Source organism: Strongylocentrotus purpuratus, unplaced genomic scaffold, assembly GCF_000002235.5.
Source record: "Strongylocentrotus purpuratus isolate Spur 01 unplaced genomic scaffold, Spur_5.0 spur5_scaffold_11, whole genome shotgun sequence".
Lineage (NCBI taxonomy): Eukaryota > Metazoa > Echinodermata > Echinoidea > Camarodonta > Strongylocentrotidae > Strongylocentrotus > Strongylocentrotus purpuratus.
Window position 1 is genome coordinate 24018260 of NW_022145596.1, and position 144179 is coordinate 24162438.

Here is a 144179-nt window from a genome sequence, read left to right on the forward strand (position 1 = left end):
AATGTTATTTTAACCCAGCATAACGTGCAGCTGGATTATAATGAAAGACTTTATAACTGTTTACTACTTACTATAGTGACAGAACATCTGTTGGGTAAACTTAGGGGTCGTTGGAAAGCAGGGCTGAATTGGTATTTCTCGAATGTCCTAAGGTTATCTCCATGATTGCTTTGTTATAAAAGATACTATACACATGAACATATCATAGCAAAAAAATAAAAAATAATCATCAATGACTATATGTCACTGCAAACTATATAAATACAGGATTTTTACCATACCACTTTACTCTTGTGTAGGAGTTCAACCTGTTGTCATATTTTCAATTTCAGCACCATAGAAATGATATCTGGGCAATTGTATATATTTTTATCTCAGCCATCCGGGCAATCGCTGAAATTGTCAAAATCAAACTTTTCAGCAGACTGAAAAAGAAAATAATGTCATATTTTCTGTAATTTGTCATCCTGGGCTACTTGGGGGAGGGGGGGGGGGGGGGGAGGGGGAGGGGGTTGGGTTGACTGGGTAGTGGCACCTGTACTAATGCTTATTTTTGGAACTGCTATATCTTTTTATGTTATAGCCTGCATCACATAAATAACTCTACTTCATATCCAATAATATTTTGAATATTCAAGTGAAAATGAAAGAGTTTAATTGTCATAAATCTATCCCAAAGTGCAAGGAAATAGGGACAGTTGGTTTCAAAGAAAAATACAAGAAGTATGATTGTCAATTAACAAACGTTAATACTTCTCTTGAAATTATTGAATTTTAGGAAACACCTTCTTCCAGTTGTAAAAAAAAGAAAAAAGAAAAAAGTAGAATAAAACTGAAACCACCTGTCAATTCAGGGTTTCTTGGCAGCTGCTGTCATTATATAATCCATGACCCCAGGTTTTTCAAACAGTTCATCTAGTTTCTCATCATCATAGTCCCCTTTGAGGAGAACATTCAAAGTACCGTCAGAGTTTTTCTCAATATCCAGGAATGAAATGGCTTCATCCAGGGTCGAATCCTGCAGGGACAATGAAGAGGGTTCAGCTCTGGAGGACATCTCTTGTGGTCTTGATTTTGTTTCATCGGTGGAGGTTCCAGCAATGGATGACGTTCTTGGGGGTTGGAGACCGGGGGCACAGGGGTCTTCATCCGCAGTGTCTTCGATATCATCGTCAGAGGCGATGTTCATGTCCAAGGAGATGGGGCTGGAAGGCGGGGACGGGTCTCCTGCATCGAAGAGTGCCTCGTCATGGTCTTCGTCGTTCCCCATCGCAGCATAGGATAGACAAGCTGCATCGTCATCGGTCACATCTTCCCCGACAGAAAAGCCATCTGGAATCTCTTTTTCTCCTTCAAAAGCCTTTGCAAAGAAGGGTGGACCAGTGGAGCCATCACCAATTGAACTTTGATCTTGCTTCGAAGTTCCCTGATCCTTCTCCTCAACAACAAATAAAGGATCCTTAGCAGCCTCATCAGCAGAGGTGTCTTTTCGATGCTCCATTTCCTCGTTGTTCCTCACAGCAGAGTTAAATGATTCAGGAATCTTTTGGTCCACTGAACTGCCTTCAGGCTTCTTACCACTTTGGTCTCTCTCTTCTGAGGCATGTAATTGATCATCTTTGTTGCTGTCAGTGATATCTTGCTGCTTGCTCTCAGAGTCATTGCTACCGCTGCCATACTCTGCAACATTATATTCTTCTTTCTCCACTTCCATCTCCTCTTCATCACTGCTCTCTTCGTTTTTACTGCCATCATCACTGTCTTCATCTTCCTCCTCCTCTTCACTTTCACTGTCATCAGATGAATCAATCGAATCGTCGTTTTCGACTCTGGTTTTTGCTCTTGATATCAGAGCAGCCAGGGCACCCGTCATCTGCAATCCACCGGTTTTCTTCTGCAAGGTCACTGCTGAATTCTTCTCTTCTGCACGTTGCAAGTCATTTGATACACTTGCTGTAAATTTAGAGTGTGAGGTGGAGGCTACACTTTCTTCTTCTCCCACGGGTGAACTGTTCTCCTTTTCATGATAGCTATCATTCAATGACATGGCTGTTGAGGCTCTTGTGCTTTGTTGACCATCCACTTCATCAACGGAACTATCCTCAGAATCATCTAACATGACACCTCTTGCTTGAGCATGTTCTTTCTGCTTCAGGTATAGACCTGTATCCGACCCTTCTTCATGTTGAATGCTGTTTGCAGCAGTGGCTGTCAGGGCAGATGTACTTTCTTGATTATCGACATCATCAGCAGAACTAGAATCAGAGTCATGCAAGGTGACACCACTGGGATGTTCGTCATCACTGTGCTTCAAGGACGTTTCTGAAACATAGTTTTCTTTACGGTGGATGCTGTTGGATGCAAGTCCAACTGCTGTGGAAATTAGGTTGCCAGAACTAGAAACATCTCCCTCGGGTTTCAAGGATACTGCTGAACTCTGCCTGTCTTTACTCTGGATGCTGTCTGTTACTAGTACAGCTGAAGTGGATGATTTGTTGAGTAACTTCTCTGGTCCTTTCTCTCTAACATCTGAATTAGAAGCTGAGACATCAAATCCAACTCTACTAGGCCCCAGGGCTTCATCAGTGTTCTCTCCTGCCGAACTGTTACCACTGCTTAGAGTACCCCCTGTCAACCTGTTCATAATTTCATCTATAACATTCACCAAAGGGGCTTTGTTTTGTTTTACACCCGATCCTTCCCTTTGAGGTTCGATAGGTTGAGTACTTTGAGAAGAGTCTTGGCTTGTTTTACTGACTAGCGTGCACTGAGACACTGAAGGAATGGAACTAACCTTCTTGGCCCCCCTGTCCGTTTTGGATTGTTTCTTGGCTACATTTTGGCTGCCACGTCCTTCCAACACAGTTCTACCGTCCAGACTCTTTAATGTCCCTCTTTCATTCTCCTTCTTTTTCAGCTTATCATTGGTGCTACCGGCCTCTTCTGCTATGACTAACACATCGTCATCGGAATCTGCACTCTCTGCATAACTTTTTTCTTTTCTGTGAGACATTTGTTTGACCTTTGGCATTACTCTCTTCATACCTGTGAACTCTGCGCTTGATTCTGAATCGCTCCTGCTCTCTACATTTTCTTGCTCAAAATCATCGAGATCAATGTTGATGGTAACAATGTCCTGTTCAGACTCCCCTTTTTCTTGTCGCCATCAGAACCAAAAGCTCCGCTCTTCTCCAACCTCTTGTCGTTGGCAGTGTCCTCATCCTCACTCTCAGGAATGAAGCCGTCATCGCTGTATGGCTCTTCATCGTAATCCATCCCATAGTCTTCCTCACCCTCATCGTCCTCCCATGGCTCATCACTGCTGGACACGTAGCAATCAATCGGTAAAGATTCCTCTTCATTGGAAGAGCTGTCGTGATCCCCCTTGCCGCTGTAAACACCATATCTGCCATGTGACAACGGTCCGGAACCAGAGGGCACCGATAAGTCTATGCTACTTTCCTGATCTTCTTTCTGTGATTTACTGAGGGATGCCTTGAGGTCTTTCTTTGTTAGAGGCATAAAATTCAGATACTTATTGAACCCTGGTGGATCTTTGGATGTGGGATAAGGACCAAAGGCTGTCTTTAGAGAGCTACTTGATGTCTTTTCCGAGTGACGGTTGTGACTTTTCTTCTTGCTCTTTTTCTTCTTGAAGTCAGCGTAAGCGTCGCTACTTCTCTCTATACTGGAATCCTTCTTTCTGATGCGACTGTCAAGAAACTGCTCAAAAGTCTTTGAAGCTTTTCTCTCCTTGCCCATGCATGTCAAGTCTGCTGAGGAATCTTGAATATCCTTGCTTCCAAAAGATGTAGCAGAAATGTGTTTGCTTTTTTTCTTCTTGAAGACAAGGGAAGGATTACCACTCCTCTCTGCACTGGAATCCTTCTTTGTGATGTGACTACCAAGTGTCTGCTCCCAGTTCTTCGGGGCTTTTCTCACCCTGCCCTTGCCTTGCAGATCTGTTGAAGAATCTTGGATATGCTTGCTTTCTGGAGGAACAGCCGGATTGCGTTTGCTCAGACCAGCCCTTATCCTGTCCATCGATTCAGCAAGTCTGGAGCCTTCAGGAAAGATGATCTGTCCATTACACCTTGCATGATCTGAGGGAAAAAAAAAAGTATAAATTTATTTGAACTGATTCATCCCATACAGTTGTGAACTGCCCTATCATTGAAAAAACGTAAGTTTGTAATCTACAATCAAGTCATTTGCCGAAAAAATAGGAATATGTCTGAAATTATTATGAAGTAATGGTTATAAACTATTATATCATTCACGATATGAATTTAAACTTTCTACTGGTTATATGGAGTAGTGATATTCGTCATAATTACACTAAGAATAGAAAATGACAAGACAAGTAACTTAGGCTTAACATATAGTATGCAGGCGAGCTTTCATCCACTCCTGTGGAATTTCTGAAGCCAACTAATTCTTCACCCAGTTTCCTGCTGTCTGCTGCCTTGATATCAATGGAGCCAAGATACATGAAGGTGACAAAAACTCTGGCTATTCACTATCGCGTATCCTCACTCAAATGATCTTGAGGCACCAAACAGCAAGAAACTGTGTGAGAATCATTTGCCCTGACAAAATCCTCAGGAGTTGATGAAAGCTTGCGAATAGCAAACATAAAAATTAATGAATGGGTATGAAGTATTCACAAATTTTCTCACGCCAACCAAAACACACACAGACTCGGTCACTTAAGTACACACACAAGTTTAGGCAGCCCATGGTACTTTTCGAAGGTAATGTGCGTGCGTCCTGCAATCTGTGCAATATAGGCGTGGGGAGAGAAGGAACGTGCAGGGCAGGAGGTGACAGCATTGCATTACGAACATAAGACCAATGCAGTTAAGTGGCTAGCGATCGAGAGGACGCATGCACGTAATTTTATGCTGGTATTTTCGCGCTCTAGAAAGATGAGATGCCAATATTTTCATGTATTGATAAATTTGCGATAATATGCAATTCGCGAAATATAAAACCCTCGCAAAAATAAAAGCTTATTCAGAAAATTATTCAGGTTGGTAGAAGCCTAAGTTATCACCCTAACCACTCAAAGTGTTCCGGATCAAAAAATTATATGGTTGCAGAGCCTGTCTATTATTAGTCAGCCTATTCAAATGTTCTTTAAACTCTACATGTCGTTCACAAACAATTAAAGAGCTTAGCCCTGGTGGTCAAGGTTTAGTTAATTAAAAAAAGGAAAAAAAGAAAGTCAGTCCATTTTGCCAACTTAACTCAAGAACAACTAGATGGATCATTGACTGCGTGCAGTCAAAAATGATGCCTCCGCCACAGAGCGATTTTACAAACCAAAACAGATGCAATTTTTTGAGAAGTTTGATTGTAATCCATTAGCAGGTTCTCAGAATATCGTGATTACAAGCTATTTTTCATATGGCTCCGCAAGATACATGTCCTGAGTTAGATAGTAATAAATCTGTCGCTTCTAATAATGCGTTCACAAGCTATTTTGCATACATGAGCCCTATAACCTTTGACCTTGTGACCCTAATCTCTCATCAGTTCATTGGCTCTGCAAGATACATACATGTCTTGAGTTTGAAGGTAATCCATCTGTCGGTTCTAATGACAATGCGATCACAAGCTATTTTTGCATACATAATGAGCCCCATGACTTTTGAACTTTGACCTCATGACTCCAAAATCTAATCAGTTCATTGGCTCTGCAAGAAACGTCCATGACATAAGTTTGACGGGAATCCATCAATTGGTTCTTGAGATGACACGATCACGAGAACGGGACGTACAGACAGACAACTCCAAAACGTAATTGTAGTGGAGGCATAAAATATATAGTAACCAGTAGTATGAGTTTAATCCAAGTGGATTTAAAATAAAAGAGATAAACTTGGAGCATCTACGAAATTTCAAGAAGATTGTTCCTTAAAGATTTCCTAAATTGACAGTTTAACTACATGTCTTCAGCAAACTATGAAACAACACAATATGACAATTGGTATATTGGTACATTTTGTAAGTAGTTTTGCAGAAGTCAAAGATCTTTTATAATTTTTTTTTTTCTTCCACGAATAAAAGTACTCACGAAGGAGGTTGCTATGGACATAGACAAGTCGTCTCTGCTGTTTCTGGAAAAGTTCTTTTTCCATCAGTAGTTCTTTCTCGATAATTGTCAGTTTCTTAATCTCTGCAACAGCCTGGAACAGAAAGAAAAAAGATCATCAGATTAGAATGATTAGTTTGATCAAGGAATGAGTGTTAGACTCTTCCAGCAAGTACTACAAATTGCAGTTTGTTTAACTTTTTGCATAAATAATTAGGTATTTTCACATTTTTAATGAGATGTGGCTGTGTTTTGATACCATGTATCTTCATATCAAATTTCATTAAATCCGTCAACGTTACTAAAGTTGTTGAATGGAAACTGGATTAGCTCGCGTATTTAATGAGCTATGACCTTCTTGGACCTACATACTCGAAAATGGAACTTAGGCTGTGTTTTGATACCACGTACCTTTATATCAAGTTTCATTAAAATCCATCAATCATTACTAAAGTTATTGAATGGAAACCAGATATGTTACGAACGTAAGGAAATGGCAGCTATAAACTATATATCCCCTCCGACTTTGTCAGCGAGGGGATAATTATTATTATTATTATTATTGCTGATGTTGTTAAGGTTGTAGCTGTCGCAGTTAATATTTTGGTAGTGTTGTAGTTGTTTAGTTGTTGCTGTTGTATAAAGTACCTGCTTCAAGATATGAATCTTAGGGGGAACTCTCTTGTGGGCTAATCCATGCTCAGCTGATACTTCATGCTCTTTTGATCCACGAACGGCGTCGCTGAGCCCAAGGAATGTCTTCCGAAGTTCCTCCCTTCGTAGGCGCTCCAAATGGTTGTGATTGCTCTGTTAAAATAGGAGTCATAGAAATCCAATTTAATCCACATTCGAGACATGGATGATATAAAATGGGTCTAAATGAGGTACTCACAAATATCTACATTTCAATCAAATATCAAATTGTCTTTAGTGCATGCAGTAATATTATACGCATAGGACATTTTTCATAATTCTGAAGAAAAAAAAAAAAATCATAAATGAAATGAGGAATCACTATGTTCACATTCTGTAAAATACCCAAAACAATAACAAATGAAATAAACACAAACGCTGCATACAAATGCCAGACAGTGAAATAAAAAAAAAATGTGCCAGTTTAATGCACGACAATTCAAAGAAAGAATTATTTCCTGTTATGTTTAGAATGTTATTTTAAGATCACATTGTAGAGTTTTCATGCCATCCACATTATTATAACATTGTGTACAGGTTAATTTTTTCCCTTAAAAATGCATCTCCAGTTTCTTATCTTTATTATTGTCAATGCAAAGTGTCATTTAACGTTTTGTAGAAATATCTCTGTGGCAATTTTTTCTTTGAAACCTTTATAGTTAATTTTGTCCCAAGGACCGGTAAGATGAACAATACAGAAATTTCTCTGGATAATGACTGCCAACTTTTTTCTTTCATTGTTTTGATTATTAATTTCTCTCAGCCGTTTATCTCTGAATAACTAAATGTTATTGGGTGTAGGCTGAACAGAGGGACATGTAAGCTTTTCATATGAATAAAATATGTCAATTACTACTCCCATGTCCACTGAACACATTATTTGTTGAAAAATCCATGCAGGCATTCAAGGGCAAGCAGTTTAACATAAATAACAATCTATTATTTGACCCTTCAACTTTGACCTACTCTGTGCATTACCGTATTTTGTAAGCATTCATCTCACAACTTATTCCCAACTCACCTACCCTAATCTATGCCCACAGAATGGGATTTTTGTTTTTGGTTTACTTTGGTGCATTTTCTTTCCGGTCAAAGATATTTGGTTGCAATTTTTTTCCGTTCCTACCGATTTTTGTCACATATTCTAAAGAGAGTGAGATGGAAAGCTTCAGTATATGTGCATATTAATTTCTTTCATGCTACTATCTGGCCATCAATTAAAAAATTAAATTCTGGGGTGGGCTAAAGTTAACTCTGCAGAAGTCAAATCTGTTGGGACTTAACAAAATAGTTTGAATTACAAATGCAATATTCAACTTAAAGGGATCGTGTAACAATGTCAAATCTGAGATACACGGCCCTACTTGTTATCAGTGTCTGTGATATGGTGTAATATTGAAGTCCTTAAAAGATTGCACTTCAAAATTATCAAGAAGTGCCTCAAAAAAGTAAAAATCTTTGAGTGACCGGTTTTCCCCAATAGACTGTAGTGTTATGAAAACCATTTGGCAAACGGTTTTCAAAACTTGTAATTCCAATCATAAATATCTTCATAATCAGACAGGCGATCGGCTTGTAAAAGTCATAGGGTTTCTGACTGACCAAAAGGTTTATAATTATCATTGCAGCATGAGCTAAATCCAGAATTTTGTTTCAGAATCTGAGACAAAGTGACCGGATCCCTTTAAAAAGTGTAAATAACACACGTTTTGCATAGTTTGTTCAAAAAATTGATTTGACTTTGGGGGAATTTGACATGTGCGACTTTTAGTTATGCAGAATTAACTGTATATCACAATCTTATAACTTACTTACCATTCGTTCATTAACCTCCTCCTCCTCCTCCTTCTCTTCCTGTATCTAAAAGACAAAGACATTATAAATATGTTTCTCAATCACAATATTAACACAAACATATTATTATCACATAAGTAAACTGTTTACGCAATTTGACTGCAAATACTAAACAGGGTGTCCTAGAAAAACGGTAGCTGGAGTACAGCGCAGAAATTTTGTATCATTATTAATTTCATTGATACTGACAGGATAATTCATGTGTATTAAAAGCTCAGTTTCTCTTCTTTCATTTGATGCACTACTTATCATTGATAATTCACACATGATTGAATCAAAATAATGGAAATTGGTGCTACAAAATCATTTAAAAAAAGTAATTATAGTATTTTAAAAAAAATAAATAAAAAAAAATCATATATAAAAATTCAATACTTTCTCGCACCTATGACACCTTATGCATTAAAAAATAATGATGTATGCCAGTGAACAAGTAAAATGAAAACATGCTTACTTTCTGCCCAAATAAGTGTATATTTAAGAAGCAATTCAGGTTTCCTGACCTAGCAGCTAATAATGGACTCAATGGTTGGGTGAGTTAACACAAAACATTTCGTTGTAACAGCGAAAGTAGAGAGCGGTGGGTGACAGAAGACGGATTGGAAACGGAAAATTATTATTGTTATTTTAGGGATTATAAGCCAGGTTTTAAAATGGATAATTTGAAATTGAAATGTTAACATTAACAGGTCTGTTTATCTCTTGCTACAGTCATGCTTCATCTAATCAATTTTAAGCAAAAGAGATTTTTGTGTTTTTCTGTTAGAATACCAAAGTCTGGTACAAAAGAATTTGAACATGATATTTTCAAAATAATGTTGCTCAATGAAGCATGTATGGATTAATTCGATCAATGTATCAATTGAAAGCTCATTACTTGTACTTATTATAAATTAAAAAGAATAATTTCATACAGCTGGTCAATCACAATGATTTTTTATTTTTTATTTTTTTTTTGGGGGGGGGGTTTTGTTTTTTCTAGGATGCAAATATGTACCTCTGAACTAATGAAGTATGAGTGCATGGGAAAATAATTATAGAAGAAAATAATATCTAAATTTTCAGGAAAAAAAGAAGATAATGCAATCCTTTCCAACACATTGATCCTTATCAATATTGTTTATTTAAAAAAAAAGATTGAATAAATAATTTGATTCATTGTAACTTGTTAAATAAAACATTTTCAGAGGAAAGGAAACAAAATTGAATGCATTCAGTAAACTCACCACTAAAGGTTGTTCGGTGTAAACCACCCGATAATGAGGAGAATCCCACTGCTTCGCTGGGCAAACTGGAGATTTTCTCTTGGACTTTTTCTTCTTGTGCTTGACCGGAGCAATTGCTGATACCTGCGAATTAATTTTCATGGGCGCACGGTAGACACTTGATGATTTATGTTTTTTAATGTGCGTTGGAGAGCCAAAGCTATGTCCAATTGAAAGTTTAAATGGCGGGTTACTGGATGAGTTGGGTTTGATCTTCTTTTGTTCCATGTCCATCGCCTGTTCCTTTCGCAGGTTACTGGATGAGTTGGGTTTGATCTTCTTTTGTTCCATGTCCATCGCCTGTTCCTTTCGCAGGTTACTGGATGACTTGGGTTTGATCTTCGTTTGTTCCATGTCCATCGCCTGTTCCTTTCGCAGGTTACTTGAGAGTCTTGAAGTTATGTTTCTGAGAGAGGAATACGGGTTTAAGTTTTGGAAAGCTGGAGTGACGCCAACAACAGATTCAACATCGACCTCCTCATCATCATCGTCTGTGTTGACAACATCTACCTCTGTATCTGATGGATCACTGTCTTGGATTAAGGTTGGTGATCTGTCTTGAGTGTTCTCTGAAAGAACTTCTGACGATGGAGACATGCATATGGGTGATGGGCATACTGGAGGCGTACATATCGTAGAAGTGAAGTTATCTGTTTCTGACGGACCGGCATCTGATAGATCATTGTCTTTGACTGGGGTTGGTGATCCATCTTGTGTGTTCTCTGAAAGAACTTCTGACGATGGAGACGTACATATGGGTGATGGGCATACTGGAGGCGTACATATTAGAGAAGTGAAGTTATCTGTATCTGACAGACCGGCATCTGATGGATCATTGTCTTTGACTGGGGTTGGTGATCCATCTTGTGTGTTCTCTGAAAGAACTTCTGATGATGGAGACGAACATATTGGAGAAGTGCAGTTCTCGTTACTGGTAGCTACAAATTTGATGTTCATAATTGGTGACTTCTTTGGATGAACAGTTGGGTTTCTCATGGGGGTGGTTTCTGTTTGGATAATATCCTCAGCCAATGATGGCTGATTCTCTGGCACATGCTCAGGTATGACAGGAGTTGACATGAGGGTGTCTAATGACTCTCCCACAACTGGAACTTCTGGTGTGTTTTCAGTATGAAGAAGGATCCCTGCATCATAGTTGGACTCGTCTTTTGAGCTTCGGGAGTCCTTTTGTGTCGGGTCAGTCAAGTCTGTGCATACCCTATCTTTGCTAGCTGCTGGCGATGGTAGATTTTCCTGAGTATCTCCTTTCGCTTCAGGGGTTTCTGAAGTTTCCTGAATATGGTCCTTGGGTAATGATGTGCTCATCCCCAAGTCGGCATTGGATATATCATTAGTAATGCCTTCATAAATTTTCAGGGATGCAACAGAGGAGTTGTCATCATCATTGCAGTCTGCAGGCAAGTCAAAGGAACATGGCACTTCCTCGTCAACATCCAAGGGTCTGTAAGCATCCTCTTCACTAAACCTTGCAAAGTGTTCAATACCGAGAGTTCCTTCTGCATCCGCAATGCCAATCTCTCCTTCTGCATCCATTTCATCATCAATATTAGCATCTGGTGAAGGAGATACAGCTTTAGGTGGATCAGATCCCCCAGAAGATATTAATTTACTTTGTTGTTCACTTAGTCCACCAATATCTGTCTTCTCATTTATTTCAGAATTGTTAGAGGTGTCAACAAGAGTTTTGGAAGCTCCTTTCTCAGGTTTATTATCGATCTGACTATTACAGGTAGAGACAATACTAATGGCATTGCTGTCTAACAGAAGATCAATAGTTTCAGAGAGATTATACTGGTTCTCTTTATTCAAATGTTCAGTTCTTGTTATTAGCTCTTGGAAGGGCTCCGCTTTATCCTCAACAGACTCTTCTGATGTTTGAAAGATCTCATTTACAGGTGTTTCTGCTTTCTTATTATGCTCCATTGCAACAAAATGAACATTTTCAGATGCCTCTCCTTCATCTTTGGCCAAACTTTTTCCTTCACAAGAGTCTGGATCATTGTCCATTGTGTTTTGGAAAGCTGTCTTTTCACCCTTTGCAGATTTCCTGGGAGACAGGACTGGTGATGGTGATGTTGAGGGTCTTTTTGAAGTTGTCTGTGGCGTTGGTTTAATCGGGGATTTGCCTCCTTTTCCAAACGGGGATCTTTTATCTTTGTTTCTCTGAAGAACTACCTTAACACCTTCATTTTCTGTAGTGAACCAAGGACCTTTCACTCCTGTGTAATTTTGCAGTTCCCATGGCTTCTGGATCTTTGGATTGTGCAACCAATCTGAAACATTCCGGGTTAGTTTCTTTACTGGACTTAATCCATCATCATCATCAACAGAAGTTCGTCTTACAATCTCTGACAACTTATCAAACCCTGGTAGAGAGGAAGACAATTTCTTAGAAGTTTCCATCCCACTGTCAGACACGGATTGTGATTTATCATGTGTATTGGAGGCAGCATATGCTTTCCCAGGGCTAGATCCAGGGACCAGAATTGCCTTGCTGGTTGCAGAATCGATTTCTTCTTTATCCTCATGGCTTGCAGATTCAGAGGGTGAACAAACTTGGATGACAGATTTTGTGGCACTATGCTCCTGTTCCTGCAAACTGGCAGCTGCATCATGTTTCTTGGAAGAAGTTGCCAATGGAACACAGGTATTTGATTTAACTCGCGGTTTTACTAGACAAGTCTTGGCTGGTACTGCTGTTGAAATTTCCTTTTCAATCAAGTTCTGAAGTGCTTGCCGAGCCACATTAAGCTGAACACTGGGTTCTGTCCCTTTTGAAGAGACTGGAGCTGCTGCAGTTGCTGGAGCTTCTACCCCTGGTTTAAGTACTATCCCAGATGATGTCAGTTCGAACCGTACAGGCAAGACTGCTCTCTGGTGTCCAGAAGTCACACTGGACACTGAACTGCCAATTTGTGCAGTTGGGAGTTTTAGCCCATCTTCATTCTGTACAGAGGATTGCATTGAGGTATTCTTGATCGGTTGGGCTACTTGTACAGGGATTGCTGATGTTTCATATTGTGCACATTTCACCTTCGGTGCAGGGCGTCTGGCCTCAGAAGCACAAAAAGGTTTGCTTTGTTCCATAGCTGTTGTGACAGAGAGTGGTTCGCAAGTGGCTGGTTGGCAACTGGCTGGTATCAATATCCTATTTCCATTTGGCAGCATGACCATGTTCATCAGATTGCCATTCAACAAGTATTGCTTTGATACTGGTAAGAATGTTGATCCTTCAGGTGCTTGTCCTTGGGATGACGTAGACGCAAGAGAGAGTGGTGCAGTCATCTCAGCATAAGGGATGTTCTTCACTTTGCTCTTGGAATAAACTGCTTCACTGGCTTGATCTGAAACTTGCCCCCTCTTCCTATCCTTGGCTGCAAATATCAAGGGTATGAACTCCTTTTTTCTGTGATGTGATTTTTGCTGCTTTACAATACGCTGAGTTCCATGTTGCAGATCACGGTTGCTATTGGTTAATTGAGGTTTTGAACTCTCGGAAGCCAAGGGATGAGCAACATTTGATACAGCAGCTCTTTTCTTTTCCACCTGCTGATCTGCTTCATCTCCTTGCCGTTTCCTCTTCAATTTGATCCATTTATCTGGCTTATCAGTGACGAAATGCCTTGTCCTAGCACAACTACTGACCAAATTCCTTTTCTCACTCTCTGGGAGATGATCAAGCAATTGCATTTTCTTCACTTCTCCTGTGGTACTTTCGGGATCCCCAACCCTCCAAAACTTGTACGATTCATCATAAAAGAGCATATCACGAGCATGTGTCGGAGGCCGTCGTATTCTTGTACCTGTCACGGACTGTGATGAAGACTTCTTGCATATGCAATCGAACATGCAATCCACTTTGCGGCAATGATTACTCAGTTCTTGCACCGGTCTTGCTTCATCTAGATTGCTACATATGCATCCAAGACGACAGTATTCCTGGTATTCCTTACATTTCCCCCCAACTTTAGTCTCAGACGGAGCCTGACCTTCTTCACTTTTGGATTCTTTGCTTGCAATGTTACTTTCTTCTTGTAAAAGATCCCCATCTTTTCCACTAGGTGAGAGATTCATGTTCAAGATGGATGGTAGGTTTTCATCAGCATATGGTCGATCTTCATTACTTTCTTCTGGCTCCTGCTTAATATTTTTAGTGCCTTGCACCTCGGCCTCATCAGATTGGCGTTTACCCGTAGCTTTATCAGACAAGGAAAGAACATTTCTGACGTCAAGAAATCCTTGAGACTTGTCACCAACCTTGCTGACATCTTGCCGCTCTCTCGCAAATAGAGGTCTCGCAAATGATTTTCCATAGCTAGTAAATGGAAGCTTGGGTAGTTTTCTAACCAAGTCATCAGGTCCAGTCCCAAAGACAAACCCGTCCTTGATTCTATACTTGTTTTTATCTTTGTGTTTCTCCTTTTTCTTCTTTTTCTTCTTCTTTTTCTCACCTCTGTGTTCATTATGAGAATCCTTGAGAAGTAAGCTGCTGTAGCTTGGAGAAGCAACATTCAATGGTTTTTGTCTCTTGAGTGCCATGTCCAGCGTCTTCACAGAATGACTCTGTCTACTTGGTACTTTGAAGACTACCTTGGCATTGCTCACAGATATTGTAGAAGGGGAGATGAGAGGCTTCATCTTATTGTTCATGCCAACTCCTTGCAGAAGATCTTCAAGCGCATCACTCACAAATGCAGATTTCTTTGAAGCGACAGGTTTTTCGAAAGGTTTGAAGGGGAGACTCTCCTCTACCGGAAGCCTTGCACTGGGCTGTGGTACGGTACTTTTTGTGACAGCGGAGGATGATGGTAATTGTAGCTGTTGAACATTGACTGGAATGTGGGAAGTAGGACTCTTTACAGGCACTGTGCTTTCCCTAGGTTTAGTGGACAAGGCTAGAGGACTCTGCTCAACTTTTGTGGGAGATGTGCTCTTTGCTTTGGTTACAAGCTTCAATTTCAGAGATGGTCTCTCCGATGGAGCATGCAATTCCTTTTGACAAACTGCCCACTCTTGATGTCTAGCCTCACTTCTTTTCGTCTCTGTCTCTTTCTTTGACTGCTCAGAGCTCTGCACTTTGCTAATGCTCTTCTGCAAATCTGGAAAATGTCCATGCTTCAGTCCAACAACCTTCCCTGTATCCGAGGGCTTCTCTGCATGCTCTTTTTTACAGTCTTTGTCTATGCTACTTTTCCTCACTTGCAAACTTGAGAAATGTCTATGTCTCGAAAGCCCAACAAAATTTGAATGCCTGCCATGCCCTCTGGCATGTGATGTGTGGCCAATTTCCGACTTTGACCTATGCTTTTTCTTATGCTTTGGTTTTTTGTATGACAGTCTTTCAAGTTCTTCGTTTCGCACATTCACAACTAGATCATTTTTCTTGACTGCATCCAGAGCAACTCCTTTTCTACTAAGAACAGGATGGACTATTTCTGTAAGACCCTTGCTTTCCATGGACCACAGTAAATCCTGTTCAAGAGCCTTTATCTTTGCCTCCATTGGGTTCTTCCTTCTCTTTTTCATCTTAACATTTTTCACAGCAGGGTACACACATTTCTTGGAAGGAACTTTGTTTGTTTGAGTAGGCTTTCTCTGCATTTTCAGCTTCATTGCCTTGGAATATGATACAAGATCATCCCTAGTTTCAAATGCTAAGAATGGTACGTTGTCCACATTTTCTTCGTCCGGTGCAGGGAAGATTGGAGAAGACAAGGATGCCTCTCTCTCACCAAGGGATGATGGATTCACCTCCAGACACAGTTCCGGAGGTTGACTGTTCTGGGGAGGTATGTCTTTCTGCCTGCTCCCTTGTCCATCTCCTGTACCCGTTTCTGGTGTCAGGCTGGGAATACTAGTACCTGGTGACTTTATATTTGTCAAAGAAGGGAGACCGTGATCTGATGAATTGTTACCAGATAAAAAAATGCCTGGTGTATCGTGCGACTCATTACGAAAAGACAAAGTTGGGAGCCCGGTGTCTGGTGCGTTGTTATTTGACAAAGTGTTGGCAGTATTAAGTTCAGTATGTTTTGTCCTTGTTGATTTGTTCCTTTCGCCCGAGCAACTTCCAGATAGTACTATCGAGTCTTTTGACGAAGCAGAAAGATATGAGCTGCTGTAGGGGTTACCTGTATCAATTTGAAGCTTTACAATGTTTTTAGGCGACAATGGCTTTTTCGCACTACCAAAGAGACTGAATATGTTCCTGGCGGACTCTGTTGCATTGCTATGGCCAGATTCTTCAGTTTGATTGAGGGAATCTGTTCCACTTGTTCCTTGAATTTCATCATACTGCATGTTTGAGGGCTCACTATCTTCAACCAGCGTCTTTGAATCCTGACTTGCTTCAAGATTCCTGTTTGAATGCTTGATCGCTTCATGTTGCATGTTTGAATGAGAGTCACTCTGAAAAGTACTGGACTCTAACAAGCTATCCAATTCCTGTAGAAGATGATGTGTGTTTGGTTGAGCTTGTAACTTTGGAGGGCCTTCTTCTAAACTCCTGCTCCTGTGGATACGTGTATCTGCATTCCTGAGAGTGGCATTGGCTGTCTCTAAGATTCTCTCACTACAGCTTTTTGACAAAGCACCTGATTTCTCAACTTCATGGAGTCTCTCAACAAATCTCGCATCACTCTCTGTTTTGGACACACCAAAGCTGTTCAGAGATTCATTACCTACGGATGGTAAACTATCATCCAGACCCAGTGAAGAGTTCGCATCCCCACCGAATGAACTGCTGAGGTCAACATCCTGGAAGTCACTGTTTCTTTCTCCCTCTGACTGCAGACTCCACACACGTAGGACATGACTTTCCTCTTCATCCTGTACCTTACTGGAGTCTTCATCATTATCTGATGGAGAATCAGCATGGGCTTGCTCATCAATGAATAGACACTCGCTATCATCAAGTTCACTTGACACATTACTTGGATATCGCTTATGCTCAATTTCTGCCGGTAATGTCAGAGTAGGCATAGCTATGTCCTTGCTGGGTCCTTCCTCAAGTTTTGTAGGGCTGGCTGTGCCACTCGTAGCATCCTCTGCTAATGAAGCGTCTTTATCTTGATTTTGGTTTGTCGAGACCAATTCCCCAGTGTCGGGAAGTGCATTTTTTCCTCTTTTGTTTCTTGTTTTACTACCACTTTCCTTCATCCTAGAATGTTCTACCGTCACAGAATTTTCCTTTTTATCTCTAGCACTTGAGCAAATCCTTGCTTGCTCTCTCAGATGAAGTATATTGCAATTTTGCTCATAATTCTCTTCCTTTGAGCTCTTTTTTCTGATGTCTTTTAAGTTTTTGTTTCTTGACACAACTGTTGCCCTATTACCTACTCTGCTGTCACGATGCTCTGTTGCAGCGTTACTTGCATCATTTTGAGAGTCCAATGTAACTCTATCATGTTCTGAAGTCGCACTAACTTCCGGGCTAGCAGAAACATCTGGCTTTTTCCCCAGATGTGCAAAGAAGTTCCTTGAAGCACTTTTCAGTGGTTTCATTTTTGACAAGAGATTGAAAGAAGTTGGACTGATCTTTTTGGTGAGCTCTGCCTTAGACTCCTCTCTCTTTCTAATCCTTGGATCTTGTGATGGAGCTCTTTTGACACGTTGAGGTGTAAGATGGTCATCATCGCTTTTACCAGAACCATTTGTGATGGAATCTACCTGGGATGCGTTTTCATCTACCTTCTCTTTTGGAGCTGAAAAGAGTGACCAGAGGCTTCTCTGATCTGGACTTTTCTTCTCACTGCTGGCGCCATTTTCGACATTCCCCGATCCGCTGCTCATGTCACTGTTCAATGCTGCAGCTTCTGGAATGCTCTCCTTGTCATTCGCGACGACCATTGGAGTTAGAAGCTCGTCCCTGGTGCCTTGACGCACTCTTGCGCTCAGGGACCATCCGGGGCTCTTCCATGTTGTTGGTGATGACTTCACTGGGACACGGTTGGCATTGGACTTCAGTTTTAAGGCTTGTCTCATTCTCAGCTGCTCCTGGTGGGCTGCATTCGGCCTCCCACTGTAGGTTGACTTCCTCGCATTGCTCTTGATCTTTATTGATTCCATGATGTTTTCCGATGTTTGATGTTCTCCAAGAGACCATGCTGCACAGAGGACTGCATAAAAATAAAATAAATAAAGCATTTACACAAAGGGATGATTATGTGTAATGTATAATATACAACATACATTTATGACTCTTATCCGCGTATTTCATCCATGAATAAAAAAATCTCTTGATGTGATTACAGGGGTGAAAGTGACCACTGAAGAAAAAAAAGTCCCCCCCCCCCTTGAGTAAAAATAAAAATAAAAAGGATTCAGGGGGAAAAGAATGGCATCTAACAACATTTCCCCCTTTTGAGTAAGAAAATTGGGGAAAAATACAGAAAAAGTCTGGAAAAATAAGGGAAATAAAGAAAAGAAAAAAAAAATCAAAAATATAATAATCAGGCAACCAATTTAAATCAGGTAATTATCAGGCCTGCTACATGTGTGATTAATGGTAGCGATACCAAAGAGCACCATTATTCCAAGGTCATTACATGGAATTCTTCTATTTTTTGGATGGAATATTTGGGGAAAAAGTACATGTCGTATGGGACAGATTGCACAATATACATGTAGCTCCCAAACTTGGAAGTATAATACTAAATAAGAAACAAAGCTAAAAAAACAGATATACTTCAAAACAGAGAAAGAAAGAGAGAGAGAACATTATCATACTATAATTTTAAATAAGCTCAAACAAACCTAATTAGGATCAGTTCTAAGCAAGATATTAACTTTAACCATGTTTATCAACATCTTTAGATTGGAAACACAATCTGCCATCATGATCATATCATATTCTGAATATTTTAAACTGATAGCACTTTAAAGTTACATCCAATGCACAAACAAAACATTTACATGCACAATGTATTTACTTTTTACCAAAATCTAAGCTTATATTTACTATATAACACAGCATGAGTGCTGATTTTACATGTACATGAACATTTCAAATGTAATGGTGACCTCATTTGGCATTTGCCCTCAGACAAAAAATAAGAAGATCAGTTTCTAAATGACACATTTTTAGTAACTACATGTACTATTCCTGTTATGAATACACAGAGACCATTTTAAATACACAAGGAGGTCCACACAGGGTTTAAACATGTAAAAGCAACAGGTTGGAATTTTTATTATACAGGATTGAGAATCAGCTCTATGTTTGAATTTTGATAGTAAAGGTCTCAAAATTAACTCAATGTTTCAATTTCAAATGTACAGGTTCATAACTTCATTCTCACCCTAAATTATTTATGAAGTATTAACACGTGTTTGAAAGTGCTTTCAAATATGGTTTAGATTGCATCAGAGTGCATCTTAGAACCTTAGAGCCTTTAATCTGGCCTCAAGGAACCTTTATAGTTTATATTCCTTTCACATTCCAATTTTAAATGTTTAAATTTTTGCTTGGGGACCATCCTAGAAACATGTATCTCGTTCACAAACTAAGGACTATACTATTAAAAGACAAATAAATAAAAAGGCAATCTATAGAGTTATGACAGAAGGAAAATTCTCACAGAATCAAGATTATATATAAATGATATCTGCTGCTAAACGTTGAAACATACAACAGGTTTAATGAGTAATGAAAGATAAGAAAACCAATACAAACAGAGTATCCTGACACATGTATGATTATGTACAAATTGAGAGTTGGGCTTTTTAACAAATTGTAATTTCCAGCAAAAATTCTTATTTTGCTGCTCTTCACCAACCCCTCTACTGCAAGATAAACAATACAGAATCAGCTTGAGTTTAAATTCATTCTGATACCCCCCCCCCCCCCCAAAAAAAAAATAAAAAATAAAAAAAATAAAATAAAATAAATAAAAATAAAAATAAATAATAAATGTCCTTTAAAGATTAAATGTCAAAGGTGAATATGATACTTACCACACAGAAATATGTCTATTTATCTATTCCATTCATTTATGTCACTTCACATCCACAGACGTAATGTTATCTGCAGAGAAAAAGAGAGAAAGAAAGCGAGAGAATGGATTAAAAAATCATCACCATTTTGCAAAACTTTGTTAACCAATATTACAAGATCACACACTTCTTTTCATTTTTTTTCAAAATGAAACTCGAATCCTTTTTTTAAAAATGAAACTCGAATCCTTTTTAAAAAAATGAAACTCGAATCCTTTTTTAAAAATAAAACTTGAATCCTTTTTGATCTACAATCACATGTACCTTACCTATTGGGGGATTCTGTGCAATGTACTGTATGACGTTTCTTTTTTTACGTGTCTTTTTTTACTGCAGGGCAAATGATTTAGAACTGATTTGTGCCATTTACTTTCAAGACTTAAAGAGAAGGTTGAGTTCTGGGAAGAGGTGAAAAATAATTTGTGAGCATTACTCATTCTATTATGCAAGTGTGGAAGAACATTAGTTAAGACATGTTCCCTGAAAAGCATGGCTCTTCAAATGCCTTCATATTCTAAATATGCATGTAACATCGTAAAAATCGGGGGGCCGGCTTTTTACGCCACGTGTTCATGTAGTCCCATATACATCTTTCTGTACAAGTGTTTGTAACTTTACCAAGACTTGGCCACATTTCTTATCATTTTGATGATTCCAGAACCTTGCAATACACACAAATTCTTATATGCTAGATGATCAACCTTTTCTGGTCGGTTCCACACCGTTTCTTTCACAATGCAATCGCACGACCATGCAGAACTCAACTTCATCTTTAATGTCATTAATTACTAAAACACAAATTACACTGTTGCATCAATGCATGCATTATCTTACCATTGTGATTATGAGAGGCAGTGAGAGTACAAGTCGGACTATATCAAAAATTAAATTTTTCCTCACTTTAAAATTGCAGCAAAAAAAATCCCCTAATATCTGCGTAACAAATTAGCAACAACTGTTTATATACACATGTATAGGTACACATTCATCTTATCAACAAATATGTGCAGATATGTTTCAAATCAAAAACAAACATTGACTGCTCTATTATAGGCTGAACTATGCCCCATATACACATGAATAAAACCATAAGCCTCGACTTCCTGAAGTATAATATATACACATACAAGAGAGATCGATCATCAGAGATAAGATTATTAAAATAGCTTTCCAATGAATGAACCAGATGGTAATCAATATTTCTAATTGTACTGCGCACGTACATGTATAGATCTATACAAGTCATCTGACCATAAAAAACTGAGGCATATACAGTACACCGTAGTTTTGACTAAACGTAAACAAGTCAGATCCAGGAAATCAGAAAGATATAGGAATGAAACTTGATTAACAAGTTCCTACTTCGTTTTGGACTTTAATCAAACTAAAACATTTGTACACTGAAACCAAATTTTCTGTGAAAGTTGAGCACATTATTTTTCACTCAAATCAACACAAGATACATGTACTATGATATGCCCTAGGGCATTGTGCAAGTACATGAATTCATATTGAGGGTCATTACTCATAAGGACCTCTATTCATAATACGAAATCGGGGTCGCTAATCATGAACATGAAGAAGGGGCGCTATTCATAATGTATATCAGGGTCACTATGAGGACCACTATTCATAACACGAAATGAGGATCGATATTCATAATATGAGAAGAGGGTGAATAGCGACCCTTTTCTCATATTTAAATGAATAGGGAACCCTATGAATAACAACCCCGATTTTGTATCTACACTGTATGAATAGCGGTCCTCATGAATAACGACACTTTTCTAAAATTATGACAAGGAAAACGACATGTGCAAATTGAGGTAATCTGACATATCCTAGCTTTGGCGAAAATTGCTCTGGGCTTTACTTCATCAAAACTGTGAGGCTACATGTACAAATGTACATGTAAGGAATGAGATCTAGTTTGCAGTTTGGGTTATTAGGGAATGGATGTTGCTGGATCAATTTGAGGCTACATTTATTGATTTTCTGCAGTTGATTACAATATGACCTACATGTAGAAGTGAGTGCAGCTGAAGCATTGTATAACAGTGCTGTGCCCTTCCAGTATGACCCAAAATACTAAACCGCAGATAACCAACTAAACAAAACAAAAACAAAGAAATAAAGCACTAAAGTACATATTCCTTAATAATTTAAGTGCCTTGTCAGTATAACTCATCAGTAATGACTGTCACAGAGTGACACATCACTTAGAAATTCAATCATGAGCAGTCACATTCTAACGGATATAATCAAATTAGAAGATTTGAATGTGCTCGTTATTTAATTTCCTTTCATAAACTGGTCTAATGTGTAATAGACCATTTTTGTAATGTAATCAGATTTAAAGCATTTAAAAACTTTGCTAAGTGCCATATTCCCAATTCTTTCATTCACCTGTTACAATAATTATATATCAATAGTCAGAATGCAAATTGCATACATTACATTAAATTATATCTACATGTATACATGTAGGTAGAACAAGACATAATGTTTGTCAAACTACCTAGCAACAATTAATGTATGCAATAAGCCAGTTCACGGTTGTAGTCTGAGCATGAGCAGATAAAGGTCATTGCAGAACAAATTTTGAAATACACGGAGACGAAATGCTGGAAACGTTCTCATGAAAGTTATGTAATCATTATGCATTCATGCACATTCAGTGCACTCCATGATACACAAGTGGAAGTATTCTTTGAAAAGGGGAAACAAAGGCAATTTATATAGCACTTTCATCGCTGTAGGAGTGATTATTTTAAAAATGTACAAAGTAGGACCTCTTCATGTTTGGAAGATCTCTGGATATTCGGGGTCATTGCAGTAATGTGTTAACCGTGAACTGGTCTATTCTGACTACTGAAATGCAATTGTTCATAACAGGTGAATGAAATAATTGTTTAAAACAAGGCACTTAATTAACAAGGATTTGTGCATTATTTGATAACATTACGAAAATGGTCTATACATGCCAATGCAATTCTTATTTTGCTAAATTGTCACTAAGTTTTTTTTCCAAAATGATATAGTAAGTCTACCCTGGTATGCCTTTTCAGATTAACTGTAGGCCTACATGTACAAGTGCAAATACAGGCAAACAAATTCAACAATACCGGTCATTAACAAAATTAATCAGTTAAAAGTTTAAAACCATATTTCTTTTTTGGTAAACCAAAATTAGAATATCAGCTGACCTGCAGTATGACCAAAATAGGAAGTGGATTGCTGCCAATTTGAATCTTGTTCGTATCACTATTAAATCCCATTTAGCTGTGCACACTACCAGCCCTTACACTGTATGTATACATGTACATCACACAATGCTAAATTTGCTTGTGTACATGTGTACAGGGTAAAATAAATTTTCCCTAAATTATATGTTAGTTGACTGTACATTTAAAACCTCCTCCTGTGCCAAGAAAATGCAAAAGTGATATTTAAAAAAATCCCTACAGATTAAGGCCTATACATGTACGTGTACAGAAAACTACATGACTTGTATAATATAGGCCCAGTATACATGTACATGTACATACAATGTACTATACATGTACACATACTTTTTTTTTTACAGTAGAGTCTACTGAACATATACACGTAGTACCATGTCCATCAAAACAGGATGCAATACAATGAGGCCTGCATGTCCTGTGTTGCTTGGATCATTGATTGGCTGCTCTTACCCTTTCATTCACATTTGTATCAAATATATTAGTTGCAGATAAATGTGATTATAGTACTATAGTCATGGCTTTACATTGAAAGAAATCATATGTGCGAGCAATAGGGAAAAGTTGAAAATCACATGCAGTACTCAGAAATGGGTAACGGTACATGCCTACATGGGACCTTGAACGCAGAGCTACCAAGTATCACGCATTATGCATGACATCACGCATTTCGTGGGTCTGAAAATGCTCTTACGCACGACACGCGCTAGATTTTGAAAAAACGCTATACCTTATACGTGTGTTATGCGCTCGTGTGCCGAATCATGAAAATGTCACGCAATGCCGATCTTTGAACTTGGCGTCTCTGTGAACGTGGCATGACAGTTGGGGTACTATGAATACTTTGAATACAGGGCTATAGATCTGAAGGCCAATCCATTTAGGTGGACATTTCTACTGCATAAATTCAAAATGGAAATACAAAGAATGAGAAAAATGCACTCACAAAATATTTTTCATAATACACTGTACCCCAGAACACAACCTTTGTTTATGCTAGTGTCAAGCCATGAGGCATGGCATGTGCCCTCTTTCATTGCCATATCCTATCTCCCAATACTGTATGTACATGTATCTGAAAAACCGGGGTAACCTCGCTATCATAAGGACCGCTATTCTTAAAACGATAGGGGGTTACTAATCACTATTCATAAAGGCAAGGACCGTTCTTCATAAGGACCGCAATGGCGCAATTCATAATGTGAGTTAAGGGTCGATTGATCGCTATTCATAATTCACATTGAGGATCATTACTCACAAGGACCGCTAGAGAGATGCACATCCGACAAATAAATGTAGACCTCTACATGCAGACAAACAGGCTGGCCAGGCTAGACTATTAATTTTACATCTAAATTAGGCCTACATGTTCCCATTGATTTGAGTCAGTTCCTTTTCATTTTGACGATTTGAAATTCACAGTATACTATGTATAAAACAAAACTGAAAACCCTTGGATGAAAGACATAGAACAAAGTCTAATCCTAGCCCAAACTAAGTCAGCTACATGTACATGTACAGTACATTTCATAAAAAGTGTAAAAAAAAGTAAAGAGATAAAACAAAAGTAAACAGATAAAACAAGTGTAAAAGCAGCATTCGGGGCACAGGCATGTTGTTTTTGTCTACCCCTTAAGGCCTTCCAGAGACAAAATTCAGAGACATTTCCATGTCACTAAGTAATATCCTTGACATTGATCTACATTTGCCACACTCAACCCAGGTGATGGAAATGGGTACCTGGCAGGAATTAATTCCTTGAAATGCTAGAGCGCCGTAATGGCCGCCTTGCTAAAGCCAGGGTAATAATCGGGCAACGCCAGGAGCGTCACGATGTGGCGGACATGTGCGCTATACAGCCGCGTACGCAGGAGAGGGGGGTTGAACCCCTCTCTCTTTGGTATTTTTTATGTGTGTATTTTGGAGGAAAACCCCCCCCCCCTTTGGTAATTTTTTTTTTTTTAATAAAAAAAAAAAAAAAAAAAAAATGATACCAATGGCTGACGAAGTAAATGTCAAATTTTCAAATTTCGAGACCCCAAAAAAAGTGTCCTCTTACCCCCCCCCCCTGCTTATTCAGCGGCTGGCTGAGTCGTTGCGATTTTTTTGGCCCGATTTGAAAATGTTAAACCCCCCCCCCTTGAAAAAATCCTGCGTACGCGCCTGGCGCTATATAAGAAGCCATTATTATCATTATTATTTCATGACTGAACTACAAGTCTCTTTATTAAATTAAAACATGCGAACTCACAATATATTAAAAAGTAACGATCACCTAAAATTAAAAACACAATTTGTGTACAGCAGTAAGTAATATTTGAAGCTCATATTTCAATGTAGTATTACAAAATGAAACTACTAACATAAACATGCAGAGCAAATATTGGTACACTTTACAAATAAAGTCGTCTACATGTATGTACATGTCCATATACATGATAACAATTATTTGATTTTTTTTTTTTAATGCCTACATTTTTAAGCCGAAAGGCACGGTGATATCACTCCATGTAGACATGATAGTTAATATTTTATGAAAAAATGGTAATTTTCAAGGATGTTCACGAAATTCATGCACATTTCAGTGTTCGCATGTCTCTATTATTCAAACTTCAAAGAGCAAGAAATTTAATGAAAAAGAGTCAAAATTTCAAAGGGAAACCTTCAACTAAAATAGGCAATTAAAGTCTGTGAAAATCGGTATTATTCATCAATTTTTATATGAGCCAATATTCAGAGCCCATTTCGTACCCGTTTTTAGACAAGAAGAGGTTACAATGTTGAAAATATTATTTAAAGTCAGCAGATAGGGGGTCACTTTGACTCCACTACCAATCATGTTTTATGCTGGTACAGCAGGCGCGTACACAGGGGGGGGGGGGGGGGGGGGGTGTTTGGGGGTTAAACCCCCCCCTTTGGTATTTTTATGTGTGTAAACCCCCCCCCCCCCCTTTGGATTTGATTTTTGTTTTTTAATTATTAAAAATTAAAATTTTCACCTCTTCCCAGAACTCAACCTTCTCTTTATTTGTACCGATATTCGCTCATCAGGAAGAATTTTTCACTAATCAATCATCACAATTAGGAGGAATCTAGCAGAAAGTTTACCATATAGTGAAAAACACAGTACATGCAGAAATTGCTAGATTGGACACATGTTCGTGATACTATAGTGAAAGTTTGTTCCTTGGAAATTTGCCTAGATACTTGAATAACTTTCAGTCAAATACTGAATATGTACATGTCCCGGCCCCCCCACTCAGTGTTATTTAGGGTACGCATATATGCTTTTTGAAAGCACCCCCTATCTGGCGACTGCCAACATTTCTGAACCTCCCTTTCGCTGGCTTTTCATGGGCTTTTCCTGCCTTGGAGACCCCCCTAAATCAGGAAAAATGCTCAATGTACCCCCCTAAATTCTGAATAATTTCTCAGGAGTCCAAAGAGAAAAACACCCCCTTTTTAAAGAAATCTCCGGGTGAAAAGTCAAATACACCCCTTTTTTGACAATTCTCGGGCCGGACTTTGTCACACGAAAAGTACCCCTTTACCGGACATTTTGGCAACACGCATACGGTCTTTCCGACCTCTGAGTGGGGGGGCCGGGGTACATGTAGATCTGCATGTATATAAGACTGTTCATATTAATTCTTTTTACTTTTAGGAGACATTTTTATAAAGGGTATTTTCCACACTCACCTTCATTAATAGAATTAGAAAGATAATACATGTACATGTAAAGGTTTATATTTCTCACATAAATTTGAACTCCACTTTCTCCTTAATCTGTGCATGCAGCTGTTTAGCTTAATATTACACTATCATAATAATATTTGTGTACACCTCAAAGAGCTCAAGCAGAGCTACGTGTCAAATTATGCGTGACAGTATCGCATCGAGGGTGTCACACATAGCAACCATTTTTGTCACGCATCAGGGCCAGACTGGGGAAAAAAAGAAAGAAAAAAGGTAGCAATTGCTAGACTAGTACGTACTAGCTGACTGCCTCGAGGCCTCTGCTAGCTCCTCGCAGGGTGCGTGTACGTATATCGCATGCATGCTGAATGCGCACGATTTTGAAACGTACACTATACTCTCTCGCGCGCAGAGTCATGAAAATGTCACGCACAGCTGATCTTTGAACTTGGCATCTCTGTACATGTAGTCACTATGAACATGACAAAGAAAGCGGATAAAATATACAGTTCCTCAGGTAGACAAAGGAACATCCCTTCACTGCTATTATTATGTAGAAAGGTGAATATGCATGTGACACCTGTTCTACACATTTTTACATAATAGCAGTGAAGGGACGTTTCTTTGTCTACCTGGGGAACTGTATATTTTGTCCGCTTTCATTGTCAGTCATATTCATAGTGACTACAGTCATACCAATTTTGGAAGACTGTAGAGTACCGGTAGGCCTATTTGGTTCGTAATCCTCCTAAATATTCCAAAATGAGGTTTTAACTTGAGGTGGTGGAGGAGTGCTGGACAAGTACTATTACTAGCACATGTAATAGTTAGAATTGGAAAGTTCTGTATGACAGCAGATTCGAAAGAGGACTGGTTTGGTGGATGTGAGACTGTTGAACCTTGAAGACTGTTCCATTTTTGGTGGTCCTTGAAAATAATGAGTGTGTGTATGGTAAATGTCTGAATTAGCATACATGTATATGAAGTTTAAGACTGGTACGACTTTAAGTGACCACGCCTTCATCAGGACAGGTTTTCGGTTATAATGAATTTGAAATCAATGCGAAGTTGCATGACCATTAATTATTTTTAGAGGTTAGATAGTGAGCTTCTCCACGGTCTTTCGAGCCCCATAAATGAAGTTGACCGAGAAGTTTGGTTAAACGTACTGCATGCTAAGGGCGTCAATGGGGGGGGGGGGGGGGGGGGGGGGGGGACATCATATCAAATGCCCCCCCCCCCCCATGTTTTGTCATGAATGAAGAGGGACCACCAGGGAGCAACAATTTTGTATACAAAATCTCACGAATTGGCCCCCAAAAATTAGTGCCTCTTATTCACTGGCGAGCTGATTTACCTCTAAATATTTCCTAACGAATATGGGGAAAAAAAAGAAGTTGTGTCCCTCCGATGCTCAAGCTCGGATTGAAGCTGTTGCTGCATGGTATCCCACCCATAGGTGTTGGTAACAAAACGTGCAGCCCCGAGTTGAACTTTTTCAATAAATGAAATGAAATATTCTTGTTTGTGTAGGCTATATAGGGTATAGATCTAGATCTAGGCCTAGTTGAAATTTAAATGAAAACAAGAAATTGTCTAAGGAGCCCGAAAAGACAGGTGAATACAGGTGAAAACATGGACAAGTTCATGGGTTTTCCTTATAATAGAAATAAAAATTGCAAGGGGCAGGAAGAGGGCATGATGACCAGCTGTGAGTGTGATTCTCACAAGTTAGATCTATCAATCATCTAGATCTAGAATTATATTCTAATGTCGTTGAATGAATGTCATGACTCCTGTACATGTATGTAGTTCATACACAATTTTCAACTCCGACGAGGTTTGCAAGCCAAGTCTATCGCCTTTAATAGATAGGGTCTCCACGGTACATTAATAGAGTTACAGGCATATATATACTTGAGTTCAAATGAGGTTTCGTCCACGTCTGGTGTTCCCAAAGCGAGGTCTAACGATGCCGTTCGAAATAACACTGTGCCTGGCATGGCCGTACCATATGGGCGCATTGAACGAACAAATTCACACACAGTCCTACGTACCCATCACGTAGCCATGCGCCACGTGCTCTAACGCACGTAGCTAGCTAGCACAGTAGGGCCTGCACATTGAAATTTGTCATTTCAAAAGATCGTTCGTTTGATGGGTTTATTTATGGGGATAGACTTAAAATCAACACACGTGAGAAAATAAATGAATGGGCATACCCTAAGATGTAAAAACTGCGACAAATCAAAGCTACGCTCGCCTCAGTTTTTCGTGTTCCTCGACGCGATCGACCAAATATAAACTTTTCTCGGCTCACATCCCGTCGCCATACTGCGACATATCGTGTGGCATTATGGGTAAAAGCCTACATTTGGCGCCAAAATGTAGACGATTTAATTGCCACGTGGTAGATTGACGGTTATTCCCGATATTTTTGAACCGTGGAGCCCATATGCATTGGAACAGACGCGGATGGTTGCATTTGTCAAAGTCAGCATGAAAATTATCAGTCCGTCGTACGGATATCAGCAGGCCCAATTATAATTGATTAAGTGCCTATTTCTATACTCTGCATTTATTTCATATACAGTTATCTAGGCCGAAATTTTTATTCAAATTTTCTTAGCCAATTCGACATAGGCCTACTATACTAGTCCCTACTAGTGCTTGATTCTGCATGTGCACCACACCCGTTCGGCGTATAGGTATAGACGCTGATCGACCTACCTGTCGACCTACTGTCTTGATAGGCACAGTTCTCCCGGACAGTTCTAATTCTGCGGACAGTTTTGCGGATCCAAGAATGGGTGAAAATCAAGACTATTACTTTTGGGCTCTATAGCCCTAAAGTCGATTTGACAACTAATAGTCGTTATTTCCCCACTTGAAGACATTTTCAAGCCCCACCTTCTGTTTTAGGGAAGTTCTAAATTAGTATTATCTTTCAAACTGCTGTTGGAATTTAACTTTTTCATTTTTTTGGTCTGCAAATGGGACATCACCCCGGCCCCCCCCCCCCACTCAGTGTTATTTAGGGTACGCATATGCTCGTTCCCTCTTTTTGAAAGCACCCCCTATCTGAGGACTGCCAACATTTCCGAACCCCCCTTTCGCGGGCTTTTCGCGGGCTTTTCCTGCCTTGGAGACCCCCCTAAATCAGGAAAAATGCTCAATGTACCCCCCTAAATTCGGAATAATTTCTCAGGAGTCCAAAGAGATGAGAGAAAAAAAGAAAAAAAACACCCCCTTTTTAAAGAAATCTCCGGGTGAAAAGTCAAATACACCCCTTTTTTTACAATTCTCGGGCCGGACTTTGTCGCACGAAAAGTACCCCTTTACCGGACATTTTGGCAACACGCATGCGGTCATTTCGAAACCTGAGTGGGGGGGGGGGGGGGGGGGGCCGGGGACATCACATATAGTACCTTTAAAGGCCAAGTCCTCTCTAAAAATAACTTACTTACAATAGGCACTGAGAAAAATCAGACAAACCAATCAAAGAAAATTTAGCCTATTATAACTAATGAGAAACACGGAAATCGGACAAGACAAATTGGCTACTCACTCATGAGTCTGCGACGTCATTGCTTCACTATCCACTTTATATTGATAATATACATTTCGAATTCCTCTCAAAGCATTTCAGTCACACCAGCATCCAAATTATAGTATAGGCCTAATGTGTTTTTGTGTGTATGCACTAAATAGAGTAGCCTAATTTGTTCACTTAAATCATGAAATTTTGATAAACTATTTATACGAAATCCATGATTATACAATATTAAGAAAATAGTATAAATTCTTCAAAGTTCATAAAAGATTTTGTGAAATGTCATATACGCAATGTGATACAACTATCATAAACCTGAGCAAAGGCATGGGGAAATCAAGTTTTGGAGGATACTATAAGGGAAATTAATGGGTATTAAAACTTGGTTTGAGTTCGTTGGTATTAATATATAAAGCAATTGATAAATAGTGAGGCTATGACGTCACAAACTGATAACCAAATTGACAATTTGTGTAGTGATTTCCATTAATCCATACTTGTTCATACTTTTTCAAAAGTTCATAACTTCCTAAAAAAAAAAATTCTCGTTTATTTCCATTTCCAAAAAAAAAAAAAAAAATACTTGCAAAGTGTACATAGTAAAACAATGAAACTTAACAACATATTCGTAATTTCCAGTGTAGAACAGGCATATAAAACAGGTTGGTCATGGAGGGGACTGCTGAAAAGCTGGCTTACGGTAGTGCAGCCCCCTAATTAGTTATCCGAGTTTATCATAGTCAAACTTGTTTTGACTCTTTTGATTTTTCTGGGTTAATTGTAATCCTATATTTCCCGTCCCGGTTTTCCGTACGCGCATATTATATAAACAAGTATGACATGTATTTTATTTTCAAATCAAGGAGAGTGTTAATTACTCTCTCCCTGGTCATATCTTACCTAGTTTGATATATCTTTACGTATTGTATTGTTACTCTGTTGTGCTATACCCCTGAAGGGGTCGATATAGAGTCAAATAAAATCTATTAAATCTACTGAAATCTAAATATTTTCAGTTTACCTTCCTTCTTTTTTCTGCTGAAAACTTAAACACTGAAATATATAATGGAAGCCTTACTATATACACTGTCTAGTCAATTTTAAATAACATAACATGAATTACCAAAGTTTTATTTGGCAGAATAAACAAATTATTATATAGAGCCAGGCACGTAGCCACGGGAGGGGGGGGCACGTGCCCCCCTAAAATTTCCAAGATCGGTTGAACTTTTTTAGACCCCCCTTTTTTTTTTTACATCGATCGATTACATGTAGGTGCCCCCCCCCCCCCCCCCCCCCCCCAAACATCGAACTCTGGCTACGTGCCTGTACAGAGCTATAGACTATCCACTTTATAATGGTGTGGGTACGGGGCCGGGGGCGACTTGTACCTGCTTGTACCGTACCGGTACGTACCAGTGCAGTATGAAGGGGTGACCAAAGTTCGCGCAGATTTTAGAACAAATTAGAAAATGTGATATTCGATCCATGTTTTCTCATATTCTACACAAATTTATTTATTTTAATTACTACCAAATGGACGGCAAAGTATTTTACTACCAATTGGTTCAACTACAACATTTATCGTCGAAGGATTTCGGAGATATCGCGATCTAAAAATTCGATGTCCGATCGTGCATGCGCGCTGCATCTAAAAAAGTCATAAAAACAACGAGACCTAAGTTCACGCACGGGGGTTTACAGCTGATTTATACAAAAATACGATCCATCAAAAATAAGGTAATTTCATAATTTGCAAGGCAAAATATCATACAACCAGACGGTACCACTTATTACTTACAATTTTGAGGATATCTGCTCTCAAAATGAAGATTTCCAGACCCTTATCGGTAAGTTGGTAATTTTTCGGAACGGACGCAAATAACTGCAAAATGTGCCGATCTTTTGTCAATATTTTCACAATTTCGCACCCAATTCCAAAGAAAATTTCGTTTCTGGGTAATTTTATGATCCTCTTTCCATTGGTGATATCAGATTTTCGAAATCTTACCGATTTATTGAGAAAGCGAACTTTGGTCACGCGCGAACTTTGGTCACACAGCCATATAGACATGCAGTTAGTTAGTGCAGTGGTTGTTCGTGTAAGTTTGCGGAATAAAACTTTGGTAATTCATGTTCGACGTGACGTTATTTAGAATTTGACCACAAACATGCAGCAGCATACGAAATTGACAGTAGTCATATTTATGACTTTGGTTGTGCCTTGTATTTTAGGCTATAACCAAGAGAAGGAAAACTTCATCGCTCTTATGAAACTTCTAAACACACCACAAAAACCGGAGCGATATTTTTCACCTGTGGACGTAAAGGTATGTACAAGCTTAGCGAGATGAGACCGACGGTGCCGCCGCCGCATCAGGCGCTTGCGCTAGTGAGTAACTGGCCCGGTTGCGGGCGGGAGCTAGCTAGCTGTTCGAGCTTGACTAGACTCGAGAGTGGAGTTACAGCAGCAAGGCGTTCTTTAGTTTTAGTACTACTAGGTCTACTAGCATGTTTTCATTTACCTTCCTTCAATGTTCTCATGTTATTAAGCCTCGTTTCCAAATTATGGCAATGTGTACCCAGATGTTGTGTGTTCCGACTTCCGATAGGTTTTGTAGATCTATTCGGACATTTAATTTAATTAATTTAATGGCAATGACATGTGATTGTGAAGAAGTTTCCAAACAATTATATTTGACAATATTTCATAAAATCTTTGAATCAAAGACTTGTGTTTAGCTGGCCAATGTTATAAACGTCAAATATCGTGATGCTTTTATATAGGGTCTATTTGATGAATGGGTTTGGGGTAAAATCTAAGGGAAAAAAGAGAAGACTTAGTTATATCATGTTTGTCAAATGTTCAGAGTTCAGTAAGCACTAAGCTTTAAGATAAACTTGAGTTCTGGTAATGCGATCATGCGATTGCATTGTGAAAGAAAAGGTGTGGAATGGATCAGAAAAGTTGATCATATAGCATGTAACTAGTAATGGTGTGTAATGCAAGGTTCTGGAGTCATCAAAATCATCATAAATTTGGCAGAGTCTTGGTAAAGTAACAATCACTTGCACAGAAAGATGTGGGACAACACATATGGTGTCGGGGCTAGTAGTAGTACTACCCTGATTTCCTTATCTTTCTATGCTCATTACTCAGCCAGTATACATTTTCTTCCAAAATTGTTTAGCACATGACATTTATTTGTAATCTTGGACATTCAGTGTAAGTTTCGTTAGATTCTGTGAGAATTCATTTTCTTTTTTTTACCAGAACTCAAGTTCATCTTTAATTATTAGTTTATTACCCCAATCGGCATTCCAGACTGTACCATCTGAAATTAATTTTTAAAGGTGTGTATTAGTCTAAAGATAAAGACCAGTTATGGTCATGCGATTGCATTGTGAAAGAAACATTGTGGAATCGATTAGAAAAGGTTGATCATCTAGCATATTGGTGTGTACTGCAAGGTTCTGGAATCCTCAAAATGATAAGAAATTTGGCCCAGTCTTGGTAACGCTACAAGCACTGTACACAGAAAGATGTAAATGGGACTACGCGACACGTGCGTTATATCTATCAGGTCCAAATAGATATAATATTTTACCAAATATATCAATTAGTAGGCTGTTTCTTGGCAAAATTTGTATCATTACGTATTACTCAAAACATATATCCTCTCACATGATTGGTAATAAAAGCTTCCATTTCATTATTTGAGAGGGTGGTGTTTCCGAAACTGGTCTTTACCTTTAACTCAAGTATTACTATTAGGCTTTATAGGCCTACTTTGTAATTATATGGTACCAATTTGCTTTGCCCATTGTCATATTTTTACAAACTTTTTACTTGTGTTGTTATCAATGAAAGGATTAATTTACAGGATCACATTGTATTTGATTAATATTATAACTGTGTCACTGATTACATGTAGCTGGAGCTGGGGACTGACTTTTTCAAAACATCATAAATTGCTTAGGCCTAAAATTGTTAAATATCGACATCACCATCACCAGACATCTGAACACCATGAAAATTGTAACTAAGATTACAAGATGTAATGAAGTTTCAGAGACAGAATAGAAAAAATTGAGAAATTCTAAAAATGGATTTTTATGACGTCACAGCTTCGGTACTCTATAGATTTGTAATACAGGGGGCCGTTTTATGAAACGTCTTTCAACGACATCCCAATGTTGTCAGCCTTTCATCCGACTCTGCTAAGGCTGCGTTTAAGCTCAATTTTGAAGGCAGAATTAGCGATATGAAACGCTCATCGTAAACGCTCATCGTAATCGCAGTTCCACGGTGTACTCTTTATGCTCACTTCTCTGGCTCCTCCAGGCAATTCTTGCTGGGTGGCCCTAATTGGTCTTGCAGCTGGATTCGCAAACCTGCACTGTGCATGCTACGTAGACCCACTAGAGGTCAGTGCGTTGACCCCATTTAAACGCGTTTACAAATTGTAAACGCACCTTTTTGTGAGTTTACGATCGGTGATCGTGATCGCCGTTTTTCGGTTGATTCTACAAAAGTGAGGAAGGACGCAACCCTGTTTTAAACTAAACGCGTAACCGATGCCTGATTCTGGCCAGAAATAGTTGAGCATAAACACGCCCTAAGTGTTTCACAACACCGTCTTTGCCAGGATGTGCAACAATTTCCCCCAAGAAGAGATTTCTCATGACTACAAACCTGTCATGACTATCTTTTTTAAAACACTATGTCAAGTCAACTTTAAGTTTTACCTATTGCTTATGGGCAGTGCAAAATGAAAACTGAAGACTTGTTTCAATTTTTTTTAAACCTTCAAAATTGAAGTTCTCATTTGTGATATAGGTCTACAGTTAAGAGCATTAAACATACAAACTGTTCTTATAACGGTTTGATACTTTAAGTTTGATGCCTTTACAAGTACATAAGATTTTTTTTGTCCGTACTTTACATCGCTCTACCATAGAAAAGTTGCCACAGATGGAACAATTAATTAGTTTCAGACCCATTTTCCATTTTGTAGCAGAACTTGGATACAAATCATATCACATAATTATTTGATGAATACGTATTAAAACTGAGAGTCATTAAATGTCTTGTTTTTATTATTTTCTTAAATATTGACCAATCTGAATCTCATTTCAGTTAGAATTGAGTTGATGTTAACCTCTTACTTGCAAATTTTGATTCGCTAAACGCAAAAACAGCCTTTAGTTTCCTCAATTGATGTTTTTATTATTTGTGCTACCACAAATTAAGCCCCATAATCTCTTTTGGTAAATTATGATAAAATCTGATGGATTGTGAAAAATACTATATTTTTGGGGCCATATAGTGTTGAAATCATTAATTTGTCGCTCTGCGGAACATCATTTGTAAATTATGATATATATTGTACAACACGAATGAGGCCACCATTGTGCATAGCCCAGTATATCTTGGGCCAAATAACAAAAATGAAGTTTTTCTCGTCCCAGCCCGCCTCCTTTTTCTTACTACAGTGTATTTACTATTCAGAAGAAAAAAAGCCTGTGATATACATTTTGTTTAAATAGCAGACTAAAGTGATACAAATCATTTGTTTTGTCATACATTGCATCAGTATATACTCACATAGCACAATATCTGTGAAAAAATAGGCATGTCCAGCTATAATTAGCATGGCAGCCATCTTGGAAAAAATATGCAAAAAAGTAAATAGTAATGCCCTGCCTCCTCCTTCTTTTTTAAAAGTCCTGAGGAGAAACACATTATTTTTGTTATTTGGCCTTACAAGCAAACTTTTAGACCTAAAAACGTATTTACATTTTGCTGATTCCAACGTACAAATGTACATGTAGCTCAAAAATTGCTTTACATTGTGTTTTGTTATCACATATCACTATCAGTTATATAATGTTTACGTTTTGCCTACAATCCAAAGTTTCCAATGACCCCAAGGTGTTTTGCAGTGTGTGTGTGTGTGTGTGTGTGTGTTCACCAAGTTCTCTGTGATTTTGTTTACATTTTGCGAATTGCAACCACCCAAACGGTGCTTTGGATTGACTATTGGATTGTAATCGTTTCCTCTTATCAGCAAGTTTTCCTAATGGTGTTTACATTCAACTAGTTTAATCACCCCCCCCCAAAAAAAAATCTCATTTTCTATTTATGATCATCTCTGTTGAATAAGTTTAGAGTCATTTTTGTTTTGAACTGTGTTCAAACTTCACGATAATGCAAAGTGGTTGTAGATTAGGTGTAATTGAAGCTAGTAATCAGACAATATTTTGAATACTGAATGAAGCTTGTTTGTTTGGAATCCAACATTGGTAGCAAGTTAATCTGTAGACTGAAGATTGAAAAATACATGAAACAAAAACATAAACAAAAACAAACAAAAACAAAGGAGATATATAAATAGAGTGAGATTGGTCAAAGTTTGAAAAAATAGTATCCTGGCATTACATGTATGATGGTTCTCCTTTCTTCCTTTTTGTCTAAATTCCTACTTGCCACAGTTTCCTGTGTCTGAGCAACCCACCGTGACAGAGTTCAACTGGAAGTCGTGTGGTCCTTCCGATCCGATCTCAGCCGATGTGGTCATCCTGCCAGATCCTCTCGTTATCCCAGGCAACATCTCGGTCGAAGCCAATGCAACGCTCAAGGTGGATGTGGTCGCCCCTGTCAAGGTGTCCCTCACTATCAAGAAGAAGGTAATATTTAGGGCAGGTAGCCGGGTGGGGGAGGGGGTGGCCATGAGTGGGATTTTACCTCTGGGGTTTGCAATTCTTTGTTGATTAGACCAACAACAAAAAATCATTTGGTTGTCCTCGATTGCTTTTCTGGAGTAGGGGCGGGTGGGCGGGCGGATTTTTTTAATTTTTTAACTTAAAAAAAAAAAAAAAATCTACTTGTTTTTCCCCATTTTTTTTGTTTTTTTGTTTTTGTTTTGTAATTTAAAAAATTCCATTAAAAAAAAAAAAAATCATTCGGATGTCAAGCATTTAAACAAACAAAGTCTATAAAAAAACTTTAATATGAATATCAAGACCAACACAGAAAGTATTTTTGGCTTTTAAATCTCCATTGTACTACTTATAGCTACTTGCGCCCTCTATATAGCAAACAATGCCTAATCGGTGACCATTGGTCCCCACATGATCCTCTTTATCTTATGTTAGCTGAGAGCTGATTTTATGAGATATCCACCTGTCCAGCAACCTTGCAGGGTGGTCTAATCTCTCCTGTAAACTAGTACAGATGGGCTTTAAAATGAGTTAAGAATGCTCAGAACCTGATTTGAATCAACGGCATTTTGACAGAAAAATAAAAATGGCAAGTTTAATAAATACAGAATTGCGTACTGAAAAGACTACACTGGCAACGGGATGCATTTTGATCCTTGCAAATGCATAAAATGGTATGTTTGGCATTTAAGATTGCTCCCCCCCCAAAAAAAAAAAAATGGGGAAAAAAAATACAAGCGGCCCGAAAATGATGAGCGGGTGGTCTAGGACATCCAAATGATTTTTTTTTTTTGGGGGGGGGGGGGGCCTTAATAGGAATTTTGTTTTTTTCTTCTCTTCACTCTTCTTCTTCATGTCAAGGTTTAGTTTACTATCAAGAAGGAAGTAATGCAGGTTACTGAGGCAAGGGGAGGGGGAGGGGGCCAAAGAGGGGGCCCAATTTCATGAGAAAATGTTTAGCAGCGAAACAGCCAGCTGGTGAATAACCGCCTGGAGGGTGGAGGGGAGGGGGCCAGTCTTCTTCTTCTTCTTTTTTGGCAAATAAAGGTAAAATTAACGTGTTTTTACCTTTTTTTCAGGGGAGGGGGCCCCCCATCCTGGATCCGCCACTAGGGGAAGGGGTGGGGGGGGGGGGGGGAGATATGAGATTTAACTCTAATCCTCCTGGCCAAAATAGTACAGATTTCAACACAATCTCTTTGAACTTTGAACCCGTCAGGTCTTAGTATGGCTACCTATCCCTTGTATCGACGGCGTGGGGTCCTGTGTCTACGACGATGTCTGCGAGATGCTGGATACAATGTTCCCACCCAGTCAACCGTGCCCTGCTCCTCTGGCTACATACAATCTACCATGCCATTGTCCTTTCAAAGCAGTAAGTGTTACTACATGCCTATCTCTTCTTCTTCTTCTTCTTCTTCTTCTTCTTCTTCTTCTTCTTCTTCTTCTTCTTCTTCTTCTTCTTCTTTTCTTTCTTCTTCTTCTTCTTCTTCTTCTTCTTCTTCTTCTTCTTCTTCTTCTTCTTCTTCTTCTTCTTCTTCTTCTTCTTCTTCTTCTTCTTCTTCTTCTTCTTCTTCTTCTTCTTCTTCTTCTTCTTCTTCTTCTTCTTCTTCTTCTTCTTCTTCTTCTTCTTCTTCTTCTTCTTCTTCTTCTTCTTCTTCTTCTTCTTCTTCTTCTTCTTCTTCTTCTTCTTCTTCTTCATCTTCTTCTTCTTCTTCTTCTTTCTCTCTCTCTCTCTCTCTCTTTGTCTTCTCTCTCTATTTTTTTTCTTTCTCTCTCTCTCTTTCTCTCTCTCTCCCCCTCTCACATTATATAATATAAAAATATATTTCCTAGATGATACCATGTCCTATTTGTCACTCTTGTATCTCTTTCGTCTCCCTCTCTTTCCACATCTCCTCATTCTTGCTCTTTCTCTCTATCTCTTTCTCTCTATCTCTCTCCCTCTTTCTCTCCATCCCTCTCTGTCTCTCTCCCCTTCTATCATTCTATTTCCGACGGGTCTCTCTCTCTTTCCTCAAATACTTTATTATCTGCCAATGCCTTTCCCCATAACTTTTATCTTTCTCCTTTTCTATATGTTACTCTTACTCTTGAGATAATTCTTGAAATCTCCTTGTCTTTCTTTTTTATATTTCGTTATCACTCACCTTTTTGATCATCTTAATCTTCCTTCATCTATTTTCATCCATGTGCATTTGTATGTTATCTTGATAAATCTAAGTTTTCTTTTGTATTTTTTTGGTGAATACCTCCTAAATCTCTCCCTATAATACTTACTTCCTGATCTTTTCCCTATCTACAACTATGCCTTGTTCTGTTCTCGTGTACACTGTCTATACCAACGACAATGCTCAAATTTTCAATTACACAATACCCTCTGTGAGTAAATAGTAAGAGAGGTAAGCCCGATTGCAGGCTTCGACCACCCCCCCCCCCCCCCTTTGAAAAGCATGGATCTGCTGCTGAGAAATGTATAGTTTTACCCCTTTCCTCAGGTTAAAGTATAAATTGTTGTTCACAAAATTTAAAGTATAAAGTTCATAATCTGGTATTGGGGGATAAGTCATATCGGGTCTCCCCTCAGCAATTCATCCAAATATCTGTTTAATTTAGCTTATAATTGATAACCATTACCTTTCATGTCTGTACCTTTCCTATTGCACCTTTGTATATATTTATCATGTATTTCATCTTTTGCACAATCTGCGCCTTAAGCATCTGATTGTCAAGTGGATTTTGCACCTTATAAATCTTTACTATTATTATTATTTATACAGTAGGCTTGCGGGGGCACCATTATTATTATTATTATTATTAATAAATAAAAATCCATGTAAGAGGCATTTTGAAGGTTTTAAGGAAATTCCAGAAAATTGGATATTCTTTTTCAAGAAAATCTTTTAAAATGAGTGGAAGCACTGACGGCTCTGTTTTTAAAAACTTTTAACAGTTCTCTTCGGATCAGATAGACCTAAAACAAGCCTCAATATGTAGGAGTAGATTGTCTAAGTCTGAAACAAAATTGAGCAATGTTTGAGTCGTGCCTGGCTTTCCAGCAATCATATTGTACATTGTTCTACTTACGTTGAAGTATACTTAATGAGTGAAACCTGGACCCCACGAGACCTTGCACTTCGCACACATCAGTTCATACTCCTTCCAAATTTTAATTTTGCATGTTTGTGGATTACCCTGCACAACACCTTTAAAAAAATTATTATCGAGTCCTGCTGCCATGTTAGTTGTTAATCATTGCAAACATGTCCAATCTCTTTTGACTCTCTAGGGTACCTACACCTTGCCTAAATCTGACGTTGTAGTTGAGGACACCGGGATCCCCTCCTGGCTGAGCTCTGGCGACTACGAGATCAAGGTCGTCGCCCAGGATAGCAAGGGCAGTGAGCTGGCCTGCTTCTCTGCAACCTTGAGCCTGAAGTAAAGGGATCCTGCTGCCTGTACATCCCCATGCTCTTCCACGATGATGACCAGTCTTCAAGCAATCACTCGATTCCAGCTGCTCAGGCTTTGTATCCATCGGCCCTCCTGGCTCAAAACCACTGTCAAATATTAAAAGCAGAATTAAATTTAACTGTGTGTCGCATGGGACCAGTAGAACATTCATAGCATACTGACTAGCCACTTCATTAATAAATAAACAAATTGCAGTCTGGTCTTTAAATTGTGAACCAGAAATATATCCCATGATACCCTTTGTCTTATGTTAATTGAGAGCTTGATGAGATAACCACCTGTTGGTGACCTTGCAGGGAGGTCTAATCCCTCCTGGCCAAACTAGTGCAGATAGGCTTTAAGAGCATTTCAAGGGCTTTTAAATTCATAACAAATGAATTCACCAGACCCTATGTCAATGTTGAGCCAAGCAAATTAGGTAATCAGTTAATGCTCTTACTATAAGAATGCTTTCTTAGGGCTTTCAGAACAGGGTCATTTGCTATCCTGGTAGATAAAAGAAAGAAAACAATGTAAGAGATGGATTAGGCAAGGAGATTTTATTTTAATCTATTCCTCCAGGTGATTCTGAATTCACCCCCCCCCCCTGTCCTCATCTTATTGATTGTTCTATTCTGAACCAAACTTGTCCCCAATTGTATTGTTAAATAAATTCATGTGGTTTTGATCCAGTTGGGTGTCGTGTGAGTGGTGGTTGCAGATCTCTATTACATCCATCTTTCCCTTTCTACATTTCATCTCATTTCAAGATTTTGTATGGCATTAAAAATGTGATAACCAGGTAGAATTTTAACAAGCAGTCTTTTTATGAGCGAAAGAGCTATTTTATATATTTTTAAAGATATATTTTTATTTACATGTAATTATTCACCTCTATTTTATCTTTTTTAATGATAGTTATATTATTTTCAGGTTTGTGGTATTTATAATATGCAAATATATTAAGGATGATGGTTGATGATATCTATATTTCATGTCATGTATGTAAGGCAACACCCCACACTAACCTCTTTTTTTGTCTATTTATAAGGGTTTAGATTGTAAGTTTTAGGGTCTATGATATGCTCAATCCCCTTTTGGAATGTGAAAATTATGGGGTTCAGTCTTTAGGATTTCAGGACCCATGATTTGATGTTAGCATAAAGAGTGTTTTTAAAATCCATGTGCAATGCTCATTGACAAGGCGTTTTAGTCATAGTTGCCCCTGTACACCGGAGAATGTGATGTACAAATCATACTCATAAGAAGATACTATGAGCAATTGATTTCGCTCTGGGTAATGACCATCCACCGAAAGCAATGGAAATAATTTTGAAGCGCACAATATGTTCCATTGTTTGCCTTATAAAGCTATTGTTGCAGTAAAAATTCAAAATGTTTCATCTTCAAAAGCGTTGTCTTCCTAACAGTGAACCAGAGATATTGAAGAAGCCTCATGAAAAATATATGCCTATACAAAAAAATAAGTGTGCTATAAATGAACAAGAAGGCATTACTACAGAAGTACCAAAGACTTTGTTTCTATGAGGTGAGGGGAACAATTCTTTGATCATCATTTAACTGATTTTGTTATGTCAAAAGCTCTTCCTTCTCATGTAAACATAACAATTCTACTCATGTAAACATAACAATTCTACTCATGTAAACAAAATAATTCTACACATGTAAACATTATGTTCCTCCGGACCACCATGTGTTTTTGTCTTTCGTGACAATAGTTTTTAGCAATATAAATTGTTGTATTATTTCCTTGGGACAGCTTGGCAAGGATCGTCTTTATTCAAGAAAAACAAGTCTTTTATCAATAAATTGTCTCTTCTTTTCAGTTTGAATAATATTCTTTCATGATTAAATGCAGTTTACATGTATATTATATTCCAATACATTGAGATATAAACACAGAGTACTTCCAGAATGTACAGCGATAACTATTATTTTCATTCTTCAGTATACCACAGAGCAAGATTTAGATTTTGATATGATTGTGATGAATGAAATTATGCTATGGGATGAATTAAACATTTTTGTATTTCAAATTGTATATATCAATTATTATTGCAGTTATGCATATTACTGTCATACATTCTCAAGTGTCCTTATTTCCTTCTCAGAATTACAAATATCTATTTTGAATATGTTGAAAATGTCAAATCATGGTATTGATTTATGCATATCCAATCAGTATACAGGTACCGGTAATGATTGAAAAAAAGTATGAACTTGTAGTTAAATGTATGTATATATTGTATGACTGTGTATGAATGATATTTAAATGAGGCAAGGTTTACTTTATATAATGTTATATGATTGATACTGTAAAGGACCAAATTTTTTATCATTATGCTATATTCTTTTGAATAGAAATTAAAGAAAACAGTGATTCTTTGTAATTGAACATTGTATTTAAATTTTTTATTGTAGTAAAGGTCAAAGCAACAGGGTTGCGTGGCCAATACAAGAATTTATATTATATGTGCTTCTAGTATTTGATTCTTAATTGCTATAATTACACCAGTACTGTTTATCTTATTACAAAACAAGAAAATATATTATCAATGTTATATAGAGAACAATGATAATTGTAGTTGCATGTAATATCTTGGCATAATAGCCGATAACTACGCATGCATGAATGCATAATTGTTATGTAGAAACTTTGTATGTACTTTGCATTTAGAATGAGTTTTTTTGCTCACAGTCTGATCCATGTGATGTACAGCTTTTACTGTCTAGGTTTATGCAGTAATTCAATATCTCTCTTGCACCTTGTATGGTTGCGGTTTTGATGGATTTTTCCCCATTTTTTTTCCATTATTTAAAAAAAATGTAGTTTTCAATTATGTGGCAAGATCATAAAATCAGTGCTTCCTAATGCAGTTTGCATTATATACCTCACAAAATATTCTTTCAGCATTTTGCTCATCTACCGGTAGTCAATTTTTCCATTCCATGCTCTGTTAAAATGCAGATCTCTTTTCCATGTAACATTTTATTGCACCTGTCTCTATATATGTCATCAATGCCAGAATGAGAAAGAATTGTTAATCCAAAACTATTTTTCTATTTTACTGTCATATGATATTCGCACAAATACTTATATATACTTGAATCAGGTTCATTAATAAATTCACCTTCATTTTACCTTATCACTTCTCGTTCTTGAATGTATTATTTGTGTACCTGTTTAAAAGACTCTAAGAACTCTATATAGTGGTATTTCATTTAATGGAATTAATTAAAATGATCAGTTTCCTTGGGGTTGCTTCGTTCCACCAGGTCTTTGTCTCAGGTCAGGTTGTTGGGTTACACAACCTTTTGTGAAAACATACCCCCATATTCACAAAAGGTTGAGTACTTCTTGTCGGGTTACACAATATGTGTTGAAAACCTGCCCCAGCCGCAAAAGGTCGGGTAAACTCTGCAAATTATCACAGCTTTTTTCAAGGCTGGTCCTAATTGAGATCAGGCTAATCTTTTTACATATACATGTACATTTATTTGAAAACATGTCCATAATCAGACAATATTTCAGTGTTGATCATGGCCTTTTTGCAAACTCTTTTGATTGATTATCTCATATACGAGTGTTGGGGTCGAGACGCTAGTTTTCATAGATTTGCAGTAGGCCTAGCCTTTTGAGAAAGTGTCGGGTATTAAAACTGGACCAAACACTTTGGCGATTAGAGGAGTGTACGTTTCAAGTTCAAGTTTATTTATTTCACTTTATCAAAGAAAACATAATTGCACATACTGAATAATGATAATTATTATAACTAAACATACAATATAGAAAACATAATGATGTACATGATAATAGTTATAACAGAGAATACAATCATATAAATCAATCAATAAAGTGGGGGATCTACATAAAGTTACACCCAACTTTTCAGGAATTAGGGCTCGATCGCAAAAGTTTATATTGCCTGAAGAAGCCAAGATCCAATGGAATAAAGTCCATTTCTTTGAATTTTTTTTTTAAAGTGCAAAATTCTGCCAAATTTTAACTGAGCTGATCCATTAAAACCTGTTTTGGTGCTTTTCAGAATGTCAATTGAAGAAAAAAAATACTTGAAGGGGTAGAACCATGGTTCTGTGAAGTTGGGGAAGGGCAGGAAGGAGGGGGACATGGATGGGGCACAGAGTCGAATGAGAAAAAAAACACCCACCTTATAAATTAGGGAAAAGGGTATAGGCCTATCACGTTCTGCAAATTTAAAAGCACAATTAATTGTTGACATATTTGTATGTACTTCCTTAAATTTTGTAAAAGTAGGGGTTGGGTGTTCCCCTTAAATCTACAGCATTCTCATCCATCACAGATGAGATCTTTACGAAAATAATCTGAGATCAGTGTTGTGCATTAATATCGGCGGCCCCCCCCCCCCCCCCCCCCGATTCACCCCCTTTTTTAAATCCTGCTACTTGAAGATCAGGTGACCTTTTTCTTGGCCTGACATGGCACGTGATCTACGTACAGCCATCGCATGCGCACTACAGCGCTAGCCGACAAACGGATTTGGGATTGAAAATATCATAACCATCCCTTCTTCCCCTTGTTAAAGCTGAAAAATCAATATGGAGGAGGTGGATAATATTATCATACACACATTTAGAGAAATCGGATGGTGAGTGATCCTTGAATATTGCCGATCTGTGACTATCTAGCTGGGTCACTGTTGTTGAGTTAAATTTCAGAGAGCTCCGCCGCCCAAAGCGTCGGGGCGGAGCTCCTTGGAGTTGCTGCATACTGTTGAGTGTGACTGACTGTGTTGTGTTGCTGTTCTGTCGATGGAATACTGACCGGAAGGGGAGGATCGCTAAGCCAAGCTAACTCTATCATCCCATATAACATGTCGCTTTGTATTATGCATTATGCATTGTAGCATTGTGTGCACTAGCAATATGAAATATGAAATTGATATCATTGAAAAGCGTTAGACTAGTTGTCACCAGGCCTAGTGAACTGAAGAGTGATGATGTTAAGTAATTAACAAAACCTCAAAATATGGATGTTACAAAAAAATAAATCTCAGAATTCAAGCTATTGCTTTATGCCATTAGACAGAGCTTGATAAGACCTTTTATTTGATGCCTCATTCATCGTAATAGCCCCAGTAATAAGAAAGTTATGCCAATTTTAAACGTCCGGAAATCATGTATTTAATTGCTTTGTTTTCCTTTGTTTTTAAACCAAAAGTTGTGATCTCAAATGTGACCGAAAGATTCTATTTCATTACATAAAATCGCCCTTAAATGTATGTAAATACACAAAAATCCCTAATCGGGCCGTCATTTTTGCATGACATTTTCATATTCCTCCTCCAAAAAAACATATTTCTAATCGATAGATTTTGCTGAAATTTCACCAAAAGCAAATTCAAATGTTAACCAATCATCCTAGATACTTTTTTTCAAATCCTGTAGGTGGGATCAGGGTACAGAATGGCACTAAACACGGCTCATGTGAAACAGTGCAGCAAAACAACCTGCCGAAGACATAAATCATAAAAAGTTTAGTATGAAATGAAAGATAACAATGTCATTCTTCTCATCCAATAGAAATCATGAAACAAAAATCTAATCAGCCCATCAAAAGATCACATTTACGTAGGCTATCCAAATTGGTCTCCAATAGTGCATAACAGCCCCATGGTAGAAACCTTCATGGCGAAAGCACACACATTGTAACATACCTACTACAAGTCTCTGAATCTGATGCACTGCTACTGCTAGTGCTACAATACATAGTAAATGATCGAGGTCTAAGTACCTTGAACCTTTAAGTTAAAGCATTAATTCCTTTTCAAGCTCAAAAGCTATATTGATTAAACTGGGATCCTAGAAAACAGTATGGACCTCATCATAGTCAGACACGTAATAGCGCTATAAAGTGCTAATTTTTTGCATACACCCTGTACATTTAGTGAACAAATTGGACACAAATAAAGACTGTCCATGAATCATTTACTTTTAAATATGAAGCTCCCAATTCATACTGTTGTAATTACTTTAAAAGCCTGTGATAAATCAGTTCTGTATTCAACAGCCTATTCACAGCTCAAAATCATGTACGTAGAAAACCTGGAGAAACTGAAGCTGATTTACCTCCCTTTGTCTTGTTTTGCTAGCGTTTGCAAATTGTCAAGTGACTCAAGTTTCAGTTAATGATCAACAAAAACAAAAACTCTGTCCCTGCGGTCAGTTTCATGACCTGCCAGAAATTACAGGTTTTTTACTACCAAATTTGTGTACCATACAAGAATATATGTTTTTGTATGTGTTTCAAATGAAAATCAATAAAATCCCTGTGGAGGGAAAAATATGGAAAAAAAATAAAATAAATTACTAGAGGAGTCTAGATCTAAACAATAATTCAGAAGAAAAAAAATTAAAAATTGTGTACCGGGTACATATAAGACAGAGATTTAGTGCTCTCTTTGCCAGGATTGACAATAGATTAAATTTTCCTGGTATTTTTCCATCATACCTGTAGGTTAGCTGATTTGATTGTATTTTACTGCTGTTTACATTTTCATGTAGGTGTCATCAATTGTCACTAAAGTGCACATTTTGAGAATTTGAGTGGATTGTGCTGAGTTTTGTACAGTGGTTTTGAAAATGCTGAGAGTCAATAGAGGATGTCTAACAAAAATACCTACACACAAATACTGATGCTTTTAAGAGTGCTCTATTGAAATGTTTGTTAGTGCTAAACATAGATTGCAATTAGCCAGTCAAGACCTCAACACTAATTCCCTTGCATAGTACAATATTTGCTTGCATTGTATTTTGTTTATACTTGTTTATACTTCCATTTATCCTCCTTTGGGTTTAATTTGAAATGAAGTGACAATTACACTTTTATAATAAATACATTTTCAAGCAACAACGAAAAAGAAAAAAAATATCATGAAATTTATAATCATGATTTTTTTTTTTCCTCTCTTTTTGAAGTGATCTTGACGAAGATGTCGTGACCCTACGTCAATTCACACCGGAGCTTGTGGTGGAGGCATCGGTACGATGTCTGAAATTGATAGACACCAATACAAACCTTCCTCACTCGCTGCCTCCCGGCATGTCAGCCAGGTTCAGGCTTGGTACAGACCTCGCTAATGCTCTACAGGTATGCATTTAAGAAAGGGGGGTGTTTCACAAAGATCCTAAGTCGAACTCAACTCTTAAGTTGGACCTAAACATTATGGAGAGCCATTTGTAGCCTCAAAATAAAATGTATTAAAAATCAAAAATTCAAGTATTTTTGACTTTTCATTAATTCCACATCAAGAACATGAAATCTCCTTGATAATAGAAAATGTGAATGATTTGAATCGACAGTTTATGCCTTTAAAAATAACTTTTACAAAATATTTTTGAAGATGCTAATGGCTTTCCATAATTTTATAAGTCCAACTTAGTGATAAGGTCAAGACTGTTCAACTAAGGATCTTTGTGAAACACCCCCCATGTTTGTAATCTTTTGCAGATTTGAAACGATGATTCTGATTGGTTAATGCCTAATGGTCAGCTTTTTGAAGAATATATGAGCATGCAGCAATCATCTTGATTGGCCATTGCCATTTTGTGATTGATTACAAGTTTACAACTTTCATGTTATAAATGGAGCCCTGTTCTATATCTTTTAACATTTTTTTTTGTGTGAGGTGGGGGTGGGGGGAATGCCTTCATTTAATTATGAATAACAAGTGTTATGGACAGAAAGATTTCCCCCAAACAGATCGATGTGGATGTATAATTATCTTCTTATAATGTAAATTTGGTAACGTTTGTATATACAAATTAAAGAGACCTTCTAAGGCTTAGATAAAACTAAAGTTCACTAGGTCATTCAGGTTCTAGAACATAAAATAGAACTAGAAGATAAAAGAGACGCAAATTCCTTTTGTTTCTGATCAACAGTGGTAAATACTCCCTAAAATTCCTGTATGTTGACATTTATTTTGTTTTTGTGTTTTAATTTACAGTAGTTGATTTTATAACATTGATTAAGAAGTACCCACTGAGTAAATTGCAATAATTGCCTTTTCATTCTCCTAATTTACATCTATTCAATTTGTTTAATTAGTTGATTTTATAACAGCGATTGACAATTAATCAGAGAGTGCATTTCAAATACTGTTCATTCTCTCCATTCAAATTAATCAATTACATGTTGTTGATTTATAAAATTGATTCAAAAGTAATCATAGAGTGGATTTAAATTTACATTGTTTAATTTATCATCATTATATTTACCTTTTTTTCAGTCACTTGGTTTCCGAGGTGACATGGGCTACCAGACCTTCCTGTACCCTAACGAGGCGGACATCCGTCGTCTGATGATGTTTCTGGTTGAGAAGTTGCCTAAGGAATCGGTGACTAGTACCGATGAACCACAAGGTAAGAGTGCTGCACAGACATAAGGCCTGTCTTCATCAGCTCGAGTTTGCCAAATAACCCGCTAATTTCAGACTCAGGATATTATCCCGAAGCTCGAAATTGCTTGGATGGGTGCAAATTAGCCTGCTATTTCCCAAATACGGGTAAGGGGATATTTTCTTGACCAAATATCCTGCTAATTGCAACTGCGGGTTGATGGAAACGCAAATTAACTGGTTAATTTGGATTGGGATAGTTAAAATAGCTGGTTATTAGGCAAACTCGAGCTGATGATGACAGGCCTATAGAAGGTGAAAATGTAGTAGTGAAGTGGTTTATGATAAGAAGAATAATATTGATAATTATTTTAGATTTTTTATAGCACACATATATCTAATAAATAATAATAATAATAATAATAATGGATCCTGAGGTGCACACAATTAAGAAATAAGAAGTTTACTAAGAAAACGACAAATGACAAAAATTGCAGTACAATAATCAGATATGATAAAATCTAATACATTGTAATAATAATAATAATGATGATAATATGTATTGTTTTCATATTCAGGGTAGCCTCATCAATATTGACACTGTTTTTCCTGAGGGCCCTGCAATCATATTATTGTCAATGATGTCATTGTGCAACTTGTCAAATGTAGATTTTGTTCATAAAGTTCTTTTGGAAGATTGAGATTGATGCACTTGACTTGATGTACTTGTTTGAAGGGACGGCATCTTAGAGGCGGAGGGTGGCTGCGCAGAAAAATCTGTCACCCCATGATTTAATCCCTTAACTGGGGATGCACAGTTCATGAGTTTGAGCCCTGTCACTGTGCTTATAAATGCCCTTTGGCAAGACATTGACTCTGGTGGGGTGTTAAATGTGGTACCCGGTAGGATTTATTTCTTGAATGCACTCAGCACTGTGTTCCTGGAGCTAAAAATTGGCCTAATACTTTTCAAAACCCAGTGGAAACACGTTGTGCACCAGATATACAAATAATAGCATAAACATGAATGAACTCATTTTGTTTTCGTCTCTGTTGGCATCCCCCCTTTTTCCCCTATTTTGTAGTTCCTTTTGTAGTAACAGACTTGTTAATGTAATTACTCATTATTCCTAAGTATCATTTGGGGTGTTCACATTTGTACAAACATTACTTTTTAGTGGACCCCTCTGTTTCCAATATGTATTTCTACATTTGTTGTAAATGTTTATGATTGAATTGTAATGTTTTGTTGGAAACATGAATAAATTGAAATAGAAATTGAAAGAGAAATTGAAAGGAATAGAAGAACTGTAAAATTATTTTGAATTCAGCTGATTTCAATAGGGCTATGTCATTCTGAATAATAATAATAATAATAATAATAGTCTGTTCTTATATAGCGCATAATACTTAGTCTCTATGCGCTTCCAAAGAGCTTCAAAAGTTATTACCCTAGCTTTAGCTCCGGCTACCGATATTGGCCCACAGCGCATTTCAAGGAATAATCCTAACAGGTATCCATTTACCTCACCTTGGTTGAGTGTGGCAAATGTAGATTAATGTCTTGCTAAAGGACATTAGTGCTGCGGCGGACCTTTTGATCCACAGTCCGGTGACATATCCGCTCGACCACGACACCACTTTCATGCTGTTTGATTTTTTTTCTTCACAAGGAACTTCTGCTATGCTGAGCCGTAGGATATCATCAGAGATCGCCCGTCAGCTGCAGAGCCCCTGGGTGCCTCCTCCATGCAAGAGAAGATCCATCCGATGGGTCGGACCAAAGCAATGGCATAAGGAGGTGAGACCGCAGACAGGAGGAATCTGGGCCCTGGTTCACAAAACTTGATTTCAATAACAAGTCAGAAGCTACTGCTATAAGCTACTGAAATCATGGCATCTGATTGGCTGAGACCAAATTTGTCATAGAAAGTTAGCAGTTGTTATAGATAACAAGTTTTATGAAACAGGCCCCTGAATTCCTTTACTTTAATATTTGGGTTGGACCAAAAAAAATGGCATAAGGAGGTAAGAAAGAAGGCAGACAGAAGGGATCTGAATTCCTTTACTTACTTATAGTAAAAGTAGTTCACTTTCTACACGTCCATATATTGTAATATTTTAGTTACCTATTGTTTTGTGACATGTTGGGTTGGATTGCTTTTAATATATCTATATTATTTCTTCCAAATGATTTTGTAGTACATGTACCAATCATTTCTTTACTTCATTTATTGCTTCATTCCTTTGCTCTGATATCATTCTCTTTGTCCAGGGTGCATCGGGCAGCCATGCCTTTAGGAGCATCCCTCTTGCCATCCCCACTGGTCTAGGGGACCTTACCAAACAGATTCCCAAAGGTATGTACTACACCTAACCTGGAACCTTTCCTTTCAGGACGGGATTTATATTAAAGTGACTCGGTAACATTGTCTCAGATTCTGAAACAAAATCCTTGAAGTAGCTCATGCTGCAATCATAATTATAAACCAGTCAAGAATCCCATGACTTTAACAAGCCAATCGTCTGTCTGATTATCAAGATATTTATGATTGGAAATCCAATTTTCGTAGTGTTTTTTTCCTAACGGTTTTCATAACACTACAGTCTATTTGGGAAAATGAGTATGGTAAAACCGGTCACTCAAAGATTTGATTTTTTGAGGCACTTTATGATCATTTTGGAGCATAATTTTTTAGGGCTTCCATATAACACCATATCACAGACACTGATAACACGTAAGGTCATGTATCTCAGATTTAACATTGTTAAACGGTGACATCATAAGGGCTTAATTGATCGCATCTTTTTCTTCAAATTGGCAAAAAAAAAAAAATTCTCTTATTGCTACATTGTTCAAATAATATGTGATATCTCTGAAAACAATTTACATGGGTGAGAATGCTGTTGAAAAGTGGAAAAATTGCCAATTTTGATAGAAAAACAATGACTTTGAATCTTATAAAGTGTTGCCAATTTAAGGATTGTAAACCATATTTTCTTTTTTTTTAATTCCTGGCATCAAACGCAGTATAGTCATGACCAGAAATAGATGCTATGTGTGCAGTAATGTTTGCCCTTTCTACATTTCTTGCATGTGGCATATTTTTTTGAGCTCTGAATCAAAAGTGATTGAGTCAAACCACAAAATCTGAAGGATTGTCACAAAAGGGTTTTAAAGGGGGTGTAGCATGGCTGGTTAACGCTATCTGCGACTTCTTTTGGATAACTACACATAAACGAATGGACTTGATTAACGGTCAGCGCGCGCTAGCGTTCGCGAAACAGAATGAAGTTCTATTTTGCATGCACGTTTGGCCAGAGTCAGACCTTGGGAAAGACACAGTCTTGTCATGCAACACCCCCTTTACAGTAGTATTTTGTTCTGTCGACCCATAGCATTACAGGGTCTCCTTTTAGTGATGCTTTCACGTTATCTTCTGATCCAGAATGCTAGAAATTGCACATTATACACGAGCAGAAAGAAAATTTTGAGTCTATTTCTAATGCTGTACATTATGCCGCTCACAAATAAGAATGATTTCATTGTTTCTAATCATTAAATTCTCTAGATTTCTTATGTTTTTTGAGAATGAAATCTATTTTCAATTGGTACTTTTTATTTACTTGCTCCCCAACACTCTGCATCGTTTTGCTTTCACTTTTCTCATTTGTATATATTTCTTGTTTTGATTTAAGATATCATGAAGTATTACAACAAGCACATGCCACTAGTCAAGGATCAGCCAGCAAGAGATGAAGATCTGGCGCCCTCATTGTTGGAATTTAATGCAGCCTCCGTGACAGCTGCTCAAGAGTGGGAAACAGAATGGAATACAACGGGTCTGCCATCAAGACTATCACAAGAAGTAGGTTCATTTACCCTCACTATAGAGAAATAAAGCCATACTATATTAGAAGCACAACCACAAAATCCTCTCTAGTGCCATTTCATGATCAGCTGCAGCAGTATGGCCCATTAACTTACTGCTTTTCTAGCTGTGCTGCTGGTTCGTGCATCAATTCCTCTGTCTGCGAAGTGGAAATGAGGTATTGGGTTACGCACTAGTTGCAAGTTGACCGTGAGAATGCGCTGTGCAATAAACAGTGCGCTAGGGCAGAATGTGCATCAGTTTAGTATCGCTTTAAGATGTGCAGTCTTGAAGGAGATGGTTTTTGAGAAATAGGATGAGGAGGTGGGGTGGTAGGCTGAGGAGGAAGAGAAAGCCGAAGGAAGAGCGAGGACGAGGGATGGTAGTATGAAGAGGAAAACATTAAGAATGGATAATCGAGATGGAAGGAGGAAGGAAATACTGAAGAAAGGAAGAGAGGGGAGAAAGAAGAAAGATAGGATGAAAAAAATGATGAAGAATAAGAAGGAATAAGAAGAAAAAGAAAAGAGGAAGAGGAGAAAAAGAAAACCTTATATATTTATATTTCTCACATTGACAATATTGAATGAACTTTCTTCTTTCCGTAGTTCCATTGACTTAAGCCATTCATTCCTTCTCAAATTTTACGTTGAATTAACCTTTAAGAAGTAATGTTCAAATCCAGATTCTAATCCAATCCCTGATTTTCTTCTCCTCCAGGAGTACAAAGCCAGGAAGAGGGAGCGTCTCCAGAAGAGGATGGTCAGCGAGGTCCGCCAGGGACTCCAGAAGTCCGAGCAACTGGACCGCAAGTCGGCCACAGCGGACCTGATGCAGATGCTTGACCTCTTAGGTCAGAAGAGCGCTACCAAGGGTACCAAGGGATCTCGATTCACCCACACGGAGAAGCTGCAGTTTGCACAGGTGAGCTGTAAGGCGTTTAAAACCCCAAAATCTTGAAATCTACAGATGTTTTGTTTTTTTTTTGTTTTGTTTTTTTACTGTTTTTTATAGAAAAAAACGTTTAATGAATAAAAAAAAAAAAAATAGATATTAAGGCAGTGTATAGAATACTATGGTAATTTCAATTTTTTTTGAAAAATTCACTCATTTGCATATTTATGGTAATTTATGCAAATATGGTAATAACATTCACATTTTTATCCATAAATCATATATTCTTCATATTTAAACATTAATTTTCACTACATATATTATATAGACCATTTGGGATAATAATACAGCCAAAAAAATTTGAAGAGCCAGGATATTCCTTATGTTATCTATTGTTTTGATAATTTCTTATGTATTTCTTTGTTTTTTTAACTTATGTATTTTAATTTTTTTGTTGTTTTATTTCATTTCCAACTATAATTCAACTATTATGACCCAAAAATAAACACCTAAACTATAAACAAGACCAAATAACCAATGTTTTTTATCTCTTTATTTGAAAAATGAGATTTCCATATGTTTTGTACACAAATCACAAAAATGAGCGATTTTCGGGCTGACATGCAAAGACAAAAGGACACGTGACTTTGTAACGGTATGTCCAATTTTTGAAAAAATTTCTTTCAAAAGATGCGCATGACTCGAAAGAAAAAAGTGTAACAAAATTTCAGTGCAAGATTTTTTTGCGTTAAAAAATTATTGCAAAAAATGTTGAGGGGGGGCTTCTAAAGCCCCCCCCCCCCCCCCCCCTGGGCTAGATAAGGGTTAAGAATCCCACTTTAAGATGTGGGACTAGAGGTGTTGATGAGGCTGTTATGCAACTGTGCTGGGTTTTGTGATAAATGTCTCAAAGTTAGCATATTCCTGTGTTAAAACTATGCAAGTGGTTGTTTATGTATTTTGCTGGTAGAAAATCCGTAGAAAAAGTGTGCGATTAACTCTACATGTATGTTCATATGTATATGGATCTATATCTGTATCTGTATATGGATCTTATGATCACATAACAGATAGAAATTCTCAAAGTATTGATGCACAGTGAAAATTCCTCTGTATGCTATGAGAATAATGAGAAAAAGATTTGATTTGAAAATACATGTAAGTTATTGATACTTCTTGAAAGTGTTTGAAAGGATTCTAATCAATATCATTATTTTGAATACTTTCTTTTTATTTTAACTTGTGTAGGATGATGAGAAAACAGCAGCTCAGATTGGTATAGGTGAAGGAGGACCAAGAGCCGACACCGAAGAGGTATGTTATTTGAAATGAAATGAAATTTGTTTTATTACTGATAAAAGTTATTAACGACTCAATTCAATTTGCAAAAAGATCTTTGTCTTTTGGGGTTCCTCTTACATTTATAGTTTCCTTAGACTTAAGGCCTTACCTTTAGTTGTTTCCATCCTGGAGAGGACGATCCGCAAGTTTCCTTCACTGCGCTCTGTCTTGGGATTGGACTTTGCATGATTCCATGTTGTATTTCTGTCTTTTCGGTTTATTGTTCTCCTCAATGTAAATAATGGTCTTCCTCTTTTTCTTTTTCCAGCTGGTAGATTCCAATCAAGGGCTATTTTATGAATGTCGTCTTTTTCCATGCGAAGTACGTGTCCAATCCATGTTATTCTTGGCTTGCCTGTTATATGTGACTTTTGTGTCGGATCAATGGCTCAGTCCAAATTCACTGATATTATAATAATGAAGTTATTAAAGGAAAAACAAAAAACCGGTTGTTATGTGTTCTTTCCAATTTACATCTCTTTCTTTATTCATTTTTGTATTTTGTTTCCATCATGTCCATGTCTATTAAAGCTCTATAGCCCTCGATATCTTGGCGTGCCAGGCACCCCGGCATGTAAGTCTGAGAATGGTTGTACCACTGGGTGCATTTGGCCGGTGTTATGGTGTCGATGCACTGCAAGGCAACCTCTCTCAGGGCGTCGCGTTGCCACTGTTGCAGGTTTACTCCTGCTCGTCCAGCAGCTATCCTGTCTCCAACCTGCCGTTGCCATGCCGGCAGCGCCAAGGTTCTCTTTACAGCACTCTCATTGATGAGTGAGCCATTTCAGTCATGTTAAAAAAGGGCGAGTAAAGAGGGAGGCGCTTTGTTTCAATCAGAGGGTTGACATCCTCTGGGAGCTAAGCTCTCACGTGATGCCTGGCGTTGTCATAGATTAAGATGACAGGGGCATCATCAGGGAAGATGTCATTGCACTCTGTAACTGTTGCGGCAAGGAACTGCTCGAAACTTTCTTGGGTCTCGAAAGCCATCTCATGGTGCATGAGACCAATTGCTGCGGAAACGGCAAACGTGACGTTGCAGTTACGACCCTCCTTGCGGGAATACCTTGAGGTGCTCTCCCTTGAGTGCGCCGCGTCCAGATATTATACCCACACTCGTCTATGAAGACGCAGTTGGCCAAAACTCCATCCCCGAGAAACCCCTCTGTATACTCTACCCATTGTTGGAGGACAGTTTCGGTGTCACAAGCATGGCATCTAGAGCCCTCGCTATGGTATCCGTTGACACTTCCTGTTTTTGAGGGAGGTCTTCCTGGAGTTTGTCCTTCATTTGCCGAAGCGAGAGCAGTGGATTTGTCTCAATGATATCTTGAAGATAGTTCTTCATATCATCATCTGTCTTGGCGTTACGTGCCCCACCTCTTGGTAGCTTCTCAATCTTACCGCTGTCCAGATAGGTGGTTACTATGGATCGCGCTGTAGACCGCTTTATCCCTAGAGTATAGATCTGCTAGTTCTATATAATCTTGGCCGTTTCCTTCGACCAAACGACGTCTGTTGACGTTGGAGAAATTCATGTACTATACACGAGCTGCCATAATGTAAGATCTTTGTATATATATATAGATTGTGCTCAGAAGAGAAATCAAAAATTGCGCACCTCCTCTTGGGGACAGTTACCTGTGTAATGAGAGATACCTGCTAACGAATACGCATATATCATTCCTACAAGTAATCTTTGCATAAATTATTCAAACAGAAGTCTACAAAGTAACAAATTAAAATGAAATGAAAAGCAATGCACAAATGTCACATATGTATGCCTATTCATGAAACTGAATGCTCAAATACATTCTGTACCACCGTCTGTCCGGTGCGAAGTTGAATGCTCTTTGCACGCTTTTCTAAATCAAATGCTTGTTTTTGACGTTCCCGTCGCGAGAGTATGAAATCGCATGCTACTAGATCAAATTGAATGACGCAATTAGCTTTTTGAATGTTGATCTACATAGTCATTCAATTCTGCACGAAATTGAATGAAGATGGTGTTAATTCGGATGCTAAGTTTACGAAGTTGGGCAGGAAAACCTATATTATACCATATGTAGAAACGTGAGGAAAAGGCGACATCCCGGGGAAAATGACCGTTTTCTTTTACCATTGTGCAGGAGTTGCGGCAGAAGAGGGAGGACGAGCAGACAGATTTGAAAGAGCAGTTGAGTCGTCTCATGACGCAGCTGGAGGGCCTAGAAACAGAGTCCAAGCAATTGGGTGCAAGTGTGCAACAGGTGAGTGGCCCCAGGGGGGAGGAGAAATGTTCATGATGGGAGTGTGCCTGAAAATGATGACAGATCAACAAGAAGAAATTTCCAATTTGTACACAAACGTAGTTTTGAATAATTTGATATGTCCCTTAATTACCACAATAAAGTAACTATATCATAGTTACAATTTTGTGTTTAATTATGTTATTACATTTTATTTTAATTTAGTGACGGATTAAATTATTCAAAAACATATTCATATGAACACTTGGCATTCCATACTTCGTCGGTGGATTAAACCATGGACAAAAGTTAGTCTGAATCGAGAATATCAACCAATGATTATAAATTTCACTCTGCGTTGTCATTTTAGAGAATTCAATGATTGTATGTGTGTTTAATCACTCTTATTCATGTAGGGCGCAATGTGCTTCACCATAAATGAGCTCAAAATTTTCCAATTATAATATTTGCACTTTCTGCTCATGTACAATTTGTGATCCAGAGCATTCTTGATCAAAAATTTAAAATAGAATGTCACTTCATAAATAAGAGACTAAACTATTGTAGGTTAAACATCATATTACACCTGCTTTTATAAAAGACCCCCTTGATATTGGAGTATGCATTCTGTTGTCAAATAAATTCTATTAACAAAAATTAATAATAAATGAGCAATGAGCTGCATTGCAAAATGATAATATCTTAGTTTAAAAAACCTTGATTCCATGGAGTCAAATTTTTTTGACAATTGCTTCATAAAATTGACCTGGCTTTTGACCATGTTTTTACATGAAAGCATGTGATGATATGTTTGAATGTTATATATTTTTTTTTTCTTGTACATATATATATAAAGTGCAACCCTTCTTTAAATATGGTGTTAATTCAAATCATCCCCACTTGGATTAGGGCAGTGTTTCTCAGCTGCTTGGCTGCGAAGCTCTGTCAGGTGGGCTGCGAGGTCAACCAAAACATGATTTTAACAATTTAACTCATTAAAAAAATGTAACTTATCTTACATGATACAGCTGGATTTCAGCTCTAACTGTTACATATTACATTTTCCATAGATATTAATGTCTTTATGGAAAGGGGGGAGGTAGTGTACTGTAGTAGTAGCATTACAATGGACAGTGGCACGACACATATATTACTACACAATTAATTTTTTTTTTTTCTTGTTTAACGTTCTACTCATTTTTGGGGGGTGAGGTGAGCCTCAAAAAATTCTTACAGTCTATGTGTGCCTTGAATTAAAAAGGTTGAGAAGCGCTGTGTTAGGGGATGTGCATTATGACTTTGTATTTAACCCAAACAAGCTGACCTCACACACCCTGTTGCCCTTTGACCTTTGACCTTGTTTAGATGGAGGAGCAGACGATGGAGAAGAAGAGAAGTAACTCGGAGAAGGAAGCTTCTTACAAGGTCAAGAAGAAGACCATTGACCTGCTTCCAAATGCAGAGACGAACATCACACTCTTACAGGTATTAATTGACCACATTGCATGGTCTTGTGATTTAGGATGTGAAATATATCCCAAGTGATGTGAATGGTTATATGACCAGAGGGCGTTTCACAAAGACTAAGATCGACTTAAATTGGACTTAACTATGGCAGGCCGTTCATTCCTCTGTTTCCTCTCACCATTTACTGGCATTGATCTCTGAAGGGAGGTATAAATTGTGGTCTCAAATCCACAGAATGTACATGTTTTGATAATTCATTATTGAAGGAAAAAATATTATCTAAAGATCATAGTGGTGAGAGCAAACAGTAGTCCAACTTAACGTCGATCTTAGTCTTTGTGAAATACCCCCATGGGCCCCAATACACGAAAGTTTCAGTCGATCACAAAATGGCAACGGCAAATCAAGATCATTGTTGCATAGACATATTGTTCAAAAGGCTGATCATCAGCTATTCAGTATCTTTGTTCCAAATCTGCAGCTGATTGTGTTACGGAGCTCAGGTCCTTGTGATATAAAGAGTCAAATTAATATTTTCTCCAAATATCAATCGTTTATCTCCTCAAATTAATCATACGGTTGTATATCTTGTAATCACTCCTAACTTTACAATAAAGAGTAACTTACAGTTGATTTTATGGCAGATTGATACTAGTAATTGAAGCAAGATTGGAGATACAATTAAAGGAATAGTTGAGTGTTGGTCAATACTCACATTAGCGAACGAAACTATGATCTAAACATAAAAAACATACAATAAATGTCTAAGAATGCATCATTGAAGATATAAATCCGAAATATTACATTAGAGTGAATTTATATGCAAAAAACCTGTTCGACTGCAAATGATTTTATTTATCAAAAATTTTACTTTCGAGGCGTGTTCAGTGTAATTGTATAGCGCCACCTCTCGGTCAAGCGGCAGCACACCGTGAATTTTCGCCAAGACGACGATCGGATATGGGCGTGCAAGTAATATCCGAACCATGTCTATAGCGCGCTGACTGATTTATATTGTACACATTATGGTATGCGAGGCCTGCACATAATTGCATGGTCTGTGGTACTGGTAGCGCTATTGTTTTAGAGCGCGATATGCGAATACTGTATGTGTATGTAGTGCGAGTACGCTCGACCTAGTAGTAGTGTATGTGTATGTATTGTACGTCGTATGACCAAGGAGTTACTACACACTCCTTGGTATGACCCAGTTGATTACTTCTACAGTGTAAAGAAAGTGGCTTACTCTACCTATCAACCAATATGTGAGACAACGCAAGGGCAATTTTGTATTTCGTTTGTAGGAACAAAGCTGTGGAATGATCAGATGAAATTAGATTAAAAACATCGAGGTTATCTGTCCACCTACCTTCTATGTAAATGACGTGGGCCTTCGTTTTTCCTTTTATATTACTTGTCTTCCTTTTATAATATGTGAAGAGTTTCATTCCAAAAGGAGCCAAATCCACTTTGGGTACTTCTGAGTAAATTGCCTTTTTTATTTCTCCACTTTCCCTTTAGCCATGTATACCTTCATGTTGTTATATATGTTAAAGGTGTCACCCTGCATGGACCTGATTATCTGCCAATAATGATAAGAAAAAATCTTCCCTTCGGCTTTTCTGATGTTTACTAAATTTTTTTGATTTTTTATTTTCGTGGATTTAGCTCCTTTTGGAATGAAACATGTTATTGTACCTAAAAAATAAAAAATAAATCATATTTTCTCAATAAAGTCACTGAAATTTTATTCAAATTTAGCAGCAAACCTTTCCTTTTAAATAATAATAGTGAAATCACACATAAATATAACCTTTCGAAAAGAAAGTAAACAACATTATTACAGTTTCATTCCAAAAGGAGCTAAATCCATTCAATTCCAAAAGAAGCTAAATCCATGTTTCATTCAAAAAGGAATTACTAAATCCACATTTTTTTTTGGCACATATCGCACGACAACCAAATGCCCTAAGATGTTGATACCCACTTTGATAGAAAAATAAGGTTTTACAAAATGGAAAAATACTAGAAGAGAAAAGGTAAGAAAGAGTAAAGACGGATTGAGGACGGTAAACCCCAAACAAGAGACTCAAAAGATCTACCCCAGAATCCTCTCACCGGCACCAGAGTTGCCTAGGCCAATGATGGCCGAGAAGATTGCGCAATGTACCGCGCCGGTCTGGCAGGAAGGTGCCAATTGCGGTGAGGGGTTTTCATGGACCAGTAGATCTGAGATTATATTATCCAAAAAAAAGAGATGAATATGAATTGACAAATAGTACCAAAAATAGAAGAAAAAAAGAAATAAAGTGAAAGGCGTAAATATTCTAAAAAAGAATGAAACACCGATAATACCAAACAACAACAACAACACAAAATCAAAAAATTTGATAGAAATCAGAAATAACTGGTGGATTTTTTGTCTTATCATATGTTATAGGTCCAGAGCGACACCTTTAACATATATAACAACATGAAGGTACATGGCTAAAGGGAAAGTGGAGAAATAAAAAGAAATAAATTAAAAAAAATATTAAAAATTGTTGTATCAGTATACTATAATGAATAACAGTAGTGAATTAATTTAACATCTTACTTGATTCATACTTGTCCATAATGCAGTGTTTTTCAGTATTCTTATTTTGGTACTGCATGCAATTGTAAAGTTTAAAAAAAAAAGTGATTGTAACTTCTTGTAAATAAGTTGTGTTCTACAGTGCCTGTGTATTGCATGACCTACGTCAGTACGTGATAACTTGTAAATGTGTAAAGACATAAGATTTTAATATAATTATAGTAATGCTAAAATGAAGATACATAACATATTTTTATGGTGTACATTGAAAGCTTTATTCGGCCATAACTAACAGTTAAATTTACACAACATTATTGAGATGAATACAAATTATACTTGCTGTACTGAAGGCAATATTTAAACGTGATGTTGATTCCAACCATTGCATACAAACAGATCATGTGTATTAAAAAAGGCACATTTTTATTTAGCATCTATCGCTATGACAACTTTAACCGTCGTCATTAAGAAGGAGCAATATACTTTATTTGTATACCACCATGTCTTGTTACTTATTAGTTACTGCTTATTTATATACATCTTATCTTGTGTCTTTCATAAAAACTTGACATACTCTATAGGCAATGTGTAGATAAGTTTACCAAAGAAAAGTATCTATAACAGTAATGTTTCTACGCGCTTGACAAATATACTATTACCCCGGTCATTTGATTCAGTGCTTGCCCGCACACAATGTTTTGACTAGTACGTGATCATACAAATTTTGCCGAGAAACTGCCTACTAATTGATATATTTGGTAAATTATTATATCTATTTGGACTTGATAGATATAACGCATGTGTCGCGCACTTGTGCGTAGTCCCATATACATCTTTCTGTGTACAGTGCTTGTAACTTTACCAAGACTGGGCCAATTTTTTTATCATTTCGATGATTCTAGAACCTTGCAGTACACACCAAGACTTATATGCTAGATGATCAACCTTTTCTGATCGATTCCACAACAATCCTTTCACAATGCAGTCGCATGACCATAACTGGTTTTATCTTTTAAGTTTCACATCTTACTTTATATATAAATGCTTTAAAAATTGTCTGAGTGATTCTTTTCCTTAATGTGTACGAGTATACATGTATACATACTCCATATCGATCTCAAATCCTGAATCATATCAGTTTCAGCACAAAATTAAGTATAGTTAGGTACATATATGTCTTTCATCTTCCCTAATGCTCGACTATGAATATCACCTCAAGTGATTAACATCCAACATAAGGTTTTTCAAAAAAATAGCACAGACATTTCAAAACTGGTCATGTCCTATACGCACACAAAAGACAATTCTGCGTTGTGTGTACTGAGTTTCATATGAATCGATCAAACTACTTCCAATAGTTTGCTCACATACTTATTTTACACACTGCACATGCATTGAGTTTTATACTGTTATTATAATGCCTCATCAAAGATACCAAAACTATAAAATTGCTAAAACTTGGAAAGAATATGCTCCACAAGATTATTAAAACAAAATTGTATTCTTTGTGCAAAGCTTGGTTACCATGGAGGTACCTTAACAGACAGACACAACAAATGTGTCTTGCACACCCTCGGGTCAATCGGTATACCAAGTTTTATTACAATTTGCAAAAAAATTTGACCCAGTTTTTTACAATAGACCAACAGAAAGACTCGCCTGCCCAACTGTATCCTTATTCCTTTATACACCCTTTCAAACTACAAAGTAGTTACAGGCAGCATATCTCTTGATGGTATAACCTTGAACCGCAATACTTTGGCGTTGAGCTGATTCACGTTCATTGATTCAAATGATGCATGAAACCAACTGTTTTGCTGTCTTGTGATCATTTCTCTTTTTCGCTTGCATTATTTTAGTCACATTGATTGCATTAAATAAAAAATGAAGACTATTTACAATAAGATATTCTACAAATCTTTCTTCTGTCCATGTTGATTTTCAACAGGTTCCGAAGTATAGTCTTTTTCATGATCGACTGTCACCTCAGTTACATGCACAGTCACTAAAACCAAACACATTGTTGACTCATGGTTTGACCTCTTGGCTGTAAATTTTATAATTACTACCGTAACTTCTTCAAGGAATATAGGTTGCCAAATAGATACAAATTGAAATATCCACCATTTCCACATGAGCAAGCACTGATTTTATCACAAATTATGAATTGTATAAATCACATAGAGCTTTTATACACTGATGTCACAATTTGTCTTTTATATTCCTACATTTCTTCCATTTGTAAACTTGCCAACCTCTTATTGTAATACAATATACAAGTGCCAAGCATGGTGGCTAATCTAGCAACAATAACAATTTATTTCTGGTACATGTATATCATGTGTTATGTGATTTTTTTTCTCCAGATAACCACATCCCCATGATCCCCAGGGACACTCTAGTATCAAGTTTGGTGGTATTTTGTCAAAGGGTCTCTGACATATCAAGAATACATGCTCGTAATGCTAAGCCATGCAATCTTTCACCTCCGGACCACAAAATCATTAGCAACCAAATGAGTCCAAAATGTTAAGTTCCAACCAATCCTCAAGATAGCCTAAAAACATGCCACATGGACAAATTAAATCGAGGCGATTAAGAGTCTTGCATGCAATCATGCAACAATGAACCTCATTTGACCTTTGACCTACTTATGTGACCTTCAACTCCAGAATATCATGGAGGCCAATAAAGGGCATCTACCAATCAAGTATGGTTACAAACAGATGTAGGGTTGGAAAGTTAGCAACCCTAATTGATTTTTGCAGGTAAGATTTCACATTAGACTTCATTCAAATTTGTGTACAGTCACGGAGGATGGACGGAAGGACGCCATTTGGATCCCTTAGTCTCTGCTCGAAAAAAAGCAGTTCTCAAGTCAGACAATCCCAAATGTTCACTACAGAGGATTACATGGATTTCTCTAATCGGCCTAGTCTCCTGGCTAGGATCACATCAACTTGTGGTGGAGGAAATGGTGCAAGCCGGGGCCTTGTGTGTCTAGGGTCATCAGGGAGCAGAACAGCCTTCGAGAACAGTGGTCCTTGGTCCTGTTCTCTGCGTTCCAGTATCGCACCGATGAGTCCTTGTACATACATGTAGGGGTAGGTCTTGGGGACCTTCTCCTTCCGGGCCACGTAGTTGTTGGCACGCTTTGACCATACTGCAACATATCTGTATCATAAAATAAAAGAACATGCAAAATGTAACAAGTTGCATTATATGCACACTCATTCTTGTCAATTGGAAATGATTCATATCTCTTAAAGATAAACTTGAGTTCTGGTAAAAAAAGAAAATGAATTCTCACAGAATCTAACGAAACTTACACTGAATGTTCAAGATTACAAATAAATGTCATGTGCCAAACAATTTTGGAAGAAAATGTATACTGGCTGAGTAATGAGCATAGAAAGATAAGGAAATCAGGGTAGTACTAGCCCCGACAGGCCGACACCATGTGTGTTGTCCCATATACATCTTTCTGTGTAAGTGATTGTTACTTTACCAAAACTCTGCCAAATTTATGATGATTTTGATGACTCCAGAACCTTGCATTACACACCAAGTATATTATTACACTGAATCCAAGTCCGCATTTAGGGTCCAAAATCAGCAGCATGATTGACAAACCATCAGCTTACAGTCCGTCATCTACATAATTTAGATGTGCGTCGTGTACAGGGACAACTTCTTTAGATGACGTCATATGTTTGGCGATTTAAAAGGGGCGTTCCCAGGAAGGACAATTAGATATTTAATAATTTCCCCAAAATTGATAAATTTCATGGGAAAGAACTGCCAATTCGGATTGCCCTGTCCAACTACACAGGGAAAACAAAAAATCATGTTTTTTTTTTTTACTCCACCCACTTTGGATTGCCTTGTCCATCTAAAAAAAAATGTACAAATAAAAATAGGAAAAACAAGAAAGAAAAGAAAACCTTTTTTTCTTTCTTTCTAATTTCCACTCACTTTGTATTGCCTTGTTCATCAATCTGGTCGGGCCTGTCCTTGTGTGCCATGTAGTCGATGACCGCAAGCAAATTCCTTGCCCGGTTTGCTGGGTAGCTGGATGGATAAGACAAACAATTGGTATTACCACTACCATGATGAATGAATAGTAAATGCTTTAGACAAATCTCAGACTCATTGGCCCGTAGTCACAAAGGAGGTTTGTAGGAGGTTTGTACAAACCATGGTTTGACGATGGTTTACATCTATGGAATGCTGCTCGCATACCGTAAATTGTAAATTAACATTGTTAACAAGTATGGAGTTTACATTCCTTCTCCATCAGTTTACAAATGGCATTCCATAGATGTAAACCTTGGCCAAACCATGGTTTGTACAAACCTCCTTTGTGAATACGAGCCATTCACTTCAGTTCTGGATTTGTGTTGTAAATTATTGACTCTTAATTAAAGGTAGTTACATTTCCCTGCTACAACCACTCCAACTTGACTTAACATCAGGTACCGACACAAGTACGATACAAAGTCTGCTGTTTCAAGACTCTGCATGCATCCAAAAGTGATTTCAGCATTTATATAGATGTCATTCATAATTTCTCATTAACTTTGCTATTTGCTTCAAAATATGATATTGTAACTGTAACCGTACTGTAATGATATGTTTCAACTTTTCCACAGACAATCTTACTTCAAACATACAAAATGATACTAAAAATACTTACTCAAAGGAATACCGCTTGGAAGCATACATCAGTATATGGTTGTGGAAACACTCGAGCATGCTGGTGTGCCTAAGGAATTATGAAAACAAAATAAAAACTGATATAAATGATAGGGCATTTCATTATTTTCATACCACAAAATCAATATTGAAAATCCCATGTCATACACATGAGCAAATAAGATGCATTATCTTGACCTGCTGATATGTCCCAATTTTATAGGTCATAACCGAAAAAGAGCTCAATCTTGCAAACATGTACGTAATGAACGCATTCTCATTAAATTCCTCTCAATTTACAGAGCCTTTCGTACATGTATACAGAATCCTACCTGAAGCGAGCAAATCAGCAGAGTAGGCCAAGTTCTCCATGAATTTGCGGTCAAAGGTGACTTGTACTATTCACCTGCTAATTCCCCTACTGCTGCTTGGAATTTCTTCGCTGGGGATGGATTGTGTTGTCTGTTCTTCATATCTGTAAAAAGTGAAGAAACGAAAGTCATTCACAAAGTAAAAAACATTCAGATTTTAAATCACCAAAAGAAATTATTTTGAAGATGGCATTCTCTAATAATTATCACAGCTAGCCAGATTTGGAATTTGCATGACTAATAACTGATGCATTGGTTCTCTGTCATGTATGTGAAGTTGAGACACTCTTTGGTAGAGATAAATATAGATGAGACAGTCACATCTCAAGCAAGCTATAGTATAACCTTGTCGACTTTTAAAAAGAGCAGGATGTTTACCCGGTTGACTAGCCCTGCACGTCATCATTACAAAGAAAACTGCAGTTGTAACGAGGGACATTAAAGGTAGGGTCTATTACAAAGTTTTGGGAAATTTTGAAAATTGGGTGGATAGTGATTCTTTACAATTTTGATATATTTGGATGCCCCTGTGGAAGTATTATAAGCACTAGAAAATTTAGCTCCTAAAACACTTCTGCTTTCGAAAAAAATTGAATTTAAAAATGCTCCTGGTAAATTTTGATAAATTTAAAATAGCGCCTACGGTCGTACAACGGTAACTGCTAGTGCTACCATAAAAATCCCGGAATATGTAGTTGTGATATATAATTTCAAAAAGGTAATAGCCAATCGGTCAATTGTAGCTTGTTGTATAGCTGAATTAATATATTGACCTTGAGAGAGAGTTATAGTATACCCCATATTAAGAGATTATTATTTACAATTTCATCACTTTAGACTCGATTTCAACGCGACAACGTTCACTGAATATTGTAGGATCACATAGACCTATGCTTCCAATATTTTCATTTGAACCAAATTCATCCGGAGGTCTAGTGGAGCCAGACGTAGTCTCAGTGGAACAACCGACAATATAGAGACTGAAGCTTTCGGTCTACTGTAGACCTAGGCTAGACTATCAATATCATATGATTCATGAAATCTGAATTAAAAATCCAAGGCAAGAGATAACAAAACGTAATTTCTTAAATTTGCCGATTCCATGCATCTAGTCTCTAGACTAGATCAAATTAAAACGGTAGGCCTACCCAATGCAGTGGGGCGTATATCATTTCAACTTACCTCTCAGTGAGCTGGCATGTCTATTGCATCCTCTAGACTCGGCAACGAGAAGGCCGCCTGCAGCTCGCGAAGTTTCTCCGCCGTACCCTGGCCTTGTTCACAGCCACTCCCGCGCCTCCTCTGGGCCGGATGGTCGAGCTGCCATTGCTTGTTTCTCTCCTTCCTCTTACCGTCTTACTTAGTCTTATTCCGATTTAGCGTAGCCTTAGCCTTGTCCTTAGGCTTAGCACTAGCTGAGTCCGAGTCGGCCATCGTCCGTGACCTCGAGCTCCTTTTCCAATCTCGATCTCGTTATCGTATTTCAATCAAAGCTTGTCTGTAGCTGTCTAGCGTTCGATCGGCGCCGGTGATAATCTGATATGAGCTAGCTGTGTGTGTTATACTTAATACGTGAAAGCAGCGTATTGGAATTGATCAGCTGTACTGTATGTATTACTAGCGCGCGGTCGGATACCCGCCTGCTAGCTACCTGTAGTACTGTACGTACCAACGAACTCAAACACTCGTTGTAAATACGCTGGTTGTTAAATGACATAGAGGGAGCTAAACACGTAAATTCAAAAAATAAACCGTCGAAAGTCAAAAGTGATGTCCGGACGTCAAACACTTTTATATAATGTTTTGAAAGCAAATTGCACAACAATTAGAGCATTTGATTTGGAATTATTATCATCTCCCATGTTTTTTTCGATGATCTTTCATATGGTACTGAAATAAACCAAATCTGTTTTGGAGGGGCACTTTGGAAATTACCAATACTCAACTATACCTTTAATATCTTGCCAAAAGATGCGAGTGCCAAGCTGGGCTTTGCACCCTCAACCCCTTTGATTGAAAGCCAATTAAATGAACCACTATACCACGACATCTCCACATTACCAATGAACAACCCATAATGCATTTTATTAACACATTTAAAACGGGAAAAAGTCTTAATTGTTATGATTGAAACTCACTAATTGTTTAAAAAATAAAGCATTGAAGGTAATCTTGAAATCGTCTGTTTGGAGTAAAAAAGGCGTCAACTCCTGTACATTAACACAGAGTTAACGCCCTTCTGACTCTGAACAGACAAAATGTACCATCCATGGGCCCGCTCCTCGATACCCTCATAAGTCTAACTTCTTGACTATCCCATTGAAATGCGTGTCAATTGTAATACACGTTTCAATGGGATAGTCAAGAAGTTAGACTTATCGAGGAGCGGGCCCATGGATGGTACATTTTGTCTGTTCAGAGTCAGAAGGGCATGAACTCTGTGTTAATGTATATGAGTTGACGCCTTTTTGACTCCAAACAGACGATTTCAAGATTACCTTCAATGCTCTATTTTAAAAACAATTGATGAGTTTCAATCATAACAATAAAGCCGTTTTTTCTGTTTTAAATGTGTTAAATCTTCATTTGCCACTCTCCACCCAGGTGTTATATGGGTACTGTTGGGAAAGAATTCCTTGAATGATGTGAGCACTTATGACGGTTTCGAGCAACGGGCCCCATGTTCATTTATCAAGAAAAATATAAATTCTTATTGAGTAATCCTTTTTTTTTCTTTCTTGTAGGGCGTTGTGGAGAAGAGTGCGCAGCAGCTTGTGAGCTTAGCCACCCAGTGGGAAGAACACAGAGGTCCGCTCATAGAGGAATACAGGAAGACCAAGGATGAGGTCTCAAACAAGGAGGTGAGATCCAAGCTGGGGTTTTTAAAGCCCCACTGCACTACTTAAAGCTACTTGCGCCCTCTATATAGCAAACAATGCCTAATCAGTTACAATTGGTCCTCATGATCCTCTTTTTCTTATGTTTATTGAGAGCTGAGTTGATGAGATAGCCACCTGTCAGTGACCACCCTGGGCGGTCTAATCCCTCCTGGCCAAACTAGTGCGGATGGGCTTTAAAGGCATGTCCGCATACGTGTGATAGTGGGGAGGAACAGATGATGAAACACCTTTAGGTCTGCCCCCTCCCTCCTCCCGGAACCCCGTACCTCAAAAACCTAGAGGGTTTTAGCGTCAAGGCCCGGGGCACGTTTCACATAGCCTGTTTTCAATGACAAATGACAAAAATCAGTGACAAATCTGCTGATAACCAATCAGAAGCAAGAATTTCACTAGCTTTTAAAAGAAAATTGTCATTTGTCAGTGATGACAAGGTTTTGTGAAACGCCCCCCAGATCCTTCATCCTCCATTGGGCCGGGCTTGTGTAGTGACTCGATAAGAAGAAGACACCTACTTATTGTGTTCGAGGCAAAAGGGTACCTACAGGGGAGTGTTTCACAAAGACTAAGATTGACTTTAATTTGGGCTTGTGTAGTGACTCGATAAGAAGAAGACACCTACTTATTGTGTTCGAGGCAAAAGGGTACCTACAGGGGAGTGTTTCACAAAGACTAAGATTGACTTTAATTTGGACTTAACTATGGCAGGCTGCTCAAGCCACTGTTTTCTCTCACCATTTACCGGCATTGGTCTCTCAAGGGACGTACAATTCATGGTCACAAATCTACAGAATTTTCATTTTTTGATAGTTCATTATTGTTCAATATTGAGGGAAAAAACGTTAGCTAATGATCATAATGGTGAAAGCAAACAGTGGCATGAATGGCCTGCCATAGTTAAGTCCAACTTAAAGTCGATCTTAGTCTTTGTGAAACACTCACCTGATGCACTGCCAGCAGACATACGTTCTTGAAATCCTCATTTTTTAATATTTGTATCAATACTGTTCTTCCTGATGGCCCTGCATAAATACACCGAAGTATGTTTAATCTGAGAATGGCTGATTGTAGCTGCCAGAGCTAAAAACCAGGGTAATAATATCCGTTCTTCTTTGGAAGCGCCAAGGGAAGTTACGTACTAATGTGATATGTGCTATACCAGAACGGGTTATTATTATTTATTTTTATTAATCTGCTGACTGCTGAATTCTCTACCTTCCTGAAGGCTCAATACACCTACAAGAAACACGAGCTTGTTCCAATTTGCAATGGGTTACTACATGCATTACAAGATTTTTGTTGTGCTAACATTGATTATTTGACAGTCTGAATCTGAGAAGAGATTAGAAGACATCCAAGCTTTGAGAGAAAAGATGAAGAAAGTTGCAGAGGAAACTAGGAGTAAAGAGGACATGCTCAAACAACTTGTGAGTAAAATATTGAATGTTTTTTGTTGCAAAAGAATGGATGTTTGCTTTAATAGTTATCCATCATTCATGTTTAATATGTGTATTGCATATGTTTAAAATGTTTCTATGATTTGTCAAATTCTGTAAATTGTTTATTTGCAGAATGAAATATTTTGTTACAATCTTATTGGAATTTCATGATGAATAATTGATTATAGTTGCTTTTGTCAAGACCCTCTTGTGAAAACAAATATTTATACACATTTTTTAAGAATGTATATTTATTAGTCACTCCACTTTACAACCTCAACCTCACACTCTTGTGATAAGAGGAATCAAAGGCATTTGTATTTGTCAAAATATAATTGAATTGAATTGGATCAAGCATTTCTTAAAACGTTCTCTGGAACATGCTGCAATCAACAAAGATAATTTTAATACTACTTGTAGTACACACTTGCCTGGTATAGGGCTTGCACAGAACCCAAGTCCGGCATTATATGGGCTAAGTCCGACTTAGCCCATAGAATGCCGGGTCAAGTTTTTTTTTAGGTTGACTTTATACATTCTAGCTGTACACAAATGATTTTTTAAGAGATCTGGGGGCTGTTTCACAAAGATCCTAAGTTGAACTTTTCTCTAAGTTGGACTTAACAATTATGGAAAGCCGTTAGCATCTCTGAAAATATATGGTATAAGTTATTTCAAAAGGTATCAAATGTTGATTCAAATCATTCATACACCCCTGTATTTTCTATTATCAAGAAATTTTAAGTTCTTGATGTGGAACTTATAAAAAAAAGTCTAAAATACTTGAATTTTCGCTCTTGAATATATTTTATTTTAAGGCTACGAATGGCTCTCCATAATGTTTAAGTCCAACTTAGAGATCTATAAGTTCAACTTAGAATCTTTGTGAAACACTCCCCAGTACACTTAAATTGCTTTCATTTTGTTCAAGGTTGCCGAGTATGAGAGAATGGCTAAGGATGTGAATAGATCGGCCTACACCAGGAGAATCCTCGAAATTGTTGCCAATATTCGTAAGCAGAAAGAAGACATTAATAAGGTATGAGCTAACAAAGGACATTTTACAGTCAAACTTGCTTTAGCATCAATTAGTAACCACCTGTATAGAAAGACCACCTATCTATAATGACCACAATTTTTGTTTCGCATTTGTTTCTCATTGAAACATGACCTAAAGGAACATGTACATAAAGACCACCTGGCACCTGCCTATTAAGATCACTTTTATTGTCTCCTTTGAGCGGTCTTTATATACAAGTTTAATCTAGGGATCCTCTTTTTCTTTGTCATTTTTTTATTGCATAGAAAGTATACTTTTCCAAAAGATTTGTGATGTCTGTGTGTTTCCCCGAGAGTAATATGTGTAGCAGTGTATTAAAGGAAAGAAGTTAGTGAGGCATACCAGGCCATGATTTGTGTTAAAAGCTACTGCTCAAAACCTTGAAGTCCTTGATCTTTTAATAATTTGATGATCTGTAGAAATTGTAGATATTTGTCAAGCTACAAAACTGTTCGGTTTTTAATTTCAGGCATTTGTAAACCAGCGATGGTCCCTTTTTACAGTATACAACCTGTGCTTTCCTGAGCAATGTAAGATCTCGTAGTTACAAGTTCTAAAATGCTGCAATTCATCTTTCTTTACAGGTACTCGGTGATACAAGAACACTCCAGAAAGAAATCAATCAGGTATCGGGTAAACTAGATCGGACCTTCACTGTCACAGATGAACTCATTTTTAGGGTAAGTTAAATTTGAATCTCTCTTTTTACAAATATTTTTCAAAAGGCATTGTTAAACAATGCCAAATCTGAGATGCATGGCCCTAAGTGTTATCAGCTTCTGTGATATGGTGTAATATTGACGCCCTAAAAAAATTGCGCTTCAAAATTATCATGAAGTGCCTCAAAAAGTACAAATCTTTGAGTGACAGGTTTTACCATACTCATTTTCCCCAATAGTGTAGTGTTATAAAAACCGTAAGGAAAACGAAAAATGAAATTTTGAATGCCAATCGTAAATATCTTGATAATCAGACGGGCGATCGGCTTATAAAGGTCATGGGATTCCTGACAGACCTAAAGGTTTATAATTATGAGCATGAGCTAAATCTAGGAATTTGTTTAGAATCTGAGACAAAGATACCCAATCCCTTTAAAGACAACCAAGAAAAAGTGAAGCCTTTCTCTGCATTTTCAAAGTCTGTGTTGCAAATATCCAAAGATATTGTTTAGCTTAACACACGAAATAGAACCACTTTGTTTGAAACTTACCTCTTTGAGTGTGAATAGAAAAAAATGGAAGGACATCTGTGAAGTTTTAATAAAGTTTCAACAAATTGGATGAATATAATATCATCACGTTGATGAAATAATTTCTAAATCATTTTACTACTTCTAAAAAAAATTACAAAAAGTATTCAGTTTTGTTTCTGTTTCACTTAATTTAGGAGCTTCATATTTTGATTAATAAACAGAGTTTAAGATTGAAAATCACCCTAAGGCCATAAACACCAAGATGCTCCCATAGAAACGACCTGATTTAGGCAAAATGTAACTTTGGTCAAAAACGAGTTAAGTAGTGAATTTATTAGTCCTGATGATATAAAAGCTTTAATTTTTTTAATGAGACAATATGCAGGCAAAAATCTGAAATATCTAAAATGTAATCGTTTTGACTATTTTGTTTCCCTTTTTTTCAGGATGCAAAGAAGGATGAGGCAGTGAGAAAGGCATACAAATACCTTGCTGCATTGCATGAGGTAAGACTGGTTTGTAGGGACACTGATTTTCGGTTTTAAAAAATTGCTTTTTCCGTTTCAGAAAATCTGGAATTCTGTGAAATTCCGTTTTGCCACTGATAACCACTCAAAAACAAACGGACGGGACTGGATAAACTTGATGTAAAATACTAGTGAAAATATACGAAAAATTATCAAATGTTTAGATTTACCAACTTCAAATTCGAACTTAGACAAGCAGACTAAAGTTAGCGGAATGTGTCAGAACACGACATATTCCTGACGGAACGATACTGATTCAGATACAGGCCGAGTAGTACCGACGACGACGAAAACATTTCAGTCTTGGCTGTCATGTCAGCGATCGATCTATTTTAGGCGCAAATGCCATCCCCTTTTCTGATCTGTACAACAGCGTGTGTACAATCTCGCCGCACTTAGCGCCCGCTGCTGGCGTGTGTGTGCCTAGTATTACTTATACGTAATACTAGGCACCTAGCTGGCACAATAGGATCGATTCGCTGCTATTTGTACCGTGTTTTGTGTCACGATCTCTATCGGTCCAGCGAAACAAAATGGCAGCGCCCTGTCTCCTAAGAATCTGACGAATATCGCTAAATATTCAGAGTTATTAACCATGATTTTAGGCCCGATATTTTTTCACTGCATAACAAATCACAACGATTTTCTTCATGAAAAATGAAAAGTTTTGAGGTGAAAGGGGTTTTCCGCAACTTTCCGTTCGAAATTGCATTTTCCATTTCAAATGGTCATTTACGTGAATTCCGTCCGTTTTCCGAGATCGCGGAAAATCAGTGTCCTTAGGTTTGGTACCAGTATTGTGATTTAAATGATGATGATAGAACATGTGCCATTATTACTTTTAGTCAGTCTGCTCCTCTAAACAGAAATCTTATCATTTTAATCATTTTCTTATCCTAATATGAACAAATGAATGGGTTAGGGACAGAGTTATGGTATCAAACAAAGAAGGAATGGTGGCACATGTCAAGAAAAGGAAGATCGCATAGTATGGGCACAGGAAAAGAAGAGAGAAGATTGTTGTACTAGCAACCATCAAAGGAAAAGTTAAAGGAAAGTGTTGAGATGGTAGATGTCCTGCTGGATGGATAGACAACCTCAAGATTTTGAAAGTAGGAATGAGAGTAGCGAGAGTGAATGCGTGAGAGAGAAGCTGAGGGCCTGGGAGGGCTACGGTATAGTTCAGTAACTGCAGATTAAAGGCACTTAAGTTTAGATAACTAGTAAATATATTTTGATACAAATGCAAATGATTACTGATTGTATTCGAGAATAGAAAGCTGATGTTTGCTGGTTCCTGAGGGGTTTATTCTTTTCTCTTTTATAGATCAGCTTCCTACAAAGAGCCAAGGCAGCAAGTTTATATTTTCCCTTAAAAACATATATATGTACCTCAGTAAAGTATAATTTCTATTCACTTGTTTTCATTTCTTTTTTATTTCCTAGAATTTTGACCAATTAATCAAAACCTTGGAAGAAACCGGCACCATCCTGAGAGAGATTAGAGAATTAGAAGACCAGGTATGTTGAGAATTAAAGAAAAAAAAAAATGCTTTTTCTATTTATGTTAAGAGTGACATGTTGCTATGCTCTGTTAAAATTGTCTTGAAATATGACTTCTAAACTATAAGACATCGCAAATTGTTATTGCATTTTTAAAATGTATATTGTTCCATTTGTTAGGGGTTCAATGTCACTATGCTCTATTTAAATAATCTTGAAATGTGACTTCTATAAAGAAATATTCCAAATTTAAATACAATTTTAGTAAACAGAAGAGTGACATTTAGGTATACTACTTGATGTAATGTTAACAAGCTTGTCATATTTTTGCTTGCTCGCTTTGCTTTCTCGCAAAATTGAGAAACTGGATTATATTTGTGCAAGAGGTGTACATACGCACATGTAAGAGTGTTGGAAAATAAATCTTCTGGGATGAATTTGAGATTGGGATAGTGCGAAGCTTTTTAATCACGAAAAGGGTTTTGTCAATAAAATAAAGAGGTTGATAAACGGTGTGTTAAAGGTACTATGCAGGCCAAAGAAATGAAAAGGTTAAATCCAACGGCATATGAAAGTTAATTCTAATTTAGAACTTCCCTAAAAAAAGGGGGTTGAAAATGTCTTTAAGTGGGAAAATAACGACTATTAGTTGTCAAATCGACTTAAGTGACTACCAAGTCAGTAAGTAATAGTCTGATTTTCAGACTATTGTACCGAATGGTTGTACGTTTTGTGCTGCACAAAGATTCAATCAGTTTAATTTTGGCCATTACAAGAAGTGGGTTATTGATGTAGACAAATGCTCAATACCCTTTACAGCTCATTTTATGTACCGTACGTTATTACCAAAGAAGAAAAAAGCCAGTCAGTCACTCAATAGTGTCTGACAGTGAAGTCTAGCAAGTAAACAGGTTTCCTTGCATAATTTGAATATTAGGACACTGCTAAGGTTTAAATTTCACAGATAGGACATACAATACATATTCATAATTCCTGCAAAGTTCTACAGAATTTGATGTTGGCTGCAGAAGGGACATAGTATCTTTAAACCAATGTCTTTCTTTTCTTGTGCTTCAGATCGACACGGAGAGCAGTAAGAAAACTGTCACCAATCTTGAGAAGATCACCAACGACTATAAACAGATGAAGCAGGAAAATGCCGCCCTCATTGCCAAATTAAAAGGACAGTAAAATCTTGTCACAACCTAAAAGTGGGACAGTTGGTTCTTAGCTTATTTATGTATACCAGATAACCATGACGAAACATATGAAACAGAATGTGCAAAATCAGCCATTGCAGGCATGACTAATCAGAGGTATCGTTGTTAAATCACAAAATGAAAATTAACAAATTAAACATGTAGAGCCAGTTGGGCAATGGACCTACTTCATATTTAAACTTTACATTGCATGATCTACCATTATGATGGGGGTGGGGGGGGGGGGTGTTTCACAGAGACTAAGATTGACTTTAAGTTTGACTTTACTATGGCAGGCCATTCATTCCACTGGTTGCTTTCACAATTAAGATTTGCAACCACGATTTGTACGTCCCCTTGAGCAACCAATGCCATGAATGGTTAGAGGAACTAGTGGCATGAACGGCCTGCCATAGTTAAAGATAAACTTGAGTTCTGGTAAAAAAAAGAAAATGAATTCTCACAGAATCTAACGAAACTTACACTGAATGTTCAAGATTACAAATAAATATCATGTGCCAAACAATTTTGGAAGAAAATGTATACTGGCTGAGTAATGATCATAGAAAGATAAGGAAATCAGGGTAGTACTAGCCCCGACACCATGTGTGTTGTCCCATATACATCTATCTGTGTAAGTGATTGTTACTTTACCAAGACTCTGCCAAATTTATGATGATTTTGATGACTCTAGAACCTTTCATTACACACCATTACTTACATGCTATATGATAAACTTTTCTGATCCATTCCACACCTTTTCTTTCACAATGCAATCGCATTACCAGTACTCAAGTTTATCTTTAAGTCCATCTTAAAGTCGATCTTAGTCTTTGTGAAACACCCCCAGGTACCATTTAGTTTTAGAATAACCACATGACTCTAATCAGAAAACCAATGCATTCAGAGTAAAAGTCAGACATGTGCTTGTAACTATGCAGTACCTTTACAGTGTAGTAAGATTTTGTAAGCTTTTGAGCGCATGTATGTTAAAAGCAAGCAGCCTTGTTTTTGATCATACGCAAGCTCACATGCTATGCTTGCTTCTGTATCTGAGGATAAAAATTGACCATCTTGGTGTACTTTTGCTTCTCATACATTCCTCTGTATGTACTTTAATAGAATCCTGACCATGTTGAGTATTTAAATGACTTTTAATGAGTGACATCTATGACGTGGGACTGTGGTATAAAAGGATTACTGAAAAAGGAAATCTGGAGAAAGAGGTAGCCACATGTTTTTTCTTATTTAGCCTTTTCTATAAGGTTGATGGCTTTCTTAGTGGGGTACGTATTTTGTTCTCAAAAGCTGCATTTACACAGCAAGCAGAAATCCTCAATTTTTCTTACATCACAATGTCCCGTTGTCAAAAGCTACCAAAAAAAAACAATTAAAAAATCCACCTCTGAAATGTGTTTTTTTAAACTCCTGCCAAAATTTCACAGATTTTTGCAGTGTGAATCAAAAATTTGATAAGATGCTGGTTTTCCGTCATGTGACTCTTCTTATTTCTGTGCGATATTGCACGCATAGTAGCAACAAGTCGCGCATTTGCCACTCTCCACCCAGGTGTAAATGGGTACCTGATATGCTTGAGCGCTAGTTACTTTGGCAGCCCGGCTACGACCAGGGTAATATGTGTAAAGCGCCATGAGTGTCAGAACCTAATGGATACCGGCGCTATATAAATAACCATATTGTTATTATTGTTTTTTTTTTGTGCACCAAAAGATCAGTATGAGAAAATCAACGTTTTTTTTTATGGGTTTTTCCTGTAGTGTAAAAGGCAGTCCCAAAAATCGAAGATTTTTCAAAATGGTGTTTGAGATATATCTTTAAATGCGCCTATGAAGGGTGTATGTAATCTTTTAATGAATAATGTTAAAGAATTAACAACTGTGCTGATATCGCAAAGTAACATCCTTGAATGAGAATGTAATACATGTATTAAAATAATAACATGAATAGATTGTTTATAACATTAGTGAGATGAGTTAGCGAAACCTCTTCGCCCCAAATTGATGACTTAAAAAGTTTCCATCATCATATTGTATGTGATATATATTTATGTCCATATTGGCAATCCTTGTATTTCAATATTTTCATCACTAAAAACTTGTTTAGATATGACACGGTAAACGGTCAACAAAAATAAGCTGTGTGTTCATGTTAATGTGTAAACGAATGGCAACTGCGTGCAACTAAGGTCCTTCCATGTATTTATTGATGTATAGTGTATCATACTTTTACGCCATCATCAAATAATTCGTCCTTGTTTTCACGAAGTGACGGTAGTGAGGAAAATCGTAACGCAAAGTGAATGCAATTTTTTTTCACTACCGTCACTTCGTGAAAACAGCGACGAATTGTTGCTTCACCTAAACGGGGCTTTAGTCATTAGAAAGCATTTACATATTAACTCATATCTGCCATAAGGCCGCATGCACGCTACCGTTATAGTGCTTTGTACACGCGAGCATGCTATCGATGGGCTGCTTAATTCACGCGAGCAAGCCACAGCTTAGCTGCTTTATGCATGCATGCTCGCGTTCGTTATAGCAATTATTGTTCATGCTCATTGAACTGTGCTGAGTGCTTTGCACATGCTATTGATAGCACCATCAGATCAGATTATCTCAAAATGAACTTGGCACAGGGGGGGATTTGTAGCTTGGCACATTATGGCAGGATAAGAGTTAAATGTTCCAGATTAGTAAATGGAATGATACATTTTCAATCTAAAAGATAAAGATGCTGTCTATTCAATAGTGTCCTCTAACATGTATTTCTGACATACCCTCATTTTCATTGCTTGTTCTCCTTAGTAATATATTCCATTTTCTTGGCCAGATGTCATCTAATTGGTTTATAATTTACTTTGATTTGATTCGATTCTGTGAAAATCTAATGTTTGTTAAAGCCTAAACCAATTTAACAATTACTGTGAAGGTGTTTTTTTTTTTGTATTGCAATCAATATACAACTCATTATGCAGAAGAAGATGCGAACTTAATACATGTATTTGTTTTCAAGTTGTATTTTTATATCAAAGTCACTCAGTCGTGTTTATTATAGGTAATATGTCTTGATACATTACTGTGCAGTTCAAACTGATACACACTGAGGTATTACGAACTGTATTTTGTTCTTCAGTTTTACACGCATATGACTTAAGGTGAAAGATCATGTTTAGGTACTGTGTTCTACAAGTGACGGAGATATCTATAAAAAAATCCAAGTAATCATTATACTGTGACACAAATAAGATCATTCATCTGCATGTACCAAACACATTTTCATTTTGGTGAATTTCAGGGATTCATTTTTTCGTACATCCTGCAGGATATCAAGAAACCATGTAAACCCATACAAAACAAAGGCAGACCTTCCATACCGCAGACAAGCATGGTTAGTAATAGTCTCCAAAGATGTAGACACGAAAGTTACCATTTGGGGCTAAGTCATGATGATAATAATAAAAATCAGGATTTATATAGTACTTAAAAAATATGAAATACCCTCTCTTAGCGATTTAGAGATATCATCACCATTGTCATCGGATTCATTCACGCACAATATGCACCATCTCCTCTTCCTGGGGAGTAAGGGCATATGGCAATTTCTAACACAAAGGCTTTTGTCATCCTACCAGGTCCCCGTTTCTCTCCTGGGTATGTAGTGGCAAATGTAGATTTATGCCTTGCTATAGGACATTAGTGCCGTGTCAGGGATCAAATCCATCAAAGTTGCATTTCAAGTCGAGTGCCTAGCTAAACCAACTGACTTTGACACATCATGGAAATTAATGCTATAAATCACTTTATATTGTGATTTTACATATACGTCAGTATTATTTTGCTACAATACGTATTTGCCCTTTTAAATGCTGAATGGAATGCAGGAAATGAACTCACATTTGATTGAAGAGTTTGTTAAGACCAGTTGAATAAGTTTTAATACGTCTATGTTGTACGACTAAAGAGCAGTAAAAATAAAATCGTTAGTGATAATGTATTATTGAGACGAAGTGTCAGAAATCTTCATATAATGTATATGTAAATCAAATCATTTTCATAGTAAAATAAAGTCAAATATTTTACATTTACTTCAATGTTTGTGCTTTCTGTTATCTCCGGCTTTTTCTTCTTCAAATAGGTACAAAGTTAACAACTCAATTATTCATACCCCTTGTAAATTTCATGTTTGTCTTTCGTAACTCAAGAATGAAATGTTGACTGGTTTGCAATATGGAAATTCAAAATCAATGATTTGAATTAATTAATAAATAAATAAATGAATTGGATCATGGTACTATGCCTACATAAAACGAAGTGAGTATACAACAACATTTTTAAAGTGAATTTTCTGAAAAGGGAAATGACGTGATACATACTGATGAAATTCAAGAATATTCACACAAGAAAACAAAACTGATGCATCGAAGGGCATTCTAAAGAATATAATTCAAATGACCTGATAACTAATAAGACTGGCCCACAATGATTTGGACATGAGAAGTTTACAAACAAATATTAAAGCCCCACTGCACTAGTTTGGCCCGGAGGGATTAGACCTCCCTTTCCCTGCATGGTCACTGACGGGTGGTTATCTCATCACATCAGCTCTGAATTTCAAGAGGAGAATCACATTTCTAGAACGTTCAGTTTTCGCCCTTTCAAATGACATCTCGATCAGGAAAAATGAGCGAGGAATAACAAAGTTCTGTTTGTTTAAAGTGAAGCTTTGATTTTAAAAGTTCGGTTTCACTGGCCGCCTGCCGTAGGAACAAGCAGAATTGACGAAAGACTTAACCTTCGTTTCGTTGAAAATCAGCCATGTATGAAGTCTTTCGTCTATGGCTGATCGTCAACGAAACGGAGTTAAGTCTTTTGTCATTAGGGACTTTTAGATTCGCACGAAGACAATAGGTCTATGCTACGATCGACGTCCTGTTAATGCACTGCCGTGAATGGACGTCACACGTATCAGTCCACGCAAATCTAAAAGTCCCTAATTCCGTTTGTTGCTACGGCAGGCAGCGAGTGAGAACGAATTCGTTTGATAAAATTATGGAATGCAAGCATCACTTTAAACAACTGACAGAACTTTGTTATTCCTTGCTCATTCTTCCTGATTGAGGTGTCATATGAAAGGGCAAAACTAAACTTTTTAGAAATATGATTTTCTCTTTGAAATTCAGATATCATCCGCCAAATGACTTTTCGGTTCCCTCTCTCCAAATTGATTTTAATCACTCATGCGTGAAATATGCATCATATGAGTGCAGTTAATGAAAGAAGAGGGTATAAGCTTTGCAAATATGTGTCATTTATTAATTATAATTGTGATTAAGTTATGATAAAACATCGATAATTCTCGGTTTCGTTTTTTGTTGTTGGACGCACTGTATATAACCCTACATATATTATAAAACCCTAAATAGTACATCAACATGATATCATAACAAATGGTATACTAACCCTAATCCTAAATCTAAAGCAATGTAAATATTAATTTAGATATATAGAGTAATATTGTGTGTAAGCTGTCAAGAAAGGCAACCTGTTTGTAGTGGCCGCGTTATGTGTTAGGGATGGACTTATATATTAGACAGGTTTTGACGGATAGATAATGTCCATGGAATGATAGAACTGGAACATAGTGACCGATGTTAAATACAATCACATAGTAGGTTTATATAATTCAGTAATAAAAAAGAAAGTGTATATCTGCCCAACCTGACGCATGAAATATGTTATTTTTGTTATGTTGGCTGTTGGTCCTGATGTTAAAACAATTATGGTTATACATGGTAAGAATAACATAGAATAGGCCTAAACAGATTCCAATAACAATGATGACTATGTGGTTTCACTCGTGTGAATAACATGGGATTGCAATTGTATTAACGCATTATTTAGGGGGCATAATGAACTAATCAGAAAACAGAATGCAATCCATTTGAACCAGGAATATCGATGTGACAAATATTTTTTTCTCAGTCAGCGGTTTAATATGAAGGTTGAACCGTTGAAGTATATACAAATAACTCTATTGTCTGAATTTCAATGTCATGTGCGATTTCAGACTGAAGTGACGGATGAACACAAAACATTTTTTGCCAATTCATCGGATATGACAAATTTTATTATGACCTTAGTATGTTGTGTATCTCTTAAAACAGTGGCGGATCCAGCCGGCGGGAAGAGGGGGGGGGGGGGGGGGGGGGGGAATCCGTGAGAAAATATTAGTTGCGACTCAGCCGTCGGTGAATAAGCGGCGGGGGGGGGGGGGGGGGGGGGGTAGGAGGCACTTTTTTGTCCAATTTTTCAGGAAATATTTTGCGCCGACTCAGTCAGCCGGGGAATAAGCGGGGGGGGGGGGGGGGTGGGACCACTATTTTATTTTTTTGGACCTAATTCGTGAGATTTTTTTTTTAATTCTTTTTTTGTTGTTGACCCGTCAGCCCCCCCCCCCCCGGGATCCACACCTGTAGAGGATCCAGCCGGCGTCAAGGGGGGGGGGGGGGGTAGCCAAATCTTAATGTTTTTGTTTTTTGTTTTATAAAGGTTAACTTTACGTTATTATCCTTTTTTTTAATCGTTTTGGGGCGCTGGGGGGGGGGGGGGGGGGCGGGCCGGAAAAATCGCTACGTGGATCCGCCCCTGTCTCAAAATGTAGGCCTTTGCTTGTTTGTCAAAAGACTGTAGCTTAGCTTCCACTGTAGGGAACGCCAGTATGGTGAAGCTCAAGCGCTTTTTGTTGCAGACTCATCAGAAAATTATTAGTTCCTCAGCTTTTCGTATTTGCTGTATGATTTGTTTCCATTTCAATTTTACTAAAAAACGATTCCTCCATGGCCACTCTGTCTATCTCCCTCTCTGTCTTTTTCTCTCCCTCTCTGTCAGGCTTTCGACCCCTTTTTCTTTCTGTCTCCCTCTCTTTCTCTCTTCTTCTTCGTCTCTTTCTGCCGTTTTCTCTCCTTCCCTGTTTTCACTCGATCTCTCACCCTTATTTTCTTCATCTATCATCCTCATCTTCACATCCTGCCATGTACTGTTCTTATTTGTGTTTGTTTCGTTTTTTTTGTGTCCGCCATGTTTCTTTGATTCCGTAACCTTTCAAAACCCAGTATTGAATGCATAAAGTTTAAATTATTATTGTGCGAATCTACACCTAGTATAGGTTCGTTTTTCATTTCATGTAACTAAATAACTTTGCATTACAAGACCCCCCCCCCAAAAAAAAAAAAAAAAAAAAAAACAAAAAAAAAATCAAAGTTATTTCGATGCTAATAATTGTCTGTTATATCATTAAGTGATTATCTTGTCATTGTTTATATTATGTGAAAATGAAACAAATTCGCTCTGCATAGAGCTACTACCATACTAGCAAAGGGGTACGGGGTACGGGGCGTGAACCCAATCAAATGGTGAAGAAAAAAAAAGAAAAGAGAGAGAGAGAGGGAGAAAAGAACGAAAGAAAGGGTGGAGAGGCCAGGTCACGTTAAGTATAGAACCTCCATGGACGTACGCCTTAAAGCCCCACGACACTACCTTGCGCCCTCTATATAGCAAACAATGCCTAATCGGTGCCTTTTGGTCCCCCATCACCCCCTTCTTATGATGTTAATTGAGAGCTGATTTGATGAGATAACCACCTGTCAGTGACCTTGCAGGGAGGTCCAACCTTCATGGCCAAACTAGTGCAGACGGGCTTTAAACTCGATATACTCGTTCTCTTATATTACGTCCATCCATCCTTGACTGGTAACCTCATCCTTCCTCCGTGTATTGTCATGAGCAAACCATTATTTCATAAAATAAAAACTTTTGTCATCTATTGTAATAGGAAGAAAAAACAGACTACCACAAGATGTACTAACACATATTAATTCAAACAACACGAAATCGACAGTTGATTACGAGGGTGATGATGAAATATTCTTATGCTGACAAACTTGAACTTAAATCAAGAAGCGTGGGATAGAACACTCCTTATATCTTAAATAGTACCTTGATCTTGTGTTTAGGTTTCTGGTTGAGGGAAACAGAAGAATTGCCACGTAGAGGTGTTGTGGTCTAGTGAATAAGTCAACCGACTGCAGATCACAAGGTACGGGGTTCGAGTCCCTCCGCAGCACTAATGTCCTTTGGCAAGACGTTAATCTACATTTGCCACTCTCCACCCAGGTGTTAAATGGGTACCCGGTAGGATGCGAAAGTTCATGTGGTTGGATGAGCAAGTGTGTGCTTGTAAAATGGCGACTAGCTGGAATGCTCCCCAGGGAGTGGAGAATGTGCATACCTTGTGTGCGGGTAAGCCTGAATCCGATGACCGGGGTAATGATATATCTGTAAAGCGCTCAGGCACATCGTTTTATCGATCTATATAGGGCGCTATATAAAAGCGGAATATTATCACTATCTTTAACATAAAATGTGAACACATACTACATCCGCAATTAGTAATATATTTAACATACAAATTTGTTCACTAAAAAGAGCCACATTGTGCTGGTATTATCATTGTGAAGTAAAATATCATTTGGAAAGGCAAGGCAGTCATTGCAAACTCGAGTTGTGCATGCGTTTAACTTCACGACATGCCTTATTCTTTGCACACGACCATTATTTTGTAATAATGCTTGAGTCCCACTAATAAAAATTAATTTGCGATAGATATGCTGATTTTGTTCTGATTAGATGGCTCAAATGCACTCAAGTTCCAGTCGTTAGTATTCTCATCATTATTTAGAACCTACATCAGGAAGATGATGTTTATTTAGATTTCTATATTCAACATAACTGCCATTTCTTCGAAAATCGGGTCGCAGGAATCAAGATCGTATCTGTGGTGGGCGTAAGACGTCCCCATTCTCGCCCCTCCCCACTGAGAGATGACTCGGCTAAAAGCGATCCACCGTTCAGTTGATTACATTTGATTGTTTCAACAAGACATATGGCCGTTTCAAACTCAGTAGTCCCATGAAGCAATGATTTTGAGGCACTGATTTGTTTGAGATTTGAAAATGATTGTTCTTCGATCCTCCGTTTAGATTTTATTCCATTTTTTTTACAGGACTGATTTTTCTGCTAAATTATGCTATCATGTCGTAGCAAACATAATTATTAGCACTCGCTGTTGCACTCGGGTTCCTGTCATAAAGTTCAATCAGTATGAATTGTTATTAAGAGCCGGAAGCATGCCAGGATGCGACACTGAATAAATACATCACTCGTGATTTGTTAATTTCCTGTCAAATTTAAGAGGGCAGAGGAGGGAAAAACCCTCTTTTTAAAGGGGGTGTAGCATGGCAAATGCTGGTTAACGCCATCTACGACTTTTTTTTGGACAACTGCACGTAAACGAATGGACTTGATTAACGGTCAGCGCGCTAGCGGTCGCGAAACAGATCAAAGTTCTCCTCACGTTTAGGTGTTGTATGTTGCACGCACGTGAATACTGCGGTCGTGTCGTCCGTAGTCGTATACCCGATTGACCCCGAGTCAGGCCACGGCAAAGAAACGTAGTCTCGTCATGCTACACCACTTTAAATCTACTCAGAGCATAGTGGATTCCACTGCGAAAGTAGTGGTTGATTGAATTTAATATTTTGAGAGTGGATTCCATTTTTTAAAGAGATGATGGGGAATGGAGAGAAAGAGAGAGAGAGAGAGAGAGAGAGAGAGAGGGAAGGGGGAGTAGGAGGGAGGGATCCAAGCAGGCGCGGATCCAGGATTTCTTAGGGGGGGGGCCCAAAATTGAAATTATGCGAGCCAAATATTGGTACGTAATGGTGACCAGCAGTGACATAATGCAGGGGGATGTAGGGAGGGGCGAGTTCCCCCCTCCCTACTCTGCAAAGCGCGGAAGCTATATATGACGTTTCATTAAAGTATTAGAGAAAGAAGACAATTCGTTGTACCGTTCTCGACTCTTAATCCTTCTCTTAATTCAGCCCCCCCCCCCTCCGCGCAGCGCGGAAGCTTTGACGTTTTATTAAACTATTATTGAAAGAAGACGATTCGTTATAGCGTTCTCGAAAATTATCCTCGTTTGAATGCAATTTTCCCCTCCCGCGCGAAGCGCGGAAACTTTTACGTTTCATTAAATCATTGACGAAAGAAAACGATTCGTTGTACCGTTCTCGACTCTTAATCCTTGTCTTAATTCAGCCCCCCCTCCGCGAAGCGCGGAAGCTTTGACGTTTCATTAAATTATTAGAGATAGAAGATGATTATTGTACCGTTCTCTATACTCTTAATCCTTGTCTTAATTCAGCCCCCCCCCCTCCGTGAAGCGCGGAAGCTTTGACGATTCATTAAATTATTAGAGATAGAAGACGATTCGTTGTACCGTTCTCTATACTCTTAATTCTTGTCTGAATTTCAAAGATGTTTTTTGTCTGCTCCTTTTTCTCCCTACGTCCTCTTCCTTTCCTCTCCTCTCTATTTTTTTTCTATCCCCCCCCCCCCCCCTGGCTACGCGCCTGCGGTCAGATAAACAAATTTTGATACCTTGTCCGACCCGAGAAGCTCAGGGGTTTTAGGCATTTGATTACGGTCAGATGAACATATTTTTATACCTTATTTGTGACACTGGCAAGACACTAATTGGCGTGAGGTCCAGCGGGCGAAGCCCCCAGAAAACAGGGGTTTAGGCATTACATTTCCGTCCGATTAGCATCTAGGGGATTATAGGGCCCTAGGCGGGGTGCAAGGGACGGAACCCCGGAAGCTCAGGGGTTTTTAGGCAGCTAGTTAACTATTCTTTCTTTCTTGCTCTCTTTATTTCTATTTCTCTTTACTATACCTTTTCAAAAAAAAGTGGAGGGGGGGGGGGGGCTCGAGGCTTGCATTTTTTTATACGTTTCAAATGTCTAGTCCGGTTAAAAATAGCACGTAATGATTTCATTATTTGACACGTACTTCACATTGATTTATCTTATCGATAAGCGAAACGATTTGCTTTAGTATCATATAACAAATATAACAGTAATGACAAGTATGGTTTTCCTGAAAATTGCATCATACAATGTATATTCATCGTTATGGAAAATGTTGTATAATATACAACAATGGGCATTAACATTTTCCAGACCATTGATTTAATTACGTTTAATATTGAAGCTGTTGCCCTTTGTATATACATGAACTTGCAATAATAAGTAGCCTTGAAAGTGTCGCAATAAATCATGTGTGAGTGAGCTTGAAGTTAAATGGTGTAGGTTTGTTTGAAACTGTATAGCCTTTACTCTGTTTTTAATGAGATATATCTCCAATCAAATCAAATCAAACTGAGTGATGTTATCGTACAACTAAACAATATCAATCTTCTGTTCTCCTAAATAAGCCTTGGAAACTTGAAAAATTGCATTACAATGTGAATTCATTGTCAGTGAAAATGTAATACAATACACAACAATGGGCAAATTATTGTTTCCAGACCAATGATTTAAGGAAGAAGAACTTACATTTTATATTGAAACTGTTGCCGTTGTATATACATCAGGCGCGGATCCAGGATTTCTTAGGGGGGGGGGGGGGCAAAATTTGAAATTATGCGAGCCAAATATTGGTTCGTAATGGTGACCAGCAGTGACGTAATTGGGGGTGGGTGGGTGCAGGGAGGGGCGAGTTTCCCCCTCCCTCCTCCGCGAAACGCGGAAGCTTTGACATTTCAATAAATTATTAGAGAAAGAAGACGATTTGTTGTACCGTTCCCAAAAAATAATCCTCGTCTGAATTGAGTTTTTCCCCTCCCGCGCTAAGCGGAAGCTTACGTTTCATTAAATCATTAGAGAAAGATGACGATTTGTTGTGTCGTTATCCCTTTTTTTTCTTTTCTTCTTCCTCTTTTTTACTTTCTTGTATCTCCTCTTTTCCTTTTTTCTTTCCATTTCCTTCCTTCTCTTTTATTTTTTGATTGGGGGGGGGGGGGGCAACAGCCTGAGAGGCAAGTCCTTTTGCTCCCCCCGATCTACTTCTTCCCTCTTTTCTTTTCTTTTTCCTCTTCTTTTTCCCTTTCTCTCCTCTTTCCCTTTCCTTTCTTTCCTTCTCTCTCTCTCCTTTTTTTTTTTTTTTGCGGGGGGGGGGGGGGGGGGCCAAGGCCCGCTCGTCCCCCTGGATCCGCGCCTGGATCCAAGGGGGCCCGGGGGGGGGGGGGCGTCCAATCCAAACGAAATGATCGTTAATATGGCTCCCTCAAAATTCGATTTCTACTCGTGTACTTTAGAGTAACCTTACAGGTTCAAAGTGATGTGACCACATCGGTTTATACATTCCACGCAAACATGATTTTGTCTGCTTTATTTCATTGAACTTGTCAGTAATCCGACAGAAATTCTCATTATAAGCAAAAGCATTTTTGATAAGCAAAAAACGTTTACAGTAGAGTGTCCTTTGCATATCTTGTTTTTGTTTTGTTCAAATATATAGGGTTGATTCAGACATGAGTTTAAAAGTCATCTATTTTGATAAATTCTATGATCTGAAGCCATATAAGATATTCTTCAATTCGAACCAGATAGTTCCCATACTAATGGCCGATAACGAATATATCGGCTAACTTTTCGCTAAAATAATGTTGTCTTAAATCGTAATCCGACATTATTTGATCTGGTGACATTGGTTGCTTTGGCCTTACATGATTTCAGGTGGGGGATGAACGAGCAAAAGAAATTCTCTGAAAAATGATACTTCACCCTAAATGCCGCCATGCCCCATCTATAATCCACATATAAATTATGCCTATAATGTTGACCTCGCGAAGTACTTCCTGTATGCCTTCATAGTGAGTAATGTAATCATAATTTCCTCATTGTCATAAGGTTATATAACGTGACTCGCAAAATAAATCACTCCTACCATGAACCTACTAAGAATCATACGCACAATAAAGTAGACCGACTACTAGAAGCTGTTGTTCCCATAAGGAAACGCGAATTTCAATAAGTCAAGAAATTAGCATGAAGTGAAATGTTTACTTTCAGTTGTATACATCACGCAACTTCTCATCCCATCCGTTGTTACTTTGCCTTCATTCTTTTTTTCTTCGATACACTGATAGATGCGGGAGAGAACAAAAAGAGAGTGATAGAGAGAGAGAGAGAGAGAGAGAGAGAAAAGAGAAGAGAGAGAGAGAGAGAGAGAGAGAGAGAGAGACAGACAGACAGACAGAAAAGGGGGTGTGGGTATATGGAGGAGCGTGGGGCGAGCAGATGGACTACGGCGTCTATTCTGGAGCTGGGGTACTCGGACGAAGAAGGACATAATATATTGATACATAATTCATGGGAGATTTATCTTCAAAGAAATATAATCTTCAATATCCCTGGACCCCCCCCCCTCCTAACTCCCCCTATCCTCCGTCATGCAAATGGTAGGCCTCATTTTATACGACAAGCAAAATCCAACGACGGTGCCAAGCGATGATTCATTAACCCATAACAGTGGCGGCACCAGGTCGAGTAATTTGAGGCGCACATGCATGTCTCAAAATTATTTAACAAGTAAAAGAAAAAAAAAGAACGTTATCACACACCCCCCCCCCCCCCAAGCCAGGTGACATGTCTCTATAAAAGTCTCGATCTGACCAGCTCCAACAAAATAGTTATAATAATCTTTTTTCTGAAGGGAAGGGGGGGGGGGGGGCTCCCTGGCGCCCCCTGTAGTATGTTGCTTATGTTTAACAAGCCCGGAACTTTGTGTCACTTACTTTCTAGTTCCAGCTGTTTGTTCCTGGTGAGCTCATTTACTTGGTGGACCCAGTGCGATCTCCAGTAACAAACGCTGTTCTTCTGCTTTCCTATATCTCCTCAAAGAAGCTAACAATCGGTGAGTAAAATCGATCAAAATAGATTGTCCTATATCATTTTCCTATATCAATAGAATAGACTTAGCTGGAAATAAATCAGATTAATCTTGGACTCACGTTTCTAAACTAGTGTTTTTTTTTTCGTTCCCTCATTATTTTGTTTGTTTGTTGTTTGCGTTTAAATCTGTGTTGATCAATAAATAGGCTTACTTACTTAATTTCTTTTCTGTTTGCAAGAAAAACAAATTATCTATGTGTGTTAGGTATTTGATTACAAATTCGCTCTAAAATTACCTTATAATTATAACCACACTTATGGATGTTGTGATGTTGTAGTTATAACGTCGTGTTATTATGAACACCCTGCCTTATTTAATTTGTGTAATGTTTATCGTGTTCATTGTACGTGCATGTCTATTCAAAGAATTTCGTGACGTTAATATTCGAATTCATGTTATTAGTATTATGATGGTAAATTACCTGTTTTTCTTATAAATATGAATTAATCTGTAGAAATATGAAAGCGTGCAGGAAGATTTTCCAGTCTATTTTTGCACTTTGAAATAATTCATGAAGTACCTTTAGTATAACACATCAATAACGCATGTATTTCGAAAGGAAATATATCACCTAACTTTAATTTAATGCTCTTAAATCATTTATGTTACATTTAAGACATATTTGGCTATCAAAGCCTCACATACCCACAATGTATCATTGTATTTTGATACCGAAAAAGAGATGAACTGAAATAAATAAAAACACTGATGGGCCCATAAAATATAAAATTTGGGCACTTTGTGCACAGATCATCAAAACTCAGTCGGTGACTTCGTTTTTGGCATTAATTTTACTTTAGAATCCGCATTAAAAAGTAAGTGTACACCATTTCCCTGTTGGAGTCGTCGATGTACCCAACTGTTATAGGGTTCGTAGTTTGTCTCTTTGTCTCTTTAAAGGTTTTTAAAATAATTTTCTTTGTTGTTTCGGAAATGATGTGCCAATGATTAAATATCTTCATTATTTGGTCCGTAAGAGGAAAATAATATATTACAACAAAGATGATTTGTTGGTGTTTTTTCAACAAAACATACTTACATTCGTTATACTTGACATAAGAACTGAATTCTTCGGTACACGTACACACCATGCAGGATAAAAACAACCTATCTAAAGAAATAATGCAAAGAAAAACAACCGAACATTTAATAAGGCTGATAGACTTTAAGTAGATATTCATTGATATTAAAAACTAACTTTATTTTCATTATTGCAAAGTTGAAAGTTTGATTCGACAAGGTTATCAATATTCAATGCTTGGAAACATTCGAAGTAATGATTATTATAAATTACAAAACGCTTAAATACAGCCCCGACATAGCACCTGAAGAGCTCTCCGAACGCTGCTAAGATGTGTGAGATCACAGTATGGACACGATTTGCACAAGCAGACGATGTCCCATGACATTGTAGCGCCCGTCCCGAGGAGGGGGGCATACCTATTAAAGGAAGACAAAATAAGAAAGGTGTTGACTGAGATGCGTGGCAAAAACAAAGTCTTTATTACTTAATCTTCTACAATAACAGTCTTTTCTTACAATAACATATATACGATCAAATGGCATAACAATACTCTTCAAGTATTAAACACAAATAAATCTACCTGTTCGCATACATTGAATTAATTAACTCTCAGTGTTCTTACTATATCACTAAGAACATCATCTGGTTAGTTTCATTACTTTACTATCTCTAAACGAAACTATCCTTACTTCCATGCTTTATTTAAAAGTGCAACTCTTCATCGATCTCATAATCATAACTTGGCTACTAATAAATAACTTAACCCTTATCAAATGTCTATAACATTGCGGTATCAGTCAATCTACTTTAGCTTCTAATCATATAACTCTTCACTTAGCGTCTCTTTCAAGAAATCACATATATAGACATAATACAAGAATGTTGGCATAATCATCCCTATACTATTGCCTAATAAGCTTTCTACTCTTTACGCTCCAAGACTGAGGATCCCTTGTGCACATAGACCCTTAGAATGTAATTCTACTCTCAGCCTTCACTAATCCCTAAATTCACAAGTTACTTCTTGTCTCAGGACTTCACATTAATACTGAATAAACTTATAACTCTTCCTTAACTATAGCTCATGTATTTTCCAATAGTCATCTGCATCACTTTGATCTAATACTATCTTTTTCAGCGAGATTACTGAACTTGAAAAGATACATCTTCAACAACTTATATCCTAAACTCCTTACAATATTCACAGAACTGGCAAATAGTCTTAGTCTGCAGTCTGCACTAATTATATAGCTTTAGCAAACTTACAACCAATATTACGAATTCCTCTTACTGTATTAATCTCATCTTCACATACAGTTCATATTCTAATTCTAAACAACAACCAATAGTTTTACTAAATACATGTATATTCATTTCATGGTTATATACAAAGCAAAGTGAGAGTGAAAGAGAAAGGGTGAACCATACAGAGAGAGAGAGAGAGAGAGAGAGAAAGAGAGAAAGAGAGGGAGAGAATATAAAGAGAGAGGGGGGGGGGGGAGAGAGAGAGGGAGAGATATATATATATATATAGAGAGAGAGAGAGAGAGAGAGAGAGAGAGAGTAATTCCCAATAACATTTAACCTGAATTATCATTCCTAACAATATAATACAATGAATTCCAGACAGTGATTATGCAAGTCTTCAACTACAATATTTCATCAACCCATCCATCACTAGCTAACTATTAGACAATTTGACCATGTGTTTCTCAACAAGTGTATTTCCCAACTCAAATCCTTTGTCTTCTCATTTTGCTGACTCTACCAAACTTTCATTCCCGCCTAAGATACCATTTCCAGCATGGGTCAAAAACAAACACATTCTATCTCTAACACTTCTCAACATAGCATTTGGGTATAGCATATACTCTATCTACACTGTGTGCGTGTAATGTATTGCAGTGGATGGTCAAGCTTGGGGGAGAGGGGATTAAGAACTCTGATAAGAAGTTGTGTTCACATTGCACGCACTGCCATAACCTAATAACACACTAATATTATACGCATGGTGCGTCCACACTCACTCATACCATAATACTGTAAGTTAAAGATAATCTGGACTTGAACAACTCATTTCGCTATTCAAACTGTATCTAATTCGAACTAGAATATATAACAATGTGCTTTGGCATACTGCATAGTAAATGGCACATGTCCTTGGCTAAGAATATATATATACACATGAATATCGAGCAAAAGACAAATATACTGACAGTAATAAAGTATATTCTCTTCTCAAAACTTACTTAAAATGTTGTCTAAATCAAACAACATAATCATCAATCTCACACACACGATAATACTTTCCTATCATTTCTACAAGTGATTACTATGTTCATCAATGACATTATCTCTCCCCACATGGCATCTCTGCCCACATGGCATTTCTTATATTTCCTCTCATAGTTCACATGTCATATAATCCAACAAGTCATTGGCAAAGATCATTAATATCTCTTTTTACACAGTAATACAAGATATGTGAATAGTGAAGCTAATAGTTTAGAAATACACATATTATGAACAACAAGAATATAACACAATTGAATAATATAAGATTCTTTCTTACCTATTAAAGGAAGACAAAATAAGAAAGGTGTTGACTGAGATGCGTGGCAAAAACAAAGTGAGAAGCCACTCCTGGTATCCCAGCTGGTGTGTTTAGGTTAGTTGTGGGTGAGGCCACTCTCGCAGGAGGGGGTACCTAATTAACTAAGAGGAGGGACAATATGGGGGCTAGAAATATACTTGTGTCATACATACATAGTCAAAGATATACAAAAAAAATAGGGGGGGGGGGGGTATTCTGTGGGGCTCCACACCTTCCCCTCCAAAAATAAATGTCTCCTGGACATTTCAACTTCCAAACATTTACATCAATTCATTAATATAGCACAACAATCTAATGTTCATATAGTTCTCGTTCAATGTCGTTATGAACTTAGGACAGATCAGGGAGGTGAGACTTATCACCAAAGTCCATGAGAGTCTATGTCCTTGCAACGCTGACAGATCATCGTGCTCCAATTCTTCTGCGAAATACATGTAGTACATCGAGTTCATATATATACACTTGTTGCAACTTGTTATAGCGAAACCTAATAGGTACTTGAAACCTCAGAATTACATATCATAATATCATATCAGAATTACGTGGCTTTTTCTTCCATACAAATAAACTTTGCGAAACATTAACCCATTCTACGGGCGCGCCTGACAAACGGTGAAGGTTTCTTGGAAAGCTCGAGACTCATTCCGAAGACTTTATCACATAGATCAATTGATCACTATCGAGTGTCATCGCTTGTTTCCTTATACTACACCACAATTCATGAAACGATTTACAACTTGTTTCATCTTACTACTTCTCATTACTCGTATTTCTGGTTTACTAAACAGCTAGCACATGATTCTAAATAACGATGCATCTAATGTAAAACAAAATATTAAAACAAAAAAGAATCCGTTTGAGGCCTTCCTCGCGGGTCGAATGATTGACTCGCTCGCTGGAAAAATTGAAGTTGGTCTTCTGTCATCTAACGCTGGTAGTGGGTTGGTTGCTGGTGGGCTACTGGCGTCTGTATCTGTAATGGCCTTTGATGGGTGTAGGATGGTGGGTCATACCGGTACTGGAACGGTGCTGGGGGCTGGGCTGTTGAGGGTGGCGGCTTGGAGAACCCCTGGACGTCCTTGACTCCACTCACTGCTCCGCCATCTATTTCCTCCCAGTAAGGTTGAAGCTTTCCTTGGCCACCTGGCGGGGCCAGACTTCGCACCAGGGCCCTATCCCCTTGCTGTAGCACCCTGCTGCATACTGCACGCTCGTAGTAGCCTTTTCTCCTCTCTGCAGCTTGTCCCATTCTCTCTGATGCTGAGCCAACCTCATTTCCAATCAGGTTCTCTCCGTCACTCTGTCTTCTGGTCCTGTATCGTTTGCTCGCTGCTCTTCTCTTTCGATTGATCCAACTGTTCGTGTCATAGGACAGCACATCGTCCTCGTGTCTCTTCGACGATGGCCGTCCTGGCAAGGTCGCCAAATTTGTAGCGCCCGTCCCGAGGAGGGGGGCATACCTATTAAAGGAAGACAAAATAAGAAAGGTGTTGACTGAGATGCGTGGCAAAAACAAAGTCTTTATTACTTAATCTTCTACAATAACAGTCTTTTCTTACAATAACATATATACGATCAAATGGCATAACAATACTCTTCAAGTATTAAACACAAATAAATCTACCTGTTCGCATACATTGAATTAATTAACTCTCAGTGTTCTCTTACTATATCACTAAGAACATCATCTGGTTAGTTTCATTACTTTACTATCTCTAAACGAAACTATCCTTACTTCCATGCTTTATTTAAAAGTGCAACTCTTCATCGATCTCATAATCATAACTTGGCTACTAATAAATAACTTAACCCTTATCAAATGTCTATAACATTGCGGTATCAGTCAATCTACTTTAGCTTCTAATCATATAACTCTTCACTTAGCGTCTCTTTCAAGAAATCACATATATAGACATAATACAAGAATGTTGGCATAATCATCCCTATACTATTGCCTAATAAGCTTTCTACTCTTTACGCTCCAAGACTGAGGATCCCTTGTGCACATAGACCCTTAGAATGTAATTCTACTCTCAGCCTTCACTAATCCCTAAATTCACAAGTTACTTCTTGTCTCAGGACTTCACATTAATACTGAATAAACTTATAACTCTTCCTTAACTATAGCTCATGTATTTTCCAATAGTCATCTGCATCACTTTGATCTAATACTATCTTTTTCAGCGAGATTACTGAACTTGAAAAGATACATCTTCAACAACTTATATCCTAAACTCCTTACAATATTCACAGAACTGGCAAATAGTCTTAGTCTGCAGTCTGCACTAATTATATAGCTTTAGCAAACTTACAACCAATATTACGAATTCCTCTTACTGTATTAATCTCATCTTCACATACAGTTCATATTCTAATTCTAAACAACAACCAATAGTTTTACTAAATACATGTATATTCATTTCATGGTTATATACAAAGCAAAGTGAGAGTGAAAGAGAAAGGGTGAACCATACAGAGAGAGAGAGAGAGAGAGAGAGAAAGAGAGAAAGAGAGGGAGAGAATATAAAGAGAGAGGGGGGGGGGGAGAGAGAGAGGGAGAGATATATATATATATATAGAGAGAGAGAGAGAGAGAGAGAGAGAGTAATTCCCAATAACATTTAACCTGAATTATCATTCCTAACAATATAATACAATGAATTCCAGACAGTGATTATGCAAGTCTTCAACTACAATATTTCATCAACCCATCCATCACTAGCTAACTATTAGACAATTTGACCATGTGTTTCTCAACAAGTGTATTTCCCAACTCAAATCCTTTGTCTTCTCATTTTGCTGACTCTACCAAACTTTCATTCCCGCCTAAGATACCATTTCCAGCATGGGTCAAAAACAAACACATTCTATCTCTAACACTTCTCAACATAGCATTTGGGTATAGCATATACTCTATCTACACTGTGTGCGTGTAATGTATTGCAGTGGATGGTCAAGCTTGGGGGAGAGGGGATTAAGAACTCTGATAAGAAGTTGTGTTCACATTGCACGCACTGCCATAACCTAATAACACACTAATATTATACGCATGGTGCGTCCACACTCACTCATACCATAATACTGTAAGTTAAAGATAATCTGGACTTGAACAACTCATTTCGCTATTCAAACTGTATCTAATTCGAACTAGAATATATAACAATGTGCTTTGGCATAATGCATAGTAAATGGCACATGTCCTTGGCTAAGAATATATATATACACATGAATATCGAGCAAAAGACAAATATACTGACAGTAATAAAGTATATTCTCTTCTCAAAACTTACTTAAAATGTTGTCTAAATCAAACAACATAATCATCAATCTCACACACACGATAATACTTTCCTATCATTTCTACAAGTGATTACTATGTTCATCAATGACATTATCTCTCCCCACATGGCATCTCTGCCCACATGGCATTTCTTATATTTCCTCTCATAGTTCACATGTCATATAATCCAACAAGTCATTGGCAAAGATCATTAATATCTCTTTTTACACAGTAATACAAGATATGTGAATAGTGAAGCTAATAGTTTAGAAATACACATATTATGAACAACAAGAATATAACACAATTGAATAATATAAGATTCTTTCTTACCTATTAAAGGAAGACAAAATAAGAAAGGTGTTGACTGAGATGCGTGGCAAAAACAAAGTGAGAAGCCACTCCTGGTATCCCAGCTGGTGTGTTTAGGTTAGTTGTGGGTGAGGCCACTCTCGCAGGAGGGGGGTACCTAATTAACTAAGAGGAGGGACAATATGGGGGCTAGAAATATACTTGTGTCATACATACATAGTCAAAGATATACAAAAAAATAGGGGGGGGGGGGTATTCTGTGGGGCTCCACAACATCTCACACATTTTCAGTGCCTGTGTTTTCACCTTCTCTTGAGTTCTTTCTCTTACTTCACTACCGTCAGGCTAAATGTATAATCTATTGCCTCACTCTAAACCCCGCGCATGTTTTTATTTTGATGACAAATGCAGCGATACAAAAATAAAGGAATCTGTCGCTTGTAAACAAAATAAGACGCCATATTCAGCTGCACAAACCGCGGTATGTACGGCGTTTCAAGAGGGAACAAATTAAATGCCGTCCTTAATATCATTCCGGGGGGTTTTCAATTTGAAAGTCTATTTTCTTTGCTTGTTAATTAACCCCTATCCTTTGTATTTACAAGCAAAATATTTTAGTTATCAGAATCGGGTCATATCCCCTTTTGAATGGTTTGACATGCCATTACATTTATATACACTAAACTCATTATAATTTGACAAATAATAGCTTTGCAATTATGTTCATTCTTTATGGGATCTTTATAGTGATACATTAGTTGACATATTTGTGATTTTCTTTGAATTTCACCTTTAAGCATTTTGACCTTCCCTGACTCCTCCCGTAAAGCGCACAAGCATCTGTCTCAAGTGACGATGCCAACTGACAAAAATAACAGTCCCCACACACATTATTTGGGAAAACGTACACAAGGTTAGTTTTTAGTTGTACAATAGATACTAGGTTACGTTCATTTTATTTTAATTTTTTTAAAAGCCATAGCTTTAAATGGATTTTTGTGTAAAATTAAAGGAAAGGATTCACTCAATTGTGTTTTTGCGATAAAGAGGAAGAAACTATGGGTCATCTATTTTGTGAATGTGACAAAGTCTCCTCAACTTCGGAAGTTTTATTGAGTTTATTACTACAAAAAAATTATGATACCAACTTTACTTTTACCAATTTTGAAAAACTTTTTGGTGTATTTTCGGACAAGTTTGTAACCTATTTTATTTTACTGATGAAATATTATATTTATATTTGCAAATTCAGGGATCAGACACCAAATATTATTGCATTCAAATCATTTTTTAAAAAACAAAAGGAAATAGAATATTATTTGGCTAAAAAGAAAAATAAACTTCCTGTGCATTTAAAAAAATGGAGGTTCAAACCTCCTTTGTGAATTCGGGCCACAGTGACCGTGAATTTACCGACCAACACCTACTTCCCGTACTCGATGATGATGATGTTGATGAAATGATGATGATGATGATAATAATGAATTTGAAGATAGTAAACAAGTCATTATTTTTATTGGGATGCTTTCTTTTGATATATCTATGTATATTTTACATACATATTAACGACATTTTACGAATGAAATGTGAATCTAACATGTTTAAAGCTTATCTGCCGTAGTTTACAGGAGGGATTAGACTGCCCTGCAAGGTCACTGGACAGGTGGTTATCTCATCAACTCAGCTCTCAGTTAACATAAGAAAAAGAGGATCATGGGGGACCAATGGTCACCGATTAGGCATTGTTTGTTACATAGAGGGCGCAAGTAGCTACAAGTATTGCAGTGGGCCTTTAAGTGGTCATTTCGCCAAGAAATTAGGAGTTACAATTACGTCAATGCAAAGGTTTGCCGTAAAATGCAAAAGAGACGGGTGTACGCGAAATTTCATTAAGGATGATTGAGTGGTGTTTAAGATGTTGCCAAACTCGTTCTATTTTTTTTTGACATCCCGTTTTTTTAGCATTCATATAAATATCATCACTCCTGAAGCGCCATGCAAGAGTATCCGCTATAAAATAACCAACTATTATATACACTGTCGCTCATAAAGTTAGAATATTTTTTTTTTACCCCAATTTATGGAATTATTTTAAAAATAATTTAAAAATAATAGATCTAGATAATAGTATACATTCTCTGATTTTATTGGATGATAATTTTACAATGTGTGTTTTGCGTGACTTATAAAGCATGTGTATGCTAATATGCTTATCAACTAGGGGACCTACGCCCTTAAGTCATACATGACAGTAATGAGGATTAATGCCCCACAAAAGGGCACTAATATAGCACATCGACACGGTTTTGATCCTGGGGCTTCACAGTTACGAGGCCATTGCTTTGTCACTGAACCATGACTGTACGCAGCGGGGGCTAGGGTAGGGGGCAGTTTCCATAAATTAAAAAAGAACAAAGAAATGCAATAAATTATTGAAAATTTATTGCACATTTTTGTTTTCACGCAAAACACACATTGGCAAATTATTATTCAATAAAATCTGAGAATGTATACTATTATCTAGATCTATTATTTTTAAATTATTTTTAAAATCCTTCCATAAATTGGGGGAAAACAAAAGTATTCCAACTTTATGAGCGACAGTGTATCTTCAGAATGATGATGATTATTATTATCATCATTACTATTATGATGATGATGATGATGATGATTATGACTATTATCATTATTATTAGTAGTAATATTATTATATTATCATTGTTATCATTATTTGTTTTGGAGTATTTTTTATTCATTGATTATTTTCATGTTTGGGAACTACTTATCATCTTGTAAATGAACAGAAAAATGTAATTCAAAGTCAATTCGACCTTGAAATATATGCGTGGTCACGAAACAACGTCATGTAGTAATGCTGGTACCTCCTTTGTAATAGTGCCCCACATATGTATTTGGTGTCTTGTTGACACAATGACTATGCAAAAAGCATGTGGTGAATGATTAACAGTAGTGGAAAGCAGTGGCGGATCCAGGGAGGGGGGGGGGCCGGGGGCCCGACTCCCCCCCTTGAAAAAAAATCATGTAAAATCACGTGATTTTTACCTTTTTTGGGGGGTGCAAATTTAAAAATTTCCGAGGACCAAACAAAGAAATGTGCACACCCCCCCCCCCCCCCCCCCCCCACTGAGCGACTTTTCGGCCGGCGCGATTTTCAAATTTTCGGGAGCTAAAAAAAAAAAAAGTTGGGCCCCCTCCCCTAAGAAGTCCTGGATCCGCGCCTGGTGGAAAGGGCGACAATAATAAGGAAATACAAAGTGACCTTGCCTTTCTTTTGGACAAATTCTATATAGCCACCACCTGTAGTGTGTCGGTACTTCCTTGATTTCCAAGATTTTATTCATGTTTTCATTCGTCTTTATAATGTTTATCATTTCCTCATTTGATGGGAAAACTGAAGACGTATAAAATTGTTGCAAGCTCAGCACTTGCAAATTGAAGATCCGTTTTTAAATTCTACTTTTTCAATAGTGATTACAAAAAGATCCATACAAGTCATGAAGCATAAAGAAGAAAAAAAAGGGATCCACATAGCTTCTTAGGATACATTAAATCCCAAACACCCCTTCCCTTTTGATACTTAACGTGACTATTTTGTAGACTTTCAGGCTTTTCTTACATTTTGCACCTTTTCTGTTGGAATTGTATCAACCTTTCATTTAGAAATATAATTTTGGGGAAAATGTCTTCACAACATTGCATAAATCTATTGTTTTTTGTTCTTTTTCGGTAACGTATCAAGTCCAAGATGTCATACTTTTGGTCTCTCGCATTCCTGGCCGCCGTTCCTCTCGTCATGGCCTATTCGTCGGGCGCCCCACGCGGTGCTTGTGTGAACCTAACCCCAGGCCATCAGAATAACGCAAGTATGATCATCCCGCCTCAAACTGGGCCAAGTCCCTACGCCCTCAGCGTCAGCAAGAACATGTACACTCCTAAAGAGGCGCTCACAGGTAAAGCGAATGAGAAATTTCGATGAAATATCGAATATTTAGTAAAAAAGAAAATAGCACAGTGTTCCTTTATATTATTGTAAAACAATGCCAAGTACATTTATATGCAATGGTGCAAATGTTATAGCATCATCGATTACAAAAACAGAAGAAATTCGATATTCAGCTCCAGAGGCACATGCGGCCAAAAATGTGCCTCTATGAGACAGCTACCAATCACCGTAACAACGGGATCTAACAAATGACTTTCCATTTTACCCTAAAAAGTTAGAAACTTTTCAAATGTTAAATATAGTGAACTAAGTGGTTGGGCGATACAAAAAATAAAGTATATGGACATTGCTCAAGTGGCGCAGTTCTGGCACTGTAGGCTACCCAACCCCCCCCCCCCTCCCTCAGAATGTTGGCTTTTTGTTGTTGTTGTCTTGTCGGAGATGAGAACGAAATGCAGACGTTTTTGTCCACCTGTCGAGAGTTTTTATGGAGACAAAAAATCGAAGAATTATAAGAATACTAACAACAAGAATTTAAATGCTTTGAACTCTTTTAGCCAGAATAAAAGCCTATTCGGCTTAAAATCGAGGACAGTTGCTAAAGTTGGTTTGACGTATTATTTAGGTTTCCCTCTTCCAAGGAAGCATGGAATCCCTTGAAATTTAGATTTTCTTAATCATATGACTATTCAGACCCTCGGTCATTAAGATTTTACATGTTTAAATGTTCATATCAACATAAATGCTGTTTTGCAAATTCTTCCGAGATCGAATCGCAGTCGGGTCGTGTAGTGTGCGGTGGGCTAAACGAGATGTCGTGGAGATGTCGTGGTATAGTAGTTCGTTCACTTGACTCTCAATCCAAGGATTTTAATGCCCGAATTCACAAAGGAGGTTTGTCGACAAACCTAGGTTATTGTGCGTCATATGACGCGTTTTGACGCGTTTCACACCTAAGTTTGTACAAACCTTGGTTTGAAACGTGTCGAAACTCGTCATTGACGCACATAAACCTAAGTTTGTCAACAAAACCTCCTTTATGAATTTGGGCCGAAGGGTTCGAATCCCACAACGGGTCTAAATTCCTTTGGCAAGAATTTTTGACACTCTCCATGCAGGTGTTAATGGGTACCTGCTAAATGATGGGGGTAAAAATAATTGCCGTGCCCTCTGGAACAACAGCTTTGATGCTGATGAGGCTTCTCCTGATGGGTAAACAATAATATTATATGATAATACGCTCACATATCTGTTCAATTTGGCTATATAATTATTGACCGGACTCTGTTTCTCATTAAGTGTCCGTCAACGGCGCATCATTCAGAGGTATTCTCCTGCAGGCTCGGTTGGCGGACGACACCCTGGCCGGTTCGTTCAGCAACGAGCCGACTAACACCAAACTTATAGATTGCACTAATCAGCCCAGCACTAATTCTAGAGACAGCGTAACCCATGCAAACTCCGACCCGAAAAGTGCGGGAACATCCTTTACATGGACCGCTCCTGGTGATGTCGGGAACGTCACTTTTACGTGAGTATATTTATTTATTTATTTATTCATTCATTCATTCATTCGATCATTTATTAATTTATTTATTTACAAATTCACTAATTCAGAAAAAGAACAAAAGTTTCGACATATTTATTTATTGATCGATTGGTTGATTGATATATCTATCTGTCCATTTATCCATTTATTTACTTAGTCATATAATTATTCATATATTTATTTATTTCTATAATCATTTACTCATATAGTAATTAGATCAATCGATCATTCATCCATTTGAATATTTCTTTAATTCTTAGATTTTGTATTGATTGATTGATCGATTGATTGATTGATTTATCCATTTATTTATTTATTCAGTTCTTTTGTTTACAATATTGGGTATTGATCTTCAAAGGTTGCGTTCTGTCTGTAAAGTTATTTTGTTTTGTTTATGACGCATTCTTATCGGGAATCATGAAACGAAAAGTCTGGGGGAGGAGAGGGAAAGGAGGGAGGGGTGCTTTATAGTGTTGTATTCAGCAGCGATGGGAATCAAGAAGTATTTTCATTAGGGGCAGGCATATGTGAAAAGCGTCTGTAAAAAAATTATCATCACTTTTATTCGAGTGGCGAAAGTATTAAGTCAAGATATGTAACAAGCACAACCAGTTATTTTTTAAAGATCATGTACAGAATGATCCCTTTTCCCTTTGTTTTCTCTAGGAAACAAGGAGAGTGGGCACATCTTCTCCACTTATTTTTATATATATTTGGACGAAATCACTTTGTGATGTTACATAATATGAAATAAATATAGGATCGGCGAACTCACTTTCATCTATATCACCCCAAAAGTCCAAAACAAAAACAAGATCAAAGAAATCGAGTTAACTCAGACAGATGGAAAGGTAAATATAGGGACAAAACTTATCTCTTCGTAAACAACGACAATGGATTGTCATCTCGTTTGGTACGGATCGCGATCCCATTTCTATATTTTATTTTAGTCGATCTTAACTCAATGTTGACCTGGTTTTTGCATGTTATGTCTTTTCCTCCAGTGCGACTGTTCTTCAAGAGTACGAGGTGTTTTGGGTGAAACTTACTTCTCAAGAGATCTCGGCCACAGCGGGTAAATACGATAGCTTGTATAGTCCGATATTTGTATACTTATAAAGATAAATTAAAGTTCTGGTAAATATAGAAAATATATTCTCATAAAATCCCCCCAAAAAACTTACACTGAATGTTCAAGAACACGTTCCAAACAATAATTTGGTAGAAAATTTATAGTGGCTGAGTAATGAGCTTAAAAAGAAAAGGAAATCCGGGCACCTGCTTAAAGCGTTAGTCACATCCCAACGTGCGTGTTTTACGTCCGTACGATTTTTGGGGAGGCCACGGCCGCCACGTTTTTCTGAAAACGTAGGGAGGGAGTGGCAAAGGCAGGGAGGGAGTACCGGCAACGCGCGTCACACGCACTGTGTAAGTACGTGGCCCGCACGCCACGCCTGGCCGTGAACGGTTGCGTGCATCGTACGTTGCGCACGTGGTAAGTGCGTTGTACGTGCTTACAACGTGCTTACAACGTACGGTCTCCGTGCGGTTGCCACGTTATCGTACGGAGGCCGTACTTACAAGTGCTGCTCACGTACGGTGTCCTTACACACTCGTATGTTGTAAGTACGTGCACGTGCGATGAACTCGGTGTTTATATAGGACGACATTCCGATGTTCTCCAGAAGTCCCAGCTGTTGCTGCCTCAAGATGCCGCCCATTCCACCGAAGAGACTATATACTGCATAAATCAGTGCTAAGTTGCTAACAACGTGCGTTGTAAGTGCTTACTCGGTACGGTCCACGTGAGTTCTGCGTGCTCATCGGATAGCTGAACTTGGGAAGTGGCGAGTAAGCACGGACCACGCACTTATCACGTGCGCCTTTAAAAGACGCACGGAGTCAGTGTGTCGTGCGCTCGTTGGCAATACCGGGCAGCGAATTTTTTTTCCGTACTCGAGAGGGCAAATACCCCATGTGCGCATGCGCGTGGACTTGTGATTTCTCTGCTACTTCCCATACGAAATGTACATGTATTCGCATGTACTGTGCACGATTCGCGTTCTACGAGTAAACGATGGCATAGTAGTCTTCAAACACAGACTCTGATTTGCCAGTTTGACAAAACAATTACGCATATATCGTGCGTAGCAATAGTACTAGTATTCAAGTCTGAGTAGTTGTATGATTCAGACATTTTAGTGCTTACAGAAATGCATCCCAAATTGAATAGCATGGTATAGTAGTCTGCAAGCACAGACGCTAATCGGACAGTTTGACAACATAGTGTCTTGAGTAGTGCTTTATATTCAAATATGTGTAGTTTTATGATTCAGACCCTACTGGTGCGTGTATTGGAAAGGCATCTCAACTTGCAGAGTGGCATAGTAGTCTGCAAGCACAGACGCTAATCTGACAGTTTGACAAAATAGTGTTATTCAAGTCTGAGTAGTTTTATGATTCAGACCCTACTGGTGCGTGTATTGGAAATGCACCTGGTGCGTGTATTGGAAACGCACGCACCAGTAGGGTCTGAATCATACATCTACGCAGACTTGAATAAAGTACTTCTCAGCACACTACTAGTATGTTGTCAAACTGTCAGATTAGCGTCTGTGCTTGCAGACTACTATACCATTCTATACAAGTTGGCGACTTGAATAAAGTACTTCTCAGCACACTACTAGTATGTTGTCAAACTGTCAGATTAGCGTCTGTGCTTGCAGACTACTATACCATTCTATACAAGTTGCAATGTATTTCCATATGCACTACTGGGTCTGAATCATACAACTACACAGACTTGAATAAGCACATCGCGACACATACGCATATTGATTTGTCAAACTGGCAAATCAGAGTCTGTGTTTGAAGACTACTATGCCATCGTTTACTCGTAGAACGCGAATCGTGCACAGTACATGCGAATACATGTACATTTCGTATGGGAAGTAGCAGAGAAATCATAAGTCCACGCGCATGCGCACATGGGATTTTTGCTCTCTCGAGTACTTTTTTTCCGTACTCGAGAGGGCAAATACCCCATGTGCGCATGCGCGTGGACTTGTGATTTCTCTGCTACTTCCCATACGAAATGTACATGTATTCGCATGTACTGTGCACGATTCGCGTTCTACGAGTAAACGATGGCATAGTAGTCTTCAAACACAGACTCTGATTTGCCAGTTTGACAAAACAATTACGCATATATCGTGCGTAGCAATAGTACTAGTATTCAAGTCTGAGTAGTTGTATGATTCAGACATTTTAGTGCTTACAGAAATGCATCCCAAATTGAATAGCATGGTATAGTAGTCTGCAAGCACAGACGCTAATCGGACAGTTTGACAACATAGTGTCTTGAGTAGTGCTTTATATTCAAATATGTGTAGTTTTATGATTCAGACCCTACTGGTGCGTGTATTGGAAAGGCATCTCAACTTGCAGAGTGGCATAGTAGTCTGCAAGCACAGACGCTAATCTGACAGTTTGACAAAATAGTGTTATTCAAGTCTGAGTAGTTTTATGATTCAGACCCTACTGGTGCGTGTATTGGAAATGCACCTGGTGCGTGTATTGGAAACGCACGCACCAGTAGGGTCTGAATCATACATCTACGCAGACTTGAATAAAGTACTTCTCAGCACACTACTAGTATGTTGTCAAACTGTCAGATTAGCGTCTGTGCTTGCAGACTACTATACCATTCTATACAAGTTGGCGACTTGAATAAAGTACTTCTCAGCACACTACTAGTATGTTGTCAAACTGTCAGATTAGCGTCTGTGCTTGCAGACTACTATACCATTCTATACAAGTTGCAATGTATTTCCATATGCACTACTGGGTCTGAATCATACAACTACACAGACTTGAATAAGCACATCGCGACACATACGCATATTGATTTGTCAAACTGGCAAATCAGAGTCTGTGTTTGAAGACTACTATGCCATCGTTTACTCGTAGAACGCGAATCGTGCACAGTACATGCGAATACATGTACATTTCGTATGGGAAGTAGCAGAGAAATCATAAGTCCACGCGCATGCGCACATGGGATTTTTGCTCTCTCGAGTACGGAAAAAAAATTCGCTACCGGGCACGCACGTCACACGCACTGGGGTGAATCGGTAGCCCGAACGCAGCCCGAACGCAGCGAAAGTTCCTCGTGCACTAATAGTGCTACCATATTGCTCCGTTTAGTCTCATTTCACAACGCCCCTATCGTCAGAGTCAGCAGCCTAACATGTTAGCCTATGGACGTTTTTTAAGAAAATCGTTAAAAATTCTTTTTTTGTTTAAACGAAAATCACATCCATAAAAACATGAATATTCATGACACACCATGGACTATTCGGTTATTAACAGAGGGGTGCAATCGGTCACCACGTCAAACTCCCCTAATTGCCACCAAGTATTTCATATCATTATATAGTTTGGTATGTTTCTTTTACTCACTCATGAATTATTAAATATTAATGATGGTTTAAAGATATGTAAAAGAAATTTTAGTTGAAATTTATTAACAAAGTAATTTATATTTAGCAAAGCAATCTCACATACAAAATTACTATCAAGTGTCTGCTACGCCGATTGTCGCCTGCTTCGTTTAAGGCACATATTTATCGTTTGGACTGTAAGGTATACCAGGGAGATTTGTATTTTCCTGCGGCACAACGTATAGCAGGAAAATGTTGTATATGCGGATCCTTTTAATGATTACGTAATGGAAGTGGCGAGACGCCACGATTCCGTATGGTTTGAATAACTTAGGCAGGTGAAAGTTATTGTATTGAGGAGAAAAAGGAATGTTCATACCCGACGGCGCGGTGGCCTGTACTTATAGCGAAGAAGAAGAAGAAGAAGAATGTATAATTCGCGCTATCGCGCGCGAACACATCACACCCAATGGCGTACACCCGGTACCCTGCAACACAGTGGAACATTCTAAGAAATTGAAAATTTATCTACAAAATAGAACTCTTGAATCATCTGAGACGTAACTTACCCTATTCTGATGACTTCAATGAATTTCAAGATAACAATGGCTGCGTTTCCATCCAAAAATAAAACTAGTTTGCAATTAGAAATAGTCCATTTCTCGATAATTTTACAAAATACATTTGTCGCCGCATTCAATATGACGTCATCGACAGCTGATTGGCTAGTTTGGTAGTGACGTCGAACGAGCTATGTTTGTGCTGCAGTGATCCAGCGAGCGAAAATGAGACAATCGGAGCAATATGGGTGTGTCTGCGTGCTCCCAAATCCGTACGGAGGCGATACTCATCACGTACGGATACCCAAATTTTGCCCACGTTTTTGCACGTAGACAGCACGCACTTGCAAGTACGGCGGGATGTGACCACCGCATAACGCAGGTCACTATGTGCAGATGGGAGTTGTGGTTTTTATCGAATACGATGCCCAGTAAGTTTTTGTGCATTTGTTTTTGTTTAACTGGTTCAAACAACCAATCTACTGCAGGATAAACGACCCAGAATAAATCATAGCTATTTTCTCTCATAATATGATTCCCATACCAGAACTCGAGATTAGCTTAAGTTTTGCCACTACTGAAATAATAATAATACATTAATAGTAATAATAATAATAATAATAATAACAATGATAATAATAATAATAATAATAATGATGATTATAATGATAATAATAACAATCGATTATTATTATTATTGTTATTCTCATTATCATTATTCTTAGCATTATCGTTGCTCATGTTGCCGCTGTTGTTGTAGTTTTTTTTTTTTTTTTTAATCATTAAGGAATCCCCTGTAAATGGAACTTTAAATAGACACACAACGGATTGTCAAAATAGCCCCATTCACGTAAATAGGCTCTGAACAAAATAGACAAAAATAAGCACTTACAGGAGTAAAATGTCATATAATCTATGAATGTCTCACCTCCTACCCCGCCCTCTTTCTCTCACCCGTCGCTCGCTTTTTGTATGATACGCCCCTCTCTCTCCAACCCCTCTCCCTCTCCTTCTCATTCCCTCTCTTTATTTCTCCCCTTGTTTGTCTTCCCTGCAGGAGCACCATGGGTTACCGTCAATTCAGCATTGATCATCAGTCTACTCGGTGTAGTCTTTGTCGCTACCAAGCAGTAATTCCAGTCCAATGTTTTGTCCGTAGAATCTAATTTACATCCACTTGCGCAGTGCGAGTGATTCTAGATCGTAGAGAGCGATTAATAAAATTGGAATTAAAAAGGTTACTGATTAGGGGAGGATGGGGAAAGAGGGGTCGATTCTCTTTCACGCCCCCACTTGTCTGTCTCTCTATTTCTGGCTAGGCTATATCAACATCGAATTTCGTTCTAGTTTTAAAAGAGTAAAATGCTACTTCCACCCCGAGCAACCAAAACCCACGTTGCTTCATAAAAGTTGCTCAAGCTTGGGTATATAGAGGGCAGCACACTGACGTGCGATACCTATACTATCTTGCGGATTTTTTACGCACGGGAGCGTAATACCCGTTGGCTCAGTGTTATGTAGTGATCGCCAACTTGCCTACCCCACGAACGACCGAGTCTAGTCGTGCGCGCCCGATTTATCCCGAGGTTCGATTGACTGTTTGTAATTAAGTTTTAAAATCTAAAATTTATTGATATGTGATTAATTAAATACATCTTATTAATGCACATTATTATAGATCTGTAACATGAATTTCTTTACAATTTTATCTTGCAAGTTTTATTTGATATTTGATGCAAATTGATGGGAATTCGAAGAACATATTATGTAGGCATATCATGGCCAGTGTCCTAGCATTGTTAGATCACGTTTAGCGAGCACGCTTTGTACGTATGCACCGTACGTACACTGTTCATGCAGACTTCCTATATGACTGCATTATGTATGATTATTATGGTATTACGCGCGGTTCTCCGAAACCGCCTCGATGTCCACACTGAGTTTCCTTCGGGAGATTATGGCGATGTCCGTGTGCTGCCCTCTATATACCCAAGTTTGATTATCTTTAACATATATTTAGATTATGCTGATACTATAATGCTAAATATTACTTTATGTGCAGGAGATAAATCTAAACAAAGCAAATAGTTCATTATAATATATTATTATCCGAAGCTGTAAAACATGTACTTGATTTGCTAATAGTGTGTTTTTATATGCTGATGATTAAAATTAAATTTCTTAGACTAAATCTTGTTGTTAGAGTTTGTTAATTTAATTTGTTTTGTGATTGTGCAAAGCTAAACAATATAGCACCGAAGTGCTAACGTCACATTCGCTCATCGTCTCGGCTACTGGTTTCAAACAACCTTGAGAGCCTGTACGTGATTGAGGCTAACCGCGACAATTTTGTGCTAAACAATGGCTTGTTGATCACACCAGCACAAACCACTGAATTCGCCCCAGGGGCGGATCTAGGGGGGGGGGGGGGTGGCGGGGGGGGGGACGTGTTTCGACGGTTTAACCCCCCCCCCCCTTTGAGCGGCCAAGTGAAAGAAGAAAAAAAGTAAAACGGCGCGATCTTGGGAATTTTTTGGGGGTCAAACCGGCCCCTCCCTTGGCAAAAAGCTAGATCCGCCCCTTCGCCCTACTGTAAGCTTGCGAGACCTCAGGTTGCACACACACCCCCTAAAGTAAACGGGGATCTCTTCTAAAGCCAAAATACACCCTAAAATTTAATGAGGGTTTCGCGTGGTTTTTCCCCGAATTCACACCCCGGCTAAACAGGTATTTTATGAAAGTGTTCTCCTAAACAAGTATTGTAAAATTGTAAACCCTGAGTATTTTGAAGTGCGATTAAATTTTGACGGATAATTCACAATATTAAAATTTAGTTCAATAGAAAAGCAATAACATCAACCTGTACTCTTTCAAATGGGTTTAATTAATGCACAGCCATGAGACATCATTATTAAGTCCTTTCTTTGAAAAAAAAAAGAATTACATTTCAAATTCGATCTATCTTATATAAAGTACACGATGTACAGTAAACAATTACTATTCTACTATACAAAACAAAATATATAGGACCAGTTATAGGCGTAATGGTTGGTAGTTCTGGGTCGGTACCGTCACTACCGTTGGCATCCATCTCGACCTACTGAAGATCTTAAGATCGTTTCAAACTAGATAGATAAGCTACCACTTGCGAATTTTTACCCCTCCCCCGGTCTAGCCCTGAAAGCTAGAAAAAGTACCCTTTTTCTTGAAAATGTCCCAAAATTGACGTTTTTTAACCCCTTAATGCGATGGCACACACCCCTTTATATACGTTTTCTTGGTCATGCATGCTTACAGTCAGACCCGAGGAACATGACGTCGGACTTCAAAAGCTACAGCAGTGTATAGCAGATGTTAAGGAATGGTCACTACAGAACAATCTTCAACTCAATGACTCTAAGACTGAGGTCATCCATGTATTCTCCAGGTTCAGAGGTGCTCGGATTCTACCTGTACTGCAGGTTGGCGATGGAACGTCTATCGAATGTGTTCAGGCCTTTAGGCCTCTAGGCATCTCGGTGTTATTCTTGATAAGAATCTCACCATGGCTGACCACATACGTTCGAAGTCTCGAGCAGCAGCTTTTGGAATCTCCAAGATAGGTAAAATAAGAAAGTACATGTACCTGGCGGCCAGCGCAACTGAACGATTAGTCCACGCATTCGTGTCATCACACCTTGACTACGTAACAGTTTATTTTACGGCTTACCAGACTCTTCATGTTCTACCTCTTCAACGAATTCAGAATGCTGCAGCTCGTTTAATAACCCGTTCCAGAAAATACGATAACATTACCCTTGTCCTTCGCTCTCTTCACTGGCTTCCCGTCTCTCAACGCATTACCTTCAAAATCCTGATCCTAACTTACAAAGCCCAACAAGAACTTGCTCCAATTTACATCACAGAACTAATCTCACCAATGACCCAGACAACCTCTATAAGACTTCGTTCATCCACCTATGCTCATCTGCAACTGGCCCCGGGTCCAAGAACTCGAATACGATGTGGAGACCGTGCCTTCAGCGTAGCTGCTCCGATGCTCTGGAACAGACTTCCTCTAGAGATTCGGGAAGCTCCTTCGTTAGATTCTTTTAAATCCTCTCTTAAGACATTCCTTTTTAATTCTCCCTGTTAATCCTCCCTGTTAGTCTGTAGCTTTAATGTGTTTTGCACGGTAGATGTAATGTAATTGCTTTAATTTGAATTTGTAATGTTTCGCCCTCAAATTAATTGTATTTTATTGTATCTATATGTATTGACTAGATGTATCTGTGCTTATGTATGTATTTTGAATTAATTGTAGGTTGATAAGTATACATTAATTATAGTTATTGAATGTATTATTATCTAAGCACAACTTTGTAAAGCGCTTAGAAATATTGCAATAAGCGCTATATAAATGTAATGTATTATTATTATTACAGTATTTATATTTGACTGCGACCTACGGGGCCCTGCTCCAGCCCGTTACTTGAATGGTTTCGCAGTGAACCTCATATACAGGCTCTGTTGTTTGGAACAAGTAACCTGGACGACGAGCGGATATTACGTTAACACTTCGGTACTCTATAGACCATTTTCGTAATATTATCAAATTTAATTAATAAATCGTCGAAAGTGCCTAGTTACAAATTATTTCATTCACCGTGTGAAAGGTCACAGATACTCCAAGTGTCAAGTGAGAGCATCCACACGATCAACTTACGCTACCCTCTACTCGTGTTAATGCGTTACTCCTGGGAAATATCCAGGAGTAAATCAGTCGGCGTACTAAAGTCGGCGTAGCTAACACGAGTATTGTTCAGACGGTCACTTTTTACGCCGACCAAACCAAACTTACGCCGACTAGCTCTAAACACGACCTTTACGCTGACCAAAATTGCCACTATGTGAACACGGCTGATGCCTGCAAAATCTTGTGCATACATTTTTAAGTTAATAACTTTGAGAGGGACGCATTCATACCTTCTGAAAGTGCCAATTTATCACTTCTTTTCTTCATAACCTTATATCTACAATATTATAATTCCTCTACAACAGTTGCAAAAATCGACCCAAACCATTATTACTATGACCATGGGGTGATATGTCACATTTCTCTTTCTATAGATCTGTATACTAATTATATGCAAACCTTTTGTACTTTCCGGGTGGGGTCCAGGGGCTAAACATAAGGCCCCTGTCGGTGTTCCTTGGGGTGATGCCCCCGGACCCTCTCGAGTTTTAGATTTTTAGAACCTTCAAGATAGCAGGCTGAGTGATAGAAACACACATTCTCCCCTCATTTTTTTTTTTTTACAGCAAAGCGTTGTCTTGGGAATCACTTCCATCTTAACGAATGGGGGTACAGGGGCCTGCCTTAGGGTCCCTTGCTGTTGCAGTGGTAGAGCCATGCCGGGGTTAAAGGGAGCGCTGTTCTTGAGCGTTAGAAAGTCTAATCTATCCCTTGAAATTTGCGCTGCCCCTATCGCTTATTTCGTTGGATATCAATTCTCTCTCTCTCTCCCGTTCTCTCTTTCTCTCTCTCTTACACAAACACACACACCAACCAAACACACTACTACCCCCTACCATGCGACATACACACACTCAACACGCACACACGCACACACACTTTATTAATTTTTTAAAGTAATTTTTTTTATCCCTCCAAATGTGTAATACAAACAAGAAACACACACGCGCGCGCACGCACACACATACACTCACGCACACACACACGTATGGGTAGTCATTAATCGTTGTTGAAATTGATTGAGAAAATAGACCTATGATATGATAACCTTTATCTTGGCTACTGTCAAACGTTAAAGGGATAATGGAGTTCTTGATTAAGACCGCAAATGCCTTCAAAGTGCATCGTTAGCGCTCCTATTCGTATTTATGACATTTCTAGTGCCCTAAAGTTAATTTTATACCCCAAAATGTGTGCATTTAGATTAAATACGATCATACCAATTCAGCTGCACTTAAACAAAATACAGCAACCGTTAATTAATTAATTAATTAATTAATGATATCGATACTCGGGCCGGCTGGTTGTGCTTGTTATACCCAACACGAAAAAGCCAACAAAAATCCAATATTAGCATAGGCTGGAATAAAACGCATAAGGCGCTATCTCGTTTTTTAACGGCTGGTTCAAAATTACCGAATATTTGTGGGGCACCACAAATATTACTAAATGGTTATATTTATGGATATTTCAGCTGTTTCTGAACCGATTTTGATCAAACAAAGATGATTTTGTCATTTAATTTGTATATTCTTTCAAATTTGTCACTCAGTGTTTCATTATTTCACAACAAATAATTTTGTGAACGCCATCTGCAACAAAACTCAAAAATACGTTTAATGTCATGTCTAAATCATACTGGCTATAATCTGTTCCAATTTTTTTTTTAATTCTTGAACGGGGTCACGCTGGATAGAAAGCCAGAAATGTTATCCTTATCCTACCTTAGCCAGACATTGTAAAATCTCTTTTACAAGTTCAGCTTTTTATCGCTCAAATATTCATAATTGTGATGTTATCTATGCCTTTGGTTGAGCATATAGAATGTAAAACCATCCGGTGTTTGTTCAGTCCTCTATACATTTCATTCTACTCCACTTAATAACGATTTGTTTTTCTCTCGATCTGTTAGAATTCAATACTTTGCTCGGCTAGTTATGAAGATAATATATGCCATGAAGTATCTTTTATATCGTGATTCTATTTGTTACAAATTGAATAACACAGAGGCCATGATCAGGTCATGGAGTGTACACGTACACACGCACAATGGTACGCTCTAACATATTTGAAACGATGCAAAAAAAACAGGCGCCACATAATCAAAAGAGGAAATATAAAAGAATTTAACTCTAAGAATACCGGGCAGAATGATGTATGGGATCTACTTGCAGTGTCTGTAAAAAAAGTGCCTAAATGGTACAGTATGGGTTACCATTACAACATTGTGCTTGAAATCATATCCAATCATGCAAAAAAATCAATTGATCTACAATAAATTTGAAGGTTGTTTTGAACTCTTTCCAACAAATTTACATATATTTTCTTTTCATGATGGGATCATAGATAATATAGTACGTTAACCCTTTACTAAGATGCAACACGTATATATATCACGTACTAGGTGAAAGTGTGTTGTTCTGACCAGGTCAAAATTCAAAGCCCGTTGCAAAATGCTTATTTACTTCACAACTTAGCAGTGAGCACAAATCTTTCCCAAATGAATGTTTGCAAACGATTTGACTATTGAAGTAGAAGAAGCTGGCTGAGGCAATAGTTTATAATGTGGAAAATTTGTCCATGAATTAACGAACATCATATTTATTTTATGCATACCATTTTTTAATCGAGGCAATGCCATAATTACCTTAGTGTGTGTCATCTCATATGAAATTTAAGTTACCGAATTGAATTATGTTGCTTCTCGGCCGCCAGAAGCTAATTATAATGATATAATACACATGCTAATTCAACTTAAGAATATCTTTCTTTCTTCCAATATAATATATTTAATCGTGTTTCCCTAACGCCGTAGAAAAATATACAATGGCACCTAAAAGGGAAATGTTTTATGGGTCAGGCTATTCCAGACCCATATGTAAACTAAAAATGCGTTTATGAGTTTTGCTGTAGCTGGGGATGTTCCCACTAGATACAAAGTCCCAAACTTAATAAAAAACACTTTCCAACGAGAGGGGGGCGGGCGTTTTGATCCCTCCTTGGATATATATTGTATACAACTCTTTCCTTGCTTTCTCCATTCGATGCTATTCGTGGTAAATATTAATACATATTGATAAAGTTATGTGTACCTCAGTCCAACGAAGCAGGCTAACAGTCTCAGAAAAGCCTTTCAGGCGACCTCGGCTGTAACTGAGAATTATGTCTTACCCAAGGGCACTACAATTCTTTTAAAACGGGACTTCCATAAAGAAGACTTCGTAAAAATTCCTTTGCTAAGACATGCACTCGCCATGGACTGCAATGCGACGGATAAATACTGTTGACAGGAAATAATTCGCCATTAACATCTCCTCCTCCATTACTGTGATCACCATAATCATTACATTTCTAGACACTTTATCTTCGCCATCGTCGTCGTCGTCGTCGTCGTCGTCGTCGTCGTCGTCGTCGTCGTCGTTGATATCATAATTACGATTATCTCCAGTCGGATTTCATCACCTTTACTGCATTATACCTAGTGCCATGATAGGATTAATTTTTTTTAATTTTATGAGCAATTCAACTGTTAAAGGGATCCGGTAACTTTGTCTTTGATCCTTTAAAAGATAATCCTTGATTTAGCTCATGCTGCAATGATAATTATAAACCTTTAGGTCAGTCAAGAACTCCATGACTTTTACAAGCCGATCGCCTGTCTGATTATCAAGATATTAATGATTGGAATTACAAATTTTGACAATACAGTCTATTGGGGAAAACGAGTATGGTAAAACCGGTCACTCAAAGATTTTTACTTTTTTGAGGGCTTCAATATTACACCATACCACAGACACTCGTAACATGTAGGACCGTGTATCTCAGATTTAACATTGTTAAACGATCCCTTTAAAGGATAGGAATCGGCGTCCTTTGCCCATGGCTATTATTTTAATTGTTTTGTAGTAAGATACATCAGAAGGGGGCAAATGTAAGCTTATTTAATACTAGTTGTGTCATAAAACATGTAAAACGTTGTGTGTTTGTCTATCTTTGGGCAAGACAAGGGGAGGGGGGCCAAAAATGCACTCGCTTTATATTTATTTAAATATTACTGATTGCATTACACCGTGCTGCTGGGAATTGCCTTCTTGATAACATCAATACATCAAATATCTCATCAGTCAAGAAGCTGGGGTGAATGAGGGAGATATTGACGACAGGACTGCGTTAGACATTGCTGCTTTCAGTAGTCATCTTGATGTCACCAAATATCTCATCAGCCAAGGAGCTAAGGTCAATATTAAAGGGGGTGTAACATGGCAAATACTGGTTAACGCCATCTACGATTTCTTTTGGACAACTGCACGTAAACGAATGGACTTGATGAACGGTCAGCACGCTAGCGAAACGGACCGAAGTTCTCAATACGCTTCGGTTTCGCGTATGTTGCACGCACGTGAATACTACGGTCGCGTCGTCCGTAGTCGTATATCCGATAGGCCCCGAGTCAGACCACGGGAAAGACACGTAGTCTTGTCATGCTACACCCCCTTTAAAGGGAGATTGGACGACATTTCACATTGCTGCTTTCAGTAGTCATCTTGATGTCCCGAAATATCTCATCAATCAAGGAGCTGATGAATAAGGGGGATATGGACGGTTGGACAGCATTACACGTTGCAGCTTGGAAGGGTCATCTTGATGTTACCAAATATCTCATTAGTCAAGGAGCTGATAGGAGAGATAGAAGAAATGGCGCCCCATACACACAGACACACACACAAGCATACTCTCCTAAGGACAATTCAATAAAACAAAGGGTTGTCTTGGAAGGGGTCCAGGGGGCGGAGCCCTCGAACGTTTTTCGAGTTTTAGCAATTCAGAACCTTGAGCTGTAGAAAGCCTATTCAATGCCTTGAATTTTGCACTGTCCCTGCTGGTTTAATTCGTTGAAAAACCATTCTCTCTCTCTCTCTCTTTCTTTCTTTCTTTGTTTCTCCAAATAGTAGCGGGGGAGGGGCGATTCACCCCAGGTTCCTCCACTAGTTAGTCTCGTCATTTGCTTTCGGGTGAGATTCAGTTGAGATTTAAGGTTAGGTTAAGTCAAGAATTGGGTTAGTGTCAGAATTGACAGCAAAGCGATTGACGCCGGACCATGTATATATATCGAACAATCAATCATCACCACCATGACCAAAACTTTCGTCATTCCCTCTCCCATCATTTTTGCCATCATCACCATTTAGATTCATCACCATCACTGTCATCACTACCACCACCCAGTGGCGGATCCAGGGGGGGGGGGGAGGGGGGGTCGATTTTTCAAATTTTCGAGAGCCAAAAAAAAAAAAAAAAAAAAAAATAGTGCCCAATAATATAATACTCTTAATGCCAAGGTCACATTTGCTCCGTATGCCCCCGAAATCGAGAGATAATTGCGGCGGCCGCGGAGAATCTACGGTGGCCTCAGGGTCACACTAGGGCGCACCCTATCTCTACAGGCCGTACGGGTCGCCGTGGGATTAAAACGCGGAGTTTTTTCATTTCTAGGTTCGCCGTAGCAATTAGAAACGCCGTAACCATGCCTTAAAGCGGCCTTGCGTTTGCAATACGGCTGCCCTAGGTTATTATGATTTACAATTGACTTTTGCAGAACCCAATAAAATTGCGACAGCCACAGGCATTCCACGGGCGCCCTAGGACAGCCTTAGGCGACCGTGCATCATCACTTCAAAGGCCGTACGGCAGCCGCAGGTTTTCTATCTCTTCGTATTCTCATTTTTGTTGTTGATTGCTTTTAGATTTGTGTTGATCAGCAATTACCTTTTTTAAAATTTCTTTTCTGTATTTACTTTGCAGATGCTACCTCATAACATTGATATTTTTTTTCTCTGTGTGGATAAGATATTCCATTAAGAAATTGGGTCACAAAATACCTTATGATTATAATTAGACTTGTGGAAGTTGTGATATTGCACCGTCATGCTATTTATGTACTGATTTACCACTAAATTGATATTTGGCCATGATTAGTTCCTGCTATGTTCATTGTGTTTATGGTACGTGCATGTCTATTAAAGGAATTTCGTGACGTTAATGTTCGACTTAAAGCGTACCAAATAAAAAGATGTTGTATTGCCCTTTGCGACCGATCAAAAAATCTTGAAATCTACGGTCGGCTGTTTAAAATGTGACCTAGGCATAACTTCGTCAGAATGTGCCCCGGATGAGCATTAGCAATAAGAAAAGAGATACAGGTAGAATAAATCTTAAGGATCTATTCTGGAGCCGGGGGATTCGAGCCTGCTGGAGGGTCATAATAGCTATACTGATACAGATTTCAGGGGAGATTTACCTCCAAAGAAATATAATCAGAAAAATCCATGGAACCTTCCAACCTCCGCCTTCCCCACCCCTTCAACCATGCAATTCGTAGACTTACGTTTCATTCGACATGCAAAATACAGTTCCACGCGTTAATTTGTCAACCCATGACAGCTAGTGGCGGTGCCAGATCGAGTATTTTGAGGAGCACATACATGTCTAAACATTATTTAACAAAAGAGAACGTTGTGACTCCCCCCCCCCGCCCCAAAGCCAGGTGACATGTCTCCATATAAAGCTCGATCTGACCAGCCCAAAAAGTAAACCTACTTATCTTTCTTTCTTTTTTTGGGGGGGGAGGGGCATGGTTGACACCCTGACGCCCCCTGTAGTATGTTGCTAATGGCTCACAAGCCCGTGGAACTTTGTGTCACCTACTTTCCAGCTCCAACTGTTTGTTCCTGGTTAGCTCATTTACTCGGTGGACCCAGTGCGATCTTCAGTAACAAACGTTGTTCTTCTGCTGTTCTATATCTCCACAAAGAACCTAAATTCGGTGAGTAATTTCGATAGGAATAGATTTCCCTATATCCATAAGAATATATTTAGCTGGAAATAATGTCAATCGGATTCATTTTGGACTCACGTTTATGAACTAGCGTTTTTTTTTCCTTCTTTTTTTCCTTCTTCGTATCCTCATTTTTGTTGTTGATTGCTTTTAGATTTGAGTTGATCAGCAATTACCTTTTTAAAAATGTCTTTTCTTTTTTTACTTTGCATATGCTACCTCATGACATTGATTTCTTTTTCTCTGTGTGGATAAGGTATTCAATTAAGAAATTAGGTCACAAAATACCTTATGATTATAATTGGACTTGTGGAAGTTGTGATATTGCACCGTCATGCTATTTATGTACTGATTTACCACTAAATTGATATTTGGCCATGATTACACTGTTAGAAAAAAATTAAAAAGTTAAGGTTGTTTACATTTTGAACACTTAGTTGTTTAAAAATTAGGAAACCTTTTAAACAACAGTTGTTTAGTAATAAATTGTACAACTCGGTTGTTTAAAGCAAGTTGTGTAAATGTTAAACAATAATGTTTAAATTATTAAGCAACTGTTGTTTATTCAATATTACTGCACAACTGGGTTGTTTAAAAGGAGTTGCTTAAATTTTAAACAGAACTGTTTAATGGTTATTATCTGGTTGTTTGAAGGCTACTGGAACCACTCCTGCAATAATCACAACGATTTATACACTGTAACATGCAAAGCTTGTTGCCAATTTACTTCAACATTTGTTCATCATATTCATGGCAGTGACAGACAACATTATTATATGTCTCTATAACTTCACCTAAACCCCATCGGCGAAGCCGAGAAGAACCAAGTCGTCGCCTTGCCCTTGTTCCGCCATTTTCGTCTGCACTGCACTGCACACTAGCACTGCATGCTTGCATGCATGTATTATGTACGTACTTTGTGCATATCGCATGTGTGTGCGCAAATTGCAATCGCGTATCGAGAAAATATCAACGACGCCCCCGGGACTTTTTAAACAACTCTGTTTACTTAAATATTTTTGTCTTTTAATACATAGTTGTTTAAGTCAATCGAGCACTGATTTTTCGATTTTGAACAACGTTGTTTACTTTTTTAAACAACATTCTTTTAAACAGTGATATTTTAAACACCGTTCTAACAGTGTAAGATATAACACAGCAATAATAGACGTGGCACAAACGAATACTCATTTGCAAAATAATCATATATCACTAACCTAGTTCAACTGTAATGTTGCAATTATGTAAATAAATCATGTTAATATTACATAATATGCACGTATAGTGTATGTTTGGCTGAACTATTCACAAATTACAACTTTGTTTGAACATTTGGGCTACACTTATAACAATCAGTGTGAAATCTGGGCACACGTAAACATACACTGTCTATTTGCCTTGTATGATGCTCATGTATATCCTTAGGATTGATTAAGCCTACCTGAAGGTAAGAAGGTGCTAGGTTATGAACTCATTTACATATCATCATAAAGCGACTGAACTCAAAACTGTTTGTCTAGTGTCATCCTTTTAAGACTTGTGACCAAATCAGCCGACGGTGTGTCACATGTCTTGTTCAATATTATTCTTGCGGCCCTATTTTGAATTGTTTGCAGCTTAGTTGTATGGGAATAAAATCTGTTCGAACATACCATAGAGCATTAAACAAATCGTGGCAACACTAGACTGTTATAAAGTAACTTTAAGGATTGTTTAGGCAAAAAATTAAATTCAATTGCTATTGAGTTGGACCAAAACCTTTGTCCTCGTCTACCCTCAGTTGAGACATATTCCTCATTATCTAGCTTTACGTCCCATGGTCAATTTTTTAATTTTATTTAAAAGCAATCTTAACAATAATTGTTGATGAAATTTAGCAACAAATGTTCGCTATTGCTGCTCTTTAATACAACCTTAACACGGAGTAGCAATTAATTTTTTCTGGGACTCATGATAAATGGTTTTACAGTTGATTCCGCTTCGCTGATTCCACTGCTCGCACGGTATTGACAGAACGAGATAGAATCGAATATTGTCACGAATAACGAGAATACATCATAATTCCTTTTTGTGTTCATGGTACGTGCATGTCTCGTGACGTTAATGTTTGAATGTGAGACTTTAAGCGTAACAAAAAAAAGATATTGTATTGCCCTTTGCGACCGACCAAAAAATCTTGAAATCTACGGTCGGCTGTTTAAAGCTTTCAAAACTGAAAAGTATCAGCCTAAAGAGGGAGGGGAAAAAAAGTATAAAAAAGAAGATTCTCGACCGACCGCCACGTGTTTCGGCGCCTAAAGGGCAATACAATATTTATTTGTTTAGGCCTTATGTTATTAGTAATATGATCGTATATTACCGTTTTTTGCCTTTTAAAGAGGGATTCATCTGTAGAAATCTGAAAGCATGCAGAAATATTTCCAAATCTATTTTTGCGCTTTGAATTAGTTCATCAAGTACTTTTAGTATAGCACAGTTACACAAGTATGTAGAGATAAAATATATCATCCCACTATAGTTTGATGCTCTTGAATCACTTATGTTACATTTTGGGCCCTTAAAATCAGATTTTGGTTACCTGAGACAGAGTTGGCTATCAAAGCCTCACATACCCACAATGTATCATTGTATTCTGATACCGAAAAGGAGATTAACTGTGATCCTATGAACCCCTCAAATAGTTTTAAAGCAGTCCTCTTAACTGTCTAGAGTTCTTCGAGTCCTTTTGGAGCAACTTCAGGGCTCATGTGGTCTTATGTGGGTCTTAACCTATATTTCCTTGACACGGAGTAGCAATTAATTTTTTCTGGGACTCATGATAAATGGTTTTACAGTTGATTCCGCTTCGTTGATTCCACTGCTCGCACGGTATTGACAGAACGAGATAGAATCGAATATTGTCACGAATAACGAGAATACATCATTCTTATTCGTTCATCATCTCTTCAATGATAACAAAATGACCGTAAACAACAATTCTCGGGAAAGTTTCAATTGTTGTAAAGAATGTTTTGGCTTGCACCTAATAGATACCACTGTTTTTTCTGACTTGTTTTCAGTTACAAGATCGAGAAAGGCGATCTTAATCTACTGGGAGCAATCCACTTGGCAACCACATGGCAAATACATTTTTTATTACCAGGTTTTTTTAATAAGTTTAAAGTAAACTGAATTTAAACCCCGGACCATGCTGTCTCTCTTGCAATATGGTTGTGGAAATACACGTGCCCATTTGCCACAGTAGGTCTTAAAAGTGTTTTAAATAAATGTTTTGAAGTAGGAAGCAGGGGTATTGTAACAAAGGAACAAACAAAAAACGGATCCAGACAATCTTTCATCATGTAAATACCAGAATATGTAAGAATATTATATTCATGATCAGAACATTGGCTCTTGTATGATCTTATTTCATATACAATACTAGGACATAGCCGCAGTGGACCAATGTTTGTTTTTTCTTTCAATTTTTTCAAATTCTTACTCATAAACTGAAGACTTTCATTTCACATTCATACAAAAATATCGAACACAATCAGATAATACATATGGAAGTCTAAAAAAAAGGTTTACCAGTACATTTCTTGTTAACTTTCAGTTTCTTTCGTAGTTCAGAAGCAAATTAAAAAAACTCAAACTGGATTATTTATTATCAACACCCTTATAATTTCGGAACAAAATCGATTCATAAACTGTCCAGAAAGCTATGGTAATAAATTCTTCTATTTCGTTATGTTTGCTTTTTTTGATCAAAAGATCAATGTTAATGACAACATACTTGTGAAAAACCTTTTTAATCAACCAGGAAACATCTCCCCAAAAGGTTTTATTTAATTTACACGTAACCAAGGCATGTATCATATCTTCATTTACTTGAAAAATATTGTATTTTGCATCTTTTCTTATTCTCCATTTACATAACAATTTTTCACAGGCAATAAGTTATACAACACTTTGAAATTAAATTTTCTCGAGTTGTTTTCGATGGTTATAAAAATATCTTGACGTTATAGCACTTTACAGTTTACCTACTTTTAAATTGGGAATAGTCAGCCGTGATACATGTTGCCTTTTATCATTGGATATTTGGGCAAGCCCAATTTTAGGTATGGCTTGACGTAATAATCAAATATTGCAGATCTTTTGCTTTTTCTAAATTTCAAAATCTTTTTTAAATCATCCCTTTACTGTCAAAATGTCAAAAAGAAAAATCACAATTAAATATCAAATTTAAACTTCCAAAACGATTTAACTTTTATATTAATATATTTGTGTTTTTTGTTCTGTATAAGCTAATTTGTGTAATGCTACTTTGTTATTTTGAGGGACCCATAATCTACAAGTATCCACTTTTTAATGGGTCCCTCCATTTCCATAGAAAATATCAATTTTTTTTTGTATTATGTTATTCAAATTTTGTTTATATGCAGTTTAAGTATTTGTAAATGATATTATTCACATGTTATCTTGTTCAATTTTTTGTTTTGTTTTAATGAAATATTGTTCTGATTTCTGTGGAAATGAAAAATAAACTTGAATTGAATTGAATTGAATTGAACCAGTAATTCCCAAGTTTTTCCCACATAGCATTCGTGCATTAACCAACCTCCCTAACCACCTTAGCCTAAAACAGAGTACTGGCACATCGACCATTTCAGCCCACAGTTTGCATAATTTTTAACAACGTCACATCTTCTCACCTTTTCTACTCTTGTGTTCCAAAGGAATTTAAAAAAACATTTTATTTAAATTCTTTACAATCGTGCCAGACTTTTTACAATCATCACTCTACCAAACAGTGTTAAGTTTCTCTGCATTTTTGCCAACTTATCCTTCTTATTTGCTTTACAAGCCACTTTTGTATTGATTGAAATTAAAAATAACGCAATATATTTTACCGGACCTTCTGTCCATGTCAAATCAATGTTTGGTAGTTTCCATCTTTTATCTCTCTTACCTTTCGATGAAAGTGCAGTTTTTTCTCTGTTTATTTTAGGACCCGCCACTTTTCCAAAGTCTTCTAATTCAATCAAAATTACTTCTAATGACCCGACATCGCCCACAATGAAAGTTGTATAATTAGCATACTGTATTACGTTTAGCTCAAAATGTCCACTGATTTCGTTAAAACATACACCTTTAATATGGTCATTTTTACGTAACTTGTTAGCAAAAATTTCAGCTGCGATGACAAACAAAAGTGCTGAGAGGAGACAGTCCCGATGCATTCCCCTCTGTACTTGAAACTGCTCTATTAACCGGCCATTTAAAATGACTGAGCTTACTATTTGTCTGTGAAGTACCGTGACCCAGTTTCGGAATTCCTCACCAAAATTTTTTGCAAACATTTTATTATGAAAGGTATATCAATGGAATCAAAAGCTTTGGTGAAATCAACCAAAATAATTGCTCCCTCAAGAGTCTTCTCATGCATATAAACAATCATATCGTTAGCAATTCTCACGTTAAACACCCCCATAAACGGCCTTTAATATATCCTAAGTGTATTTCCATGATAACATTTGCTAAAATCTTGTGTGTTCTTAAGGCCAGAACTGATGCAATTATTTTGTAGTCATAATTAAGCAGTTTGACCGGTCTCCAAGTTTTTAACTCATCGCTGTTCGCTTTTTTAAAAATCAATGTGATAAGCCATTTTCTTTGGGAAGCCGACATATGTCCTTTCCTAAAAGATTCATTAAAAGCATTGACTAGAAGTTCACATATTTCATCCCTGAAAATTTGTTAGAACTCGATAGGTAGGCCGTCCATTTCTGGTGCTTTGTTCCTTTTCGTGCAAAAACTGCCTTTTTGCATTCTAATATATTCATTAAACCCTCAAATTCCCCTTTTTCATCTTGATTGAGCTCTTTCACTTCTTGTGAGAACACATAATCGTTAACATGGTCTGAGTCAATACAATTACTTTTGTACAGACCTTTATAGTATCGTTGACCTCTCTAAAAAGTTGCTGTTGCTGAGTAACCACATTTTTTTCTCTTTAACTTTCAAATGGGTGACCATTTTGTTTTTATCAATTGTTTTTCAAGAGGTAAAAAATAATTTGTATTTTTCACCATCTTCTATCCATTTGACTCGTGACCTTATTCCAGCCCCCCCGTACATTCGTTTTTGTATAACCTCTCTAACTATTCTTTCAATATGACGCTTCTAGATCAATGACTTGCGTATATAAAGGCTATTCTTCCCCGTCATTTTCTCTCTCAAAGACTCTTTTTTGATTTCGTCTCTATCTCTTCTTCATTAAAGAGTGTCCTGCTTTTCAATATTATATTTTCATTTGGTAATCTCTCAAAACAGGACAAGAAGAAATTGGAAAGGCCTTTTTAGTTTTACTCCTAATTAATTACCCAATGTTTGCCGTTACTATTAAGTCTTAGACATTGTTCCTGGAAAAAAAGAAGTAACCTGGAATTACTTTTGTATTTTCCATTTGTTTTCCATGAATAAAAGTGGTGTACAATTTTTTTTAGCGTCTTGTCTCATGATAATGTTAATGGAAGAGAAATCTTTGCAACAATTGCTCCTGAATTGACAACCATGACGTGGAGTAGGAATGTAATCTTTCAGGAAAATTCGTTTCACGGTTGATTACTCTCCGTTGTTTCCACCGTTCCACCGCATCATGATTTAGCATAGAGATTTTGGATTGATAGAAGTGAATATTCTCACGATCAGCGACATTGTATTATTCTCCTTGTTTGTTCATCGTCTCTATCATCGTCTGCTATTTGAATAGTTTAATGACAATGAACGACACTTTGGTACAGAGGCGTATCCAGCCGGCGGAGGTGAGGGGCCCAATTCGTGAGAAAATATTTAGCGGCGACTCAGCCAACCGGCCAATAAGCGGAGGGGGGGGGTATGGAGCTATTAATATTTGTTTACTCAACACCCCCCCCCCCCCCTCTTAAGCGCCGAGAAGGGGGACCGTCTTCTTTAGTTTAAAGGTAAAATTAACGTTACCATCTTTTTCAAAAACTTATTTGGGGGCCAGGGGAGGGAGCCCGGGCTCCCGGGCTCCCCCTGGATCCGCCATTGCTTTGCTTCGAAGATATCTTCGTTACATTACATAAGCATTACAAAAAAAATCACACACACAAAAGCAAAACCAATATGCAATAGGAATAATCCAATCATTATTTATCAGTTTTTTATTATGTGTTTTTCTTTGTTCTTTTTCGGTAACTTTTCAAGTCCAAGATGTCATTCTTTTGGTCTCTCGCATTCCTGGCTGTTGTTCCTCTCGTCATGGCCTATCCAACGGGCGCCCCACTCGGTACTTGTGTGAACCTAACCCCGAAGCATTTTAATAGTACTAACCCAACGGTCCTCATCCCACCTCAAGCAGGGCCAAGTCCGTACGCCCTCAGCGTCAGCAAGAACATGTACTCTCCTTCTGAAGAGCTCACAGGTAAAGCGAATGAGAAATTTCTATACAATTTCGAATATTTAGAAAAATAGCACAATGTTCCTTTATTTAACTGTAAAATAGATTCATTTGCCATGGTGAGAGTGTTATAGCATCATCGATTAATTTTTATTTTTTAAATATCTTTTTGGTCAATTGAAATAAATGACAAATTAAATATTTAGTGCCAAAAGTTTGCATCTGGCCCCTGCAGCAATCAACTATGTCGACAATACATTAGTCGTAATAACGGTAGTTTAGATTTTTACCATGTGACTTCCCTATAAAAGAAGACTTGCAAGTTGGGAACATTCCAAATGTTTGAAGATGTTCATTTGATTGGTAGTTAATCCATAAATTGAATTTTCATTGTATCGCAATAAAAGAGGTTGTTTTACCTGTAAGACTTTCGACTACAGCAACGAGTAGGCGAAAGTCTCACAGGTAAAATAACCTTTTTGACTGTGATACAATAAAAAGTCAATTCATTCAAAATGTTAAATATAACGTGCTGAATGGTTGGACGATAAACAAAAATTATATAAGTATATAGACATTGCTCAACTTCCGCAGTTCTGGCACTGTAGGCTACTCAAATGCTTATGCAAATTCTTCCAAAATCGTATCGTATAGCGTGTGGTATCCTTAAAGAGATGTCGTGGAGAGGTCGTGGTAGAGTGGTTCATTCACTTGACTCTCAATCCAAGGATTGGAGGTTCAAGGCCCAAACTGGTCTCACGTCTTCTGGAAAGACTTTGATCTATATCTAACATTCTCCATGCAGGTGTTAATGGGTACCTGCCAATTGCTGAGTGTAAACATCATTGCAGTGTCATCTATAACAATTCAGCTTTGATGCTCATGGGCTTCCCTTGGGAAATAAAAAGGGTTATCATTGTTATTATTATCATTATGACATACGTTTATGTATAGGCCTACATCTGTTCATTTTGGCTATACAGTGCGTCCCAGAAAAATCGAAACCGAGAATTTACGATTTTTTTTATCATAACTTAATCACATTTATAATTAATAAATGACACATATTTGGAAAGCTTAACTCCGTCTTTCGTTAACGGTTGATTGTCAAAGAAATGGAGTTAAGTCTTTTGTCAACTCTGTTTGTTGCTACGACAGGCACCCAGTGAAAACGAATTCGTTTCATAGAATTATGGAAATGCAAGCACTACTTTAAACAAACAGAACTTTGTCTTTCCTTGCTCATTTTTCCTGATTTAGGTGTCATATGAAAGGACAAAACCTTAACTTTCTAGAAATGTGATTTTCTCTTTGAAATTCAGATACCGTCCGCCGAATGACTTTTTGATTTCCTCTCTTCAAATTCATTTTAATCACTCATTCACTCGTGAAATATACATCCTATGAGTTGCATCAAATGAAAGAGGAGGATCTAAGTTTTCCAAAAATGTGCCATTTATCAATTATAAATGTGATTAGGTTATGATAAAACATCGATAATTCTCGGTTTCGTTTTTTCTGGGACGCACTATACATGTATAATAATATCGGGCTCTGCTTTCCTTCAGTGACCGTCACGTCCGACACTGGCGATTACTTCGAAGGGTTTCTCCTGCAGGCTCGGTTGGCGGACGACACCCTGGTCGGTACGTTCAGCGACCCACCGACAAACAACACCAAACTTCTACAATGCACCGACCTCGGAGACAGCGTTACCCATACAAGCTCCGCCCGTAAAGATGCGGGAACATCCTTCACCTGGACCGCTCCTAGTAGTGATGTCGGGAACGTTACTTTTACGTGAGTTCATTTATTTATTCATTCATATCTTTATTTATTTATTTAACCTTTTATCTGTTTGTTCATTCATTCTTTTATTTCTTTCTTTCTTTATTTCTGTTGTTTTCAGGACAAAGAGACAATACACCACTTTTTGTACGTTTGTACTAGATTTATGATACAGTTTGTCCTCTTGCGGAATTAAATGACACTAATATTATAGAGGCGGAAAGAAAAGTCTGGACACTCAAATCGTACTCATGATTTATTAATCTATTTATTATTTATCTATTTACTTTTGTATTCATTCATTCATTTTTTTTCTTCTTTGTATTGATTGATTGATTAATTGATTGATTTATTTATCCATTTATTTACTCATTCATTTAGCTTTATATTTATTCTGGTGTTTATTTTTACAATATCGTTTTTGTTATATTTGTTTATGACGCATTCTGATCGGGAATCATGAAAGGAAAGTTGTGGGGGAGGAGAGGGGGGGGGGGGGGGAACAGACTGGGCTTTTTAGTGTTGTTTCCAGTAGCGATGGGGATGAAGAAGTATTTTCATAATGGGCAGGTATTTGTGAAAAGCATCTGTAAAAATTAATCATCAAGTTTATTCGAGTGGCGAAAGTATTAAGTCAAAATATTTAACAAGCAAAACAAGTTAATTTTTGAAGATCATGTACAATTTGATCTTGGTATTTTTCTTTTTCTCTAGGCCTCCAATCAAGGGGAGTGGATACAGCCGCTCCACTTATTTTTTTATATAGATTTGGTCGAAATCACTTTGTGATGTATAGGATAGGCGAACTCACGTTCATCTATATAACCCCAAAACAAAAATAAGATCAAAGAAATCGAGTTAACTCAGACAGATGGAAAGACAAATATAGGGACATAACTAACCTATTCGTAAATAACGACAATGAATTGTCATCTTGTTGGGTACGGATTGAAATTTAAATATTTTTCGATTTTAGTAGATTTTAAATAAATGTGGACCTGATTTTTGCATGTTATGTCTTTCCCTCAGGGCGACCTTTGTTCTACAGTACGACGAGTTTTGGGTGAAAGTTACTTCTCAAGAGATAATGGCCTCTACGGGTAAGCACTAGCTTATATTGTCCAAATTTTCTTTAGACCTAAGTTTTGCCATTCTTAAGATTAATTTTATTGATTTTGTCTCATCTTTATTGATCCATGGTTATACATAGACATTCTTTTTCCATTGGCTTTGTTACAAGGTAGAATAAATGGGAGTTTAGTTTAAACTAAATTACTTTAGTCCTGTTCTTTTAGTCTTGGCAGTGCAACACTCATGAATTGGTAGCTTGCTTGCAGTTGATTACGATGTGCAAGTTATGTTTTGTTCCCACTTCTCACTACACCCGCGCTTCAGTACAACACAGATCAAATAACGCATCCACTCAGCCTCTTCATTAAAAGATTTTTCAAATTCAACAGTCTTAATGCATAGTTGAGTTCTTGTTTAAGACCGCGAATGCCTGCAAAGTGCATGGTTATTGCTCTTATTCTTATTTATGTCATTTCTAGTGCCCTTTTTAGGACCTAAATTTGCTATGAAGGTAAGTTGAGACCCCAAAATGTATGAAATTTATATTAACGGGACTTGGTTGTTCAGATTTTGCAAAATGTGTGTATGCGGCCCGTTACCCGGGGTAACGGGCATCTTTAAAAAAAAACTATTGACCGGTAGGAGGGCATGCATGGCTTACCAATCAGATGACTAGATTTATTCAACATACTAAAGAGAGGTAGGCCTATATAATTTACTTCATGAAAGAGTAGAGATACAAATATTTGTTGCAAAATTTTAGAGGAAAAGCTGATTCATCTAGACTTTGATGTTCACTGTATGAAGGCGGCAAGAAGCTGTCGAGGGTGGGACTTCGTTATGAGTTTATGGCAAACGGGCAATTTATTAAAAATCATTCTTTTTCAGCAAAAAAGAAGAAGATTTGAATTGAACACAATTCAACCAAAGGCTGATTCATTTATCTCATTGTCTGTCTTCATTTCTCTCCTTGTTTGTCTACCTTGTAGGAGCACCATGGGTTACCGTCAATTCAGCATTGATCATCAGTCTACTCGGTGTGGTCTTTGTCGCTACCAAGCAGTAATTCCGGTCTAATGTTTCGCCCGTAGAAACTTCATGTACTTGGCATCCAGTTGCGTAGCGTGGGTGCTACTAGATCGTAGCGATCGATTAATAAACTTCGGATTATCAAGGTTTTATTACTGATCGTAATGGTAATGGTAATGGTAATGGTAATGGTAATGGTAATTGTAATGGTAATGGTAATGGTAATAGTCTTATTGAAAATTCATTTGCAGCCAGATGGCTGAATTGCAGAATTGTGTACATTGCGTAAAAACATAAATAATTATACAATCATAATTAAGATGAGGATGGAGGGGGTCGATTCATGTTTTTTTAACGTCCCCCTCTCTTTTTGTATGTCTGCATCTCTCCCTTTCCCATTTATTTCCTTTTATTTGTCATTCGATTGCTTGTGTTTGTGTGTCGGTGGGAGTGCACGTGATTTTGTAGTCACGTCATGTCTGCCTATATATTATAAAGACGTCGAATCGCGCTCTATTCTTAAAATAGTGAACGGTTAGTTCTACGAATAATTAAATTCACCGTTGCTTCATTAATATATATGTTTAAATAATCCTTATACTATTGGGATAAAAATTGATTTTGTGTGTGTAATGTTTTGCATTTCAGGAGATAAATCTTAACAAAACAAATAGTTAATTACAATATGAAAAATTCGTAATCGCTACGAAAGAATTTTGTTCTCTAAGCAGTTCCATGTACTTGTTTTGCTAAAACAGAATTACGTTCTTATAATTATGTTGATGACTCCTAATTAAATTGCCTGGGCCATATCACTTTCCTAGAGTTTGTTTCTTTAATTTATTGTGTGATTGTGCAAAGCTAAATGCCTGCGAAATCTTTAATCATACATTTGCAAGTTTAAAAGTTGGAGAGGGACGCATTCACACCTTCTAAAATAGCCGATTCATCACTTATTTTCTTCATAACCTGATATCTACAATATTAAGGCAAAAATTGACCCAAACTGTTATTACTATGATCATGGGGTGATATGTCACATTTTCGGCGACTATACATTCGTATTTATAAATATTTCATAATTTTATTTAATTTATTGTTCAGTTCTGAATACAAAAAAAAAAAAAAAATAGTATACATTAGGAAATACATAGATGAAGAAATATTAACTCATTTTAAACAGAACTGGCCTGGGCTCCAAGATGAGAAAGGCTTGATGCCTTCTGAGCCCTTGTAATTAAGTACATGTAGGGTGTACCTGGTGATGCAAAGAGAGAGAGAGAGAGAGAGAGAGAGAGAAAAGAGAGAGAGAGAGATATAGATAGATAAGAGAGAAAGAGAGAGAGAGAGAGAGAGAGAGAGAGAGGGTTTAAGTGAGAAGGAGTTACAGTTGATTGCACATATCATTGTTAATAAAACAGACATAAATATTCATGATTAAACAGTATATTGAGAGAACAGCTTTCTTTTCACTGCTTCTTAGAATGCAAACTCTGTGTGAATATTCATTTGATCCAAAGGCGGGAATTCCATATGTCCGGGCCGCTAAATATGTATTCCTTCGAATAATTTATACCTGCGCATGCGCACATGGTCATTTTCCTCGGCCTCATAAATATTCTTTAGCAATGACGTAACCGTCAGGGTTTATTTATTTAATTTTATTTAAAAAACAGGGTAGCCCATTCAACAATAAGTTGGTCTCCCATGGAGCCCTGTGATAACGTACAAATCAAAGCATAATTGAACGATCAACATAAACATAAACATAAACATAAACATAAACATAATATAGAATCATAAATGAAAAGAAAATGGCAAGTAAACAAACGAACAACAGATGGAAATTCTCTAAAATAACAGAAATAACAAACATGTAAAAAATTAGACTAATATGAAAACATTGGCAAATATTGCATGTGGCCGTATGGCGGATGCAAGAAAAATATTAGACATATGAACATTTGAACAATGATCAAAGTAACGTCGGGAATGAATTTAGAATAATCATAAAAATTACTGGCAAGAGCTATGAATTATTAAAGCAGTGCTTCTTTAAGTGAAATTTAAAGGAATTAAGGGTATCTTTTGTTCTTACTTCAATCGGCACATTATTCCATAGGAAAGGGCCGTCGTAGCATAACGAATGTTTACGATACTCGGCATGGCATTTAGGGATTGCGAGATCACGTCTAATAGATTGCCTCGTATTCATTGTGTGGACTTCACTAAGTTCTTTGAAGAAATTGTCAGAATAACCAGCAGATAGGCTGTGAGTACATTTATAAATAAAAACGCATCTAAAATATTTAACACGCTCATTGAAGGGTATCCATTTCAACCGACAGAACATATCTCTAGAGGGTGTATACATGTTACAATTTAGAATAATTCTTGCCGCCCTCTTTTGTAGCTTTATGATACGGTTGGTCTGTGTTTTTAATCTATTGCCCCATATTTCGTAGCAATAGTCCATTTGAGATTGGATCAAACAATTATATAATAATTTGAGTGTCTCGTTATCTACAAACGGACGAATTCGTCTCAACATTGCCAAACCGGAAAACACCTTTTTGCATACAAAGTTAACATGATCATTCCACAATAAGTATTGGTCGATAATTACTCCAAGACATTTTATACTTATACATTGCTCAATATTTACTCCATCGTAGGCTATAGAGATGTCTTTATCACAAAGAGAGTTGATTTTCTGCTTACTTCCAATGATGATGAATTTAGTTTTGTCGGTATTCAAGCCTAATTTATTTTTAACAATCCATTGTTGGATACTATTCAAGTCATTTTGTAATTTAATTTGTATTTCGTTAAGAGAGGAACCTGAACAATATATTGTCGTGTCATCAGCATACATGATAACACGCCCTTCTTTCAACACTTTCACCATGTCATTAATGAATATAAGAAATAATAGGGGGCCTAATATTAACCCTTGAGGCACACCTTGGTTAATAGAAAGTGGATTCGAATGTGATTGCCTAATTACAACATGTTGTTTCCTATTTGTTAAGTATGATTTGAACCAAGACAGTGCATTATTAGACTTACCTAGATCATGTAGTTTATCTAACATTATTGACGTATCTACTGTATCAAAGTCAAACGCACGTCTCAGGTCTATAAAGAGAGCGCCGACTATTAATCGAGCGTCGATGGCATGTAGCCATGACTCAGTCAATGCACCAAGTGCTGAGGCTGTCGAGTGACCGGGTCTGAACCCAAACTGTACTTCTGTTAATACATCATTAAGAATTAAAAAGTCATAAAGCTGCTTGTGAACCATTCTTTCTATAAGTTTACTGACAGCTGGCAGTATAGATATCGGACGGTAATTAGTCATGGAATTTACATCTCCTTTCTTAAACAAGGGGAACACCTTAGCATGTTTCCATTCATCAGGGAAGGTGCCAGTACTGAATGACAAATTTATCAATTCAGTTATAAATATAATGATTTCTTTTCCGGCACTCTTAAGTAGTTTTACACTTATTTCATCTACTCCACTTGATTTTGAGATATCTAAATTCAAAATTGATTTCCGAACACATTCACAGTCAATCAGGTCAAATTCAAAAAGCTTAGAGGCAGAAGCAGAAGTATTAAGATAATTACTCGAATTCAGTAAAAGGTTATAGCTATCAAAATTAACGTTAGATTCCCTTGGTAGTGGGTTATTTACACTTAAATTGATAAGATAATCATTAAATGCACTGGATATGCCTACATCATCCTGGTATGTTTGACCATTAAATGTAAAGCATGTGAGAGTGCTACACGTAGCTTAGGGATCAATGAGCGTAGACATTTCCACATACATTTGTAATCATTTGAGTTAGACCTTATTTGTGATTTAAAATATTCACGTTTACTGTTCCTTAAAGAAATATTGACTTCGTTTCTCAAAGATTTATAAGAAGACCAGAGTTGGTCAAATTCTGATTCTTTGGCAGTATTCAGTTTTTCATGTTTCACTGACAAACATTTCTTATATGCTTTATCCCTCGTAGACATTAATTTACGAAGATTAGAATCGATCCAAGAAGCAGAATAATTTCTCACTCGAAGTTTTTTCATAGGAGCAAGACGATGAGCTATCGATATGAATATATTTTTCCATTTTTACCAATAATCATCAACATTAGTTACTTCATTCAAAACATGCCATGGGGCTTGAGATAATAGAGATTGAAACTCTTCTGAATCAAAATATTTAAAAGATCTATAATTAATTACTTTTTGTTTACTAAGCCCTTGTGATTTTAAATGCAGTTTTCGAATCACGTAAACCATATCATGATCGCTTATTGAAGTTTGTATACACCAATGTTCAATAATAGTTTCAATATTGGAGGTGAAAATAGTATCAATAAGTGTTTCGCTTCTATCAGTTACCCGTGTTGGTGTATCAATGATTTGTGAAAAATTATACGACCTCATAGGAAAATCAAGTTTACTAAAATTACTTGAATGACGATCAGAATTCCAATAATCACAGTTAATATCACCCATGACAAATATTTCACTTATTGACGAACGAGAGCAGCTTACAGATTCTAGTATTCTAGAAATGGCAGTTGAACTTGCAGACAAATCATTTCAAGGGAGGAATCCTCGAATTCGTTTCTCCTGAAATAAGTCAATGATTCTGCAATATAAAGAGCAACGCCTCCGCCTGAACGGTTTCTATCTCTACGTTCAATACGTAGGCCTTCTATGAGAAGTTCGTTATCACCGATTGTATCGTCACAAAAAGTTTCGTCAAACATAGCAGGTCAATTTTGTTATCCGACAATATGTAACGAAGAGAGTCAACTTTGTTCACAAGTCCGCGAATGTTTAACAGAAGGAATTTCGTTCCTTTAGACAATGGAGGGGCTTTACCATCCGTAAGTAGTATATTTTTGCTACAAGATTTATGCTTACAAAGACTACAATTCATATTAACTCAATTTGATAACTCATTGCTATCATCGAAATCTTCAGAGTTAGTCAAAGTTAATCGTTGTTGATGAACATCATTGATGTCTACTACGAACTCGGGTTCAGTAGCCTCCTTGCTGTATTCAGGGAGTCCATCCAGTCGCGGGGGAAGATCCGATCCTTTGCTTTCCGCTGATGGTTGGTGCGGCGATAATCTGGGAAATGATGATCAACTAGTTGTGATGAGTTCTGACGTAGATGGCGTATGATGTTTTTCGCGAGTTCGATAACTCCACTTCCGTTGAGGTGAACCACTGATCTCTACGGAAAAGAGATCAGTGAGGTGAAAACCATCGGCCTGTAGGTGGATATCGGGATAGATGGCGCTGTTATCAATCAACTTCCAACCTCTCTCATTGGTCAGAAGTTTCAGCTGTACGTTAACCGCATCGACCTTCTTCCGCTGGCTTTGTGTCTCTGGGTGACGATGTATGATGCTTGATAGAGTGATCGCACTAACTTTGGTCTTCGTCACAATTTCTTCACAAAGTGACGAGATCTTAGTGACGATTTGGACCTCATCATCTGAATGTAGGTTGTTTGATCCAAGATGTAGTATTACTTCCTTAGGTGCGTTATCCTTGGAAAGATTATAGACGCTCTCCGATACGTCCTGTATTTTCGCTCCAGGGAAAGATTTGCATTTCACATTGATCCATCGAGACATTTTAGATGGTTGGATGTTCTTAATCATTGAATCTTCAATGAACAAAACATCCACTTTGTTGGGGGAAGCCTCAATGATTTGTACTAAATCGGGCGGATTTGAGTTGGCCATCATTATTTTCTGTATGTTGTTGCTTCTTTTTACTGTGATAGTCGGCTAACTGCTGATCAAATGACATACCACTTGGGCAATTAGTTGTCTGAACAGGGTCATTTAACGAGGCATTGTTCACTGCAAGGGGATCGTTTCTGGCTGTTCTCTCAGCATTATCAAGATTCACTGATGTGGTGTTTTGAATGAGGGCATCAACGGTCTTTGCTATAGACTCTATCTGAGCCTTCAATTGTGAAAGTTGGGGCTCAATCAGATGGATGGAATGAGTACAAACTTTCGATTGGCTTTGTTGCTGAATCGGTGGTACACTGTGATTATCAGCTCTAAGTACATCATGGCTGCCATGATCCGTTTGACAGGGAATCCGTTTGACAACCGTTGTCATGAAGAATCGGGTCATGTACTTTAGCACTGTCAATGTCATGGCGGCCATTTTTTACGGCTAAAATACTATAATGACGGGCAATATCCGAGTTTAAGTGAAGATATATGGATCCCAATTCACATGTGAGATCATCCACCAGTTCATCATCAAATACCGCAGTAGTGATATCATTTTTGAGTAAATGAGATAAGATGATGTTTATACTAGAAATCGTTGCTTGTTTGGGCATTTTACATCTGAAATGATCAGAGCCAGGGGATCCATAACACGTATTAGTTTTTAATTTGGAGATGGGCTTAGTTTTATCCATTTTCCAGGAACACGTTTAATCTCACTTGCTAATGATCAATAAAATGAATTAGTTAATAATTCAGGCAAGAATAAAAGGTAAAGCAAGATTACCAATTCAGGATGTCGGTAAGATCCGGCGATGATAACGTAAAAAAAACATCCATGCACATGGGACTATGATGAATGTTGCTCGGCTATATGCTCTCCAAATCGTTTACAAGTAAAACAGGCAAGAAGTCCATATCCATTACCAAAATCCAAACTAAAATCACAGTGAAGATGTTTCCAGGGCAACAAAGAACACCAAAATATTGATAATCGTTGATATTAGTTGATAAAATTGGTCGCAAACTGAAGAAAACAGGATAAAACAGGACAGCTCTGTTTGTGCGTTCGAATCCCGAAACACATGTACAGGCTTATACTAATCATGCAAACCACCTTTCATCAACCCATCGTTGGCTTAGTTGGTAAGGATAGTATACAGATATTGACTGCCTAGAGGGGCAATATAACATTTGAGATCCTCGAGGGAGTTATATCTTTGTCGAGGGACATCATGTTTTTTCCGAAGCGCGTAGCGCTGAGGAAAAATATAGTATTCCGAGACAAAAATATAACTCCCCAAGCGCAATATAACCTAAGAGATGTTAGTTCAAATCTCGGTATTCATCCTGTCCTATGTTTTGCCTTTATAAAAAGTGAGGCAAAGCAAAAAAAAATAACCAAGGCCCAAATGTTTGTGACCTCTTACCAATCTGACGTAAAACACATCAGCCAATCAAAAGACTGAAAATATTATAGTCCGTACGAAAACAAATAAGGGCCACTATGTATAATTGATTTATATGCCGTAGCGGTTTTCGGATTGTATAGGTGAAATTTATGTGACTGTCTTGTTAGATAAGAATGTACGTCTTTGATTTTCTTAAAAAGGGAAGTTAGAGCAGGTGACAAATGGCCGTGGTAAAGACGATACATAAAAAGTGAAGTCAGTAAAAAGTTAATATCCGAAATTTTGAGGGTATTCAATTTAAAAAACAAGGGGCGCTGTGATCTCTGTAGCGATAACCAATACACATACGTAACGCCTTTTCTATAACTAGAATTGAATCGTTCAAATATTTGGAATTTGGAATAGTATTATACAGTATACAAACAACGTTTAGTGGTAGGTAATATTTTAATTTAGACAGAACACCAAAATTGCTAGAAATTTTGTTCGATATTATATTTGACAGTTCGTTAATATAAACTCGAATAAATTTAGTATTGGTTTTCTGTTATAATATCATCTATTTTCAATGGTATATCAAATTGTTTTCTAAATATTCAAAGTCAGCATATTACATCGATACCATTTGGCAAGTTTTGGCAGTTCTTAATTCAGAGTGTCGATGAGAACATTTTGATTCAAATGAGAGAGAAATACACTTGTGTCATCAGCAAACGTTATATATTGTAAGACAGTTGACAGATGAGAACGTCATTGATACAAAGTAAAAACAAGAGCGGGCCTAATATTGAGCCCTGTGGGGTTACACCTTCAATATTTAATATTTCAAAATTAATATGATTGTAAGAAGTTAACTGATTCCTGTTTGGCAAATAGCTCTCTAAACAATTTAAGGCTAATCCTTTAACACCATAACACTGTAGTTTCTTCAAAAGAATAGAGTGATCAAGAGTGTCGAATGGCTTACTAAAATCCATAAAGACGCCAGTGACATGTTTATGATCAGCTAAGACATTCGACACTCTGTCATATAAGGCAAGCTTATAGTGAGGTACGGTTTGTCACTGAAACAGCTCCCGTAGGACTTTTATGCCAAAATTGATTTTGTTTTTTGTCTTGTTGTTTTGTTGCATTGTTTTATTCATTGGGGTCCAAGCTATCAGAAATTGATGGGGTTCAAATTTTCCCGAAGACACCAAATTTCCCTATTGCGCTTTTTATAAACCATTTTGGCGCCCAATATGGACCCTTCAGGAAATGAAGGAGGGGTCTGAAAATTTGAACCCCACCATTTTGGGCCAATTGGGACCCTTTTGAAGCCCAAACAGCAACAACAACAAAAAACAAAACAAAATCAATTTTGGCAAAAAAATCCTACGGGATTACATACCATACCGCACTATTTATAGTTGCCAGTGCGTTGTCGTGTGCCCGACTTTTGTCGAAGCTACAGCGAGCTGACACCAAATCCATAGCGTCTTGCTAGCGCGCTGAGCGCATACAGGGCGCATACAGTGCGCATACAGACCGTACACAGAGCGCTCATGATAACAATTTCCACGAATGCACAGCGTGTTGCTAGCGCGCTGGACGAATGGTCCACGCATGCACAACGTTCTCAACAGAGGTGGTCACACATAGACGACGCACGGCCCGCGCATTGGAAATCGGAAAAGGCCGTGTGCATAACTTTTGTCATGATTTTTGAAAAGCTAGCGAGCTGACACAGAATGCACAGCGTCGAGCTCCGCGCATACTTTTGAGCATGCTCAAAAAAATCCCGACGCAGACAGCGAATGACGGCGAACGCATAGCGTTGGTCCAGCGCGCTCGACGAACGAGTAACGAAGGATGACGCACACCTAGCGAACGACAACGCACTGGCCAAAATTTCAAATTTCCAATGCGCGGGTCGTGCGTCCCCCATGCGTCCACTATGTGTGACCGGCCCTTTAGATTAAGGAGGTCATTCTTCTTCAAAAATTCTTACGATCTGTTGTAGACAATACGTTCAAGTATTTTTGAAAAGCTTGACGAAATGAAAATTGGGCGATAGTTACTCAGATTAGAGACATGACCTTTTTATGTAAAGGCCCGGTCACACAGAGAGGACGCATGCGGGACGCACGGCCGGCGCATGGAAAATTTCCAATTTTGGCCAGTGCGTTGTCGTTCGCTAGGCGTGCGTCATCACTCGTTACTCGTTCGTCGAGCGCGCTGGACCAACGCTGGACCAGCGCTATGCATTCGTCGTCATTCGCTGTGTGCGTCAGGATTTTTTGAGCATGCTCAAAAGTGTGCGCGGAGCTCGACGCATGAATGTACACGCCAAAGGCACGCCAGACGTGCGTTGAGCGCGCTAGACCAGCGCCAGACATACGCGGGGCACACGCCCTGTATACGCACAGCGCGCTAGCTACACGCTGTGCATTTTGTGTCAGCTCGCTAGCTTTTCCAAAATCATGACAAAAGTTAGGCACACGACCTTTTCCGATTTCCAATGCGTTGGCCGTGCGTCGTAGAACGCGGTGCATGCGTGGACCATTCGTCCAGCGCGCTAGCAACACGCTGTGCATTCGTGGAAGTTGTTATCATGTGCGCTCTGGGTACGGTCTGTATGCGTACTGTATGCGCCCTGTATGCGCTCAGCGCGCTAGCAACACGCTATGCATTTGGTGTCAAAAGTTGGGCGCACGACAACGCACTGGCCAAAATTGCAAATTTCCCATGCGCTGGCCGTGCGTTCCCCATGCGTCCTCTCTGTGTGACCGGGCCTTAACGGAGGCATGATGTTTTTCGGGTTGTCCGTCCGTCCGTCCGTACGTCTCGTTATCGTGATCGCGTTGTCTCAAGAACCGCCTGATGGATTCCTGCCAAATTTTGGTCATGTATGTAACTTGCAGAGCTAATGAATTGATTAGATGTTGGGGTTATGAAGTCAAAGGTCAAAGGTAACAGGGCTCATTATGTATGCAAAACTAGCTTGTGATCACATTATCATTAGAACAGACGGATGGATTACAATCGAACTTAGGACATGTATATCTTGTAAAGCCAATGAACTATATATTTTAGGGTCATGAGGTCAAAGATCAAAGAGTCAAACATGTACATGTATACAGGGGCGTCGCCAAAGGGGGGGGTGGGGGTGTGACATCCCCCACCTGTCAGGATATTGTCGGTAAAATTGCGCTGCCGTCGGGAGAAAGAGAAAAGGGGGAGGGAAAAAAAGAGAGGGAAAAAAAGAGAGGGAAAAAAATAGAGGGGAAGGGAAAGAAAAGAAAAAAAGAAAAGGAAAAGAAAAGAAAGAAAGGAAAAGAAAGAAAGGAAAAGAAAGAAAGGAAAAGAAAGGAAAAGAAAGGAAAGAAAAGAGAAGAAAGAAAGAGAAAAAAAGAAAAAGAGGGGGGAAAGGAAAGAAAGGAAAAGAAACCCAAAAAAAAAGAAAAGGAAAAAAAAGAAGAAAAAAGAGTGAAAGGGAAACAAAAGAAACGGGGGATGAAAGAGAGGAGAGAGAGGGGAGGTAAGAGTCTGAGAGAGGAGGAGTGGGAGTAAAAGAGAAAAGGGGGTTGTTGGGTGGAGTCGTCTCGTCGAGGTAGCAAGAAAGACACGGGTAAATATGTTGCTGTGTCGGGTCAGCTGTGTCGGTATTCTTGCTCGATCCTCATCAATGCATAAGTTTGAAGTCGGTGAGATGTATATTGTCGGTCGGCCGACAAGTTTTTTTCCCTACAAACTGCGACTTCTTATCCGCTGTGACGACTTCGAGAGTGACTACAACTACAATACGATTAGGATTAAGAGTCGAGAACAGTACACCGAATCGTCTGCTTTTTCTCATAATGTAAGGAAAAGTCAAAGCTTCCGCGCTTCGCGCCAGAGGGGAAAACTGAATTCAGACAAAAATAATAGGGCTTATTTAAAGTCGAAAACGGTACAACGAATCGTGTTCTTTCTCTAATGATATGAGGAAACGTCAAAGCTTTCGCGCTTCGCGCGGGAGGGGAAGCTTCATTCAGATTAGGATTAAGAGTCGAGAACAGCACACCGAATCGTCTGCTTTTTCTCATAATTTAATGAAACGTCAAAGCTTCCGCGCTTTGCGCGGGGGGGAATACTGAATTCAGAAAAGGATAAACAGTCGAGAATGGTACAGCAAATCGTCTTCTTTTTTTAATAATAATTTAATGAAACGTCAAAGCTTTCGCGCTTCGCGCGGGAGGGGGGGGGGGGGGAACTTCATTCAGCCTAGGATTACCAGTCGAAAACGGTACAATTAATCGTCTTCTTTTCCTAATAATTTAAGGAAACGTCTAAGCTTCCGCGCTTCGCGCGGGAGGCTCATCACCCACATCCCCTTATGAGCGCGCTTTTAATTGATTCTCTTGCTCACTACCGCCCCTCCCTAAAATAAGATCCTAGCTCCGCTAATATATAGCTATGATGCTGACTAAATTTAAGAAATAATTCGTATATTAATGTCGTCGAGGAAAATGACCATTTTGCGCATATGCAAGTACTATAGATAATCCATAGGAAAAATAATTAGCCTTCAGCCCCAGGTTTATAGGGTTGACTTTGTAGATATTGGACATTTAATTTTGTCGGTAATTGGTGGCTATTTTTGTCGGTAATCGTTGGCCTCTACACCCCCCCCCCCCCAACCCCCACTGAAAAAGGTCTAGCGACGCCCCTGCATGTTAGTAGATGCCAGGAAAACATCAATTACGAGGGTTCAAAATAGCAACGACAAAAATCGCCTCGCCCCTATGCGGCTCGTGGACGATGCTCCACATCGTATTTGGGTTCCCCCCCCCCACCCACCCTTAGCAAAAAGCTAGATCCGCCCCTGTGTTTTGGAAGGATATGGTAAAGCATGTAAATAAGGTTGTTCCGAATAATGAGGAGGACATTATGTGCAGAAAGGGAAGAAATAGAGAGAATGTCATTACGGGCAGGCGCGGATCCAGCATTTCTTAGGGGCAAATTTGAAATTATGCGAGCCAAATATTGGTACGTAATGGTGACCAGCATTGACGTAATGGGGGAGGGGGAGGGGGTGCAGGGAGGGGCGATTTTCCCACTCCTTCCTCCGCACAGCGCCGAAGCTTTGACGTTTCATTAAATCATTAGTGAAAGAAGGCGATTCGTTGCCGTTCTCGAAAATAATCCTCGTCTGAATTTAGTTTACCCCCTCTTGCACGAAGCGCGGAAGCTTTGACGTTTCATTAAAGTATTAGAGAAAGAAGACGATTCGTATTACCATTCTCGACTCGTGATCCTTGTCTGAATTCAGTTTCCCCTCGAGCGCGATATGCGGAAGCTTTGACGTTCCATTACATTATTAGAGAAATAAGACGTTTCGTTGTACCGTTCTCCAAAATAATGCTCGTCTGAATTCATTTTACCCCCCCCCCCTCCCCCGTCCGCGCGAAGCGCGGAAGCTTTGACGTTTCATTAAATCATTAGAGAAAGAAGACGTTTCGTTGTGCCGTTCTCGACTCTTAATCCTTGTCTAAATTCAGCCCCCCCTCTTGCACGAAGCGCGGAAGCTTTGACGTTTCATTAAAGTATTAGAGAAAGAAGACGATTCGTTGTACCATTCTCGACTCTTAATCCTTGTCTGAATTCGGTTCCCCCCCCCCCCCTCCCGCGCGAAGCGCGAAAGCTTTGACGTTTCATTAAAATTATTAAAGAAAGAAGACGATTCGCTGTACCGTTCTCGACTCGGCTCAAGGGTTTTAGGCACGAAATTACGGTCAGATGAGTATCAAGGGGTCCGCCTTAGGGCCCTCGGTTAGGTCCAGGGCTGGAGTCCCGAAAGCTCAGGGGTTTTAGGCGTTTAATTACGGAAAATATCTTATTTTGTTGTGACACTGGCAGTTAACTATTTTTTCTTTCTTGTTCTCTTTCTTTCCACTTCTCTTTATATACTATTTTTAAAAAAAGTGGAGAGTGGGGGGGGGGGGGGGGACCTCGAGGCTTCCGATCCCCGCCGTTCCGCGGGCCCTGACGTGTAGGCCCCTAGGCATCTCAATAAGCATATTTCTTGCCTGGCTGTAAATTTAGGAATTTGTCATTTTACAACAAACGCATAAAAAAGTATAATTTACTAAAAATCTTGGAAAATGATGTCATTTCAGCATTATGTGTAAACCACCGTTATGGAATTAGAAATAAACCACGTTTGAATTTTATTTCCCCCGAGCCCCCTCCCCAATCAGTACGCCAGTGCCCCCCCCCCCCATGAT

At 37.9% G+C, this 144179-nt stretch overlaps 7 protein-coding genes across 8 annotated transcripts; 4 read left to right on the plus strand and 3 right to left on the minus strand.

Annotated features, from left to right (window-relative positions):
- Window positions 1–850: 850 nt before the first annotated feature.
- On the minus strand, window positions 851–3031 carry LOC115922120 (protein starmaker-like). Its single transcript, XM_030980205.1, has one exon. The coding sequence runs from the start codon at window positions 3029–3031 to the stop codon at window positions 851–853; it is 2181 nt and encodes a 726-aa protein (XP_030836065.1).
- On the minus strand, window positions 2964–29212 carry LOC757118. The gene is made up of 7 exons (XM_030980206.1): window positions 29084–29212; window positions 19885–19954; window positions 9871–18047; window positions 8606–8650; window positions 6746–6904; window positions 6080–6191; window positions 2964–4103 (listed from the first exon to the last, which is right to left on the minus strand). Exons 3-7 carry the CDS (start codon window positions 17995–17997, stop codon window positions 3085–3087), a joined length of 9462 nt encoding a protein of 3153 aa, XP_030836066.1. The 5' UTR covers window positions 17998–18047; window positions 19885–19954; window positions 29084–29212; the 3' UTR covers window positions 2964–3084.
- Window positions 29213–32481: 3269 nt separating this feature from the next.
- Window positions 32482–43757, plus strand: LOC591308 (ganglioside GM2 activator). Its single transcript, XM_790875.5, has 4 exons — window positions 32482–32744; window positions 36910–37104; window positions 38357–38512; window positions 40427–43757. Exons 1-4 carry the CDS (start codon window positions 32586–32588, stop codon window positions 40577–40579), a joined length of 663 nt encoding a protein of 220 aa, XP_795968.4. The 5' UTR covers window positions 32482–32585; the 3' UTR covers window positions 40580–43757.
- A 1317-nt stretch (window positions 43758–45074) lies between these two features.
- On the plus strand, window positions 45075–76388 carry LOC591283 (coiled-coil domain-containing protein 22 homolog). Its single transcript, XM_030980932.1, has 17 exons — window positions 45075–45239; window positions 47569–47740; window positions 48882–49014; window positions 50663–50790; window positions 51265–51349; window positions 52689–52858; window positions 53582–53785; window positions 55004–55069; window positions 57226–57345; window positions 58690–58809; window positions 69177–69293; window positions 70655–70756; window positions 71700–71807; window positions 72413–72508; window positions 73467–73526; window positions 74994–75068; window positions 76128–76388. Exons 1-17 carry the CDS (start codon window positions 45190–45192, stop codon window positions 76239–76241), a joined length of 1920 nt encoding a protein of 639 aa, XP_030836792.1. The 5' UTR covers window positions 45075–45189; the 3' UTR covers window positions 76242–76388.
- On the minus strand, window positions 62445–67990 carry LOC115922300. The gene is made up of 5 exons (XM_030980933.1): window positions 67615–67990; window positions 66394–66536; window positions 66063–66131; window positions 65342–65437; window positions 62445–64540 (listed from the first exon to the last, which is right to left on the minus strand). Exons 3-5 carry the CDS (start codon window positions 66119–66121, stop codon window positions 64276–64278), a joined length of 420 nt encoding a protein of 139 aa, XP_030836793.1. The 5' UTR covers window positions 66122–66131; window positions 66394–66536; window positions 67615–67990; the 3' UTR covers window positions 62445–64275.
- Window positions 76389–89975: 13587 nt separating the features above from the next.
- LOC100891863 (putative defense protein 3) lies at window positions 89976–110062 on the plus strand. Of its 2 annotated transcripts, none has more exons than XM_030980934.1 (5): window positions 89976–90087; window positions 101117–101327; window positions 102620–102851; window positions 103874–103944; window positions 108923–110062. In XM_030980934.1, exons 2-5 carry the CDS (start codon window positions 101123–101125, stop codon window positions 109003–109005), a joined length of 591 nt encoding a protein of 196 aa, XP_030836794.1. In that variant the 5' UTR covers window positions 89976–90087; window positions 101117–101122; the 3' UTR covers window positions 109006–110062. The 2 variants fall into 2 exon arrangements, with proteins under 2 accessions (XP_030836794.1, XP_030836795.1); XM_030980935.1 differs by having other exon boundaries at window positions 108929–110062.
- A 16553-nt stretch (window positions 110063–126615) lies between these two features.
- On the plus strand, window positions 126616–131530 carry LOC115922391 (putative defense protein 3). The gene is made up of 4 exons (XM_030981338.1): window positions 126616–126873; window positions 128418–128649; window positions 129667–129737; window positions 130698–131530. Exons 1-4 carry the CDS (start codon window positions 126663–126665, stop codon window positions 130772–130774), a joined length of 591 nt encoding a protein of 196 aa, XP_030837198.1. The 5' UTR covers window positions 126616–126662; the 3' UTR covers window positions 130775–131530.
- Window positions 131531–144179: the final 12649 nt, after the last annotated feature.

Bases quoted from the DNA above. Each gene is read 5' to 3' on its own strand.
- LOC115922120 (XM_030980205.1), bottom strand. From the start codon at position 3,031: ATGCCAAAGGTCAAACAAATGTCTCACAGAAAAGAAAAAAGTTATGCA.
- LOC757118 (XM_030980206.1), bottom strand. From the start codon at position 17,997: ATGGAATCAATAAAGATCAAGAGCAATGCGAGGAAGTCAACCTACAGT. The intron at 8,651-9,870 runs GTGAGTTTACTG...TTTGTCTTTTAG, and splicing joins ACACCGAACAACCTTTAGTG to ATACAGGAAGAGAAGGAGGA. The intron at 6,905-8,605 runs GTAAGTAAGTTA...CTATTTTAACAG, and splicing joins AGGAGGTTAATGAACGAATG to AGCAATCACAACCATTTGGA.
- LOC591308 (XM_790875.5), top strand. From the start codon at position 32,586: ATGCAGCAGCATACGAAATTGACAGTAGTCATATTTATGACTTTGGTT. The intron at 32,745-36,909 runs GTATGTACAAGC...TACTTGCCACAG, and splicing joins TTTCACCTGTGGACGTAAAG to TTTCCTGTGTCTGAGCAACC. The intron at 37,105-38,356 runs GTAATATTTAGG...TGAACCCGTCAG, and splicing joins CCCTCACTATCAAGAAGAAG to GTCTTAGTATGGCTACCTAT.
- LOC591283 (XM_030980932.1), top strand. From the start codon at position 45,190: ATGGAGGAGGTGGATAATATTATCATACACACATTTAGAGAAATCGGA. The intron at 53,786-55,003 runs GTGAGCTGTAAG...TAACTTGTGTAG, and splicing joins AGAAGCTGCAGTTTGCACAG to GATGATGAGAAAACAGCAGC. The intron at 75,069-76,127 runs GTATGTTGAGAA...CTTGTGCTTCAG, and splicing joins TTAGAGAATTAGAAGACCAG to ATCGACACGGAGAGCAGTAA.
- LOC115922300 (XM_030980933.1), bottom strand. From the start codon at position 66,121: ATGCTCGAGTGTTTCCACAACCATATACTGATGTATGCTTCCAAGCGG. The intron at 65,438-66,062 runs GTAAGTATTTTT...TTATCCATCCAG, and splicing joins TCCAAGCGGTATTCCTTTGA to CTACCCAGCAAACCGGGCAA. The intron at 64,541-65,341 runs GTGAGTGGAAAT...TTTATGATACAG, and splicing joins GATGAACAAGGCAATACAAA to ATATGTTGCAGTATGGTCAA.
- LOC100891863 (XM_030980934.1), top strand. From the start codon at position 101,123: ATGTCATACTTTTGGTCTCTCGCATTCCTGGCCGCCGTTCCTCTCGTC. The intron at 101,328-102,619 runs GTAAAGCGAATG...TTTCTCATTAAG, and splicing joins TCCTAAAGAGGCGCTCACAG to TGTCCGTCAACGGCGCATCA. The intron at 103,945-108,922 runs GTAAATACGATA...TGTTTGTCTTCC, and splicing joins AGAGATCTCGGCCACAGCGG to CTGCAGGAGCACCATGGGTT.
- LOC115922391 (XM_030981338.1), top strand. From the start codon at position 126,663: ATGTCATTCTTTTGGTCTCTCGCATTCCTGGCTGTTGTTCCTCTCGTC. The intron at 128,650-129,666 runs GTGAGTTCATTT...TCTTTCCCTCAG, and splicing joins GTCGGGAACGTTACTTTTAC to GGCGACCTTTGTTCTACAGT. The intron at 129,738-130,697 runs GTAAGCACTAGC...TCTACCTTGTAG, and splicing joins AGAGATAATGGCCTCTACGG to GAGCACCATGGGTTACCGTC.